Source organism: Pseudopodoces humilis, chromosome 3 (genome assembly GCF_049639895.1).
Source record: "Pseudopodoces humilis isolate 2021_Gansu_Grassland_sample_001 chromosome 3, ASM4963989v1, whole genome shotgun sequence".
Taxonomy (NCBI): Eukaryota; Metazoa; Chordata; class Aves; order Passeriformes; family Paridae; genus Pseudopodoces; species Pseudopodoces humilis.
The window spans coordinates 26712715-26856893 of record NC_142202.1 but is presented as its reverse complement, the minus strand read 5'-3'; the positions used below and the strand labels follow the sequence as shown (position 1 = coordinate 26856893).

The following is a 144179-nucleotide window of genomic DNA, read 5'->3' as shown; positions in this document are numbered from 1 at the left end:
CTGAAGCAATGAAAGTCCCTGTCTAGTTCTCCTACCTTCAAATCTCATGTCTATAGTGTTTCTGGTCTTTTTTTACCAGTCTGACAGTTTACTTCTTCTGTGAAGACTGCCTTGTAAGTGTTCTTACCACCTCTTTATGCAAAGGGAGACAAATGTAATCTCCTTGCAGTTGCATAATCTCATCTGTATTCATAGCTATATGAATATTGATGCAAGTTTTTCCCTATCCCTTTCCTCTTCCCAGTACAAGGATCCTGTAACGAAGAGTCCCAAGGAAAGTCAGAAAATCTGTTGTAGTGACTCACATTTATTATGCCCCAGCAAGACTTTTCTTATATAAGGCTGAGTCACTCATTAGCTGAACCTTTGCAAAGAAAGGAAAAAACAAGGGCTTTTTCTTCAATACTCAATTCTCATATTTTTATGCTACAGCAACATGGATTATGCCTTCACCAGAATTTTTATTTCATTTCCTGTGACTTTACTGCTTTTCTTTTTACTATTTCTTTCATACGGCAGCATCCTTATGCCACTTGAACTGACTTGAGTCTTGGGTTGCTGGGCAATATATTTCCAGGTGAAACTGGTTCTCTTGAAACCTCTCCTTCCATTTCACGTGCTCTGGGTGTTTCATATTTATTTTTCAAAGCCGCAACAATACACACATGACTGAGATGTATTTGTCTCCCTGTGCCTAAAATGCAGTTGTTGAGAGGTCATTCCTAGTTTATATCTCAGAATCACATTGACTTATATACAGCCTTCACTCCACTGCCCAGCCTTCCTGCTTTGGGGAAACAGAGCAGACCTGTGTGTCTGCTAATTTGTTGCAAACCTGAACAAGTGTCTTGGTGACTGTGATTCCTGAGAAACATCTCCCCAGATCTTTCCTGCTGGTCTCTGTGAATCCAACACATTTGAAACAAAATGCTAGGGCAAGTCTCTTTCTGACCAAAAATTAATGTGGTAAATTACTTTGAGTGAAATTAGAGGAAAATTGCATCTTCACACTACTCATAGTATTTCTTTGTCTTTCAGGTTCAAAGTACCCATATTTTCACATTAAAAAATTTTGGTCCACATCTAATTTCTTAGGCTTCACTGTCAAATCTTGATTATGATGTTGGTGGGATATGTCTAGATGGCAAAAAAACGAAAACAGATTTACCAGATTTTCCCCAGAACAAGTTTTAGGAGCCCATGTGGCTTCAGCTATCCTTGAAAAGATGATGTAGAAAAATAACCTGCCATGACCTTTTACAGTTACATAGTAAAAACCAATGCAGTGCTTTTGTCCAGTAGGAAAACGAAGTGAACAAAGGTGTGCTGGTCAGTGACTGGCAATTAAATAACATATGGTGAAGTGTAGCTTGTATCTTGCAGGGATTTAATGCCCATGTTGTACATCTACTGCCCAACAGACAGGAGTATAACTGCTAACTTTTATGTGTTGCAGCTGCTAATAGGCTTCAGATTTATTTGGAAGGGAAGGTCTCTGAAGTTCGACAGAGAGTTCAAGCTCCATATTTAGTTTGAACCTTGCGCAGTGGACGGTTCCCACACCTCTGAGATTTCCAATTATCGCATCATATCCATCTTTCTTCAAATGAAAGCTGTCCTAAAGTGGCTAATCACTGTCACGTCTTTCCTCCATCAAGAGCCAGTCAGGGATTACACACATCTAACTAATTTAGACAACTGTATCAAATATCTCGGCTGATAGATTGACACCAAATATTTGGCTTCAAACGTGGAGATGCTTCAGGCAGAAACACTGTGAGGCCACAATTTCAGAGACCTTAAATCACCCCAGCCCAGCAGACACTCTCATTGCTACCATTCACCTGCCCCTTTGCTGGTATTGCCCCAAGTATTCTTGCATCTTCACAGTCCAGAAGGTGAAAGAAGTGATCCAGCGAAAGATAAATTCAAAACAACAGAAAATAAATGTAAATCTCAAAATGGATGGGTGGTCTAGTCCCCACCAGTACATAACCCCACAGCATGTCCAAGGCCACCAGGGAGAAGGAGGAGGTGGAAGGATAGGACTCTGTGGGTAGGATTGTTCTTTGTGGTGACAGTTAATGCCAGGCCAAATTGTTGGAGACCTGTGGCCACAGCTGAGGAAGGAAGGCAAGAGATGAGTCAGGAGAGCACCAGCCAGGTGCCACAACAAGTTGAATTCTCAAAGCTCCAGGCATGTGTGCCTGGTTTTTTCCACTTAAGATTCACACAAATAACTGTGACTGATTTTCCTACTGTGCATGTTGTAAATAACTACTTCTGCTTACATTTTACTTTGGTCTAACTGAAATAATAGTGATTTTCAACACAAACAGCATCCATTTCTTGTCCAAAAAGGATAGTGAAGTGTAGTTATGGATGCTAACTCTGAAGCAGGCAGCATAGTGCCTGTGGAATACCAGGCCACGTAACTTTCTCAGTCTCGCCTGAGAAAGTGGCCTGGGAAATCATAAGGAGGAATTAAAACAATCCTCAGAGATAGAAAACAGCCTTGCAGGTGCTGTTTGTCTGTTCCTTGTTTTCTTGCAAGAGAAGGTTGAGGGGTGGTGTACCCCACTGACCAATGATGGTGATGTGTTCGTTTACTAACCAATAAGAGTTTTTCTTTTCTGTACTTTCACATATTGGTCTATAAAAAAGATCTGAGATAATAAACCGAGAGAAATTCTCCAGTTCAACTCCCAGAGAGTCTGTGTCGTTCTTCTCGCCGTTCCCAATAGAAGCGACATGTAGTGGAACTGAAAACTGTAGATGTGAAAGCTTACTTTCAGAAGTGCTCAAGCCCTGCAGGGTGTTTTCTAGGTTATCTGAAGAGTACAGGAGGGTGTCTCAACTGAGTTGTAGGAGATAGCTTGAGAGATAGCATTGTGGGTCAGAAGAAGAAATATGTATAGTGCCTGTCTGGATACTGAGCATCCCAGAGAATTTGACTTGTTACCAATGTCTCACACAAAGGCAAACTGCAGAGGAAGGATTTCAGCCTCTTAGCATCAACATACCAAGTTGCGCTGAAAGCAGAAAGAATACACCAAATGTTGCTTTTGAAAATGAAATTTGATCTGCCCAAGGCCAGTTTTGCACTTCCTTTTCTGTTGACATGGAAGAGGGTCAATATTTGCTATTCTCAGGCTCCTATGTGCTTGCTAAAGATACATATTTGCATGAAGCTCAGCATTACCAAGGCTTTTTGATGGTAAGCTAAAAGAGAAAAAATTAACTCAGCAGTGTTAAAAATGAGTGGGAAACCTCTCCTCAAACTACTAATTCTTGTGGACAATATTTCAAGGTACTTGCTTCACTTAAGTACTCTGTAAATATGACTTCCAAGAAAATAGCTCTAAACTACCCTGAGCCACACCATAGCTCAGTTGTTGAAACCAACTTCTGAAAAGATTCCTGTGAATACAATTTTGTCAAGCAGAGTTGGTGCTGCAAGCCAGGATCAGCTGAAGAAATTACATCTGCTTCATTGAATCCTGTTATTATCATTATTCACAGCTCATTTTTTTCTTCCCAGTGTGAGGCTCTCCAAGCACAGGAATTTGCTGAGCTCCTGGTAACTTTCCACACACACTAACAAAGCTAGCATTTATCATGGCTTGTCAGAGCAGCATTGCAGCCACTGTGTTCCTGATCCCTGCTACTGCATGAAAAGCCATGGGCCCTGCAGGCAGGCATGGTGAATCCACACACTCAGTATTGCACAGTGCCACACTGCTTGTTTCCCACAACTTTTCTGTTGCTCCCAGCTTTGGCGAGATGTACCTACTTAAAACAACTCTCCCCACCTCAAAGGCTGATGGTCTGCTCTCCCCTTCTTCTGCCCATATTCCACCAGCACAGCTGTTTCCCTGGCTGGGCTTTTCCACACAGTTCCATACCTTGCAGTGGCAAATATTAATGCTGTGACCACTGCTGATGGTCAGGGCTGTCACCAAAGGCAATTGTAGTACTACAAAAAAAATTCTGACAAGAAACAAAAAATCATGTTCTTCAGTAGGCATTCCCCATGGCTACCAGCTTTAGTACAGGTTTGTACGAAAAGAAAATCATAGAAGCCCTGTCAGCTCTGCCTCCTGGCTGAGCTGGCAAACCCTGTGTGATGTTAGTGTATAAACGAACAGTCCAGCTTCTCGACAGTTTCACCAGCAGCTTCTTTGTTACCGCTGAAGATGAATAGATCACGCGGACACAGGTCGAAGTGTGGTGAAAAGAAGAAGCCGAGTTTATTTTTCCTCCCAGGATTTATAGGCTTGTGACCATGGCCAGGGATTGGATGGTCAGGATAACACTTTCCCACTGCACTGGCCACGAGACATGCCCATCACAAGATGTGTAACAGAAAGAATGTACACATATCTATGTTTACAGTTACTCTCCTGGGAAAGTCCTTAGAAAACTATGTTAGCAAGCTCAGAAGCTGAGTTTTCAGGGCGACACTTCTTCAGTTTATTTTTCATTTTTATGAAATACATGTTGTTTAAAGGTCATAATATTGTAGGCTCTTGGTGTTGGCAGCACATTTATCTTCACAGAGGTGGCATTTGGTTTAGCTGTCTCTGCCCATCATAGACTTTGCTAATTCTTTTCTTTTCTCCTGGCAGCATTAATGGGCTCATGGCTCACCTCTGTAGTTTTAGTGCTTTTGTATTACCATAGTTTACTTTGGCTGGAACTACACAGCTCCCAAAAAGTGTTAGAGAGTGTTGCTGCTGAAGATGAATAGATCACATGGACACAGGTCGAGGTGTGGTGAAAGGAAGAGAAAGTTTAGTTTTCCTCCCAGGATTTATAGGTTTCTGACCATGGCCAGGGATTGGATGGTCAGAATAATACTTTCTCACTGCACTGACCATGAGAGATGTCCATCACAAGACGTGTAACAGAAGGAATGTATACCTGTTTCTATGTTTATAGTTACTGTCCTGGGAAAGTCTTAGAAAACTATGTCAGCAAGCTCAGAAGCTGAGTTTTCAGGGCGACATCTCACCCTTTTTCCTTTAAACAAAAAGAAAAAGAAAAAGAAAAATGAACAAAGAAACTAGCAACATTCTAAACAATCAAAAATAAATAATAGGAAAAGACAATACTCCATACAATCAGAAGGCTGTAATTTCAGGGTGATATCTCACCCTTTCGTTATTACAAAAAAAAAACAAACAAAAAACAACAACAAAAAAACCCAAACAAACAAAAAAAATGAAACAAATGTCCAACATCAACACCTGCTTGTGGATGGGCGACCAGTGTGAGCACCCACATCATCTGCATCTGAGTCCTCATCCGATGGCCCACCCATCCAATGACTTCCAATTTGGTCACGGCCTCCAGCCCACTCACCAGTCAAATGCTGCCTCTGCGGTTGCAGGTCAGGATGAACACACTTCGCAGGTACCCAGCGTACCCCAGTATCTGTGGATATACGAGCATACCCGCGCCCCGAAGCAATGAGGTCATAGGGACCCTCACACTGTTTTGTGACCTGATTCTTCACTCTAACCTTTGCCCGAGACTGAGGAGTCTCATCCGAAGCCCGCAAAGAAAGGTGATGATTCAACATGACCGGGTTACTAGAGTTCTGTGGCACCGTGAGGTGATTGAGGGTATATAAAGCTTTCCCCAACCGACTGTGCGGGGTCTTGCCCTGCCTTCCCCGTTTCTGCTTCTGCAGAAGTCGCTTCAGCGTACCATAAGCATGTTCTACAATAGCCTGACCTGTCAGAGAATGAGGGATACCAAACTTGTGTGACACACCCCACAACTGGAGGAACTGCCGCACCTTCTGAGAGGTGTAAGCAGGACCATTATCGGTCTTCACAGCAGAAGGCACGCCCAAGACAGCAAACGCCTGCCTCCAGTGGGCAATGACATCGCAGGTTTTTTCTCCCATGTGAGCAGATGCCCACATGGCAGAGGAGAAGGTGTCCACACTGACATGCATGTACCAAACCCGGCCGAACTTGGCAACTTGAGTGACATCTGTCTACCAAAGCTCCAAGGCCCGAAGGCCCCTGGGGTTTACCCCCACCGGCAAAGGCGCAGCAAGTGCATGACAGTCGTCACAAGACTCAACAATGTCATGGGCCTCAGCTGACATCAGCTGAAACTGTTTCTGCAAAGTATGTGCATTCTGATGGAAGAATCCATGCGACGCCTTGGCCTGGCCGAGCATATCAGGCTGAGGTGCCACCCACGCAGGGTTAGCCAATTTATCAGCCCTTGCGTTACCTTCTGCAGTAAACCTCGGTAAATTGGTGTGACTCCTCACAAGCAGAACGTAATATGGATATACCCGGGCCTGAACGGCATTCCACAGGGCCTTCAGTAAATGAAACAAGGCAGGATTACTGACCTCCTTCAAGACTGAATGACCCAACCTCTGGTCTATGCTGGCCACGTAGGCAGAATCCATGACCAGATTGAAAGGTTCCTGGGAAAACTTCTGAAATGCCATGACAGCAGCCTGTAATTCCACCAATTGGGCTGACCCAGTCTCACGACTCTCCAAGACTTGCCACTCAGATCCTTCCTTCCAGGTAGCAATGGCCTTTCCAGTCCTCCCTGAACCATCAGTAAAGACAGTGGAGCCTTGCACAGGCTCCTGACTATGTTTGGGCCGCAAAGAAAGTTTCGTGAAGTTTGCCACTTGCAGCAACTTATAACTGAGCAGATGGTAAGTGATCTGCCCAGAAAAATTCTCCAGAGCACTTTGCATGGAAATACTGTTTGTAAAGCTCCAGTCAAAGTCCTCCCGTGGTACCAGGAGCACAGTCTTTGCGGGATCTGCACCCATCAATTGTAAACACTGTTGTCAGCATTTGATTATCAAATGACCTATCAGCTCAAACATCGCAGTCGCCATCTTCTGTGGCTGATGGGGCAGGAAAACCCATTCTAGGACATGCAAGGGATCAAACCACTCATCATTCCACTGGCCAATGATACCCACAGGATGCAAATCTGGAGTAACAATGAACACAGCGACATCAATGGAAGGGTCAATGCGATGAACCTGACGAGCAGAAACTGCTTGCTGAACCTCCTCCAGCACCTGCTGTGCCTCTGGGGTCAGTGTCAGAGGTGACTTTAAAATCAAAGTCCCCCTTTAATAGACCAAACAAGGGAGACAGTTCTGTCGTGGTCAGTCCCATACAGGGACACAACCATGTAAAAGTCCATTAATATCTGGACATCATTCATGCAGTGTTTGCGCTGAATGCAAAATAAATAATTGCACCTCCAGATACGGGACTCTTCATCCCAAAAATTTTTTTGACCCTCAAATAATTTCAAGTAGGTTGTTTCTGGAGTCACTTACAGCCCCATATCATTGGCAAATGCCGGCAAATTTTCACAAGCCTTATGGCAAAATCTCCATTGATATCTCTGTGTGGGCTCAGCATTAATGATAGCTGGCACCAGAAAGGCAAATTTCGGTCTGTCATCGGGATGCAAAGGAATTGTAAAAAACAATCCTTCAGATCCACAATGAGGACTGGCCAATCAGCAGGAAGCATGGCAGGTGAAGGCATGCTAGCCTGCAACATCCCCATGCTTTCCACCATAGCAGTAACTTTCTGGAGGTATTGTAGCAACCTCCATTTCCCAGACTTCGTCTTGATACAGAAAGCAGGAATGTCCCAGGGACTGGTCGAAGCTCCAGATCACCGTGATCCAACTGTTCCTGCATCAAGTCACAGAGGGTGTCTAGTCTATCATGAGAGAAGACAACAGAAAATGCTGAACAAAGAGTCAGTATCAAGTTCTTCTTTGTGTTGAATGTGTCAGCATCAGGTCCAAGGGTCACTCCGGCGGCCCATCAGCAAACCCAACAATCGTGATGTCCATGCCAGTGTCAAAAACCACAGAAGCTAATCTCTGACAGCATCTCACCAAGGATGGACCGGGTGCAGACCCGTTCAGGATGATCCCTGGCTGTCAGAACAGCAGTCCAGTGACCCAGGGAGGTCCAGGGAACCCGAAGGCACCATCTTCCCTCAGCTGGTTCTCAGCTCTGCGAACATAAAACTCAAAAGGCACAAGGTGAGCAAATCCAGGTCCCACAGGGATAGGAACAGGAGGGGTGAGTGTGGAACCCATGGCAGAAATGCACCCCAGGAAATCCGAATCAATGTCCCCTAAGTGAGCAATGATGCCCTGAGCAGTGGTATTCAACCACGCCACAAGAAGAGCACTCAAGACCTTACCCACCGGACCAAAGCATTTGGAAGCACATGGAATGCCTGATACGCTCAGCTGCACAGTCATCTTACAAGAGGACAAAGTCCACAGGCCAAAGAGGCTGCAACAGCCTGGGACCCTTTTTCTGTGGAGGCCACCAGCTTCGCCCCCGCAGCAGCACCACTGGAGCCAATGGTAACCAGCGCAGGACCTTGGTCTGCCGCAGCCGCAGGAGGCGACGGGGGAGGGCCGGCTCCAGCCGCAGGCTAGGGCGATGCCTGGGAACCCGAGGCGGGGGGGGTTGGAGCCAGCTCGGCACAGCTCACCTCCAGTGCTGGGGGGGACCGAGACGCCGGTACAGGCACAGCCCGCCAAACCACGGTACCATCCCGCTCCGCTGCCAGGGGACAACCCAGGCTCGCAGGAGGGGAAAACCGCAGCATGGGGTCGGCAGAACCCGGCCCGGCATCCGCACCACTCACAGCACCCGCCCCCATGCCCCACGAATCCGGCGCAGGGGGATCAGCTCTCAGAATCGCCCCTAACAGTGTTTCTTCAGGGATGAAAGGTCCAAAAAGCGGCGCTGGCCGCTCCTCCACTGGAAGAGCGTGCATGTGCACGGCCGCTGGTGCGGAGGCCTGGGCCTGTCCCATCCCCCACTGCGGGGCAGGGCACAGCCCAGCCGCAGCAGGGACATGGGACCGTCCCTGAGGCATCCCCCAGGGCCGGCGCGGCCCCCCATTCAGGCAGCCCCTCATCGGTCTGCGCCAGGAGGGCACACGAAGGAGGCGACCCTGCCCCGGGCTTCCACCGCCGGGGCGCTGGCCGAGGTGGCATTACGCCCCCCGGTTCCACGGCGCCCCCTGTGGCTCACAGGCAAGGATCCAACCCCGCCTCAGCCCTATGCCTCCAGGACATTGGCCGAGGTGGGGCTAGGCCCATCAGTCCCGCGGTGACCCCATTCAACCCGCTGGAGGCCCCAGCGATCCCAGGGAAGCCAACCTTGGGACCCAAGACACAGCTGCCCTCCAGCTCCATGCCACCAGGGGAGAGGGAGAGCCCTGCCCCGCTCCCACAGCTGGAGCCAGAGCCAGACCTCTCACCCAGGGCAGAGGAAGCAGCTCTCGATCTGGCATAAGAGGACGCAGCTCCTCAGAACGCTGTCACACCCTCACCAGATCCCCAGCAGCCGGACCAGACTGGGATCCCAATATACCACCAGAGCCTCGATCAGAGAATCACCTAATGCGTCCCAAGCCAGCTTCGAAAGAAGCGCCCCAACCACAGGGAAAAACCCTTTAGTTTTGCCATGCATATACAACTGCCAAGTCAGCATTCAAAACATCAATCCGTTTTTGATCAAGAGCAGCACACCACAGCCTTACAACCAGGCCCTCCGTAGGAGAGAGCCCAAAAACAGCCATAGCCACAGGCTAGATAGTGCCCTGTAACCGTCACCTGCAACACACGTCGGGGTCATCAGATGTTGCCGCTGAAGATGAATAGATCACATGGACACAGGTCGAGGTGTGGTGAAAGGAAGAGAAAGTTTAGTTTTCCTCCCAGGATTTATAGGTTTCTGACCATGGCCAGGGATTGGATGGTTAGGATAACACTTTCTCACTGCACTGGCCATGAGAGATGTCCATCACAAGACGTGTAACAGAAGGAATGTATACCTATCTCTATGTTTATAGTTACTGTCCTGGGAAAGTCTTAGAAAACTATGTCAGCAAGCTCAGAAGCTAAGTTTTCAGGGCGACAAGAGAGACCTAAACAAGTAAGGTTCTTTCTTTGCCTCCTTAAGAGCTCCTTCAGTGAGATCCGAAGACAACGCAACTGCTCCCACTAACTTGTGGGAGCTTCCTTTTTTAGGCATCCAATATTGGGAAACACTCAAAGCTACCATGTCCTGTTGCCCACACCTCATTCTTCTGTTCAGATGAAGAGTGAAGTGTGGAGGAAGATGATAATTATTAGTATAACCAATTATATACATGGACTAAGATCTACTATAATGAAAGTAAAACCTGACTCCAGAGATTAATTATTCCCAACTTTTCATTTGTGTGTGTTAAATAAGGAATTAAAAAAAACGGATCAGGAAAAGAAGGAAGTATTTTCTTTTTCCTTCATTTTACCCCTCACTGCAGCAGAATTCCTGAAGGTGTTTAAAGACATTCTCATCCTTTTCAACTCTTTCTTTCCCACAGCTGCACATGGGCTATGGTATCAGTGTGAAAGCAGGGAGACCAGTCCACAGAATACATGAACAGATATCTTGTTTCTTTCTCTTGGCAACTCTTGGTACTATTTCCACTTTTTCTGCTTATTTTTCAGTTTTACCTCAAAAATTTTGGATATACAAAATATACAGGACAGCTCTTTTTACCTTTGTCTATCCCCATACCAGGCAATGTTTTTACAACCCTCCATATCTTTACCAATGTTGAGTTTTTCATGGATGCTTTTCATCCCACTTTTTCTTTCAGATGGGGCATGCTGAAGTTCACACATCCTCATGGGCCAGGATTAGAAGGTCCCACCAACCACCTCATCAGCAAGAGGAAGAATATACCCCAGTCTGAGCTCTCCTGTAGCCAACTCTGCATTCTCCTCTGCATGCAGCTCCTCTGGGCTGTGCAAACTTCACAAAACTTCTCAGTGAGAGATTGTAGGTGTCAAAGTACAAAAGTACACCGAAAAGACGGCCAATGGGATTTTCAAATATTCTCAACAGGCCTATTTCCAAAATCAGATTCCTTCAGAAAACTGTACTGTTGTCACCTGCACTCCTTGGCTTTTTAAAAAGCTTTCAACTCTGAAGCATAAACTCTTTATAAAACCTGCTGTGATTTTTCCCTTTTCTGCCAGCCCTAAGTCTGGGTCTTAAAGGCTGCTGAAAGAAGGAGTGATATTTCCAGCCCCTTTCCTTGTCACGCAACTTACCCTGTGCTTTCAACGATATGTCATTTGTTAGGTCTAAACCACCCTCCTTATATCCTTACAGGCTTACCCATGCCATGCACAGCATTGGGTAGCATCCCACAGCATGGTAAGCACCTTATCCCTGGGCTGGCTGTATGTGGAACAATTATTACATGAATAACCTTGATGTGTGGTGTGGTTTGTATTAGCATGGGCAGGGCAAAGGCAAACCTTTGCATACAAGCAGTATATTAGCCCAAGAAAGGGCTGAGGTCCTATAGGATTTTTCCATGGCTCCAGACAAGCCTGAGAAAGCACTGCCTTCTGCTCTGGCAATACTCTTGTTGCAAAGGCCGGAGGTGTTTTCCACTAGCTCTGCCTGCTTCAGGGCACCTGGCAGTACCCTGAAGCCAGCACCAAGCTGGAAACAACAGCATGATCCAGTGCCTTACACATACAGCTCCCTGCTCCTGCCTTTTGCCAGTGCACTGGCAGCACCTCCATCAGCTCTCGTTTCAGAGGTGCTTCTGCCAAACAGAAAGGCTCAACCCTCTCCATGCCAGGGCAGTGTCCAGGCTCCTCTTATCAGTGGCTGCTGCCACTGGAGAGTGGTAGTTTTGAGGCCACATGGAAACTCTCATAAATACTGTGAAAAACAGGCTGGCTTTATCCTGATAGGCATTAGCAGAGCTCTCAACATTGATGCGGTCAGATAGGGAACGCCGATCGGAAGATCTCACGTTGTACAGGAAGATAGGGCCCCTCTTTCTCCAAAGTTCCATAACCCATAATGTCACGGTGATTACGTCATCATATCCCGGTCATATAAATCCCTGCACACTGGAAATAAACGCTCTTCACCACACTGGTGTTCGTGTGTGTGATTAGCCCGACAGGCCTGTAAGTTTAGCCGTCGTGTCGCCCACGAACCGGGTCGCTACACCTCATTCCGAGGCAACAAAGTGGTGCCGAAACCCGGGACCGCTCCCCGATACACAGGTACGAGCGGACGGAGTTCGGAAGTCTCACCAGATGCTGAGGGACGGCTGGAGCGGCAGGACCGACTCCAGCGGGGAGGACGCTCCTGTACCGCCAAGATGCAGTCGCTCGGGAAGGTAGATTCTCAGCTGCATAAGCAGAGGGGTATAGACTGCAAAAAATCAAGGAATTTTGAATGCATTGTTGTCAGATTGTTAGAATTATGCGTTATCGATGATCCTGTAGATATATTACACCCAGATTGCTGGGTTAGGTGTACTGAGGCACTCACGAATGACATGTTGTGCTTTAAGTCCAGCAAGTACCTTAAAAGCTGGGCGAGAGTTACGCAAGCACTACGGAAAGCGCCTCAGGAACAAGAAACTTGGAAGGCAGCTCAAAGCTGTTTAAAGGTTACACCACGGGTGGGGGTAGGAGCTGCCACTCAGACCACGTTCACTGACTGCCCCACCGATTCTAACTGGCCATCTAATGATGACGGGCGACCCAAGTCGCCGTCCCGCCTGCCCGGCTCTAACACGGGTTTGGCCGCGGAACACACTTTGCCGCCGGGGCATACCGATGCCGCGGAGCCACAGGGCGCACCCGACACCACGGACCCTGGAGATGTCGGGGAAAGGCCTCCGCCATAGACGCCATGAAATGGCGCCAGGGTGAGCAGCAAGGGGCGGAGCAAAGGGTGCCTAACGCGCACAGACATACGCGATCGGGAGCCTAACAGGAAGCGGGAGGACAGCGCCGAGGGTGAAGGGGAGGAGAGCTCACAGTCCAATCAGGGATCGTGCCCTAGAGTATCTCCTTGTAAGGAGAAGAACCCGCTGGAAGGAAGGCGGAGAAAGGGAGGGGAAAAACCCGTCCCTGGGAAAGGGAGAGGACGGAGTCCCACCAAAAAGCACCGCAGCCCGGAAGCCCACTACCACTCGGCTTCCTCCACGGATTCGGAAAGGGACTGGGGCCACCAACAGCACGCACGGGAGACAAAGCGGCGCGCATTTAGACATGCATCCGGCTCGAGCTCTGACTCAGACTCGGACTTTGAAAACATGCAAATAAACTTCATTAAGCCTAAAACATCTGTGACATCATTCCCACGAGAATCCATGCCACTCACAGACTGGAAGGAGATCCAAATGGCATGTGCTGAATGGGCTTCTCCCACAGTGCTAGCATTTGCAGTGAGATAAGTGAATGGTCAAAAGACCTATTCCCCTGTTAACCCCAAGGATATCAAAGACTGCTTCTTTTCCATTCCCTTGCATGACTAGGACAAAGAACAATTTGCCTTTTCTGTCGTGTTCCCTAATGGTCAACAGCCCAGTCTGTGCTTCCACTGGACGGTCCTTCCTCAGGGAATGATCAACTCTCCAACCATATGCCAGATCATTGTGAGCCAAGCCTTAGAGCCCATTCGGTCCGTGAACCCAGAAGCCACTATCATCCAATATATGGATGACATCCTTGTTGCAGCGCCGACGTCAGACCATGTGGACAATCTTGTGTCAGCCACCTCTACTGCAGCAGTGGTATGGCAGACACAAGAACGATGGCAATGCATAAAAATGAGAGACAAGTCGCTGTCTGTCCAACTCCTGGAAGCCTCTGCTGTGGTATTGGCATGCGGATTGTTCCCATCAGAGCACCTTAACATCGTAACAGACTCCATGTTCGTCGCCAGGCTCTGTCAGGCGATGTCTGGACCAGGCATTTCAGCATCCTCTGCCGCTGCCATGATAGAAGAAGCACTTTTCTCACGCCAAGGCACCATATCTATGATACATGTCAACAGCCATAACCCCGTTAGGGGATTTTTTCAAATCGGCAATGACAAGGCTGATGCTGCAGCGAAAGGGCTTTGGACTTTACAAGATGCGCGACAACTATATGAGTCACTCCATGTTGGAGCCAAGGCACTGGTCAAGAAATGCAACATCTCAATAGCAGACGCCAGGCACATAGTGGCTACTTGTCCTCATTGTCAGAAAGCACCCTTGTGGTCTAGTGGGATCAATCCCAGAGGCCTCAAGGCCTCCGAGATCTGGCAAACAGATTTTACCCTCTGCCAAATATTGAAGCCTCGAGCTTGGCTCGCTGTAACAGTAGACACATACAGCGGCATGATCGTTGCAACTCAACATGCAAAGACAAGTTCCAAGGCAACGATTCAGCATTGGCTAACGGCTATGGCATGGCTTGGCATTCCAAAACAAATCAAAACAGACAATGGCACAAACTTTATTGCCAGGTCAACTCAAGAGTTCGCAACTAAGTGGAACATCACCCTAAAACAGGGCATTCTGTACAACAGCACAGGTCAAGCCATCGTGGAAAGAGCAAACCAAACTTTGAAATCTAAGTTAGAAACCTTAGCCAAAGCAGAAGGGTTTACCAATAACATCCCTCCGCCAGAACAACCACGCTTGCTAGCCACCACCATGCTAGAGTTGAACCAGTTCCCCAGGGGAGATCAAGCACAATCCCCTTCCCAAAAGCATTGGGCCACCGAAGCACTGAAAGAAGGCCCACCAGTTAAAATTAGAAATGAATTGGGAGATTGGGAATCAGGGTGGAAATTGGTCCTGACAGGTCGAGGGTATGCCGCAGTGGAGAAAGATAACATTATTAAGTGGTGTCCATTAAAATCAATAAAGCCTGTGCTGTATAACTTAACTAATGGAACCTCAGAGTTTATTTTGACAGGTCTGCCACTATAATCCTCCACGTCGACCTCGCTTCTCATCCTTGACATGGACATCGGCAGTTTCACAACAGCATCTGTGCCTTTGTGTTTTCCTGTTTCTAAGCCTGCCTCACATTGGACAGGGAGAACTGGATGTGCGTCCTTACCAGCCGTGCACCTGGACACTTCGCAATCCCTTGGACGGCAGAGTAATTGCCCAAACTGTGTCTAATGCCCCTAGCTTCATTGTTCACATTAGTGATATATTTAACACCGATGGAATAGGAATTGACCCTAGTCAGGGAAAATCTTTTGCCTACATTAATTGGGGAACATACTGGTGTCCTAGTGTCAACCCCGGTAAAAGCTATTGCACCTATCCTGGGTACGGGTTTTGTGGGTATTGGGGTTGTGAAACCATCGTCACCAGTAACCAGTGGACACCAGCTAAGAGAGATAGTTTCTTAGACGTGGGTTTTTGGCCCAAAGGCTGCAAGCGGCCCATGTTTGGAAAGAGCGGTATGATCACTGCTAAAGGAAGCTGTTCCCACCTAAATGTAACAGTCCTGCAACCTCAAGACATCAACTGGTCGTTAGGACGAAAGTGGTCAGTATTCCTTCATAGTTGGGATACAGATCCGAACAAGATCGTTCAAATTATCAGAGCTTCACCACCGCACCACACCACTCTCGGACCCAACAGAGTTGTAGCCCAACAATACAATCACATAAACAGCAATCCCACGCCTAGCCTCACTAGTGCCACATCAGCACTTAATGGCGCGCTCAAACTGATGTCTCATGCCCTCTTTCATCGCATGCTAAATGCCACATTTCTATCACTAAATGCAACAAAGCCAGACCTTACCTGTTCTTGTTGGCTTTGCTATGATGCCTACCTGCCCTTTTACGAAGGGGTAGCCCTTAATGCCATGTTCAGCTACTCCAGAGCAAATGACCCCAAGCGATGCTTGTGGAACACCCCTCGCAAAGGAATCACACTAGAGCAAGTTTCGGGCAAAGGCGTTTGCATAGGCAACAGATAGGCAATACAACGCCATGAAGAGATTTGTGGCGCTCCTGTGACTCTAGATAAGACCAAGTCCTGGGTAATTCCAGCAACCTCGGGAATTTGGGCCTGTAGCTCTACAGGTATCACCCCATGTATTTCCATCAAACACTTTGATGAAACTAACGATTTCTGTGTCCAAGTGGTTATTATCCCTAGGATCCTTTACTTCCCTGGAGACGAATTACCTTACCACCAGGAGAGAGGTTTCCCACGCCAAAAATGAGAACTCATTACCGCTGTCAGCCTTGCAGTACTTTTAGGTCTAGGAGCAACAGGCGCAGTGACAGGTGTCACAGCCCTGGTGACTCAAAACCAAGGTCTAGCCCAACTGCAGACAACAGTAGATGAAGACCTGCACAGAATCCAAGAATCCATCTCCAACTTGGAGCGATCCCTCAACTCCCTTGCAGAGGTCGTGCTGCAGAAGAAACGAGGACTGGACATCTTACTCATGCACCAAGGAGGTCTGTGTGCTGCCTTGGACGAGAAGTGTTGCTTCTATGCCAATTATTCAGGGCCAATCAAGCAGTCCATGGCAGAGCTACAACAAAGACTTGACCAGCGTAGCCAGCAACGCTCTCAGCAAAACTGGTTTAGTTCAATGTTCAACCAATCCCCATGGATTATTACCCTTGTTTCCACGTTAGCAGGACCAGTTATTGTTGTTGTGTTCGTACTTGTTTTTGGTCCTTGTCTCCTTAATAAGTTAGCCCAGTTTATAAAAACCCGTTTAGATAAGATTGACATTTTATATTTAGAACAGAGACAGTTAACCTGAGTTTGCATGATAGTTCGTACTAACACACCACGGTTTCGTTTCACGTTTATTACTAACCAGTTCACAGTTTGTTGTTAATTACATAAGTCATTCAGTTGTAAAGTTCTGTTCATGGAGAGGGAGGGAGATGATGCGGTCAGATAGAGAACGCCAATCGGAAGATCTCACGTTGTACAGGAAGATAGGGCCGCTCTTTCTCCAAAGTTACATAACCCATAATGTCATGGTGATTACGTCATCATATCCCGGTCATATAAATCCCTGCACACTGGAAATAAACGCTCTTCACCGTCCATCACATTGGTGTTCATGTGTGATTAGCCTGACAGGCCTGTAAGTTTAGCCGTCGTGTCGCCCACGAACCGGGTCGCTACACCTCATTCCGAGGCAACACAACATACATGTGGGATAGAATTCTATATAGAGATTCTTGCAGTCTGGCTGGATTTACACATAATGCAACTTGAAGCTGTAGATAGCCCTTGCAGCAGACATCCCACTCCCAGGTAAATCCATCTGTGTGCAGCCTAACTGGAGCTTAAGGTTTTCAGGGTGTTTTTTATTTTTCAGCAAGAGAGGATCAAAAAAGTGTTAATTAAAGTATATCTCCATCCCACTAAGCAAGTCTACCTCAAAATACCTCTTCCATGTAGAAAAAACATTTATTCTGAGGACTGAAAATTGCTTTTAGACTTTTAGCCTTCACAGACTGCTGTGTTTTTTAGGTTTCTCTTTTCACCATGAACTTAACTTTCTTGTTAGTCTTTGGCCTTTTTTTGAGTATCTGTTCAAGAAACTGAATGAAGTAAGATTAGATGCACCCAGTAATCCATACCCAGGTTGCCTGTGATATGTAAAAAACACTACAAACATTAGTAGGGCCATACATTCTTGCAGGGTTTATCCACAGTGTGAACACAAGCAACATGGTGGTGGGTGATACAGTCTCAAGCTGAGGAACTTGAAGAGGGACTACATCCATTCTGACATATTTATGAAACCTTTAACTTAGAAGCTTTCAGTTAACTTAAGATATATGTTGCATGTGTCAGAAATTAACAAGCCATCCTGCCTTATAACCTGTGACTTAAAAAGATGGAGCTGTAACAGACTCCTCGGATGGAAAGGCAAAAGGCTAAATTGGACCTAGTGGGTGGAATTTAACACAATACTCTCTGCTCTGACAGTCCTTTTGTAACACGAAAGCTGGAAAGCAATATTCTTGTCTCTCTGACGTTCAGCTTTCTCTCTCTGTAAAAGGGATTAATAGTACTTACCTAGCCCATAGACATGTTGACACAATTTGCCTACCATGTTTTGAAGTTTGCATCTGAGAGATGCTCTACAAAAGCAGGCTATTATTAAAAGCACAGTCCTTTTGTAAAAGCAGTTAAAAATAATTAGTTGCATATTCAAGTGTGTTCTGTAGTCTTTTTTCTTTCCATTGATGGTCTTCACTAAATATTTCTTGCATATTTTAGGAATGATATGACTGAAAACTAAGTAACATTTGCCCGAGAAATCATCTTTCAGACAATACCAAAAAACTGGGCAGCTGAAACAGAAGGAAGTCTTTGCCATTTCTTGGAATTTTCCTTTCTTATCAGGTATAAGCCTAGGAGACAATAGTACAGAGCACCATAAATCATAGAGACCTGCACGGCACTGTCTCCTTTGGTGCTTACTGTATAGAACATGTATCTTGCTGGGTTTAGTCATCGTCTTCATGTGAGCAATGATCCATTTTGTTATGAAGAATCTCTATTGGTGGCAAATTAATGTAAGTGGATTCATTAAATAGGTTTTCCTTTGAATATGTGACTTTGTTTTACATTCCTCAGAATACAAATGCTCTGTGCATCACTGCTGTGTGGATCAATAGGTTTCTTCTAATTTTACAGGCACAGACAGAAAACAAAAAATGGCACTAGTTTGTTTTTTTTTACCACAAGTTAAAAATATCTCAAACTTCTTTGTCGCACAGATATTGATTTTTATCTTAGAAAAAGCATGAAATAGGAGTATTTTCACAGCAGAGAAAGAAAGTATTCTGTACATTCCCTAGCAGTAGTGAGAACTTTAGTCCTCTGAAGATATAAACATATATATATTACATATATATGAACCTCCCATAGCACGTGCCTCTTCCCTGTATTGCCCCACCACCAGCCCAGGCCACACTGGCTCCCACCTGATGATTTTCCAAACCAACAGCTACTTCTCAGCTGCCATCTCTTCTTTGGTGTCTTTCACCTCATTTTCCCTGGACATACACATAATCTAAAGTAAAGAACTTAACTGGGTGCAAGAGCACTATGGGCTTCTCTCCTCCCAAGGAAAACTAGAAAATATAATTGGTCTATTTGCCTCTGCCACCAAATTAATATTGAAAACATCTTTCAAATGACCTGACGGTACAACCAAAAATTGGTCCTTCCAAATTGTTAATGGCTGATACTGGGGGTCTGTTCGACCCCCGCACTGCCACCATCCCAGATAAGGGTCCCAAGAGGAACGGCCGTCCAGGGAGTCTCAGGCAGCTTCCAGCCAGGGGTAACCCTTATGAGCACTCTCAGAGGCTTCAAGTGATCAGCTCTTTCAGAAATGATTTTTGCTCCGTGATCAGCCCAGCTCCGCTCATGAGTTACCCCAGCTAACATGTAGATGAGAGATAGGAGGCTGTGTAGCGTTCTGTGGACTCCATTATTGGCAGGCTTCAGTGAAGGGGGCCAGTGATGACCTTCTACTGAACTGGGCAAAAGCCAGGGTTTTTATAGAGAAGGGGAGAATTGGGAAAAGGATCCATGGTTTAAGACTGGGATAAAATGACCAATAGTTTAGTGGGAGATAACACGGGGTCCCGAAGCAGGAATGGGTCCACAGTTTAGTCTTGCCGTGACTAAGTAGTTTTGTCTTATTTTAGGGGACAGATCTCCAAGGAGGATGCCTGTTGGAGGACTGGGCTTCCTCCACACCAAACAATTCCTCCACCTCTGCCTGACATGGATTTTCCTTTTCTAAATAGAAGGACAAACCATGACAATGAGCTGACAACTCATGGTCAAAGATAGCTTTGAATTTCCTGGGTGAAATCTTGCTAGCTTCTGACAGAAACTCAGTACTTAAAAGAAGAAATAAAGAAATAAAAATACCCTGAACAAATCCAAACAACCTCCTCCCCCGAAAAATAAACAAAAAATACCCAAAACAAGCCCCAAACCTGTGTGCTTACTGTAAGAATCAGAAGACTTCATTGTGTAAGTTTGTACTTAGAAAGTTTTACAAATGCATTTTACTTACTTCACTGACAAGAGCATCTCCACCAGAGCTCTTCTGGCCTGTCAACTGCATAAATTCTTTCAATTGGATTTCTTCTTTTTACTAGACATGTTAGGAACCTACTGGAAAAGATCAGTCCCAGCTTTAGTCAATATATTCATTTTCTGCTTATGTAGTATGCCATTAATATTTTGAAATTATTAGATCTCAGATCTTTTTATGAACAAAAGACAAATGTCATCTCCCCATGAACATCAACATGAGACATCAAGCTTTTTTAAATGCTGTTATTCCCCCATCCTCTTCATATTCTTAGAATATCTTAACACTCACTGTGTTAAAATTACTAGGGAAAATAATTTCTTGGCTGTCACTTTGCCAAGTTTCACTGTGAAATATGTTTTTATATATCCATTACTCCTTTATGAAATTCTGAGAGTTGGGGCCAAAGAGCAAACCTAAACTGGGAGGGATATCGAGCTGTAGTCACCACCCAGCAAAGCGATTCATCTGAATCTGCTCATTTGGAGTTCAGGAAAATGTATTAGCTGAAAGATCAGAAAAAAAGCAATAAGGAAGCTTTCTTGGGAGACCAGAGCATCCAGGTGAGCCTGACTGTGCTTTACAGCTGCCTGCAAGCTGAGGTGAGGATTCTGAAGAGCAGCAACTGCAATTTTGTGATAGTGTTCTATGGCACAACTATTTTCTTTCATGTTAAATTCAATCTGAGGCAAAACATTGAAGAGTCAACAAATATGATACTGAGTGTTAAGTCCTACATGTTTTAAGAACATCACTGTCATTTGTTTTTCAGGAAGGCTCATATACATTAGGAAAAACCAAACTGTTCCACTATGAAAAACATCTAAGCCACTGTTTGTCTAAACCCTATTATTTTTATCTTTAAACTCCCAAATCAGTTTGTTGTCCATGAATGTGACTGACATGTTACAGTGAGTTGCACAAGCAATTAGGAAAAATTTACTGTTTCTCTCTATATACTATTCATTATTTCAAGCTGTTGAACTTGGACCAACTTGGTGGATTGAACAGATTTTCCAACAGGTAATTGACTTCAAGAGAAGGCCTGGAATAATCCTAGCTGGCTGTTACTCTGGGAATGAACCTCCCTCCACTAATTAATCACTCTGAGGAGAATTTTTCTTTCTGAATAAACTCATTATTTTTAAACATATGACATTTGTCTGTATAAATAAACTCTAGAACTGTGATTTAAAATGTATGCTAACTGTAGGCACAACATGCCATGGATAGCAGAGCCTCCTCTGCATTTTCTGGAGTGACTTTATCTTCTGATTACAAAGAAGTGGGGGCAGGGAAATGAACTGACTTGTGATTTCACCCACTTATAACCACAATTTCTTTACTTGTATGATTGTTGCATTTAAAAACACTGAAGGAGACATCAGCTGTTCAGCTGGAGAGGACCAAAAAGTACTGAAAGACAAAAAAAAAAAGCATACCAAAAAAGGACAAAGCACAACCAAATACAGAAAAAGGATGCAACAAATCAATTTTTCTAAAAGAGAGATGTTCCCTCCTGTTCAACTGTATCACTTCAGTGAAAGTCAGTCATTCAGACCTTTTTTCATCTTAAAAACTGTTTTTCACAGTATGAGGCTTGAACAGATATTCTGTTCCAAATCTTGTTTTAAGATCTGAAGATATTACTACCCACGTTGCTAAGAAGAGGTTACAATTTCCTAGCTAATTTTATCTCAAGTGGGTTGATATTTCTCATCAGCAGGACTGGGTAGAAGTTTGCCTCTAATGGAGAAGCTGATTTTTAAAAAAACATTCCTCTGGTAAACAAACACTGAGTGTCTGTGTGGTAGTTTGACATTTAGGGAAAGCAATAAGAACCACCCACGGAAGTGATTTTTTTGAGAGAAGCTGCTGGGAGTTTCTTCTGTGCTTGAGATCAGGCCAATAGCTGGCCAGTTCTGAGAACTGACAGCATTTTGCACCACTGAAAAGTAAGTCCATCTCTGTGAATACCACCTTTTAAAAACCCAAACCCGGGAACTTCTTTCTCTTTCCAGCCTTGAAAGGCAGCAGAGCTCTGGAGGACCATCTGCTCCCTCCCAGCGGCTGCTGGGCTGAGAGAGGCACCAGCACAGCCTGAAATCCCACACCGTGACTGTCACAGCCCAGGCAAAATTTAACCCTTTCACGACACAGATGAGACCTGCAGATCTGTTTGGGTTTTTTTCCCCCAGGGAGAGAAAAGAGAAAATCGTAGAAAGACAACCTGAAACATCAAAGTCAGTAAAAGAAGGAGTCAAGCCTCAGATGGAGGAGTGATGAGGAGATGCCAAATGGGGCTGAAATATTCTTTTAATAAGGCCATGGAGATGGATGATAAATCTCCTTCAATTCATGAAAGAGTATTGGGGGAATTAAATATTCAAGCTGTACATCTGAGCAGAGGCAATCATTGATGAAGCTAAGCAGATGCTGGAGTAGCTGTGATCCCATGAGATGCCTGAGCAGAGAGAAAGAGATGAGAGTGATGAAAACCCTTTGCTCCCAGGGAGAGAAGAAAACCTCTGTTCCCAGAGATGACCACAGAGACAGATGGAAAGAACCTTTGCCTTTGAATAACTCATCCTTGAAATAATACTCCTTGAGTTCATGGCCCATGGACACACCTCTAGGAGGGCTGTGAAAATGGGAGGAGGGCACAATTGCAGAATTTGTGCCCGGGTGGCTGCAATTTGTAGAAATTAAAAGCCACAACAAAACTGTTTCTTGTGGAGAACTCTCCATGGAATGACAAGAGAAAACTCCTCTCGCTACAAAGACTGATGAAAAGACTATTGTATAGTTAGTACTGTTTTAACATCCCAAGTTTTGTCTCTACGTTGTTGGGAAAAGAAAAGTTGGGTAGGGGGAGGAAAGGTTTCTGAAGGTTTTATTCTGGTTTCTTATTCTTGTAGTCCTGTTAATACAATTTCTTTATTCCTTTTAACTTTTAAGCCTCTTTTGCCCTTCTCCTAATCCATATCTCACAGCAAGAAATGAGTAAGTACCCTGGTATTTTTAGCTAGCACTAAAACCCACTACAGTCTGGTAACAGTTTCTGTCTGCAAGTCTGAAAAAAGCCAAAGAAAATTTTTCATACAATCAACTATAAAAATATACAACTCATTCCTGTATCTGACTAATAGAATGGAATTAGTTCTAGTCCTTATTGTCCACAAAATGTGGTGGTGAGAAGTTTACACTGTGTTCCTGAAATGAAGTACACTGATGGATGGCAGATCCATTGTTTGCTGGGCCACGATGGTCTGGATGCTGAGGTCTGAGCTGCTGCTGAAAAGATATCGATAGATCCACCTTCTTTAAGCATGCTGTACTAGCCACAGTCACCTACAGGGCATTACCCTGACCCAGTAAGGCCATTTTTCTCTTGTCAGTGCTGCTCTGCATTAGTTATTTAGAAACAGCAGTAAGTGAACACTGGCTTTAGACTCCATCTGGACCACTTGGCTATATCCTTTCATCCCTTTTTCTCTCTGCTATTTTCTAGTCTTAGAAAGGATCCTAAACAGTTCCCCACATCTTTCCAGACTGAACTGGATTCAAGGCAACTCTGGTACAGAAACCAGTTCCTGCCACTTCTACCGAAGAAGGAACACCATCTGTTGCAGCACTATTAGTACTTCATTAGAAGTCACAAAAGTTCTTTCCATGCCTGGTACAACAGCCCACAACTGGTGCATGTGGTTGGCAAAGTATCCAAACCCTTTATGGACTGGCAGACAGGCAAAGCACTTGACCCACTGGCTACAAGTGGGAAGGAAGCCATTAAAAATAGAAAGTCTCTGCCTCCTTGGGTATTAACGTGATGCTCCAGAGTGTACAATTAGAACAAACATTAACATAATCATTGGTTTTTAGGGCTCCCATTTTAAAGCAATGTTTTTCTAGTAACACCTCTTCAACATCTCTCCTCCATTCAGCTACGAGGTATTAAACTGGGCCCAAGCCAGTAACAACAGCAGAGCCATCCCACCTGGCAGTCCCAGCAGTCTGCTCCATCAGTTCCCACAAGCCTATTGAGCAACACATATAGAAAGAAAGCAGCTGCAGCTGCAGCACTGGCTGTGTTTCACTCAGAAGGTATGCACTCCCCATTCCAAAACAGCCACAGTTTTATTAAAGCCCTCACTAAAAACTAGGAAAAAAGCGAATTAACTCCAAATACATTAAATCCATTTAAACTTTTCCCAGTCGCTGGGGAAGCTCCAGTCTGCATGATGACTACAAAAGCAAAGCATTTAACAGCCTTGCCATGCAATTTGAATGTGTCTGTACAAGACAAAAATTCAAACCTTTCCTACTCAAGCTATCAATCAAAGTGAAGCTAAAATTACAGTTTAACAAGCAGGTATACATGTTTTAGTTAGCAAATAAGGCAAGAAAAGCAGTATTTTTAGTTGCAGAGATGGGGAAAAAAGTGAAAAATAGAAGGAGGAAGGAAGGAAAAATTATGTCTCTCCATTTGGCTCAGGCTTCTGAAGTTTTAGTTAACATTGGCAGCATTTGGATACGGTATGTCTCCTAATGGTATTCAAGATGTCTCTTAGACTGAATTATTGCTGTGCATATAATTATATTGTAATTTGTTTCTGGTTTCTTTTTTTTTTAATGAGCTAGAAAAGAATGATTGCGCTTGCCCCAAACTTGCCAATAAATTGTGAACTGTTTTATTAGGTGACCCCATGGGGCCAGGATGACTAAGAATCACTGCTTTTTCAAGCAGATGCTCACCAAAACCCAAAGTGCATCAATATGCATTTTCTTCTTGATTCCAAATGCTTTTCAGCTGAAACTACAGAAAATGTTCAAATTGCTTATGACAAAGTCTGGATCAGCAATGAGCTGATTTGCTCTCTCTTAAACTATGGAAACTGTTGTGGCTGGTTCTGGGGGTCTGTCCGACCCCTGGCCACCGCTGACTTCCTGGATAAGGGTCCCACAAGGAACAGCTGTCCAGGGGCCTCAGGCAGTTTCCAGCTGGGGTAACCCCTATGAACTCAGCCTGAGGCTTCAAGTGATCAGCTCTTTTAGATGTGATTCCAGCTCTAGTCATCAGCTCAGCTCGCTCATGGGTTACCCCAACTGATGCATGGACAAGGGCTATGTAGCATTCCAGAGAGTCCTTTATGTGACGGCCACACCCACTGAACTGGGCAAAAGCTGGGGTTTTTACAGAGAAAGGGAGAATTGGGAAAAGGATCAATGGTTTAAGACCATTGGTAAAATGACCAATAGTTTATAAGGAGATAACATGGGGTCCTGAAGCAGGAAGGGGTCCACAGCTTAGTCACCATGACCAAATAGTTTTGTTTTATCTTAGGAAACAGATCTCCAAGGCAGAAGCCTTTCAGAGGACTGGCCTTCCTCCACAGGAAACAATTTGCCCAAACACAGCCATCATTCATCTTCCCTAATACCATACAAAAGCTTGCCAGTTGCAGAATCACTAATCAGACTCTTAGGCTGGTCCCTTGGACCTGAGGTTAGCCAAGTTTTCATTCTCTACATTGGATCAGCAGATCAGATTCCCATAACACTGGATGATGGAGGAAGGTATCTAATTTACATTGTAGATACAAATTGAGGAATGTATCAACAGAAGTCACAAATATATTCCTACCTACCAAGGAGCTCCAGTTCCAACAGGATTATGGTTGTTGTATGTCTTTCTAAATGCTCTTTGATAAAAGTACTCACTCTTCCAGCTTTAACTCTGCCCTCCGTATATACACACCACCACAGACACAGTCACAACAGTGTTAGGAGCAAACAAGTTCCTCTCGGCACTTCTTGAAATGTAGAAGACCATGACTGTGGATGCCAGAACTCCGTCTTGACCTCACATTTTGGCACATTTTGCTCCAAAATTGCAACCCTTTACTCTGGATAAGGTATATCCATCCATATCCCTAGATAAGGCATAGTGAACACTGAATTCAGGTCACAGAAGCTAGACATTTTTGCTAGAACTTCATTTAAACAGAGTAGTTCTGGTAAACTGCTTATCATAAAAAAGGCAAGGCTGCCTTCTGAAAAAGTTGCGGCAGAACCCTTTTTGCCAAAGACAAGAGGTCACTGTGAAATGTAAGCTCTTTTTCATAGTAAAAAAATTTTTTGCTAATGTTCAGTGGGAAAGACTCAGCGATGCCACTCAATCCATCTTCAGAATAATCAGCCAAACAAAACTCGAAGCAAAGGCTAGGCTGTGTCACGATATCAGAATTTTCTGAATGCTATTCTCATTGGTTTGATGAAAGGGGAAAGAGGAGGAAATATCTTTTCCTTTTCGTAATTCTTTCCCTATGAGGAATAATTTCCCAAAAGAATTATTTAATCATAAATTACAGCTAGCAACTCACTGAAGGGGGAAAAGAAACAAGTCAGTAATGAAGAATCAACTTTTTGGTCCCAGCAGGGAACTGAAAGAAACAGCTTTTTTCTATTACTATTTAGCCCATCCTTTGGTGTGATTCATTAGTACTTACATGGCTCACCAGGATATTTTGGTCAGTATTTTAAGAACAGTCCGATCTGTTTTTATGTTGTTTTCGGAACTCATGCTGCATTTTCTTGCGGTTTCTAGCACTCTCCTAAATGCTGGAGGCGCTTGAGGTTCAAGACTGCACTTAGGGGATAAAAAGGTCACTGAGCCAAAAGGAATAGCTATAGTGAGCTTTTGTTCCCCAACAGAAACCACCTCAAAATTTTCATTAAAACAGAAGTTTGAATTTCTGAGCAGCTGCCAGCTCATGGGTATAAGCAGATTCAGCAGGGCAGGAGTGTTCTGCTAGAGAGGGTCTTGAGAGCTTGTTGTGCTGTGCCCATGAGCATGGGAAAAGGTCACAAGTGAAGTTTGTGGAAGAGAAACATTGGCAGGCTGGAAGGCTGGTCTGACAAGAGACTGTTTCACTGAAGTGTGATGTGTGCAGAAGAGTCTAGGGGTGGGATAAGGCCACTGTGTTTACTAACTTTGAAGGACTTTTGGTTTTTAATTCAGAGAGCTAGAGAATTCTGTCACAACTGGCATATGTCCTGGAAAAAACAAAACTTGTCCAACCTGTGTTAATACAAACAGGTCCTGTCCCCAGCCAAAGCAAGTCAGCAAGCAAACAGCACGGGCAAAACAGGAAAGTTTGAGAATGAAGTCAGAGGTAGGGGTTGCTGGGAATGGAAAAGCAACAGCTGAGAGGCAAGTAAACTACCTGAAATAAAGTCAAAAGCCCCCATAAGTTAACTATTCTCCCCCAAGCTATCAAAGCATCATATTCCAAGCGTTTCATAATCTTCTGAAACTTGGTGAGTTCACAGCTTGTTTAACAATTTTGACAGCAAATCTCACCATTTTAGTGGCCCTTTTGTCCCATGTGGTCTTTCTCTGTAAGACAACAAAAGTGTAAGATCTGAATATGGAGAAGAACAAAGAGGAGAAAGTGAAATGAAGAATTTCAATAGATTGGAGAGAAGCAAATGTGATGGTCAGAAAAAAGGAAATGTGTGATGTGGAAGAAAAAAATGGCAGAAGTGCAAGCTGTTGGACACATCAAGAGTATGCTGACACATGTCCTTATATGTCCAAGATTCACAGGTGTTGGCTGGGGGCTTGACAGCCGAGAGCTGTGTTGGTAAACTTGCATTTGGAGAGGGATTAACCCAGGACACAGCAGTACCAGAGAGGAGCACTCCCTCAGGCTGGCCTGTGCTGCCTCAAAGACCAATGCAGAAGCTGCCTTGGGATTTCATGACCGATTTGAGTCCTCATGGTTGCAAGAAAACTCTGTTCCTAAGCTGCTCCAGCTGCAAACTTTAATAGTAATTGTTGCATGCATCTCATCAATGACATTTATCAGCCTGGAAAATTAAGAGATCAGGAAAACAGACAATGCCATGCTATACTGGGTCTTCCCCCTTAACATGGAGGGTCACCAATGCCAGCCACAATGAATACAGGAAAGAAAATTTGGGCAGCTGCAACCAGACTGATTTGCACCCACTAAAAGTATTCTGTTGGATACCACAAGAGCAGTTTACTTGAACTCATCACAGTTGGAAATAGATCTGTCCTTCAGGAAGCAAAACTACAACAAAAGAGTGGGGGCTTTGTTGCCTCTTTATCCTTGGCAGACTCTTACTGTTGGATGTTTTCAGGCACTCCAGAATAACCAATTTCTTTCATGTGGTGAAGCCTGGTACTAAGAGCTTCCTGTTCCCACTATAACCACTTGGTTTGAATTAACTCTGATGGTTTTGCCTAAATTGTTTTAATTTTTTTTTCAGCAAAACGGTTGGACTATTTCCAAAGCAGAAGCTGTTGTTTGTGATTTTATGCTTACAAGATCCTTTCACAAGCAACTCCAAACCCCATGCTCAGGAGCAATGTCCTGGTATTTGTCTGACACAGTCTTTACATCTGAAGAGTAAAAAACTTGTGTAAAAAGTTACCCTAATTATGGGTTACTTGGGGTGTGGGAAAAAGAAACTGCAAAAGCAAAATTCTCTTTTAACAGGTCACACAAGCTCCATAGAAGTATCATTACAATTTCACATCCCCAGAACTCACCCATGTTTGGCATGTTCCTGCTTTTTCTGATGTTCTGGTGGGAAAACACAAAGGACCCTGGCGAGGGTCTGTATCCAACTGACAACTAGGTAGGAAAGAAAGAGAGAGATTTTACTTACCGGAAGGTAACACTGTGCTACACGCTCAACACACCTTGCAGAAATGGATCAGATGTGTATTTAATGCCTTTTACAAACACCTGTAAAGCCAGTTCTGTAATTATGATATGAAGAAATTACTGGTATTTAATTCTCCCTGGTTCCATGATATATTTCCAGCAACACAGGAGTTAAACAGGAAGCAACTGAGCTGAAAACAGGGACCAGTTGTTTGGATGCAAGACAATAAACTACAGAGGGAGATGTGGCTACACAGAGAGATCCCATGATCTGGACTTGGAGAGAGTGTCAGGGAGAAAAGAAAAGAAATAATAATGAATTGTAGCATTTGGGCTTTTCAGACTTCATTCAATCATTAACTGATGAGATTAACTTGAAGACAAAGTCCAGGCAATGACAGTATAGGTAAAGAAAAGAGCACGGGGGAACATCTAGCCAGGAAAAGGAGAAAGAAATTCACTCTGGAGAAAGACCCTGTTGGCCATGAAGCATCAACCTGCTCTGGTGCCCACCTTCAGACAGCTACTTCTAAGAATCTGCTGAGAAGCTGAGCACAGCAGTGGAAGGTTACAGAGGCCATAGGTCAGACTCCTTTGCCAGCCACTGGAACAAGAAGGTTTCACATACTGCTTTAAGGGTCCTGAACAAGGAGCCTGAAGAACCTTTGAACTGCCATACTAGTATAGATAAATTAACTACTTGGTTGGCTGTCCTGGGAATGTCTACCCTGAATGCATAACTCTGTGTTAAGGGAATTTGATAGCATTAATCCTGGATTAACTGCTATCTCTTTTTTTCACCTACAGCTGCAGAAGTAAAGTTCTGACCTCGGTGCACAGATGGAGTGAAAAACCTCACCAGTGGGCTCCTGGAGAATTCTGGTGTCTCCTCCCACAGTAAAGCTCTTCTCCTCCTCTTTCCCTGACCCAATGGTGAACTTTCTATTGGATTCTCCTCCCACAGTAAAGCTCTTCTCCTCCTCTTTCCCTGACCCAATGGTGAACTTTCTATTGGATTAACAATACTTCAGTGGCATGTGGTTAATGGATTTGCACACTACATTGTCAAGAGAGGCATGTGCAAGTCAGTAGAAGAGAAGAACAGTATTGATGGGCTATAGATAATCTCTATAAAGACAGGAAGGAAAGATTCATCTGTAAAAATAAAATATGTTTGGAGCTGAACTCAGTAAAAGATTCTATTTTTACTTTCTCATCTTTTATAGTTCCACAGGTAAAAGTCTGCTTTTTTTGCAGAAACACCTGCAAAAAATATTTGGATTCAATGACCATTTGTCCATGACTATTGAAAGAAGGTAGAGTGATGGAGAACAGTGTGGTAGGAACTATGGATTTATAGGAACATAATAGAGAAAACTGCATAATTACTGATTGGTTGGCTCAATAACTGGCCAGGAAAAATAGAAAGGGGGAGAAGAGAATCTACTTAAGATTGGCCTAAAATTATTTTCAGTTATTCCCACCAAAATGGAAGAAAAAAAACTTATAAACTTGAGAATATCAGTCCAAAATAGAAGCCTGGCGCTGACTTCCAAACTACAGCTGCTGGGCAGAGCTGCACCACTGCCAGTTCTTTGGCTTCTTGCCTAATGGTGACAAGAAAGAATTTATATCAAAACCCATTGCTAATACAAGTCATATTTTAAACATTTGATCAGCATTAAGCTTTGACTTCTCAAGAACTGGCAAGTAATTCACGGTCTGTCCCAACAAACTTGGTGTCATTGAAAACATTCTAGGCTAACTATTCCAACAATGTTACCAGCGTAATTTCTGTCATGCCAAGAGTTATATTAAAAAGAAACCCATACATCATTTGGAACAAGAAACATATGTAAATGATTTAGACATACACAATTGTTTGGGGGAGGTTTATTTTGTTTTGTCATGTCTTTAATTATGAATCCACAGGAGATCAATGCAAGTATCAAAACCATCATAATGAAATATTTAACCTCCTAGCTGGCTCAAGAAAGAGTCATGACAAGATGCTGCCACATCCAATCCCTGTGAAGAAACCAAATGGTAAACAGCCACTACATTGCTTGTCAGGCTGCAGCCTCCTCCTCTGAAACCAAATGCCCATAGAGACAAGGCAGAATGAAGTGGCTGTTATGATCATTTATATAAAATAACTGAATATTAAAATGAGAGATGATTGTGCTTTACAATTTGCAGTCACTTGTCCTTCAACTGAGCTTTTCACTTGAATATCAAAACCTTATTAAAAGCATTATTAAATGAGGTCTCGGACCACTCCAACATGAAAGACATCTTAAAATCCTTCACTTCTCAAGTCAGGAAGCTCAAAGCAGACAGACTGGCTCTAAAATTAATTTGTTTCAACTTATGTGGCACATGGGCTACTTCTAAGGGCTCCAACAAAGCCCTTGTTGTGTGGTTTTGAATTATTTTGACCCAATTCATCTCTTCCCAGGTCTTAAAAATAACAACACAGCATGCAGTTTGGAGCTGGAAAATGAAAGCATCTGCCATTAACATTGACCCATTCTTCCCGGAGTTTTACTTGCCCCTTCCAAGTCTTGTCAAGGGCTGAGCCTGGGACAAGAGAATGCTGATATCCTGCACATTCTTCCCCACCCCTATTTCCTCATCCCCACTTGTGTTCACTTGCCTTGTACTGTAAACAATTGACCAAACTGGTCTAGAAAAATTAAACTGGAGGACTGGAAATGGCCATGCAACAAAATGACAGTTTGCTTTTTTACCTGCTACTATAAAATCAAAAATTCAAGTAGAGTCTTAAGGAAGTAAGTACTTTAAGTAATGTAAATTACTGAATAAAGCTGCATTTATATAAAATAATGCTTCTAATCACTTCTTACTACTAAAGATTTTCAATATTAATTCTGAAGTGGGACCTGCCTTTTAAAGGATGCTGTGCACCACATTAGCAGTGGATGGCACGCATGCACACACACCTCTTTGTACCCATACACACACCTCTTTGTACCCATGTATGTCTTGAAGCACACTCTTGCTTTCTTGGAAAGGAATGGTGGTGAGACAGGACCAACCTGATAACAGCGTATGAATCGACACCACAGCAACAGAGTGACAGCTTCACACTGGCACACAGACAGTAGTCCAGTGGTACTACATCACTACATCAGTGATGCTGAAGTCACAGCATCACTCTCACAACAGAATACAGAGGAAAAGTTGTGGTTGTACACATTCACCAAGAGGCATTTTTGCTTTGGTAACAAAACCTCGCTTTAGTGTTCCTCATTATATCGAGCCTGTGGGGCAAGACTGCAGAGGAGCTGTGAGCCCAGGCTCAGCTCTGCAACAACTTTTCCATTCACACATGGGACATAAATCATATCAGAAGACAAATCAGGAAAGGTCCAGGATATCCTAATTGAAAGCATCTCTGAGACTGCTTGGCAAATGTGTGCTCTTGCTCTCTCTTCTTATAAGAGAGCACATTCCTGGAGGCTTGGCAAGTTCAGTGTCCCTGTACAGACACCACTACCATCACCAGTATTTACAACACACACATACTCCCAGGCAGATTACTCCCTTCCCAGTACCAAGGAGATGGTACTTCTCACCCAGGATGCACACAGCACTGACCTGGTCCTGACTAACACTTGCCCTTGACTGTCATTAACTTCAAAGAAGACTTGAGGCACACTGTTGGGCCATTTCAATCTGGACATGTAGGTTTTTAGAAGCCTTTGTCCATGTACTGAGCCTTTCCTTATTGTAGGACTGGCACCTTTAGGAGCCTCTTGTTCTGTGGGGCAGCACCTGGATGTCTTCTACTGTCTTTACCTTCTCTGTACTTTTGGCTTTCTCCATCTTTTCAGTAATGCCCAGTGCTAATCTTCCTTTGTTCCAATGTGACCAAGGGCTGGCTCTTCTCCTCTTAACTTGGTCATTGTGCAGCAGATTCTTCATGAGGAAAAGCAGAGAAGTGAGTGGAGTGCTGCAGGTAGGTGCTAAAAGGGCACCAGGTACCCTGTTGGCCTCCCATTCAATGCAGTGTCTTCCTCAGTGTGTCATTGCTTAGATTTCATTTCCATCAGATACTTCCCTCAGCCCCTCTCTTTCCCTCCACACTGAGGGTGGAGACCTGTAGGAACAGGAGGGTTCTGCCCAGGGGTCCTGGGCAGGTAAAAGGAGACAAGAGACAAAAAATAACAAAAGGATATTGAGAAATCTGCTAAATAACAAGGAAACAAGCAACAAATGCATTGTCATGGCCTGAAGCCCACAAAACAGGGCTTTCAGTAACCAGAAGCACTGGGAATATTTATAGGTGTCCTGGTTTAGGGCAAATTTGGGACCCCCAAATAGGGTCCCTCCAGAAAGCAAATTCAAGCAGCCCCTCCCCCAACTGATTTGGGAAAAAATCCTGTTTATTTAACATAAATTGAGTAATACTAAACAATAAAACCTCTTGCTGTTTGATGAGATGGCAAATCCAGGAAAAAGTCTTTTTCATGTGGTGTGGCTCAGCCTGCTCAGGTTCTTATCAGTCCCTTCAGGGCTGGAAAGTGCCAAGGCCAAGGCCCTGGTGGGCCACAGGCGTGAGCTCCTGGGGATTGGCTGGGTTTTTTTCAGTTCAGAGCAGGTTTGAACAGATCCAAGAAAAAGGGAAAAAAAAAACAGTCCAGGGAGCTTCTCTGCCTCAGCTAGCTAAAACCTAACTAAAAGCAAAGGAGAGCTCTGTCCCGCTGTCTGTCCATGCTGCAGACACCACAGTCCAGGAGCAGGAAGCGGGGCAGTGAGTGTTTTTCCTCAACACAAACTATGCGCTTCTTCTTCCCCGCTTTGTTCTCAGAGCCAGTCTTAAAGGTGCAGAACTTCATATGTAACATAAACCAGGTGACTGAGGATACAAGCATCATAAAGTCACCCCAGGACAATAGGCTGCTTTTTACAAAAAAACTTTCGTGAACATTGATACTTACCTCTATTTTGATATTTTTGGGTCCTTATGTCTGAGCTGATTTGTTCATTCTGAATTCAGCTGTTGGCCAGTCAAGCAAAAGCAGGAGAGAAAACCATGGTCCTGTAAAAAAAGAGAAACTACATTCCCAGTTTTTCCAATGCAACAGAGGCAGTAGGATTCAGTGCAGAAGTATACTGCTAATACCCAGTACCAAATCAGCACTCAAATATCTTCAGTTAAAGTACTTTTATTATTTTTAAAAAGGGGTGGAGAGTATGATTTTAATTTCCAGGATCCACTCAAGTTCAGAGCAAACATCTTCTCAGTAAAAGATAAAGTTCTGTCTTGTTCAACAGTCTCATCTAGAGTGAAAAATACCTTTCTCATGCACATCTCTATGTTTGTTCTCCACCTGGCACTACACAAGATTTAAAAACTCTTTCCAAGTTCATTGTGCATGTTGTATGACAGGTGTTTGCAGGGAAAGCCAAAATAACTTCGTATGTGTCAGCCCTTCCCATAAGCACTTACACCACGTCAGCTTCAGATGATGTTGAGTTTTATATTCTGCCAAGGCACAGATGGACAGAGCACACCTGCAGTCTTTAATGGGTATGCTTTTTGAATATCTTGGGACAGCTTTGGTTCATTTGTGTCTGGTTCTTATGTCTAAGATAGCCTCAGGATCTTAAGCAAATGCCTATTAAACCATCTCTTCAGGTAGCAGTTGATGAGTGCCAATGTACATTAGATTGTGGGATATTATATCACAAAGATTTACATATTAACTCCAGACTTGTGTTATATTATATTGGAGTAGTACTTAGAGTCATGCTGCATGACTTACCTGAAATTGCCAAGATGAAATTTGAATTGAGACTCCTAATTAATTAACTTTCTACATTTTTAAATCAATGGCAAGTTTGAAAAAATCAAGGCAAGGTAAGATTTTATGAAATAACTGTTTAAAATAGTCTCTGGGTTTTTGTGCTTCATTTTGTAAGATGACTAGGCCCAAAACTAGATTTTTATCTGGTCTTCACATCAACATTTTTATCTGATCATCTTCCATCAGTTGCTATGTGTTACGTACATACTTGCACGCACTTTGTTTCAACACTTCCATCAAAATCTTCCATCACTGGGAGACTATTTCTCTTTTATTGGTGTTCCAATCCAAATCAATGTCCCAGGAAGAGATCCAGCTCACATTCTCTATGTCCCCATTTCTGCTCCTCACAGAAGCCATAGAACATTAAGTCTTCAAATGCTCAGCATTTGCATTTGAGTACATTTGAATGGATACTGTGATATACAGTTCCCTGCACAGCACATCACATTGATTCTGTCAGCAGTTACTTCTGATGCCAAGCAGAGAGCTGACTGATCTAAGCTCCATTTCATAGAAACTTGATGTCCCTTTTCATTCTTGCATTTGAATGACTTCTACTTCTGATCAGCTTGGCACATCTTTGGGCATCCCCAGATCAAGTCTTTCAGTTCTGTACTAAAATGAGGCAGCCTACTTCTCTCTTCAGGACTTGCCATCACAGTGTGGGATAGAATTATTTTCTTTGATGATCTTCTTGTAGGAAATTCCCAGTCAGTAAGACGTAAAACAACAGAAACAAGCCAATGAAAGTATAACTACATTTACCTTTAGCCAAATAACCTCTAGACTCATAACATGAGTCAATGATCTCCTGGTACAGCAAAAAGGAAGTTAATAAATGAAGGCCATTGAAAGGATCAATGACAGAATATAGGGAAGAGAATGGTGTTAGTCATCACTTTGATGTTGAAATATTCTTATACTTTTCTCTAATGCTTCTAAGAAACACCTATTTTGCTAGTACTGAAGACCATGCAGAAGCCATCTGCATTATGAAAGACTTTATAAACAGAAGCCTGAAGTAGTTCTCTTCTCATCACCTTTCATTCATGAGAAAACCATAGGACAGAAGCATTTGTGTGTTTCATCACAGCCATCAGCTGTATATTACTGTAGTCAGGGAAGTTTGCCCTTGTCTCTAGTCTGTCAGTGTGTTCCATTTATCCCACATGGGGTCACTTGAGCTTATTTCTTGCTTTTCATCTCCTTTCCTTACTTGAAACTAAAGCAAAGTGACAGGTACATAGATACTAAACAGCATGACTGAGCTGGATCTCCAGAGGACTCAGACATTCTGACAGTGTTTTTTTAATTGAGTCATCTTCTTTGAAGATGCAGCCACCTGAGAATAAGCCTTTGATTTCACCATGTGTGTTCTTGGAGGTGTCACAGCCTTTGCTTCTATATAGCCCTAAGCAAGAACCCACATATAGTAATGCTGCAGGAAATTATATTTGTGACTCATAGCTTTTCCACAGCCTCCAAAACACTTCACAGTTTGGTGACCTCAAATGGGCACAGCACTTGGTTTGGAAAGGGGGTTTTTGGACCTGGGACAATACTCTCTGGCTAGGACTTCTCCAAATGGCCCAGAGGTCAGGTACAATACCAGGTGGCTAATGGGGAGTCTCATTCTGAATTATGGGGCTCTCCCACATCAGAACATGTAAGGTTCAGGAGTTGGATTTAAAATCCTTGATAGTCTTCATACTTTCCATAAAGAAAGCTTTCAGAAGAGTTTTTGGCAAAGTTTAAAAAAAAAAAATCCTATAATGATACCAGCCACTTGAGGTAGAGAAAAAGCATTATTGCTGTGGTTACACAGCTCCCTAAATTCCTGCAGACTGTGGTTGGGAAGAACTGCACAGTTGCTTATTTGTCCCTAAGACTTAGCTCCTCACCTGCAATTAGAAGCTATTTTTAGAAACTTCCTATACAAAGGCAAATGAAGAACTCAAAAAAAAAAATAATTATCATCCCACTTAACTGTGCCGTTTAAGCCTTCCATAAGTCTGTTCGCCCCTTACCATGGAGGTAAGCCATGGGTGAGTTTGGGATGCCTTTGGAGATTTGATAAGGTGGGAAAATGGAGAAGAAGTGCCATTTCTCAAGTAGATTCAAGCAAGACCAAATACTTTGTTGCTATAAATTGAGGTAGAGCAATTGATTTCAGTCAGTAGCCAACAGGCATGGAGTAAAAGTTGTCACTGTTGTCCAGTCCAGGACCCACCTGCCATTATTCCTGAGGCCTGTACTGAGCTGAAAACAGAGGAATGCAAGATAGGGAATGAGGAAGAAAAATATAACACACAATCGTTTGCATTATATCACACATGCTTGTGCTGACTTCAGGGTCACTTAATGAAGCCTTGGCTGATAGGTTTCTGACCCCAGCAATAGCTCTCCTTCAGTATGAGGCACAATGCTGAGCCCATTACACCACAGGTTCTTTCATATGTGTATAATGGTTCTAAGTTGAATAGGCCCCCAACAGACATTAAAAAGCACTTGATAATTAAAGTGCAAATGATGCTCCACATTCCTCCGCTTCACAGTCCTACACTGCCCATTCTGCCAGCCATAAGCTTAGTTCCCAGCTCTTGCTTATGAGTCCCATATCTCTATTTTTCAGCATACTGCTCACATTAATTTTACAAGATCTCTGTATAGGTCTGAAAGCTGGCCTATGTTGAATCACATTAATAGGCCAACAGCACATGCAGCTCAATTTTTTTTTAAGCTCAGACATGTGATTCTGTGTCTGTTTGCCCTCTTACCCTCTTCATTTCTTAATATGCTGCAATTAAATGAATGAGTGAGACTTCCATATTCCCAGCTCTGCAATTTTAACTGCAGGACTTCACTACACTGACTTCACCAGCTTGCTCTATTGCCTGGTCATAAAGGTCTGCTAATCTGCTCATGAATCCAATCTGAAACCCTGGTAGTTTGTTCCTTACCACTTTCACTTATATGATCTATAAAATCACAAATGTAAATGAAAAAGAAAAAAAATTAAAAAGCAGCTGTTTTGAGACCTTTGAAGTATCTGAAATGTATCTTACAAGGAGCAAATGCTTTATGCAGAAAAACCTAGAAACCCGAACAGACATTTGGCAGTCTTCTGTCAACTAGCCAGGCACTGGCGAAGCATGTACAAGGAATACCCATCTGAGCTGAATTTCATTTACTAGTAAACTTTGTTTTTACTAAGGAGGAAAAAGAGAACCTGAGAAAGAGTTAAGAATTTCCTTGTCTCATTACTGCTGACCTTCCATTAGTCACTGAAAATGAAACGGCTTGTAATGGGATCTTGTGGTTTCCATGGCTCTAGAAAAGCCATTTTTACGAGGTTGCTGCTTGATGACTCTGATGAGTCACACCTCATGAAAAAAAAAAAGGCAGATTTGAGAGCAGCCAGTTCCAGCAGTCAAGGAGATATGAATGGTCCCCAGACTCCTGTCTCAGGGAGGAGCACTGTCAAAGGCTTGGGAACAGGTCCACCCTGGTCTCAGAAGGCCAGCACAGCACTGTTGGGGATGCTGCCAATACATGCTCACTCAGTGCCAGGGAGCACAAGTGGAGCCATGTTCACAGAAATGTTGAGGAGGAACAGAGGCAGCTTCTCAGCAAACACTTGGATTTTTGCAAGCAGCTGCATCAGACAGCACAGCAGCCATCATAAAATTAGGCTTTTCTCTTATTATGGTTTACTAGCACCCACAGTAAATTATAGACTCATAGAATCATTTAAGGTAGAAAAGACATCTAAGATAAAGTACAACCATTAAGCCAGCACTGTCAAGTCCATGTCTAAAGCATGTCCCTAAGCACCAATCTACACTTCTTTTAAATACCTCCAGGGATGGTGACTCAACCACTTCCCTGGGCAGCTTTTTCCAATGCCTAACCCTTCACCAGCTTCATTGCCCAAATGAAGGCATTGCCCAAATCTTCATTGCCCAGTGCCTCATACACAGAAAAAATAAAACATCCAGAAGAAAGTAAAAAGGGCAAAAAGCAACTCCCCCTGTTTCCACCACGACTAAAATAATTTCAGAACCATCATACTACCTTAAAGGTTTTGGATAAGCTACATACAAGCTATTTTGCAGGTACTACACACATTAATTGATGTGATAATGTTCTCTTGCAGTTGCTCTATGTTGAGTGTACCTACCTGTAATATTTACTAAAAAGATGGAATTTCTTTTTAGGAGGAACCTAATATAGTAATACTCCAATGATATATGTGAAAGAGGCCTTGAGCTATTTAATGTTATAGAAAATTTAAATTACTTTTATACAAATCAGCCACTTGAATTCAAACAATTTCTGTGATGACTGCAGCAGAAATAATATTCCTCCAACTTCAAGAATGTCAATAAGGAAAATATGAGGAACTACAGACTGGTCAACTTCACCTTAGTCTCTAGGAAGCTGATGGAGGCAACTGTCCTGAAAAGCATTTCCAAACACATGGAGGGTAAGAAAGTGATTGGCAACAGTTGGCATGGATTTACAAAGGAATAATCTTGTTTAATCAACCTAGTAGCCTTCTACAATGTCGTACATTTCCTTTGTATGTCTGAATTCAGTTTGGCACTCCTTGCTCATGCATACAGGTTTCCTGCCACTTTTGCTTGATTTCCTGTGCTTTCAGATGGTCCTTTCCTGAGCACTCATCACTCCTGGACTTCTTTTCTCTCTGCAGCCATATTCCATAGGATTCTTCTAAGCAAATCATTGAAAGGATTTTTATGAATGAATGTTATGAGATCACTTAAAGAATCATTGGCAAAGGTATAAGCAACAGCACAACAAATTTTGTTGGCAAGATTCACTCTGCCACTTACTAAATGGCTAAGGTACACTGAGGAAAAGCAACTAACTAAAATCGCTAGTCAATCAATCCAAACCAAAATAAACCAAAAACTGTGTGCAAGTGTGTAAGAGTGTGTGTGTGTGTGTGTGTGTGTGTGTTTGTGAAAAAGGGATAGAAAGGGTAAGGATAAAAAGGAATATGGTCAGAAAGTCCCGGTATCACTTAACAGCATTTAAATTTAGCAGCACTTAAACTTAACATTTACCTTAACTTAAACTTAACACCTCAGCAATGGAATAATATAGGATGTACTGTATCACAACAGCAACTTAGTTACAGGCCTAACTTACTTACATATCTGAAATACTTAAGGATCTAAGAGAGCAACATTTGTCCCATATTTGATGTAGCATACGCACATCAGTTGCATGCACACAGACGTAAGGAGCCTGTACAGGGTACCTCTAAAAAATATTCCTCAAAGGTAGTGAAATACTTTGGAAACCTTTGCATCTTTTTGACTTTTTTCAGCTAAGAGTCAGGGCTCAAGGATCTGTCCTTGTTTGGCAATCCTCTGAGTGCAGCAAACCTGAGAGGCCCCACTCAGAGGGAGGTTGCTGGTCACAGCCCTTTGCTGTCCAGGAGAGCTCAAAGGGTCTCCTTTTGGACTGCAGTTAATAAGACCACAAGAGAGTGGGCTTTAGTCATAACCATGCTTCATCCTGGCTGCACTTCAGCTCAGAAATTTTCTTTGAAAGTGTGAGAACAAGAATGTTATGCCATTCAGGCAAAAAACAAACAAACAAACAAACAAATTTCCAAGGCCGCTCATAAAACAAAAAAGCAGGGGCTGGTTAGAGAGCACAAGTTCTGGAAGCAGAAAGTGTTTCTGATAAGCTCAAGAGGACCTGACCCCAGGTGCTCTTTGTCAAGGTCGAGACCTAATGAGCATTACTTTGATCACACTGTGGTGTGAAAAATGGGGGGGAAGAGGTGTATTTTGCTCTCCTGAAATCCAGGGCTGTGATCCTGCTTTTTGGCTGCTCCCTTCTCTTAGCTTCTTCAACTCCACAGCCCCATGGTCACTGCAGCCATGGCTGCCTCTGGCCCTCGTGTCACCAGCCAGCTCTTCCTTGTTCATAGAATCAGGTCCAGCAAAGAACCTTTTCACTTTTTGATCACTTGTTTGTACAGCATCATATCTTTGCTCAATACTGTTCTGCGTCGATGGAAATCTCCCTGTGAACATTGTTTGAAGTTTGCAGCATTGACAGTGAAAGCTGTTCTCAGTAGGCACCAGTGCCAGGAAGCCACATGCTGCCCCACTTTGTTTCCTTACTGTAGCAGCATAACTCTTAAAAATCAGACGTTTGGCACAAATAACGATAATCACACTGACAGGATATTCTATCATCAGTGTTTAAAATGTGATGTTTAGTGAAAACTGTGCTGGATGTATCTTTATAATTATTCACACACAAAAAAAAATCAGCTAGAAGTGTTAAGGCACCAATTCATAAAAACACTGTATATTCCCTTTGAGCTCTTTTTTATACCAACATGAGTTTGGCAAAATATTAGCATGCATTAGCATGCATGTTTGGCAAAAGTTAGCATGCTCAAGCCCTCTGTCTAATGTAAGGTTAACTCTCATAGAAGTTAAAATTAATGCTTTACCATCCTCCTTCTTCTCTACAGTGAGATTCTAAACACTCTTTAAAATATCACCTCTGCAGCACTGTCAACAGAAAGCAATAATTTTGGCTGCCCAAACTGAAATACCTAAGAGAGCCTTTGTTTCCAAGGATAGGTGTTTAAAACTCTTTGAACACAAGACAGTTTTAAAGGCATCTAAACTGGAATTCCAAAAAAACAAAGGCAAGGAAAATCACTAATTGGCTAGTAAAAGCAGTCTGTAACTTAAGAAATTGGCTAGTAAAAGCAGTCTGTAACTTAAGAATTGCCTGATTTTTAATGGTTGAAAATTGGAATCTTAATGTTATACTAACACGTTTTTACATTTTCAGTAGAAACAGATGGAATGATGTTGCTCATGTAATGCCAACACCATGTTGTTACATAGTCTTTATTAAAATTGCTCCAAGACAAAAAAAACTGTATGCACAAAGGTAAGAGGTGAGGAAAGTTCGCAACTGCGTTGGATATTCAGGCTTGAGTCCTTTTAACTCTGAGCCAACCCTGTGTTTCATTGAGAAATCCCCACAGCTTCATTAAGGGTGAAGTGGAAGGGAAGCTGGGTGCAGGGTACTGAGTGAACTGTGTCCATGAGACTCTTGTCCTGCCAAAAGCAGTGGAGACACACAAATAAAAAGGAAAAACAGAAGGGGTAACATGTACAAAATGAAGAAAACCAATCTTCCCAAATTAAAGCAGCAGAGAGGAGTAAAAGAAGAATGAGATTTAAAGGACATTATTGAATTGAGAATTATCATCATCTTATCTTTAAATCCAGGAAAAGCCCCAAACTTTCCTTCCTCTTGCTTAGAAATTAATCCCAGTTCCGACAAATGGGATGCAGAGCAGATAGGCACCTGTGTGTGTGCATACATATATAAATGTATCTTGAATACATGCTTTTACAGTATGATCCACAGCCACTGAATTAGATGGAACCATTCCCATTTAGATTCAATGGGTTTTGTATCAGGTCCCCAAACTCTGTGATTTTTGAAATAAAAAGAAGGGGACAATAAAATGCTAGATTAATTCTCATTCTGAAAAATCTGAGCTGATCTGCTGAAGAGGTGGGGAAGGGGGGGGGGGGAGGGGAAGGAGGGCAAAAAAAAGCCAGACCAAAAAACCAAAGTAACATCCCTCCAACTTTTAATCTTCCAGTCATGTAAATGCCTTCAATTAACTAACATTGATTTCCCTTTGCTTATATTGAGAATTTTTATGCCCCGAAAGGAAGCAGTAAAAACATTTCCATGATAACCATAAAGATCAATGAAAAGAAAATAAAGTTTTCCGTTTCATTACCTTTTCTGTGTGGTAATCAATTACAGAAGAACAGTACAGGTTCAATTAAGCAACTAAATAAAAAGCAATTAAAAGCCACAGGGGATCTTTATTTTACTTATGTTCAAGTAGAGTCCAACTCCAGGCCTCACTGACTTGTTTGTACTGTATAAAGGGATTTAATTTCTGTGAACCAGTCCGTCAGCATTAGCGGATCATAATTAGGAAAATGGGGTTAGAGTAAACAGAGGTACTGAAAATAGCTTTTTCCAAGTGTAACCTTCCCTCCTCTCTGCTTCTTTCCAAATGGGATTATCCCGAGCTCTCAGCACACAGCAAAGTAAAAATGAACCTTCAGCAAAACAAAGGTTTTTGCTTTGAAACATAAGATACAACTCAGGAAAACATGGAATGCTCTGCTCCAGATGATCAAGTGCCTGAGCACATGCTCACCTTTAAGCACTTGCTTAGATGTTCCACTGACTTCAGGTTTAGCATATGCTTAAAAAAGCTCCCTGTGTCTTACAGAATTTCAAGTTCATACTAAGTGGTGAGAGATTCATTTAAAAAGGAAATATAGTTCTTTTTTAGAACTTGAAAAAAATAGCTGTGGGTTTGGTTTTGGATTTCTTATTTTGAAGTCTGGATTTTTATTTTAGGCAAATAACTCATGACTTCATTACAGACAGTTAGCTTCACATGGGCAGAAACAAAGCTCCTGGAGACATGCAGTGTTAAATTTGTGCAGAAAGCTGAATGGAAAATTTCAGAGGAACTGGCACCTATGGGATGCTTTGCCAATGGAAAGCAGTTTTGTGAGGATCTGGGATTACATATACATGCATGGCAGTGCATACACACACACACACAAAAATTATCATAGGAAAATTAGGCACTTCAGGCAATAGCTGAAATTTTAGGGATTCAAATGAAGCCATTGTTTCATCCACAACTTTTACACACACTGGCTGGGACTCATCACCTCTAACCCCTGAAGCCTCATAGTCATCTGTCCCAGGCTACGCCAGCTGTATGAGTGGGTGACTTGGGGTGGCACCAAAAAGGGAAAGTGGACTGTATCTCTGGCACTGCATGACACAGCACAGGGACCAAAATGCCTTTCAGTCTCTGTAGTCTGGTCTTGAACCTGTAATACACCTCCTCAGCTTCATCAGGGACCTGTGGCATCCCTGTTCAACCATGGTTCGTTATACCCCTCTGCAGCAGGGACCCGCAGGGCTCAACATGCCTGCAGCCAGCCCTCCTTCCCACCCTCTCTGGCCATCAGTTAAAGAAGAGCCAAAGGCAAGAAAGCACCTCCATGCTTGATATGGCAGCTGATGGTCCACCAAGCATTCAATTGGGCCATATAGAAAAAAGAGATTGTATCATCACGTTTCATGAACAGTCAGTATAATCGTACATCTCACCAAGAGCTGCACCTACAAAGGGCACAATTTGAGAAAAAAAATCACTCTCAGAAATCTGTTTGCAAAATGATAGCTTGGTATTGCTCATAAATTAAGCCACTCTGTTTCACTGCCAAAATATTCAACAAATTTCTTTTTTGGGCTGCTCATTTTTCATTCCTTCAGGCTACATTTAACTAAGTAATCTCCCTATAAATCCTGGCTCCTGCATTCACAATGCAGTGGGTCTTCTCTAGAAATTCTTAGAATCGGTGCATTCCTGATGCATGACAGTCCTTCAACTTCTTCCCTTTTGAAAGGAAAAAAAATGGAAATCTGTGGCAGCGGCCTCAGGGGAGACAAAGAGTTACATTGTCCCACCCCAAACCCCTTGTGAAGGGTGGCCCAGGTGCTCTGATTGGGTTTGAGTCCCTGGGGGTTTCTCCCTTGGTGTGCTTCTACTGGTCCCTGACCCTGAACTCCACCCTCAAAGGTGGGGACCCTTGAGAGTTCTGTCCCTCAAAAACCCCTGCTGTGCCTCTGTTCAGGGCTCTCTGTTCTGAACCTGACTTTGTTCCCATGCTGAATAAATGGTTTCATGAACGGGAGCCCGTCTCGTTGGTGTTTGATGCTGGTCCCCAGAATCCTGCTGCTTCCCTGGATGAGATCCTGAGGTTGCTGACTGCAACAGAAATCAATCCTTCTCCAAGTTTATCAGAAGGGCAGCCAAACACTGATGTTATACAGTAAAATCTTGAACTAGGAACTAGGCAGCTATTTTAATCTGTGGGCTTATTTCACATCTGTCAAGGACAGTATATTTAGAACTGGACAAGCTATTTCTTCACTGCACCTCTGATATAAAAAATTGTCCAAGCACAGCAATTCTCTGATGGAGTCTTACGCACTTTGGCAAACCCTTGTGAAAGAGTTTAGATAATACACCAATTATCAACAGGGCCAGGATTTAAAAACAGTAAATAAATGTCTATGACATATAGAACTGGAGCTCTACATCACAGAACAACACAAACAGAACATCACTGCTGTTCAATCAAGCATGGCTATTTAATCATACCTTCTAGGCACCATCAGATTTGAGTGAATCACTCAGATCAAGGCAACAAAATAAGACAAGCTCTTTTGTCACTGCTTACCCTCCCAGAGTAAAGCATATGTGAATGTGACGTAAGTGATGACCTCTGAGCAACTGACAGCAAACAGAGCAGGAAAGCTCTCCTGAACCAGAAAGAAGGAGGAGCTTCTTTAAGGTACCCCTTCCCAGCCATGCCACCAGGCAGTACTGCAGCTGGCTGTCAGCCTTTTCAGAAGTGCATAGCCTTTGAGCATCAAAAAAAGCAGAAGGATTTTAGAATGACCTTGCCTCCAAACTAGCTGTCCTTACCACAGCACAAAGGTGATAAAAGCTAGGTGGATTTTAAGCCTTTGCTTAAAATCCAGGCTTTTTGGTGAGTTGATAAAATAGGAATGGAGTAGATGTGAAAACAGGATCCTTAGTGAGTGCTGGCAGGATAAAGAGTCTGCAGCATCTGCAGAAATGACTGGGGATTGTCCATTTAGGGCAATAAGTAGTCATTCCATGCTGCACTTCTTGGCTAGAATCCAGTGTGGATTTAGCCACCAGAAAAAACGGCTGCTGCAGCATTTCATTGCAAGCAATTTTATTTTTTTAATCAGCCATTTGGATAATAAAAGTATTAAAAATGAAAGCATTACTGTCCAGTATGTTGTAAGATACCAGAAACCTTACCCATCAGTCTCACCCAGCCTGCCATATGCCTTGTCTCACCAGCTGGAGCTGTGGGCTATAGCTGGAAGAGGAGATGCTTGTGCTATGAACAGCAAAGGTCTTTACAGCCTGTGCACTGTGCAGGGACTACAGCTTGTTTGCTGCAGCTTGGGTACAGAGCTGCCTTTAATGTCAAGGCAAAACACAGACACTTGGCACTGTATTACTGTCCCCATTCTCACTAAGAGCTGAAGAGCTTGGATTTGGGACCTCTCATAACCAAAACTCTAGAGCCTAAGAGCCATTTGTACTTGATTCCTATTAATAGGCAATGAGAGGAAGCATCACCCTCTGCACTCATGCAGACTGTCTGTCCTTTGAACGACTTCTCAGAATGCTTTGATAAGCATTAGAGTAGTAATAAAATACTGAAGCACAATGCAGTCTGAACCAATCACCACCAAACAGGAGTCTACAAGGACTTCCATGTATTTCCTACTTCTCTGCTCTTCTACTTTTTTATGCTTTAAGGGAAGAAGAAAAAAAAAAGCTAAGTTAGGAGTTATTGTCTGGGATATGCCAGAGGACAAACTGCCTAGTAAGGCTGAAATTAAATGACCTGGTCATTCACCACACAACCACCCACGGACTGCTCCAGACCCACCGATCACAACTCTTCAGGGTACCCCTCTCTAAGTGCTGTACAGAGAGAATTGCAGAGAGACCACTGCAGGTAACCACCTGTCAAAAAATGCAGGAGCATTAAAACAAACAACCCCCCCAGAAAAAACCTTACACCTCCTGCCCTCATCATAAGCCACAGATGCTTAACAAATCCCAGAGGAAAATGCCTTTATGATCCTCAGAAGCTTGTGTTTCTCTAGGGTGCTGAGGATAACAAAAAACCCACCTGCTACCCTGAGGTGAGGAGTAAATTCCACCCTGATCCAACTATCAATGTCACTGGGAGAATGACAATCTAACAGGCTGTCAAAAGACCTCCCTTGACTTCCCCATGCAGTCTCATCCCCAGGCTTGCCCTGGAGGGGAGAGCAGTATTGCCCCTTGCCTCACCTGATGTAGAACAAGCTTCAGCCCTGGACTGCCTTGGGGCTATTCAGCAGGGCCCTGGCATTGGCCTCTTGGAGGGCTGCAATGCAAACCTGCACGTCTGCTGCTGATTTAATATTTCACTCCTCTGCTCCCTCTCCTTTTCCTGCACATCAGCTCCATTCCTCCCATGCATTTCTCACTTTCCAGCTCAGTCTTCCTTTATCTCCTTCCCATCTTGCAATTCACCCTCTTTACCTAGACAGATCACAGCTACATAGTCATGGGAGTCATCCTTCACCTTCTTTATGGAAATGCAACACAAAGTGTCATCTATATTTCAGTGACATATTTTACTGCAGCTGAAAACTGCAGTCTCAAGATCAAGAGCTTTGGTCCTAACCACTTCCTCTAAAACCCACCCAAGCTTAAGTTGTTTTAAAAATAATATTTCACTGGCAAGAGGTATGATGCAAGCTAGCAAAATACCATTTCCTCATTAATGCCTGTGGAGTTATAACGTTCTTGCCATAATCTGCCTGCAGATGTACCATAGGTATTGAGAAAGAGCTCAGAGACTCAAAAGAATCAGGAAATGACCACTTTCTGGGGTACAGAGTCAGCTTGTTTTGTACAAACTGTCTGGCTCACTAAGACAGTCTTGTCTTAGACTTGCCAGCCAAGCAATATGAGCTACTGATGTACGTCTGGAAAATATTTATGATAAAAATTATGGTTTCAAAAAGAATAGTAAGTAAGTAGCTGATCCAGCTGGCATGCAAATTGTGCATAATGTTTATCAGCACAAATATGTTCATCAGCACTACCACCTAGTCCTTCTGGAGAACAGTAGGTACTCATGGATCTTTGTGACCATTAAGCAGTTGGGTTTCCTGCACCCCTGATAATAAATTTATTACTGTCTTCTGTAAAACAGGAGAGTGCATTTAACTATCTATCATACTGTCTGTCAGAAGAGCAAATCTGAGATTTTTTTCCATCTCAGAATGCATTGGGGCAAGTGAGGCACTTGAAGCCTTGGACTTTAACTGATATTTCATCCAGACAGTGCAACACTTTGTGAGTCCATCAAGCCCCTGGCACTGGTAGAAGAATGCTCAGCTAAATCACCACAGAGCTACTGGGCATCATTTGAAAGTAAGTCCCATCTCTGACATCCCTCCTCTGCCTAAGCAAGCTCTACACACTGCAGCAGCCAAGTTGCACTGCAAAAGGGACTTTTCCAGAGCAAAGGCAATGCCAAGCCTTTGCAAGTGAGCACTGTGCAGGTGCAAAATGGCTAGAGGCAATCAGAGGGGTCAGACAGGCCCCAAGACAGGGAGGTTTTGCAAGGACATGGCATGAAAACTGCTGAAACTGCTCTTCTACAGACAGGAGGAAGAGAAGGGAGACCCACCTCTGACAGGTGTGCAGAGGGCAAGGCTGGGTTAAAAATAAAGCAGTGCCACCAGGACATTTTGGCTCCACATGTCCTGCAGCTCTGTCTGTGCCACCTGGTCTCCCTTGCACTATCTGGATATCCCTATAGCCCCTTTCTGGGGCAAGTCCTCTGCTGCCTATGAACACTGCTGAGCTTCCACTGCTCCCAGGTCTCTGCCATCTAAACAGGCCACCTGTTTTCACAAAACTCAAGGTGAAGCATGGACAGAGACTCTCCAACTAATTAAAGTTAGAAAATGTATGTTTATTAATTACGATGCCAGGCACATGGGGAGTAACCTCCCAAAGACGTGCAAAATTCACAGAGCTTCTGCTTTCTTTTTATCCACAAAAACCTTACATATTCATATAATTACCCAATATGTCTATACATATGCATTATCTAACCCTGCCTACTCCCACTTCATCTTAAAACGAGTTCAAAGTCCTTTCATGCTTACTCAGTCCTTTCTTCAAAATGGGTCAGTGGGTTTTGAAATGGGCCAGTGGTCTTCTAAGATGAAGGCAGGGGCGTCTTCCTCACATTAAATTTTTCACCTTTGTCTTCTTGGCAGACTCTCTGGTCCCTTGGCCATAGACCAAACTCCCCAACCTGGTTCTGGCTGGTTTTGGGGCCCAGGTGTAGTTATGGTTTCTTCATCTTTACAATACCCTATCCTCCCCATTCTGCTTCTACAAATACAACAAAGTCAAGCAAATGATACATTGTCTTATCTCTAACTAGCTCCATCTGCTAATAATTAACCCTTCTACATTGCTTCTACTCTTCTTACTATACTCTTATTACATATTGCTTCTATCCTCCTAGCTAAAGTCTTAATTCTTTGGTTCCTTTAAAACTTTGAGTCAAAGGAATTTAGTATTTTTATTTTGAGAGTGGTCAGAAGGCAGATGTGTTTCCCTGGGAAACCAGGCTAAGAACAGACCCATAGTCTTCCATGTCTTTTGAGCAAAATAATTAATCTGGGAACTGCTGCGTTAGAGCACACCTTAATGTTGCTGAGGGAGGAGAAACCAGCTCCCAGTCACCTTCCACATTACTGTGGAAAGGTTAAAGACAACATTTAGCGAGATCTAAATCAATCAGGATCTGCTTTAGCATCAGTCCCTTCTAAAACATCTTGACACCCACTCTGCCAGCAAAGACCAGCAAAGCATTTGTGCTCCCTTACTAACCAAGCAAACCCCAGTCACGGTAGTATTACACTGTAAGCCTTTCCAATCCTTTGACAGTTCTACATTAGACTGTTTTAAAAGGGCCAGATGATTCCTGTCACCAAAAAGTATGATTTGGCTCTAAGTCTATAAATTCTGTGCTCAGTTTCTGGATAGATGAGATCTGCTGGTGTGACACAGTTCCTTGTATTCCCCTCTCTTTCCATAATGAGAAGGAAACCTCCCTTTCCACATCATTTCCTATAACTGTTTTTCCCTGGTCTCAGAACAGATTGATCAGCTACAGGATCCAAGACCAGCTTTGTGTCCACCCTGCTCAGGCTTTCTAGAAATCACTTTGTTCCAGTGTGGATCACCCAGACTGTGGCATAACTGGAAACTTCAGTGTTTATTAATTTTCATTTTCAGTGATAAGTGATTTTTAAAGGAATAATTGTTTCCAGATGTCATGCATGTTTTGCTCTGAAGGAATATTGCAATCTCTGTTAAGGTTACAAAACTGGAGAGATTGTTTTTCCCTATCCAAGTGGTTCTCTCAAGAGGATTTGGGAACATTGTGTCTCCCATATGGACCCTGAAACCCTTTCTTGGTTGTATGACATATTTCATAAAGCTGAAATGTTGAATTTGCATCTGTGATACAATTTTTGGGTTGCTCTGTAGGGAGAGCATTTTATTGGGGTCTTAGAGAAAGGCACAGTCAAAACCAGCCAACCCTAGAAGACTTAGATCTCCACTTTTACAGGAGCATCCTCACAGTACATGGAGACACTGATGATGCCAAGTCCTCTCTGACTTCAGAGTGCAAAGGCTGGAAAAGATAGAAGAACCTGAAGAAAAGGCATAAGTAAAAAATAAAACTGCCATTATGGGCATTCTCAGTAGTGACTGGTTTTAAATGCATTTCTTTAGTCAGATGATTTCTGTGCTTCTACTCTTATAAGATGTGCACACATATAAGTACAGAATTTATGTAGCACCAGTGAAGATTAGGTCAGAGCATAGAAGAAATACCATGTTATACCTTATGGGAATCAGTAGTTACATTATCCAGACTTTGAGAGGATGCTCCAAATTACTCCTTTCAAAGTTGCATCTCTTTGGGTGTTCTGCTTTCAAGAGCCCTGCTCTGTCACACTAGGTAACAAGGGCTCCTGGATCTGTTAACCTAAATTTCCAGTTCCAGAAAACATTATTTCCATAAACATAATTGCTTGTTGAAAGGCAGATGTGTTTTACACATCTCACACAACACCAGCGTGAGCAAGATTCCACATGAGGCCCATGGAAAGAAGGATGGGAAGAGAGCACCTTCTCCAGGACACAAAAAAAGAACCTATTTTGGACACAGGTAGACCAGCTAAAACACTCATATCAACATGAAAATGACTGATGAAGACAGAAGTTGCATTTTGTTGTCTATAAAGTCCTAAAAGTTTGCTTATTTGCAAGGAAACCTTGTATGACACCCAACTACACTTGTAAATTCCTGAAAAATGCTGGGCAGGTGCAAGTGAAATGTGGCAGCTTTGGGGAAAAAAATCAGTAGTTAAGTTGGTAAGAGAAAGCTTTGATAAGACTTAAATGCACTATTTGAACCTTTCTGCAATGGAATGATTAATTTTCTATTTTTGAAAACATTCTTTCAATTCTGTGTAATGCAGAAAATGCATCATTTGATTAGCAAAATCTATTAATTTTTCTTTATGTCTTGTATCAAGAAAAAATTCAAAACTGCAAATGAAATACCCACAAAATTAAAAATGAAGTTATCTCTCTGCCTTACAACTAAGAGTAGGTGGTGTTGAAAACTGTCCTAATAACACAGGACAAGACTGACAGGACTGAAAAAAGGGGCTAGAAAAAAAAAAACAGAGCTAGAAATAAACTGGCCTCTGCATCAGAGCATTCTATAATAGGCAGGAAAATATGTTCCTTTTTCTGCAGAAATAGATTATACAGAACACCATAATTTTGTGTACAACACCTACTTCAAAACAGCCCAAAAAGCTGTAATACCTAAAATAAGAAAATTACCAAACTTATGTCCATGTTCAGCAAAACTCCAAATTTCATTTCAATGCTATATCACATGAATAGTTAGTAAGTACATGCTAAAATATACTGCTAAAGGCAAAGAAACATGGGTCTAACTTCAAGGCTTGCCTGCGTAAGTCAGAAGTACATCCAGGAAAGTTTAATCTGTGTTTAAGAGATTCCTTAAATAGGGATAGTTAATTTTAGTTGAGGGCATTTAAATCTGAAGCACCACAAAACTCGTGATACTGCTGGGAACAGGCTGTAGCATCCAAATCTGCACCCCTAAAAGCATTTTAAACAATAAACAACTAAAATATTACTGGAGTTTGAGAGATGATATGCTAAGCATTCAACCAATGGATTGTATCGAAGAATTATTGCAGATGGTGGTAGAGCCACTTCTCAGCACAAGCTGTCCCTTCACATTTTCCTGTTTTCAGCTGTTTAGAACTTTTTAAAGAAATAGACTTTTTTTTTCTGCTAAATGTCTGATGCAATTAGATATCTCTTTCAACCAAAGAAGACCTTGCCATCATTACCAAGACAAGCTTCTGAAATGTACTGTTTTGCCCATGTTAAAGTTGTCCACAATTTACCCAATTTGTTGAAAAGTCCTATTGCTTCCAAAATATTAAAGCCTGGGAGTGGGATTTGGCATAGACCACCACCATGAAGAATGCCCTTTTTGGCATCCCCACAAACACTGTCCCAAACCTGACAATGCCATGGTGAAAAGTGATCACAGTTCATGCAGGGCCATGAGACCCTTGTCTCAAGGTTCAGGGATAAATCTTCTGACATTCAGCTGCACCAGCATGATGCATAACACTTCTCTGTGTAAACTGACTTTACATTTATTAATTTAATCTGATTATTTAATTTAATCTGATTATTTAATTTAATCTGATTATTTTCATTTGATATTCCCAAGTGCTCATGCGCTTCAAGTTCTTTAAATTATGCTATGACATCTTATAAAGGTCATCGAACCACCCACAAAGCCTTTACACAGAAGTATACAATAACAAGTATATAAAAAATCACTGTGCCACCTAAATGTTCCTCTAAATACTTGCATTTTAATTAAAAGCAATATAAAATAAGTATAAGAAATAGACTGCAAAAGGAAAAGAAAAAAAAAAAAAAGAGGGTTTTTTTTTTCCTTAACAGCCAAAGGGCCCCACATTAAAACAGCCCATGGTGACCACAGCTCACATTTGTGTAACAGGCGCTTGCTCTGCATTAGATTTGATTTCACAGGTCCCATAAGCACAAGCAGTGCCAGGAGAAACTATGCTGTGGCTCAGTACCAGGAATACACATTGCTTTTGCACATTTTAAGTAATACTAGGTACTTTTTTTATTTGTAGCTGCACTAACAGGTGTTATTGTAGCATCTGGAGTATGTACTATATGAAGATCCAATTCAAATTCATGGTTAGGCTAACTTTAAGTCTCCACTTTAAAACAGAACTAAGCCTTGACAGTGCCCAATCCTGCAACATGGCTAATTTTAAGAGGCAGAAATACTATGAGATCTGATATTTTGCAAGATTTCCCATCCACATGCCTTCCAGCTTGAGAAGCAATTCAGAACCACAGCTATGGGCATGAATCCAAGCTTCAAAGATACAACGTGGATTAATCTCTATTTTAATTCCCACTTCTCTTCTGGTTTTGAAGCTTCTGACTTTATCACTCCAAATTTGGAGATGATAACTCTTGGTTCATTAATTAAATAAATTAAATACTTAATGACCTTACCTGGCAATTAGCTTTTCTTGCTCTTCTGATTTACATGAAGAAGGCAGCATTGCCCTGCCTAGCCCACATGGATCAGCAGTGCTGACAGCTGGTGAAAAGCAGAGATCACTGTCCTTCAGGGGTGATGTCTCTCTAGGATCTCCTCTCCAGCTGCAACTTTTGGGTCCTCTTCTCTCTGTGCTAGAACATCTCAGAAATTATCTAAACCTGCATCTGCCAAGGTGGAAGCAGTGATTTGAGCACTGGAAGACTGCCAGGTCAAACCCCTGATGTCATCAATATGCAGACACCTGTTAAAATGAACAATGATGAGTTCTGTATGCTGGCATTCCATGGTCCAGTTTGAGACTGATGAAGCATCTCTAAGTATCCTTTGATAGAGTATAATAGCAGCTTGTTTAGATTGAGTTAGTTTGCAATGGAGATTACACCTTTTTTTATAAGATGCAGGACACAATGGGAGTTCAAGAAGTCTCTAGCTTCTAAATTTTTCAGCAACACAGCAGATGAAGTTGTGGAGGACCAGAATAGTTCCAAGAATGTGTCAGTGATTCAATGCACCATGCTCTGAGAAAACAGACCCCTGGGAAGGATGCATGCCAGTGGTCTGAAAACATCTCCAGCCACATAGTAGTGATATAATGTTCATTTCTTTGAGGACCTGGCAAATGACATTTCCTGCCAGGCTCTTTGGATGCCCCTCTGGACAGGGACGGGTTCTTCTAGAATATATGTTTCAGAGCCCAAAAAGGAGCCTTGCTTTGGCTTCCCTGACCTTTTCATCAGCCCTCTGAAAATATGGCAGGGAGAGAAGCTGCTTTTCCTGACATCATTCACCTACCAAACTCAGTAACCCCTCCACAGTGCTCCTGCAGCTTTGCTTGGCCCTAAGGCCATGAAGCAGGAGCCTCATGGGCATCAACCTGCCCCTAAATCATCCCCTGAGCAAAACCCATTACTGTGAATGGTGATGAGAGCAACCAGGGCAGCAGTGGTAAGCAAATCTGAGACCCCTTAGAGGGCTTTGCCATCAGAAATGTGGAATAGTCTATTTCAGCTGAAAGCGACTTATACAATGTTCATCTAATCCAGTTGCCTAAGCAAACAAGATGTCATACAAAATATTAAACATAAACATTATTTCTGATATTTTCTCACTTCTAAGTTTCAGAAATTGCAACTATATCTACTAAATCTGTGAATTTGCATATGTTGTTTATTAGATTATTTGCAATCTTTCTCATTGCTGAAGGGTTAAACATGGTGTCCTTATATCCTGATGCTTATAAATAATTAAGGACAAAGCAGAACTCTTCACTAAAAGCTACTATAGTCTTTTCTGGAACTGATTTCTAATCCTTTCCAGGACAGCTGCACAATTTAATATTTTAAAAAGTGCTGAATCATATTTCACAACTTGCCAGCTGACTTCCAGGGCAGAGGGGTGCGTGGTCCTGGCATGGAGGGCACAGCCTCAGCACCAGCAAGCTTGGAGAACCTAGCTCTGCTTGGTGCCAGTGCCTCAAGCAGCAGGGGCTCAGGAAGGACCATTTCCCAGCCCATCTAAAAGGACACAGGGATTTATTGGTCTGGCTACACAGAGGGAGGGAGTGCTGCTATAGGGACACTCCTACACAAATTTGGAGAGGGAAAGGAAGTCACAGCTGAGAGGGAAGTGCTGATTGCCAAGGCCAAGGTGGCCACCTCAGCCCCTCTCCTTCATTACAGCTCTGCACCTTCCCCTCCTTGTAGGTCACAGTGAGAGGTGACAATGGGCACTAAGGGAATTAGCTGGCTGAGCTCAAACAAGCAAGTTGGTACACAGTAGGTCCAAAAAGCTGACTCGTAAAAAAAAAAAAAAACAAACCAAAAAACTAGAAAGGTCAAAATAGTGACCCCCGCATCAGAAATGCCTTCCCCTCTAATGGTACAGCCACTGACACATTTTTCCTTCTCTTGCTTTTTCATTTATCTTGTAAATCAATCCATCTACTTTCAAACCAAACAGGCAAGTAAATATGAAGTGTTGCGTTCCGCAGCTTCAGGATCATGTCCAGGGAGGCTACAGTTACTGGAAACGAGCATGGAACTCAATGAGATGGGCTTCTGCTTGGTTAAACTCAGGAAACCATTTATTCAACACAGGAACTCAGTTTAAATCCAGAGACAGAGAGCCCAGAACAGAGCCAGGGTGGAGTTTAAGGTCAGGGACTAATAGGGTCACAGCAGGGAAGAAACCCCAGGGGCACAAAACCAATCAGAACACCCTGGACTGCCACCCTAGGAGGGTCTGGGGGCAAGGCAACTCTTCCCGGGCTCACAGGGCACATCCCCCGAGGCAGAGGAATGGAATTTACTCTTCCCAGGATTTAAAGCCACACCTCTCACTTTAACAATGCATATCTGAAACTAAATCTTTGCGTCCCTGGTCGGAGGCACCTCACAATGAAGATTATTAGGATTATTTTTTTTTCCCCTAGAGCAAATTAAACAGCTGGATGTTACATTTTTATTATTCACAAGCCATTACCAGGCGTAACATAAAGCAGTTGGCTGCACACGCAGCCGTGCAATGTTTCACTGGGCTGATGCAGCAAAATCAAGGAACTTGTGTCTTGCACCCAGCTGCAAATGCCAGAGAGGCTCCTGAATGCCACTGAATTTGTGGCAACTGTCACACCAGAAGAGCTGATGGAAGTGCAGTGGAAGTACATAATTCAGTCACATTAAACATTGAGAAAATACCACAGGAGTTCCACATGCCAACTACAAGTGAGTGACACTGGAAAACAGCTCCTAGCTGGCAAACGCCATCCCAGCATCAGTGCATAATTTCTACTAAAAGTTCACAGATGAAGTCTGCGGTTGCAGAAGTGTGAGCAATCATCCAAACAGAGGGAGTAGTAACATTTTCCCACAAGGCAGGGCAGAGAGACAGGCAAGCACCAAAGACAGGTTTATTCCTCCTGGGAAGCCACCGCTACCTCTTGTTCTGGAGGGGCTGGGCACTGCATTCCTTCAGGAGGGTTTCCTTTAGGGCCAGAAGAACAAGATGAAGCAGTGATGCTCACAGCAGAAGCTTCAGACTTGTGTAGGCTTTTTTTCCATGTACAGCGATTAGATCTCCTAGCCCTACCACAGGAGTAAAAGTGTCTTTATCATTGAATCCACACACTACAAAGTATGTCCCTGGCCAGAGATGGACTGGTGAGAAACGCACAGCCCACTCTGCTTACAGAAAGCCTTTCACATCCTGTCAGCATCACTGAACTGTTTAGCTGAGTCTAGTCTTGCAAACCTGAAATCAAAGGTAGTTGTCAGTTGCAAGGTAGCTGTTATCACAGATAACAGATGCTCCATTGCACAGTATTTGGTGCTCACCATAAATTGCACTGAAAAGATTTCTATGCCCTTTCCACAATGGTGATAATTATTTAAAACATTAATAAAAGGACAATCACTATACAAGCAATGCTGCATGGGGAGAGAACAGACCGTAACACGTAAACCTCAACCCTGTGAGAAGCGTCAGTCTACATCTTTTTACTCCCATGTATCTTGAAGTTATTGAGTCCACTGATTACAAAAGACTGTTCGATTTTGCCTGTGATCAAACACATACCCGTGATGCAGCAGCAAGCAGTGTACCTCAGGGAAATGTCACACAGTTTTTAGGATGGTGAGTGGGCAGAACAGCTTTCTCAGCACATGAATTAACACCTCAATTCTTTGAAAGTTTTCATTTTTTCCAATTTCTTCACCAGGGTTTTTCAGTAGAAACACTAGTTGTCACGATCAGCAATCCGGTTGCAGTATCTCCTCTGCATGCATCCTCACAGAGCATCCCCATGGTTCACCCCCAAACACAAGAGCAAGGCTATTTTTTACACTTTTAGGTCAGCCCTTTAGCACAGGCCAAGAGCAGCCTCTCATCCCAAAGGCAGCTGTCAGAAGGGCACAGGCAGATATGCATGCAGGAAGTAACCTCCTAAGGTATTCCTGCAGCTGCAGTGCCCATGACCAGGGTCTGAGAGGAAAGCCACACACCAGCACACATTAAGAACCAAACTGAGCACTTAGAGGAAACAACCAACCTTCAAAGTATTTTGAATTGTGAAACTTAATCTAAGTTCCAGCCCAGAACAAAGACGGTAAAGTTATGACACCCTCATAAATCAGATTTAGTATGGTCTGTCATGGCACAAGATTGCAACGTCACACTTTCACAGAATGGTTAAGATTGGAAAGAGACCACTGGAAGTCATCTAGTTCCCTGTCAAGCAAGTGTCCCCCAAAGCAGGTTATTGAAGAATGTATCCAGATAGCTTCTGAATATCTCCAAAGAGAGAGATTCCACAACCTCTCTAGGCAATCTGTTCCAGTACTTGGTCACCCACACAGTAAAGAAATTCTTACTCATGTTCAGATGGAACTTCTCATACATCAGTTTCTGCCCATTGCCTTTTGTCCTATTGTTGGGCAACACCCAAGCAGAGCATGGCTCCATCCTCTTGGCACTCTCCCTTCAGATACTGACATGGATGAGGTTCTCTCTCTGTCATCTCCTCTCGAGGCTGAACAGACCCAGCTCCCTCAGACTGTCCTCATACATGAGATGCTCCAGTCCCTTAATCATCGTTATTAGCCTCGGCTGGACCCCCTCCAGGGCCTTTCATGTCCCTCTTGTCCTGAGGAGCCCACAACTGGACACAGCACTCTAGACACGGCCTCACCAGGGCCGTGAGGGGTCCCCTTCGTGCTGGGGAAGGACGCAGCAGGCTGTGTGGGAGCCGGGCGGGCTCTGGCTGTTCCCTCTCGCGGCTGCCGGGCCTTCATCCCCGAGCACAGCCCGGCCCGTGCGGGAGGGCTGGTGGACGGACCCTCCTCCCGGGACAAGGCCTCGCTCCCGCCCGACCCCCGCCCCCGGTTACAACACATTGGGCTGTAATAGACGGCTGGGCTTTCGGCAGCAGAGAGTGCCATAGAAGAAGAGAAGCAAACTGAAATGCTCCACACCCCCAAGATGTGGGGTGGTCTACTGAGAGCAAGAGCTCATCAAAACAGGCCAAGCCTAACCTAGAGGAGACCTGGGACAGAGGAGCTTGCATGTCTGATACATAGCAAAGCAACCGAAAGCCCTAAACAAAAATAATTTAATTAGCTTCTATTTAGCATAACTTTCCCTCCCTTACTCCACATGCCATCCCCAAGACCCCAGCCTGCTTGGGTTTTGTAGAATAAGTTTAGGGCTCCATGTTTCTGACCGGATCTCATCTACTGTGACATGTGACAGAACCCAGTGAGTGGAAGGCTCCAACCCACAGATACCCAAGAAAATCTAAGATTTCCTTACTGCTCATGCAATTTTCTCAGACTGTTTGTCAAAAGTTATTGGTGGCTATTTTTTAAATGGAAAAAGTAGTAAGAAAATAGCTTTGCAGCATATTGGGCTAGCAGATTGTTCAGACACTGTACAGGGACAGTAAAGCCTTTAGGATCTTTTAATCGACATATATAATGAATGTAGCTGTCAAACTTTAGTGCAGCGATTTTATTTTGTATTGGCAAGCTATTTCACTAGCTAGGGTTTGCATAAAAGGAACAATTCACATTGTTGTGGTGCTGCTATTTAAAGAGCCTAGAGGACAGTGGCATCAGTATAATATAATTATTAATATTCACACTTCTTTTGAAATACATAATTCTGTATGGAACCTATACTACATGCACATCTTCATGCAGGGGAGAAAGGCATTGTTCTGCAGTGAGAAGGGGGCCTGGAGCTGCTGGGAGTTGTTCATTCACCGATTCATTATGTAGCCTTTGAAAAGGCACTTAGTCACTCTGCAGTTTAATGTTTCTCTCTGTGGAGCAGAGAATAAGGCCTCAACACAAACTGCAATCACGCTTATCAGTGAGAGTAGCAGAGGTCACAGAGTCAGCATGGGGTCAAGGGGCTGCTCTGAGCAGCCTTTGTGTGCACAAAGCCCAGGACAGCTGTGCTCTTCTGAAACAGCTTCTTTTTCCTACCAGAGCAGTGGCAGGGTCAGCTTGGGCTACTGAAGACAGCAGTTACTGCTCACCCACTACCTTTCTTTGTTACAATTTCTTTGTGAACAATTACTTGCCAAGAAATCACTAGCCTCAGAGAAAACAGGCAGAAAGCTACTGAGAGGGCAAACATAAAGGAGCAAAACATAAAGGAGAGGAAGAAAAAAAAAATCTACATAAGCAAGGATGACCCTCCCACTGTATTTGCTTTGGAGTCAAGCCCACAAGTGGGTTGTGTATCTGAAGATGGAAATACAAAGACATGTCCTGTTCCCTGGGGAAAGGTAAGCAACTTCTCAAATTATCTTTACAGGGTATTATTAGCCTCACTCTAACACTGATGTACCCCATGCCCAAAGGCGCAGCCCACACACACTGTAACCATAAAGAGATACTCACAGCTCTGCAGTTCGTAGAAGTGCTGGGCCCATGCTCTGGTACCAGTATACTTTAAAAAAAAGAAAAAGAAAAAAAAGAAAAAAAAAAGTCTATGTAGTAACTGAGGGCATGGAAAGGACATGGACAACAAGAACTTGGAAAGAGCATGAAAATCCAGCTTGGGGTGCTGACGTCAATAGGCACACAATTTCAGAGTGTAACAGGTTTGTTTGTTCAATCATTCCTATATTCATTTTCAGTTCTAGAGATAGGAACTCCGTATCTATCCCCAAATTAATAGTATTGTCTGAGACAAAGCCAACCTGGTATGGCTTGTCAGAGCTTTTCCCAGTCCATCTATGTCATAAAGCATCATATACAACCAGGAAGCAGAACAGGAGTTTTATGTCCCTGTTACCTAGGTCCTAAAATACAGAGAAAGGAGATAGGGCACAGAGCAAAGAATGAAGCCTTGTCCCCATTCTCATCACAGCCCTGTAAGGCTTTAACACAAAAGATATAAATATATGGTGAAACATCTAGGGGAGACAGAGGGGCACAGAGGGGTTCTGCAGATGGACTTCAAAGGTGGAAAAAGAGTACCACCAAGCAAAAAAAGTTGGCAATACAAATTACTTCAGGCCAAACTCCAATACATAACTATAGATTCCATATATAGATCCAGCCTTAAGCCCAGGAGCAATACAGGTGGGGAGAGAGGAGCCTGGGTGATTAAAACTGCATATTTAAGCAGTTCAGGGTAGCTGAAAATAGCACTGATGCCTCTGGATTTCTGTGTTCATTATTTAAGGTGAACATACAAAACTCAGAGTGCAGGAGCCCAAGGGTGTTCCTCACTGGCTTCAAGCAGACAGTTTCCTAAAAGCAGCACTTGTTGGTTTCCTTCGTTTGCTGACCAGCCGTGCCACCTCCCATCTCTGCTGCCATGGTGCTCAGCCTTCCCCAGTGTCAACAACATGGCATGTTACTCTACTTTGCCAAACTTTAGTACTGAGAATTTCATTCTGAACAGCTCAGCATCTGCTTTAGCCAAAACAGTTCAGCCATTTCCAGGAATACTATTAAAGGAAAAATATACTGCTTAGCACATGTTAAATAAATCCAGGCAACCTTTTATTTGAGGATCTCTAGCTTCAGAAGAGAAATTTTGAAATTTGTCAGAGAAGTGACCTTTGTGGTAGAAACGTGTCTATCCCTATCAAAACCTACCTAAACTTGGCCAGATTACAGAGCAAGGAAATACTACAGTTAAGGACGCAGTAAATACCTTTTAGAATTGCAATTACTTTCTGTTTCTGCTGTGGGCAAGAGGTCCCTTTCTCCTGCAGAGCTACAGTTTGCACTCACCCATTACCTTGGCCTTTTGCCTGCACAGTCCTCCATGGCTGGATGATGAAATTACAGAGCCAAGGGTGAGTGGAGAAACCAGCATTCCATATATTCTCATATTTTTCTGATACTGGACAGCCTCATCTACCACACAGCCCAGGTTTATTGTCAGCATCATGAGTGCTGAGCAGGTATGAGGACACTGCAGAAAACAAACTGACTGAATAAATCAGGGCAATTACAATACATAGATGCACAGCTGGAAGAATTAATGTCAGTCAGACAATGGCATTGCAGACTGTTGTGAGATGCCTCAGGGAGGCAAAGAGTTAGTTTCAGATAACCATTGTTAAAGAAGAGGCATGGCTGTAAGCCATGTGTGTGAATTTTGACCCCCTGTGTTGGGGGATGGGCACTGTGAGCCCTGGATGAAGTTACCCCACCCCAAACCCCTTGTGAAGGGCTGCCTAGGAGTTCTCATCGGGTTTGAGCCCCTGGGGTTTCTCCCTTGCTGTGTTTCTAGTGGTCCCTAACCCTGAATTCCACCCTAGTTCTGTTCCTCAAAACCCATCACCCTGCCTTTGTTTGGGGCTCTCTGTTCTAGATCTGAGTTGTTCCCATGCTGAATAAATGGTTTCATGAACAGAAGCCCATCTTGTTCCTGTTCCATGCTGGTCCCCAGAACCCTGCGGCTTCCCTGGACGTGATCCTGAGGTTGTGGACTGCAACAGCAGACATCCCCAAATCATGAAGACTTGAATGTGCTGTGTCAGTAAAACTCTCTGAATGAGGTTTGTGTGCAGTATAAGGAGAGTTTCTGAAAGAAATATAAATATAGGCCATCATTCTGAAAAACTTCACAACCCCAAGCTCTTACATTCAGGTGCCATCTCACTGACTTTGCTGCAAAATCAAGGCCATTCATGTTAAAAGCAAAGACAAGAACATCTGGTCAAACTGATGTGTTTTAACTGTATTAGTTAATTATCCAGACAATTCTTCTTATGTCATGGAAATGCAGTTTGGACACTGGCAGATAAATGCTCTTGCATTAAATAGGGAGAAATCAGTATTTGCTGTTGTGTCTTTGGCATGAATGGGAGTGACATGAGTAGGTGGGCTGCAGGCTCCCATTCATCTTGTACAAATAGGGATTAAGAGGATTTACAGATTTACAATGAAAGCACTCACCTGACTGATAGTTGCAACATTTCAGTAATTTTTCAGTCCTATCTTATGGAAAAAGGACAAAGCCAACCAACTTACACTTAGACCATGCTATTCCTTCAAGGATATACAGCCCAGCACATCAAGGAAACGGTTTCAAGACAAGGAAAAAGATCTATGGAGGAATCACTTGAAGCAACCATTAGAAAAAAAAAAGGTCCCACCTTTCCCACAAGGGTATCTTCCCAATCTTCAGCACTCTATGCAGTCCTTTTGTGTATCCACGTGTGGGATCTCAGGACTCATGTCCATATACCAAGAACTGGCATGTCATCATCATCCTAGAGATTGATTTCAGTTCATGAAGTGCTGCTAGGAGAAGGATTATAATTCTTCTCACCAAAAGACTTGCTAGGCTACAAAGGAGAGTACAAGGAAAAGTTAAGTTCTTTGTTCAGGATACGTACACTATCCCCTTTCCTCACCCATAAAGCAGGAGCAGCACAGAACTTACATACATATACAGAAGTTCTATATCTATATATAGATTATATACTTCAGTACAGATAGATAGATAGCTAGATAGATAGATATAGATCTGTGTATTATTACATACATGCTTTAGGCCTGGTTAAAGCATGGTGCAGAGCAGAGGGAATTTGTGGGGCTTTAGTTCCATGGGAGAAGGAAACCATACCTCCTGCAGAAGGTAGAGTGTCCATGCAGACTGCAAAAGGCACTCAACAAACAATTTTAGTTTGTCACTCAAGTGCTTTGTTAATGATTCACCCTGAACAACCAGGCAAGGAAGAAGTGAGCTTGTCCTCCTTAAGTGCATTGGCTGCATTAAGAAGAAAAAGCTCAATGTGGAGCCAGTGCAAGGGGGAAGCTTCCCGCCTGCAGTGCTGCAGGATGCTCTTCCCAGGAGCAGGAGCCAGGATTATGCATCACAACAGCAGGTATGGCTGGAACAGGTATGGGCCAACCCAGCCACACATGGACCTTGTATTACATTTTTCATTAGTAGAACCCATAACCTTTACAGAGTAGTTGCCTCCAAAATGAAGAAAATGCAACATAAAAAGCATTTGGGTGACTTCCTGATGGGTGACTGCAGAGCCACAGGCTCGTCTAAGCTCTTCCATGCACCCAGGTTTGGAGTGCCTGCAAAATCCATTTTTTCCCCTTATGTCTCTGAATGGTTCAGGCAGCATGGCTAGCCATTTTGAGGGGATTTCAACAAAATTACACGCTTGATGATTATATGTTTTTGCCTACAAGACAACTTTGATATGCTTTGTGAAACACATGCTTTCATGGAAATCTGAGGAGGAAAACCACATAACCAAGAACAGTAAAATATTGTTCTGTTTGGAACAGACAATTTTAATAAGACTGTTTTAATGGGAAGAAGATTTGGTAGATATTTTTAAATGTTGGCAGCTGTTTTTGCTAAACAAAATTTTATTATATCATTCATTGCATAGATTGCTAATTGCAAAAACCCATTATTTGAGACCCAACAAATACCATTCTAATGTTAAGAGAAATCCCTTGACTTCCATGTGCAGGTTTGGAGACTGTGATACAAAGTCAAGCCATTTGTGTGTGTAAAGACTCCCTAGTACTTAATTTTTCCAGGTGCCACTTGGCTATTTGAGGGACAACTTGAGTTATTCAATGCTTCAACAAAGGACTGCACAGAATGACCGTGTTGTTCTTCCCTTCTAAGAGTTACATAAGCAGATTATGATAGATTGGCATTTAAGAAAACAAAGATAAACACCTAAGGAAGTTAAAACTGCTGGAGGCTGATGGGAGGTTTTCTCCTAGCCAACAGCTGGCCATTTCGAAGAATTGACAGCAGTTTTAACCATTGAAAAGTGAGATCAACCTGTGAACACCACCTTAAGACCTAAGCCTGGGAATTTCTTTGTCTCTTTGTTTCCTGGCTGTGAAAGGTAACAGAGCTCCAGCTGGCTTCCTGTCCCCTGCCCAGGCCATGTGGCTCAGGCCGGGGCTGGGCTGGGCCTGCCGCGGCTCCCGGCCGGGAGATGGGGCCTGCGGGGCTTGCCCCGGGCTCTGGCCAGGCCAGGCCGGTCCCTGGCTCGGCTGCAGTTTTTGCTGTGACTGAATTCACCAGAGACTGTTGAGTAAAGAAAGAAAAAAGCTCTTGACCTGCGGCGGGCTGAGACAGTGACCACACTCCCCAGAGCAGCCATGAGGAATCTTCCATCTCAGACAACTCCAGCTGCTGCTCCAGCAGAGATCACAGGACCATCTACAAAGCCTGGGCAAGATTTTAACCCTTTCATTACCCAGATGAGACTTGCAGAGTAATCCTTTTTTCCAGAGAGAGAAAGAGAGAGTAATCAACATGTAAAGAGACTTTATAAACTATCAGAGACAGTAAAGAAAAGAATTAAGCTTAAAAAGAGGTAGAGAATAAGGAGATTTTTTAATTAAGCTGAAATATTTTTCTGGTGAAGCTATGGAGATGGACAATAGTGTTCTGAAAAAAAACTCCTTTAATTCATGACAGGATATATAGGGAGGAATAGAGTAGTTCAAAGTGTGAATTTTGAGCAAAAAGTGAAGTAGTTGTGATACAGTGAGGTGCTGGAACAGAGGGGAAGAAGTAATAGCTGAAGATTTGGGGCTGCTTGAAGCAAAGAGAAAACTTCTGTTTCCAGGGAAGCTCACAGAGACAGATGAAGAGAACTTTTGCCTTTGAATAACTCATCCTTAAAATGATATCCCTAGACTCATTGACCCATACACACCTCAGAGTGATGTGAAATGGGAGGAGACAACTGATGGCATCAGAAAAGTAGAAAGCTATAACAAAAATAGTTTTCTTGTGAGAAACTCCATAGATTAGCAGAAAAAGACTTCTGTTTCTCTACAAAGACTGATGAAAAGACTCTAGCAAGAATTGGGACTGTTTTAAACACCAAAGTTCCAAAGTTTTTTGTCTCTATGTTGTCATGTAAACAAGAGAATGGTTGTGTAGTGAGAGAAAAAGGGGTTTTCTGGAAGTTTTATTCTGCTTTTGTTATTCTTGTAGTTTGTTAATAAACTTTCTTTATTCCTTTTAAGTTTTAAGCCTGTTTTTCTCTTGTTCTAATCCAGATCTCACAGCAAGAAATAAGTAAGTTTTCTAGTAATTTTTTTAGTTACTGCTTTAAAACCACAACACAGATAAATGTTTCTGTGTTCAATAACTAAAATTAAGACTCCCTCTGCCTGTAGCCTCCTTCAAGAATATCACTGTTCTGCTTGAGAAACCACATCCTGTTCTGCATCCTATGTGGATTCATTCTGTCAATCAAGAGACATCAAGCTCAGCAACCTTCCAGGACTGCTGATAATCTCTTAAGAGTCCACAGTAAACATTTCTTTACGGACTGGATCAGATTTGTTGAACTATACAATTTCACACCACCCAGGAAAGTGTATGGGACTGGCTTTGTAACTAATGCAGATGCGGGAGTCGACTTATGGGCCAGCTATAATTTCTTCTAGAGAATGCTGAGTGTATCTTTTTCCCACTCAGAGCTATTGTTCCATGTTTTCCCAGGACCTCAGGGTGTGTCCAGGAGTGACTGGAGCCCCTATACAATAAATCCACTCAGGCTTACTAGGAAACTGGAAATCCAGGGTACATTTATGCTATAGTCCATGTAACCTGCTACTGCTAAGGGTATTCTAAAATTTTTGGTAAGTCTTACTCCAGATATTGCTCACAGCTGCACAGTGGATTTACCCAAGTCTGATCCTGCTGGAAAACCATCCCACTCAGTTGGTACAATACACACATAACAATCAAAGACCTCCCAAAGCATCAGATAACCCACACAGCACCTCAGCCATGTTCCCATCTTAGGCAAGGGAGATTAGACATTTCTTGGACAAAGTCCTGTATTTGTAAGTTCAAACACATGCTACAGGCAGTAGTAGCACTACAGAGTGCATTTGCAGACCCAGCTCCTTGAGACACCTTCAAACAGCTCTCTCCCCATGATGCATGCCTTAGCACATAAAGAAATCAGACCCAAGTGCCTGATTTCTCAGTATGGCCAGTTGATATGCAAAGAGCCAGTGCTTGCCACCAAGCACCTCTCAGAGCAGACCACGAGCAGCTGGCCTCCAGAAAAGCTGACACAGACAGATCCCCTGCGTCTCACCACACTTCACTTAGAGGATGTCTCATGGCTGCTTTGACTTGAAGGCAACCTTCACCCCACCTGATGAGACCAGCAGTAGGCTGAGGACCAGGCTCACGGCCAAAGCCTGTGCAAACATCTGCTAGGAATGAGTCAAACGGCCTTTTGCTATGGAAAAGAAGTCTGATTTTGAAGTCTGCCCTAGAGATCAGTAGCAGAGGTCGCCTTCTATGCACAGGCTGAGGCATCGCATCACGAGCAGTCTCAGCTATTTATGGTAGCAAGCTAAAGGTGCTATGAGTCAGGTGCCTGAACAGGAATCTCTAATTATACCTTCCAGCTACATGTAATATGTAAATATGCTATGTGGGCAGGAATGTATGAAATAGGAAGGCATTTATTTTAATTATTTTAAAGGTATTTTAAAAATATTTAAGTATTTGAACTTTATTTGCAGCATGGCAAAAGCTGTTGTGAAGAGAGCTGGAAGTGAGTAAACTCCTTACCCGACTCTCTCCTACAGTCCACTCAGCAAGATGACATGAATATCACTTTTCTGCCTCAGTTTCTTTATTTTTTACAGCCACACCAGACAACTCTGAGCTATTTAATAAACTGATCTGAGTTTTTCAGATGGAAAGGAATTCATAGAGCCTGGTAGGATTTATAACAATGTAATACAAGAGCATTTAACCTTCTGACAAAGTGGACAAATTCCTGGATTTCTTAGTTGATGTTTATAGCAAATTAATCTACTAGGAAAAATGCTGAAGTGACAGCAAATAGAAGCAGAGAAAAGAGGCACAAGGCAGGGAGCAGCAACAGTGGGAAGGCTCCCCAGGCTAGCATGTGCCCTCAGGAGAAGATCCAGGATGACACTGGTAACAAACACAGTAGCTCATACACTCTTGTCTGCTATGCTCTGGGATGAGATCACCATATATGCCCATCCCTGGCCAGGCCACTGCTCCTTGGGGACAGCCTGCTCCTCTGCTCCCAGCTCTGACCTGGGAGCCTTCAATGTAGTATATGCCTATGCAAACCCCAGGAAAACCATCTAAAATGGCCACAACATAGCTGTGTTGTCTGGCCACAACATGTCTGACCAGAAGGGGACTTCCCAATAATGTAGCAGAAGATACTCAGAAGTATTGTAGAATCATCTCTGTAAAAGCAGTTTGAACCCAAGGGATGGACAGTGACTCATGGTGCCCATTGCCCATTGCACAGCTGGAACATACACAATTACAGTTATTAAAGTCAGCCAGCTATAAAAACCTGCTGCTTCAAAGTGGGATCTGAGAAACCACAATTATTTCCCGTTCAAACTGTAGAAGAAAAATGTGATATTTTTTGGTACCAGCATGCAGTAGTGTTTGCAACAGCTGTACATGTTCAACTGAAAGGGAAATTATGGGTTTTGACAAATTTAGGTTCCAATATTAAAAGTCTGTACTATAAAATTCATCAGCCATGAATCATATGTGTGTTGTAGATGCGACTTTTCACTGTCAGGGGAGGATTTGGACCTGTGATGTGAAGCCCTGATGTCATCTACCTCCTCCTTTCTAATTTAAAGGGGGAACAAAACTTACTGATGGCATTACAATTTCCTGAAGAATAAAATTAATGTACAAAAGTTGGGAAGCAGCAAAAAAATAACTGCTGAAGTAAATTTCTAAATCAAGCCAAGAGAACCTTTGACAGCAACCATGGCTCAAGGCTCCTACGACATTGAGAGCAGTGAAGCAAAGTCATGTGCTTGACTTTTTTCCTGACATGCATCTGGGAACTCCTTGGATGGGGCTGGCATGAAACCTTTGTGGCAGTATGATCACTCAGAGGCTTACAGCAGACACACTACAGAGAAGAAAACTGTCCCACACCTACTCCATGGATCAGGTGGAACTATCATTTCAGAGGAGGTATCAAGGGAGAGGATTAAGAGCAAGGAACAATTGCATCTGATGTCCTTGGGCCAGCTAAGCTGCATTGCTTCTTGTCTAGTGGTAACTGCCCTAACATTTTGGGGTTTAGCAGTTTTAAATAGTTAAACTGAGGTGTGGCAAGGAGGAATAGCCTTAAATAACAGTTGTGTGCATATGATGCTTTCCAGTATTCTCTGATAGTGAAATGATCTCTTTGGAAATCTTACTACTTCTTCTACCAGCCCAAAAATTTGGCTAGGTACAAGCTGGGCCTTTTTCCCCTATCATATTTGTCCAGATTATACCCTGCTAGAACCACACAGCCAACAAGCAAAGAAAACTTGGAGCTTTTTGTTACAAGGCACCAAGGGGAGGCAAGTTCCCCAGAGCATCATGGTAACAGACTGACTTTGCTGGAGCAATAAAAGTCTGCACGCATTCAGCAGTCCCCAGTGCCTGTTAAAGTTTCTCAAAGAAGCTTGGGTGTTTGTGGATTTGAGTTATCTCTGAATTCAGTAAACAAAAGAAAGCTGTTGACAGCATTTAGCTCATGTAGCCACCATAAGAGGGCCAACGGAAATCCTACACCAGCACAACATCTCTGCTTACCTCCCCACTTAACAGAATATTTTCTCCTCTACTTCAAAGCATTCAGCCAATCTCTAAGAGTATCTTTTAGTTTCATCTGTCAGATTCTGCTCCTCAAGGTATCAAGCCTAGAGACAAATAATTTTTATGTGATAAATTCTGTATTTTCAGGCCTCTCTGGCTTCAGGAGAGACTTTAAAACTCTGCAAATAATGCAGATTGTTTAAATTTTTATTTTCTAAAAAAACCTCTCAAATTAGAAAAACACACTATTGAGGATTTTTGTACTCAGAAGTAACAAATGATAGATTAGTCTGACTTCCTTCATTATCACAAGCAAAATATAATGTAAATATGATGCATATTCTGACCATTATCTCTAGCTCTGATAACAGAAAAATTCTTTGGTTAATAGACTTTTCTTTATGTTCTATAGCTCAGAACTTTACAGTACTCTCACTAGTTTTAATGTATCTCTTGACACATGATAGACCTTTCAGCTGTTGCCATTAAGGGGCATTACTGTTTCATATAATAAATTGGTATAAATAAGAGAGTCCATCCCAAAATGAGTAGTCCCATTATGAATGGGAATGTGGGTATGTCCCAATTTGCAGTGTAAAACATTAATGTCATAATGTATACTAATTTGAAATATTAAAAGAACCATTTCTACAGGTTTTCTCCTATGTATCCATCTAACAGTTTCAGGCTAAGTAAATTTTACATAAATCTTAACAAAATAGAATTTAAAACAAACAAATTTAAAAAAATACACAAAACAAACACAAAAACATCCAGGAATGCCAATGACCATGCATCATCATCAGAATAGCAGGTCTGGTCTATTTAAATCTCAACAATCGTAATAGGAAAGAAAAGACAGTGAATTACTTACAGTTCGTCTCCATGCCATCTTCAAACAAACAAACAAAAAATACAAGTTAGTTTTTAAATATGTCTACATTTTTATTTACAATTATACACACAAGGCACACAGACACACAGGACTTTGTTCAACTGACAACACGTGTAAGTGAATCATCACAGTCCTTGTTCAAACCCACCATCTTAAGATGGGCATGTAAGCCCATCTTAATCATATCTGAGAAGTTGAAGAGCCTTTCTGTTGCACAAGAAATTGCTGGGATTGTGATCAAAACTCTTTGGGGTGTGTCCTGATACACCAAATATTGGGATATTTGTACAATGGACAGTTACCTGTGATGTCCCTGCAGCTGGTTTCCCTTGCTGGAAGTCAGCACGCTGAACCTTTGGCCATCTCAATATTTCCACAACATGAATTGAGTGTAAGGCTTTTGCCGTGGCCATGTAGGACTGCTTTTGGCACACATGCCCCAGGATGACCACATGTCTCATCCTAAAAGAGTTTGTCTGTAAATATATATATGGGAAGGCTGGGAGCAACAGGTAACACTGGAACACTCTCCCAGACTGGTTGCTGAGGACAAAGAGTGAGCTGAGTCAGCCCATGCACAACATGGTAATATGACAGAGAGTGAGCACACAGGCAGTGAAACAGGCCACCAAACAGCACTGAATCCCAAGCCAGATGCAGTAAGCAAGGAATAAAGGAGACTCAAACTTTCTTTCCACAAATACACAACAAGAAATCTCTTATTTGGAGTAATGACCTAATGCCAACATGGAACAAAGCACAGCTGTGTTCCTGGAAGGCCATGGCCTTTACAGAGAGGGTCCACTGGAGCAGCTGTAGCCTCACCGTCATGCTGTGGGACATTTTGAGGAAAGAGGTGAGCCTGCACTATCTGTGGCCACCTTCCCCATGTTGCAGCTTCCATGCAAACAACATTTAAACACACAGCTCAAAAGCTGCAGTGGGGAGCTAGGGCTGGGGGGTGCATTCCACAAGGTATTCCATGAATACTTCCCAGGCCCGCACCACACAGGCAGTGTTGCCTAACCCAGTCCACTGTTTCTGAGTCTACCGGCTCAAAGCCCCTCACAGTTTTCCCTTAAGTGCCCATTTTTTTTGTAAACTCATACTAATTTCTCATCTCACGCAACAGCATTTAATCAGTGTAGAACAAACCAATTGAATCAAGACAAAACACATAAATTATTAAAACCTGCAGCTTCAAATTCTGTATTTGTAGATCTACAAGTTCACTTACAGAAAATCACAGGTGATGTGCTGATCCAGGTCTGGATTTCATACAGGAGGAATCCCAGCCCTGTAATTTTTAACCTGGCTTCCAAAACCTGTTGACCTAAACAGTAGCTGCGATGCAATGATCCTGAAGGGTCACTTCCAACTCAGCACTTCGTACTCAATCATATTCCATGATTCTATAACCCACCACACACACGACAAGTACACCTTCTACCTTTCACCTAATGTCTATGCTGACCAACAACTGCACAGTAAGTTCTAGGTGGGGACATGACAGGGATACATATGCACTAGTTAAGTAAGCTGCAAAATGAAAATATAGCTTTGGAAGGTCATTCTATACATAAACACATTGTAAGAAAGTTTTAGACTTCTTTTGCATATTTACTTATTAGCTCAAAAACCTTTATGTGAAGGCATTTGCCTAAAGTTTTTTAGTATTTTCCTCATCCGTGCAAAGAGATTGGCTTGGCACAAAGAAACATCCTCCCAAAATACAACTTCAGTAAGCTTAAAATTTTTCAGATAGTTAACCATAGAAAACATATGTCAGTTAAAACACATATTCACGATACACAAGGTCACAACATCATTTTTACAGGAGCAACATCCATTTCCACAGACTCTCCATTTGGTAAACAACCCTGCTATCCCTGGAATCTGAATAAATGATAAGGTGCAGAATTTTGCAGTCCCTAGGGGAGAGGGAAGCAGGGCACTGTTCTGCTGAAAGCTTACCATTCCTGGAAGCCCTTACATCAGCACTCTCCTTGGTAAAGATGCAACCACACTTCCAGGTAGCTGCTTCCATCACCCAGTTCACCAGAGTAGTCCAAGCTTTGCTGAGTGGCATTCTGACCACTTTTAATATTGTCATCCACTCACTTTCATTATAGGTGGTGTCACAAACAGCTCTTCGGTTCCACAACCCTTAGATAAAAGAGCCGAGACCTGGACTTAGATGTGGAAAAACATTCCTAGTTTTTTTTGGGAAAAACTGTAATGAGCACAAACAAAACTCAGATAAAACAGTAAAGCAAGTGAAGAAGGCAATTTTGTCAAGAGAGAAACACTGCAGGGAGGGCCAGTTAGAAGGGTTTGCATTTCTCACCCTTGTCATCAATTTGACAGCCAGCAGAATGGTTGCTATGGGCTCAACCATCTGATCTTCATATATATCGAATCCAGTTTAAATATTCGCTAAGGAAAGAGGTTTTAAAATAACATATTGAGATGAAAATTAAATGAGAATGAAATGTTTCTAAATCCATAGGGTTTCTAACCATTGCAGGATGGAGGAGAAAAACAGTGTTTGAGCAGCAAAGACGGCTACAAACAAACTTTTCACTAAGAAGCTCAGATGTCAGTGTGCCAGAAGAGAAGAACATGTCCCTACAGAGAAGTGATGACTAAACTTGAAGGAGAGAATCTAATTACTTGGCTTAAGCATTCATTGCTGCTGTTAATTAGGGTATCTCCCGACAGAAGAGCAAAGCCATGATTTAACATTGAGGACCATATGACTAAGGGCAATGAATAGATCTTTGAGTGGTGATGCTGATTTAAAAGTCTGTGAGAAAGTCTGAAGCATAGTGTTGATCAGTGCCTACTTGATTGTTACTGATTAGTTAATTGCTTAGTTATTTTTGGCAAAACCTGCTGTACCACAACAAATTATTAGCTATTACTGAGTCAAGCTAAAATGGCCATAGTAAGACTAGACAGTGTCTTGAGAAAACAAGAGGAACACTTTGAAACACTCTGAGGGGGGCAATTATACTGCAGGAAATTCTCCTTACACAAAACTGAAGGCAGCTCACTGCTCAGAGTGCAAATCGCTCATGATACAGGTGCAGACATTATCTTTGTAGTCCAGGAAAAGGCAGCCTGAGGAGAGCCCTGTTCCATTAACCAAGGCATATGGGCACAATCTCTTACCTTGCACATGACAAGGACACCAGAAATGGCCCTGTTTGGATGGAGGGATTTGGTCTGTAAGCTTACTCAGGCATGAGCCAAGTCAGAGTCTCTCCTGTCAACCCAAGACTTCTGGCTAAAGGAGGGTAGTAAAAGCTCTCTAACCACAGGACATGGAAAGCAAGTTTGGCCACTAGATCCATCCTCTGCCTGATCTGAAATGGGGATCAACTCTTTCACCTAAACTCCTCTCCAGATACAATAGGTACCCCCAAGGAAGCAAAGGAAGATTGAGCCACATTCATAGCTTCAGACCATCTTAGGCTGCTTCATGAGGTAGTACTGGTCCTGGGAGGAGCATAAGGATTAGACATAGAACCTTTGTGAAAAAGTTAAAACTGCCAAAAAGCAGGACCCAGGGCAAGCTCTGGAGGGCACCAGTGCCTGTGAAGCAGCAAGTGATGACATGCTGGAAAGTGACTTCCAAGGCATTCACCAAGAGCTGCAGCCAAGTAGTGCTTCAGGACAGTGCTCAACCTCTCTGGGCAACTGTATCTCTGGAGCTGGTGCCAGTCTTAAATTCCAGCCAGAGATACCAGACACCTGAGAATTTAAGGAGGTCTTAAAGTGACATAGATACCAGACTTGGAAACTTCTTTCGAAGTTTGCGCTGGAACTATTTATAAGCACTTTTCCCCTTCTTTTCTTTTACCCTCCAATGTAGCAAAACAAACAAACAAGCAAACAAAAATCTAGTTGAGGTTATCCAGCGTATAGATTAAGACTCGTTGAAGTATGGAGTCAAGATGAAGTTAAAATCATTTAAAAAAAATAAAGCTGAAGCTGTTGTTGTTTCTTGCAAACACTTGAGTTAAAAGCCTCCTCACAGAATGTTTCCCGCTGGCTTTTTCCTGAACAGCATAAAGACTGGCAGCACTCACCAGACTGATGGTCAGCATTGGCTCCACCACATCTGACACAGCTTAAGCCACAGCCTTCATGCAAAGCCACGCCCATAAAGTCAGGAAAGCAAACCTGCAGTTTAAAAGAAAAGCTGGATAGCTCAGGCTCAAATAGACATTTAGAAGAACAAGGATGAAAGAATATTCCAACCATAAGTACACAACATGTGTGCCAGCCTGGGGGTGGAGGGAAGGAGAGCATTGTCATGAGGCCTGCTAAGGCAGAAAAGTTTTTGGCTGAAGTATCAAGGTGTCCACATGCCCATAGTATGAATGGTTATACAAGCAACCACTTGAAGGGAAAGTCTGTATTTTTTCCTCTTGGCACATGATGAAACTGAAGACAAATGGTATATAAATAAAACAGGGCACTTCTGTAGTACAGAATTATAACAATCTCAGCAATTCCTCAGCTCATTCCAAGAAATTCTCCTTGCACACTGCTTGTAGGTTTATCAGCCTCATCAGACTGGACACAAAAAATAAAATTACAAAAGCGAGGAGGCGAAAGCCAGTGTCTCCACACTGGAGCTTCTAAGGAGCAAATGCCACTTTATGTGTAGCCAAACTATGGCTTAACAAAGGCTGGGTTAGGCCATAAAGGGCATATGGGACTCAGTCCACACCATTGCACACCTGCATATCATGTAGGTCACGTCAGTCATCCTTGAGCAAAAACATTGCAGTGCAAATACACACACCTACCTCAGTCTACTGCTTGCTGAAGGGAGAGTGTAACATACATGATGCTCCTCACTAGACCACAAAGCGTTTCACAGATTAATCAAGTATCATTGTTCTTCTTCCACGAAAGTGAAACCTGAGCAGCAATACATCCCACTTACTCCATGTCCAGCCAGTCTGATTCCAAGCAGTTCTTTGTGGCCTTCTGAAGTCTCTGTCCCACTCTTGAAATCAAGATAAATTTATGTATTCCTACTAAAGTAAAGATGAGAGCTCCAACTAATGCTATTCTGAGGATTAGAAACCCTGTAAATAGCAATTGGTAACTTTTTAGGAGAAGCTGTGAAAACCCCTAGTGAAGGTTTATAACCTTTACTTCCCAGATGCCCCACAACACCTGATGGGATAGTGAACTGAAAACAGTCTCACAAGTAGGTCATGCCAACATTATTTCATCCACACCCAAGCTATCAGATGTTGGGAAGCTCAGATGTGAAACCACAGTAATGTTCCTCACACCATCAGCTGCTTCAGAGGTGAAGTGACAACAAAAACCTTTCTTACGGATTCATTTGTCCAGGTCCTGTGTTCGGTGGCATCAATGTCACTTTCAGCAATCTACTGTGCTTAGAGCACTTGCATTCAATTTAGGTAACCAAATAAATGCTTACTAGACACTTAGAAGCCCAAGAAAAATCCTAAAGGAACACATTCCCCTCTGCATAACTTGTGCTGCTATAACAGACATGTTCTTTGCAAGGCCCCTCCTACATTTATTCTATATAATGGCATGTTCTCTTCTAGACACATGCCAAATCACAACGCAATAGCTTTCTAAGAGACTCCTAAAATTCCCTTCCCTTGGAAAGTGATGCAGAAGATAGTGATTTTAGGAACTTTAGCTTCAGAACACCTAGTGTTTTGAAACCCTTATGAAATATCATTGTGCCTGTATTTTCCTTAGATAAATACATAAAATACTTAATATAATATTAGGATATCTGCCGTAAGTTTTACAGAATTAGAGCTTAATATTTCAAACCCACCACTTTAACAGGCTAATCAATTTCCATAACTTTCATTTCTTAATTAATTATGGATTTATTTCAGGTGAGTTTAAGACATGTAGCCTTCTCCATGTACCAATGAAGCTAAATCTATAAGGGCAATCTCTATATAAAACAGCCAAAAACACATGGTTTGTTTTCAGGGTTTCAGTTTTCTATTAGTTTACCAGTGACAAGATATAAATACTCCAATGGAGCCTAGACTAAATGTATTTTTAGGAGCAGTGGTCTAGAAAATACATAATTAACAAATTTAGAAGCCCAAAATAGCTCCGCAGTGCAGCCCACTTCTTCAGCTTGTGACATGGTTGTTGCTGTGCTCTGCTATAACTGCTCAACAGCAGCATTTTGCTCAGTTTTCATAATTAGCTATAGGGCTTGCACTAATTTGCTTTCAAAGCAGCTCCCATCAGGCACAGAGGAGATACACTCAGTTTACAGGATGACATCGACATCTGTTCCTTAGTTTGCGCTCATGGGGGCTGTGCTCTAGAAGATATGTTTGTCACAAAACCATGTCCATAGCCCACAGCTGAAGAGAAGAACACTTTTAAGTGATTTAAGTGAAAACTCACTAAACTAATTGATGAATTTCAAAGAGTGATAAAACTTCTGAAGACAAAAACTATCAGTCTGAGGATCTCTTTGCTCAAGTATTTTAGATGAAACAGAAAAGGACTCTGGGTTAACTACTTATCTTTCTTGACATGTGCAACTAAATATTTGTAAAACTATGCATTTATAGCATGGACTTAAAATAAACTCATTAAACCCACAACTTTTTGCTCCCAAACCAATATAAAAAGAAAACAATATGGCAGTTTATACCCCGTTTATTAAGACAGAGCCATCTATTACTTAATACACAGGTTGGATAGCCATAAATCACATGAATTTTCTTACTCCATTAAGATGCAAGACAGTTTGGCAACCATATAACAAAGACAAATTAGGCAGGGTGGAGAAACATTTAAGCTGCAGTGAGTTAAAAAACATCTAAGCTGGGGCAACCTAAACCAGCACAGTTACACAAGGTGCTGGCATTGGGTGACACTTGGCATGGTGTGCTTGCCAGCCAACTCCTCGAGTGCCCAGCAGGCCTGCCAGGCCCCTTCAACTGGAATGTCAGAAAAGGTCCAGGGACCGTCTGGATGCCGCTTTTTTGGACATCTACCAAATAGCGCACCACCAAAGCTACAGTTTCTGTGTAGGGATCGCATAGTTCTTTGTAAAGAATGAAGGCTTCTGGTAAGAAAGTTTATAGTGCAATCTGAATTAATTTGTGCCTACAGTGTCATTATTCATTTTCCCAAAACAGTTTAAATATAATTGTGTAGGAATTTGATATCTCTGTAAAGAAATTACGAAGTAGTGCTTATACAGTTGGTAACTACATAGATTCAATTTTAATAAATATATCTCTTCAAGCTTTTGCAAAACTACAACAAAAGCAAGAAGTGACAAAGCAACCAAGTGCTTCTGTATCTTCCAAACACTATTAAAATTCTCAGGGCTCTAAGGAGTTCAGATACCCTATCGCAAAGGAAGCACACTCCCCATGTTCAGTTTAACAGCTGCTCAGGGAAGAGTAAAACCTATTTCTGATTCCTCTTTGCCAACGTGCCACCAAGTTACAGCTCCTGCTGAGAAGGCAGAGAGGTTGTTTTACTCCAGACAAGCAAGTTCAGATAAGTTTCTGCTTGTCAGTGTAGCTGTGTGCTTAACATGGAAATTTGTAACACCACTTGTATCACACAGTCATACACTTCTTTTCCTACTGAAGACAAAAAGGGGTCAAGCACCAGGAGCTTCAGCTCATAAATTCATTGGCCCTAGGGAACCTTGCTGGTAACAGCTGTGGCCTTAATGCAAATTTACAAAGTGAACACTTACTCAGCTCAAAAAGCATACACATAATAGTTACCCTGATAACAACAAATACAGTATCAGGTTAATATCCTGTTGGTAGACAATTTTTCTAAATGGAATATTTTATAAAATCATAAATGCCAATGCTTCATTGAAATAACAGATTTAATTTGCTTCTTGAAACAACTATTCTTAAATCAGTCTGGCAACATGTGAGTAAATTAAGTAAAAGCACCAGATTTCTTTTCAGATTTTAAATGATTGTAAGGTTTAAGTCATCAAGAGATTGTTGGGATTTTGTTTTTTCTTTTTTAAAGAGTCTTGATTTGAGACAGTGACAGGGAAAGACTTCTAAAAAGTATCTTCAGGACATTCTCATCTCATTGCTAAACATTCACTCTATGTATCTTGACATAAAAACATCAAACCTTTTTCTTTTCAAAGCCCTCATCAGGAGGATTTTCCGTTAAAAAAAATACTTAAAATTCAGACATTTAAAGTCAACTACATTCAGGAGATACAACTCATGGTCAAGCTAAATGATTCTCTGTACATCAATGCTGCAAAAAGGGAGAGCAATTAGCAGTGTTACACCACACTCCATAGGAATTAATAATTTAAAAGCAACTGATTTGATTTCTATTTAAAAATAATAGGTAGGAAAAATCTCCATTGGTCACAGTCCAGAGACAACTGTTTAGGTAAGTGTGACGACAGCAGGAAAAAACACATCAATCAACTGGACATAATATATAAGTGCAGGTGAAGATCCAAATAAAATAGTCCTTTTAATTGCAAAGCATGCCATACACAGACAGAAAACAGAGAGGATTTTTAGAATTCCAATATATTAATGTTCACCATATTTCAGTACCTTCAAAAAAGACCATGAATGTAAACATGCTTAGAGGCATCTTATTAACATATAAATATACATGTGCCAGATACTTGCAGATTAAGGTTTGGCACATACATGCTCACTTCACAACAGAACTTTCACAAAATGAGGCTCAAAAAGCACTTTCATAATTTTATATATGAATTTTAAATGTCTTGCATGGAGAAATGCTTTTTTAGAAAGAATCAACTAAGATTCAGTTCATATTTTTCCATTAAATAGTCTTTCACGATAATTTTGGAAAAAAAATAACTATGATGCCTGCAGATACAACTCTCTGGTACTCAGCAACTTCTGACCATGACAACTTCTGTCTTACATTTAATTCTGCAGCAGAGAAAAGCTTTAAAGCATTTTGTAAATATTTTGGCTTATACATGGAGACTGGAGCAAACAGGACTTTTATCACAGAAATTCAGAATCTTTGCTTGTTTCTAAATAGTGCAGAACCTTAAAGTTAAATATGGACTTAAGGATTTGAGTGATATCTGTAAGGCTTGACTTCACATTGTCAAACACTACAGATAGACACATCTTTTCACAACTCTGTGCTTCTGATAAGGACTATCATTTTGTAAGCAGCAGGTCTTCAAATGCACATAAAAGTACATAAATGCAAAACATTAATTTGCAACTTATTTTCTTCAGAAGTTCCATTCTGACGAGTAAATTACCTGTACAAGTGTCTACCTGCCTTACAAGTATTTTCAAGAGTTATGCAATTAAAACTGAGAAATACCATAGACCTGATAAAACTGATAAAAAATCCTAAACTCATAGACCCACCTGTATACTCAAAATATACTATATTTTCCTTTCTCCAATTCCACAGGGATATAAAATACCTTTTATACACGAAACCTTCCTATGGGGTAAGTCCTTTCTATAGCTCTTTCTGCAGAAACAAGAATCACCTCAAAAAAATTGACAAGACTGAGGCTCAAAAACTCAGTTAGACTGGAATAATAAAAGCGTACCTTTTTACATTGAATCCTACTGTTAAATTAAAAAAAGATAAAGCTGTGGTTTGTGTACCTCTTTAAGACACATTTAAGATTTTCTAAATGAAACCAGAATGACAAACACAAATGATAAATCAACTATTTGCATTCTCCACCTACTAGCATTAAAATGCCTTTAGAACTGAAAATGTATTCGTTAAGAAATACACTGCAAATGGAATAGTCAACACTCAAGTCCACCAAAATTTAAAAAGCGATTCATTCTAGCATAACCACACTAGCAAATTATTCTGTATATTTCAGTGAAGCAAAGCTTTAAAAACTTTGTAGAGAAATGGACCATTCCTTTTTTGTGTGTTTTGGGGAGCAAATCTCTCCATAAATATTATTTATACAAATGCAAGAGCAAACTTTCTGAGAGAAGAGTTTGGGGTTTTTATTTTTTTTTTTTTTCCCCAAAGATTACACCACGTGATTAAAAATTAGATGAATGTGTATTCCTGACCACATTGACAATGTCACAGCTAATTCATGACAAGCAACTGCAACAGGTGTAAATGAAAACAGGTCCCTACACCAGGACAAAGCTTGGTTGCAGGCTGACTGTATGACAGTAATATTAAAAGCAAGAATTTAAGTAAACTCATCTGGCATTCAGATTCAACTGAGGGAACAGTGAGAACAACACAGTGAAGGTACACTTAGGTGCAATTTCATGCTGGTGACTTTTTCCTCTTTTTATGCTTAGAGCAGATTTTAAATCAAGAATTGCATATCCAAGGACACACACACAATTCAAAACTTAAGAGACCATTAGCACAGTTGTACACAAACTTAGTATTTACATATTTTAAACAAAGTTCCATTTTAACAATTGAAGTCTTTTAACACATGAAAGAAGATCATCTACTACAAAGAATGCATAACGGGATCACAAACTTTCCACAAGCATATAAACACATGTTTTAAAGTGCTTTCTTGGTGCTTCAGATTAACCCCTCATAGTATGAGCTTTTATGTAGTGCTGTTCCAGTCATTACAAAATTATTTAAATCATTCCTCTTCAGGTGCATTGTGAGTTCAGGAATAATGACGACACCATTGATGTAAAACTTTTAGGCTCTGCCAACATAAAAGTATATATTACTTAGGTTCAGATGAAGTTGTCAAATACTTTGGTTTATCTTAGCTTGGGATAAATATTTGATAGAACAAAAATTGCACCTCTCCACTCTTGAGTTTCTGTGGTTTTTTTTAACTAAAAAAATACCCCAACATAAATTGACAGTATTCTTTGGTAAAAACAGGACATTTGACTAGCTTGTGTGTACAAGTATTTATTAAAATAGCCTAAAAGTGAACAAATGCCACTGCTGTACTGTCAATTTAAAGGAATAAGCATTCCTCAGTGGGGAGTATCAAAATATCAGCCTTAGCAGTTACTTATATAACAAGCTGAAACACCTTCAGCAACCATTACAGGGGATCAATAATGTTTTAGAACACTTTTTGCTTAACATTTATCCTTTGCATTACAAAAACCTGTAAAATGCTCTATGCCTGCAGACAAGTCCATTACCTTGCAGTGACTACAGAAATGTTATTCAGTGGTGTACACTGTCAAGTTACTGTAACAAAAAACAGGAATATGGTGTGCTGACCAACTAGTATTCAGCTGCACAGTACTTGTGCATTACCTATCCTAAATGCTAAGAAAAGCCTATTAAAAATTCATTTAACTGCTACAAGTTACATGAATATATAAAAACAGAGCAGATATACAAGTATAACACTGAACATACTGTACTTTATTAGCACAAAAAGCCAGAACAAGGCACAGCAAGCAGAAAAATACATCAATAGAAAGGTTAGTGTAGCATACAAGAATAACGTTTATTGTACTTGCAGCCAAAATGTTTCCTACCTCGCACAGGTCACTGCCATAGAGAAGTAGGAAATAAAATACTGTAGCAGCTGGTAAAGAAACTAGGGAGCACTCAGAATTGGTACAAAAACATTAAACAGGGGTCAGGGCATTCCAACAAAATTTTAGTGCAAAATATCTAAGACAGAACTACTTTAAGTTCCATCTCCAATTAAATAAGCAAACAGAAGTCAGAATCTTGTTTCTAAGTAATCTGTTGAAACTATCATCAGTGCATATTACTTTAAAACATTTTTAAAAGCGCAGATGGAAAGATATTTACAAATAAAGTGTACCAGTACCCTTGAAACCTGACATTTGTTTCAGATATGTCAGATTATACTCTGATTATAATAATTCAACCACTTGTCATGTTCTCCATAAAAATATCAGACAACTTTAAATAATTAAACATTTTTTTCTTGCCACTATTACCTTCCATTGTAACTTACTAGCAGTCAAGCCACCAAAATCTGTTTTGGAAAAAACCCACAACCTTATGTTTCACAGCAGTAATCTAATTCTGTGTCCTGTCACAGAAGCAGCAATTCACACTGGAAGGTATTTTTAACTGTCTGAGACAGTATTACTTTTGCTAACAATGCCACTTAAATCTCCAAGTGTTTGTAACAAAATTACAGTACTGAGCAGGCATATTCAAGTCTTAATGATTAGGAAACCTTATACACTGTGAAAAGCACAATTCATCTGTTAGCATCAAAGCACCATTAACTTAATGGACTGCTTCTAATGAACTGCTCTTCATTACATGAAAATATTCACTAATATCTGGAAACTTTTGTGAGCTAAATTATTGCTCTGAGTAAAGTTTTCAAGAAGAGAATTTTAAAAAAACACTTCAAATATTAGCAAAAATGCCCCTCCAATAAAGCCTTTCTTTAACAGCATTACATGAATGCCTCATGGGAAATGCCTCATAGTTTCTTCATCCAATTACTACAGCTATAAAAGGGAAACAAAATATTTAGAAATTAGCAAAAATATTTTCATTAGGCCTTAATGAAAAACGTGCAGAATTGTCTGCTCATTGTTTCCAAGAGGCATCACAACTTAGTTTGATTAACAGCAGGCAGCATCTGACAGGATACTAACACTCAGCTTAAATAAGATATTGCAGAAAAGCTAGACGTTGTCGGTGCACTTGCTGCAGTTAAACTGTAATACACAAAAAAAAACATGTTCCAGAAGCTTATTTTGATTTTCATTTACTTTGTTTTTATAGGTTCCCGCTCCAGCCATCGCACCCTGACTTTTTGTTTATAGTGATACTCCTTTAGAAAGTCTTGCAACATTGAGGGTAGAGGAAGGTCATCAATTCCATCATACGTAGTGCACCTGCAGATTACTGCCCGACAGATATACTGCAGACTAAAGGGAAAGGTCCTATTCAGAGATACAGTAAGCAATGGTTCAAAGAACATGCAAGAGCTGGGGTCCTTGTAGTGTTCCAGAAGCCCCGTAACAGTGGAGGAGTGGAACACACAGGGGTCATGGGCATCAAAGCTGAAGTTGTGGTTCCACTGCTCAATGCGTGCGTGCAGCGAGCGGTTGTAGCGGCGGAAGCTCACTGAAAAGAGGTAGTCCTCTTGTGCAGAATCCCTGAGCAAAAAAGTGCCTTCGGGTTTACCCTCCAGAAGTGCTTCTGCTTCGTAGCGGTCCATGACGCCCCAGTAGCATGGGTTACCTGTGATTTGGAGCAAGTCTGGCACGAGGCAGTGGATGTAATCGATCTGAGTATGCACTTTCCAAGCCCCCTGCCTGCTGATATGGCTGTGGTTCTCTCCTGACATCTGACGCTGCTTCTGTCGGCGCGACTGCAGGCAAAGCGTCGTTGTGTCCTCTTCGGAGTCACAGTTCCCTGGAGGTGTTATGGTTTTGTCCCCAGTCAGCTCAGTCATACCAGGGGCTAACTTTGGTCCCAGTTTATACAATGGATTTACCTGTGCTGTAGCTTCGAAAGTGTGTATTTGGGCATTGGGAGGGGGATCAACCCCTTCTTCAATACTAAGTCTACGTCTCTCTCTGAGCCTGTCTTCTTCATCTTCTGTGGAAACCAAGGAAGGATCAAATGTGTCAAAGAAAGTTGAATGAGGGCTCACAGGCGCTGTGTGTTGTTTAATCAGATGCCACTTTTGGGCCAGATCTGAGCCTGCAGGGAAAGGGCATTTCTCAAGCATTAGTTCAGAGAGATGGATCTTTCTTTTGTTAGAAAACAGAGGCTTGGTCTGTTTGCTGTAAGTTCTCATGGGAAAACACAGCCCAACAGTATCTTGGAGACGCTGTCGCAGAGAACGGCTACCTACTGTCCTGCTGGATACTGCATCCATGTCATGGACTGAGCTCACCCCATACCTTCTCTCCCTCCTCTGCAAACCACTTCGTGCTCTACCAAATCTTTTTTCAGTATCCAGGGAGCTCTGTGTTTTGGTAGAGCAGGAATGCTTCTTCTTCCCACCCCAAGGAGCATGCCGAGAATAAGAGTCCCTTCGAGCAAGCCTGGCCCCTGTGGTGACACACAAGTCATTCTCTTTCTCAATGCTTATTTCAACAATCTGAGGAATTTCTGTGACACAGTTTTGGTTCCGCCTTGCTGAATTCTTTGAAGGACTTAAGCCTAATTGCAAAGCAATGTTTTCTCTCAAAGGGCTGCTGGGTTGTTGAGTCAAGTCAGTTATCTGGATGGCTTTGTCTTTACCAGATGAGCAATTATTGGAGTTCACAACTATACTCTCATTTTGGCTTCCACCCTCATGACTAAAGAGATTCTGGCACCTGTATTTGAAATTGTTCCACATCTTTCCCACTTTATCCATGGATTATGTTATCTAAATTCAAGAGAAGAAATATTAAAATAAAAATATAGTTTTAAAACATGAGGATACATCTTCAGTTACCAATTAAGTTACAGACCCAAGATGACTATTATTAACTGAATGCAATATGTTTTAAAAAATGCCCTAGTCTTTCTAGGGTTATGTGGAAGCAAGATATATAACACCATTTTAATATTTAGAAAAACATCCATATTTTTGAATATTTTCTAAATTAATATTTAGAAAAATCACCACAAATAAAGTGTTTAAGAAACTACAAACATTTAATTTACAAGTAGGCCCTCCTATTTTTCTGTAGGCATGTAGGCAGGTCTGCATAGTTGTATTTGATGAATAGCAAATACACAGTCTAAAATTTTTCATTTTCGGAAGAATTTTTAAATCATGTTAAGTATGACTCCCTGATAAGCTTCCAATAAGCAGCAGTAAAACAAATCCTGAATAAGAACTGTCCAAGTCACTCCAAACTACGAGAGCAGTTAGTAAAATCCAACAAGTACACTGCAAATGTCCAGATAACACCATGTAAGAGCTAAAGCTCCAGCTGCAGACCACATAAATTCCAATATATAGCTTTGCAAGATTAAAAGAAGTAGCACAAAAATAGAAGTTTAGGGGGGAAAAACCCATTCATCATTATTAGATGAGACAATCACTAAAAGACAATTTTAGAATTATAAAGTCTCTGATACATTAACATAAGCCATATAAAACAGCCAAAAAAACCCCCACCAGCCAATGGTCTGGCTTTATTACGTAAGATATAAAAGAACAAAAAAGCCCAAGGAGCCTTTCTATCTTTAGTAAGAACACTTAAAAAGAAAGCAGTTCCAGAGATGACAGTGGAGATGCACAGATGACAAACACAATGACAGTGAATCATGAAGATACAGTAAAAAGATAAAAACATTAGCAGTGTGTATTCTGAAATTACATCTTTAGAAACCGAGTTTGATAATTGGAACAAGACTGCCAAAATTAACCCTAGGACACAGGGAAACAGGCTAATTCTGTACTAAAAAAAGTCAGGCAATGCCAAGCTAAATTAGATCTAATTAAGTTCTGAGAAAAGTGCTAAACTTAAAAGACTAAAATATGTCATTGTCCTGATTTAGGGAAAATTTGGGAGAGAACCCAAATGGGGTCCCTCCAGGAAACAAAGTCAAGCAGCCCCTCCCTCAACTGGTTTGGGAGAAGACTTCCTTGGAGAAAAGTGGAAAAAAACGGTTTATTTAACATAAATTGAGTAATACTAAACAATAAAACCTCTCACTGTTCAATGAGATGGCAAATCCAGGAAAAAGTCCTTTTCATGTGGTGTAGCTCAGCCTGCTCAGGTTCTTATCAGTCCCTTCAGGGCTGGAAAGTGCCAAGGCCAAGGCCTTGGTGGGCCACAGGCGTGAGCTCCTGGGGATTGGCTGGGTTTTCAGTCCAGAGCACGTTTGAACAGATCCAAGTCCAGGGAAACTTCTCTGCTTCAGCTAGCTAAAACCTAACTAAAAGCAAAGGAGAGCTCTGTCCTGCTGTCTGTCCATGCTGCAGACACCACAGTCCAGGACCAGGATGCGGGGCAGTGAGTGTTTTTCCTCAATACAAACTGCACACTTCTTCTTCCCTCCTTCACTCTCAGAGCCAGTCTTAAAGGTGCAGAACTTAATATGTAACATAAACAAGGTGACTGGGGATACAAGAATCATAGTCACCCCAGGACAGTCATCTTATCTAATTTTACTCTCTGTGGAAACTGTTCTATTCTTTGGAAACACATTATTGTGCAGCAACACTCCTCTGTTGCTGCACTTGTTTTCTGTTCCTAACTGGAGAGGAATCTGAAGCGGTGACTGAATGGATGGGGGCTCATGACATGAAGTGGATGATAAACAAGTAGGCGATACTCTGTTGATCCAGGCTGCAAATTGTTGTAACAGGAGCATTGTTGTAAGCCTACGACTTTATAGCAGAATCCACTGAGACTGGGGAAGAGTCAGAGCCCACAAGAGAAACATGAAACACAATGAATGTATAATACCTGACTTTGATAGGAACAAAAACCAAAAGCTTTCTTTCTCATTCTGTCATCAGATGATCCAGCAAACTCTGCAAGCCAGGTATCCACTGCACTAAATAAGACCTTAAGAATTGAGTGTGGATAAGGGAGCTGGGGAGAAGGGAGAAATCAGGCCTTCAGTCTCTGATGGTTACTGGTACAAGTTACTTACAACACAGTGCTAAGGGCAATCTGCACAGCACCTGCATGGTTATTAAGGAGGGAGACACAGACCAATGTTACACACAGAAGATGCCACATGTATACATAAGTTCCATGTATACATAAAGTTCCATGTATACATAAAGACTGTAAGGAGATGAGCAAAGAATGTCTTCCTGATTAAAAAATCCAAAAATTGTTTTTCTTTCTGGATTGTCTGGATCAAGCTGGGATCAACTACTAAAGTCAGACCACATACAGATTTGCAGGAAGCATCCAACAACACCTATCATGTCATTGCAATGATCATAGCTGTTTGTGGTATCTCAGAATATCCATGCTGACTATGAGGGAGCACATGTTTGCTGGCTGCCAGCCTGTCAACACAATATATATATACGGTTGACTTCTACACTTTTGTCTCAAGTTTTAAGTTTTTTATTCGCTTCCTAGTCAGAGAGCTGTTTAAGATTTTTGGGAAGAGAAAAGAACGAGATACTATATAAACTCTACTCCCTTTGCAAGTCAGGTTAGAAAATGTACACATTTTTGTGACAATGAACTTAGAATTACTTTTCTAACCAATCATATGCTATTCAGTGGTGTCTTTTATTCTGAAACTGCTCTTTATTGCTCTTCCTCTGCACTACTAGTCTAAAATATCTTATGACTGTTAGACGGGTGCAAAGTTCTCTACACATGCCCAAAAAACTTCAAGAACAAATAAAAATCAACAAAACATTCCACCCACAACCCCCCAGCATATTGGCTTGACAGACTGTACTTTTCAAAAGTTAAATTTGAAAGGTTAACTACTTTTTGTCACACTCAAGAGAATAAAGATACCTTTCTTACCCAGAAAAGCAAATGAGTCACTGTGTCTTGTCTTGAGAATATACCTCAATTTGAACTTGCTAGATTCCTTCTTTGACTTGTGGACATGATTACTACAAAGGCAAAAGCAGAAATTTTGTTCATAGTTAGAATATCTTTTCATTTAGACATTTACCATTAGTCACTTATGTAAAAGGAATATTTTACTATTTATTTCCGAAATATGTCCATGGAACTGCCTGCTTTTTATATATTTTTAGTGCATATTAACAAACAAAAAGCTTCATAGAACTTGCTTTTCTTTTATTCATTAACAACATTTGTCGAGTACAGTCATGGGGAGGACTCTGAAATAAGACTTTTGACAACCAAGAGCAAAGCCACAGTCTGTGGATCACTGAAGTGCCAGGCACAATGCGCATAATCAAGCCTATGAAATGGTTTCCCCACATTTTGGTCTCAAGTCCAAAACAGCAGTTCCCAGGTTGTGGCTGGTAGTGCTGTCAGATCACCATATGCTGTCCCTCCTTGTTTCCAGCTGCTACATCACATCAAAAGGCAGCTAAAAATACACACTTTTCTAATATTACTTTTCCAGGTAAGCAACTGCTGTACTCTCCACAAGGATGTTATATGATTGTGAAGCAAGAGCAATATGAACCATGATTCTAAAAATGGGAAAGTGGAATACAAGACAAGTTCTTTATTAAAAGAGTAGGTCAACACTTCCCTAAAAAAATCATCATTGTTTTTCAGAAATCCAAGAGGAGTTGAGGGATTTAATGTGCTCCCACCGCTGTCAGAAATCTAACAGTAACAGAACAGAGGAGAATAATTTGCATCTCCATGCTAGATCCAAGCCCAGGAAAGCAGTAAGAAAAATACTGAAATGTGATGCACATGTACTTCAATGAAAATCTACAGGGTTGAGCAATCACTGGTGGATATCCAAAGTTAATATTCCTAGGTTTTTTCCTAGGTTTTCCAGAGCAATGGCAGAAAAGTCCAAGTTTTACTAGTTTCCATTCCCCTCTGGAAGCACTAAAATTGCTGAAACATTTTTAAAGTTAGGCCACAGTGTTGCTATTGAGATGCCATAAAAGTAACTTTTTCAGAGAGCAACAGAGTGACAAGTACAAAGTATTTAAACCAAAGATCAAGGCATAAGTATAGTTCTTTTGCAACTGTAACATTTACTCTCATTTCTTTTGTTCTGAATTATGTTCCTAACAAGCTCACAAACACAAGTCAAACGTATTATAATTGGTTCAGTGCAAAACCTTAACAGAGGAAATGCAAGGCAAAGTTTCTAGAATAAGGATTATCCAACTTTAAACAAAACCTTACTTGAAACATCTCATTCAGCCATCTGAAGTTCATCTTTATTCCAAACAAAACCAGCAATGCTGCTTTACTGGGCAAAGGGGCTGCATGTTAACCATTTTAACTCATTAAAAATACAAAAAACCCACATGGATGCTTATCCTGAAGTGTCATGCTTAACGGTACTAGGTTTATATATCCCTGTTCTTCTCAGTTCTGCTCAGAAACATGATCAGACCATCCACCACCTATCACATCACCACTGCCAGCCAGCTGACATGGCCTGTTGGACAAACTGCCAGGTGGCTCCAGGAGGAAGTGGTTTCTTTGGGAACCAGCCTTCCCTAATGCAAAACATTAAAGTCAAAGTTCCTTGACTTTGAGCAAATTGTCTCAGTTAAACATCTCAGACTTGTATTAGAATAAAACTTCAGTCACTGGTAAAGTATTTAAAATTCAACCTAATGATTTTAAATTACTTTAAATAAATGTGCAACAGATGTGTGGTTTCACAGATTTCTTGTGGCAGCATTAAGCTTGACAAAATAAAAATTGTTTCTGAACTGGTTCTAAAGCCAGCTCAGTTTTAAAAAGAAGCACCGTCAGTGGTTACTCTAGCCTAAACAGGAAATCCATTTCATTCCATCAAAATCCACAAAGTGAATTCAACCATTTGTAGATTTTCTAAGAACAAAAAACCCCAATTATTTTTCTAAGAAAAATAAAGTTCTACCGATGTTCTTAACACAATCTCTTTTCAACTAAAAATAATTTCTACCTACTTTGAATTGGCATGAATGATCTTAAAAATAACATATAATAAGCACTCTACAGGGATTACAGAAGCCATGAGCAGTAGTACCTTAATGCTATATTTCCATTTGCAGTAAATTTAGAGACCTTCAAAGGCATGAAGTTTGCATGAGTGTAGTCTTCAAGTATTCCGAGTACTAACTGCTGAGACAACAAAGAGATTTTTCAGCAATATGATAAAGCTACAGTTACAACTTGTTTGTAATCCTAAAATACCACATATTAACAGATTACTGTGAAAACTCAGACCACTCTTTCCAGAAATGTCACAAGATCTAGCTAGGGCTTTCTGCCTGTGATTTCATAGGAACACTATTCAAAGTCACAGCTGTGCTCTGTCTGAAAAGATAATACACTTGTTCTACTCTCACAGTTCACCCAATTTTAAAATTACTCAGTATGGTTGATTATATTCAAAGTATTAACTCCTAACAATGTACCATCTTCACCAAAGATAATACACTGCACAAAGTATGATACAGAACAGGTTCAAAAAAAAAATAACGTACAAGACAATTTACTTCGGTATTTTTGTAAGATGATAGCTTCAGAACTCTGAAAGTTAACACGGTCAAAACATTGAAGGAATACAAAACCAGACAATTCTTACAAGTCAAAAACCCAGTAACCAGACAGGAGAAGGAAAAGAGGGGAGGGAGAGAAATCAGTCTCCCTGCTCCCTGCACACTGTTTAGTTCAATGTTAGCTGGAGCCTATACAGGCAAACCAGCTACCACATTCCATGACCCTGGTGCATGCACCCACAGACCATGGAGGTACAAGCAAAAGACTGGAGGGAAACACTGCTTCTATTTTTGTAATTCCTTAAAATTATTAGCTTAGCAGTGACAAGAGACTCTTATTAAAGACATTTGCTTCCATTAAGGGATGCTTGCTGAAGAGGTCACTGTCCTATCTGCACGCTGCCAAATGCCCACTGCAGACTCCTGCTGTGGGGATGCACTGAGGGAGCCGTTCCTGTCAGTACTCCTCAACCTTTATTCAGTCAAAGTGAGTAAAGGCTGGCAAAACCCTCTACATCTGAAGTAACCCACTTGAGGAAGGAAGGGCAATACTAAGGATTACAAAGCAATTTCCTCCCATCCAATGCAGAAATTGGAAATTCCAGAAATAATGAATTACTACTGTAATACCAGAGATAACATTTCTTAAAAAACAAGGACTTTGTTGGCTTAAGAGGAACCATGCATTTTTCTACACACACAAAAATGTGCTCACTGCAGTTAGCTCAAAGGGGCCTGGAAGGAAAAGGTGGCTGCTATTCTTTTAACTAGAAAAGGTAAAGGGGCCAAGTGTCTCAAGTGCTCATGAAAGCCTTATTAGGATAAAGTACTACTGGTTTTTAAATATTAGGATTTGATAAATTGGAAGTGCAGTTGCATAGGAAGATGAGTACAAAGGTTTGAATCCCCAAACCAAAACTCAAACCTGCCAGGAAAGAGGTAAAGGATACAGAGCTACAATTCCAACAACACAACAAAATTGGCCTAAGTCAGCACTGCAACCAAAAGAAATGGTGTCAGCCTCTTCCTGGCCACCTGTGCTGGTGCAGGAGGTGGTCTGTACACCATATGGCTGCTCAGTCAACCAGCTCAAGGAACTGATCCAGACTAAAATGAATTCTCAGAAAAAGTCTCAATCATTTACTCCATCTGGTTATGACTTCTGTACAAACACTCAACACATGGGAGAAGCAGATAAGGAGGGAGGAAGCAGCAGCAGCCAGGGCAACACTGCTTCCTTCCACAGCACTGGTTAGTTCTGCTGAAGTTATTAAGTTCTTAGACAGCTACTGTGAAGAGAAATCTCTGTTCTCAGCTGTGGGGCTCTGGCTGCAAAGGACTCTACTTAAGATGCTCCTTTGAACACTTGCATTGAAAGTTCAGCCACTGAAGATTTTTACTTCAAAAATAAAACGCTGAATAGGCTTGATGCATTCTGCTACACCACAAGGAAAGCTGCAGGTTTCAAGGACTTAAACTGGCAGACTGTCAAATCAAAGTAAAATAATGATATTTTGCCATTGTTCCAAGCTGTAGTAAGAAGTAAACTCCTCCCACTCCTTGGTACAGATTTGCAATGAGAAAAAAGCAGTCTTAGTTTGGACTGCTGATGTTCTGCCCGTTTTTTCTCAAGCAGCTATACCTTGAAAACTTCAGTTCAAAAATACTGCTCCAAGACCTTGAACAGTGGAACATTCTTGTAAGCCTCTTACTAGGCTTTGGGGCTCCAAAAGGACAATTTTGGGATTATGTGTGTTCACCCTGGATTGAAATGTACTGTACAGTTGCTATCCAATTCTTTGTTGTTCAGAAAATCTGAAATACCTGAAGCAGACAAGCCATCAATAGATGAACAGAAAGTTATGTCACTAAACCAGAACGAGAGACAACTGTTTTCTAAATACTCCTTTCCCTCTACTTACACAAGTCTAGTAGGTAATAACACAACTATCACGAACAAAGCTCGTAGTTCTAATTATGTAAGAATTACAGAGCAAAGGTGAGTTTCAGATATTAAAACAGAAATAACACTGTACACATTTACCAATAACTCCACATAGATCTCTATGCTAGAAACTGCAAATTCAAAACAATGGCACACATTAATTCCAAGTCAAGAAACCTTCAAACAATTTAGGCAGTATCCTGATGATGGCCACTCATTGTAACATGTAAATCCACACAAGCAACATTAAATGGAAGCAGTTTCCTTTAAACTACCTCTGTACACCCTAAGCAGGCAATTCAATTTTACCGTAACATTTGAAAAAACAAAAGAATGAACATTAAGTTAGCAAGGTAAAGTATCAGCCATGGAAGAGAACTTTAGGTGACTTAGTGTATAGTGGTTACTATGTTTAACTCTTCTCACACAGAACCTGACACTATACTTCTTTAAAACTGTGGACAGAATAAATGGTTCCAGTCAGTGTTCAAGTTAAGTACAGGAGCCCTCTTGATGACATCTGCCATAAGTACTCTGAGAATAGTTATGGAGCTCTCCCCTAGCAGAGAAGAATTTCTTTCTACTTCTAAGAACACTAATGAAGCATATCCTCTTGTAAGAAGTTCTAAAATATAAATAGGTCTCAAATTGATATAGCGTGATCTAATGGTTATTTGTATGTAAATCTTGGGAGTTCTGAGTTAAGAAAAAGCATACCTTTTCTTTTTTCACCTGAAGCTGTACCTCACTAAAAGGAAAGGAAATTGGAAGCAAAGCTGAAAAGATGAGCCAAATCACATCTCACATTTTTGACTTGCTCAGTAAAAACATCCAATTTAATGTATTTTGTAAACAGAGCATTTCATTCAATTGCAAATGGCCTATTTTCCAAATGCAGTCCTCCTGTTCTGGGATCAATTTATACTGATTTAACAGTCCTTTCTTCTCACTACATTTTTCAAAACCTCCACAGCCTGTCCAATGCTTCTCCCTTACCGCTGTAGCCATGCTGCCCATCAGCTTCCACGCACCTCCTGTACACTGTATACAGAGTTTTTCTCATGTACCCAGGAACTTCCTATGTGTCCTTTTAACCTGACCAAGCAAAAAATTATATTCTCCAACACAAACTAACTACCTTCCACTTCTTATCAACTGATAAAACCAAAGTTGTACTTGTCTTTCTCTAGCAATGTATCTACAATGATAACCACATAGGGAAAAGTATTACTGTCATTCATGCAATTTGCAAGAAAAAAAAAGCAGCCCTTCTCTCAAATTTAAGTGAAATGGACCCAAAAGTTCAAAACTTTCTAAAACCATAATAACTGAGAAGAATAACAGCCCAAGCTGTTATCCAGCTACATCTATGCTTTACAGCACGTAGAAGGTAGACTGAGATGGACAGTTCTAGTAACATAAAAGTGATCTTCATAATGACTTAACTCCAATGACTAACTTTAATGACTAATTTGCCAGAAGTTTGGCAAGTAAACTATTACTACAGCACCACTGGAAATCTTTGATCAGCTTCTGTATAGAATATACATTAATAAAATAGAAGCCTATTTGAATAACTGCGGAATGGGACCAGAGGTTTTAATCTGCAAAGCATTTGGCAAGCAATGAGTTAAAATCCTGCCTAAGACTACCCCCCACAGCTGCTGTCAGCAGTCAGGCTTGTCAAGAGAAGCTCTGGGCTGTCTTGACAAGACTAATTGGCAGCAAGCACCTGGTTCCCCAGGCCCAGCCTGGGGAAGGTAAAAGAATATAAACTGCAAAGAAGGAGAAGCAGCTGGAAGGCTGCTACTAGGTCTAGCCTATTTCATGTTTTTACTGTAATCCACAGGAAACTTTATCCTAGACTATACCCAGCTAGAGCTATCAGAAACATTTCTCTGCAACTTCCCAGTTGAAGGAAACCAGTGCTTTGTGGTTCTGTACCCGCAAGTTCTGCCACTGAGCACCAATCAAGCCTTAATGTGCAGGGTTCTGCTGCAGCACAGCCAGCTGCAACATCATCGCTATCACTAAATTGCAGTGGAACTGAAATTGTGTTTTTCTAATGCCATCAAAAATTCGCTTAAAGGTGTTAATGTAACTTTAAAATTATGGACTAATTCACCAGAAAATCAAAACTAAGACTCTTCTGGATATTGTGTACATTGAGCACATAAAGCATGTGTGATGAAAACTTAAGAACATATGAAATTATAATGTATCTTTAAAGAATCTTAAAAAAAAAAAGGTTTAAAAAATCCCCAACATTCTGGAAACTAGCTAGAAGTAGGATGCATGAGGAATTTTAAGTGGGATTTCCAGAAAATTTAAAAGACTTTAAACATATTTTGACTTCTGCTAAGAATTATGATTTCAGTGAACATGAAGCTGAAATTCTGCCCTTGGTTTTTCCACATTATTAAAAATCACGGTAAAAAACCTTAAAGCATTAGCCTTGCAGGTTCAGCCCCCGAGGTAGGAAGATCTTTCTTAGGAGTAAGGGGTAAAAAAAAAAAAAAAAATCCTTAGTTTAACTGAGTTTGTATAACTGAACCAACAAGTGTCTGTCTACTCACATATAAACATACACAAAAGATTATATATATAAAATATGTATAACATCAATATAGATCAGAATTTTTCTGTTCAAGATAGTGTAAGCATAAACATTAAAAAGTCAGAACTAAATTTCTTCAAAGCAAATTGCTCAGAAAATACATTGACAATATCTTGGCAAGTTTCACATTTTATGCGTTTTAGCTTGCTAGTCAAGAATTCTAACAATGCAGAGCAACAAAAAGTTTCCATATCTTAAAACCCTGGAAATTTGGAAGAGTACTTGTAGTATCAGTATGAAAGACACTTCAATCAATAAGCACTAATGCCAAATGATGGTGCCTGGGAGAACAAAAGATTGCAATGGAACCATTTGATAGTCAACCCACTGTTAGTACAGCAAACTCACCCAAAGAGCCACAGAGTGTGCCACTGTGCTCTTACCTGGGCACACCATATGAACAACTGCAACATTCCTTTAACTGCTAATTATGTTACACAGTACCAGGACAATGATCCATTAGCAATATCTAAAGAAAAGCAAACCTCAGGGTAACGAGATTTTAAGTTACTGTGCTAGAGTTACTGCTCCAGCAATAACAAAAAAATGTTTCTCTGCCTGACAGCAAAAGATCCAGCCCTTTGCAACAGCTGCTCTCCATCTGTATTCAAAGACTACTAATGAGTAAATCTAGAGGATCTCTTGGTCTCTACTCATGAGCTTCATGACTCAATTTTTTAAAAAAACAACAAACAAAACCAAACAAAAACACCCAACCAAGAAACCCCACCCCAAAACCAAACCAAGACAAATAAACAAAAAACCCCCACCCACACCACATTTTCCTTGTGCCATGCAAGGAATGCCCATGATTCAAAACACAGGATTAAGATGTACCATAAAAGCTTCAAGTCATAATATCTAACCCTTCACATAGTCAGAAATAGAAGACTACGACTATATGCACAAGATATGAATTACAGAGAGTGAACAATCACTGGTAAGAAAATCAGTTCTTTCCCCTTTAAAGCAACAATTGCTTCAGTCCATTACAACTTAGATTGCTAACTAGATTATTACACCACTATCTTATCTTCAAGGAGCTAGAGTCCATTGTACAGTAAGATGAAACAGGATAGGAAGATTGTCAATATGTGTCTACATTTTTCTTCTTGGTTTTACATAAAGCAATCAGTTAAATAAAAACTACTTGAATGAAATGCTTATTCTAAAAAAGAAGCACCTGTGCATGTTATGTGAGCCCCCACAGGATAATTTTCTAAGAAAAATATATGTATTTGGTTCTAAATTCTTCTGAAAATAAAATACATAAATGCTTTCTGTTTTGAAATCATCTATCCAATCCAAAAGCTGAGTTCAGTTATCACTAAAGGATTGTTGCAGCAAGACCCTAGCCATGAATCACTAATCCACTGGCTAGCTAATAGGCATTCTTGTTGGGAAGGATGAAAATTTAACAGAAAAGTTTTACAGGTATGAATGCTTAGCAGCAGGTTCTCTAGAAATGAAAGCAAGCTTTGATATATAAAAGATGTTTTTAGGGCCAGTTGTTGCTGGAAAAGCTGAGAGGACAAAGGTTTAGTTGAATTGGAAGGTTTAGAACAAAGGTTTAGTCAAGTTGGAAGGAGGTTTTATGGCTAAGGTCCAACAGCTTAAATGGTCTTCAAACAAGGCACATTTTCTACCAAGTAAAAAAGCATAGGCAGACAGAAAGATGTTTTTTACCATGGCAAGAAGAATTTTCCACTGCAAAATAAGTTGCAAATTTAACATGTAACTAACTCAGATGATTGGTTAATCACTAACACAGTATGGTAATTTTAGCCGTTTTGATAGGTTATATGTAAATGTAAAGGTATTGTGTGCAATGCTGATTGGCTGTTACGTATTAAGATGCTCAGCAAAGAAAAATATATAATGCATTGTAACCACAACTAAAGGGGGCTTCAGGACACATGGCTTGCCTATAGTCAGCAGATGTAGGCTGACCCACAACCCCCAACTGCTGTAACTTAGTCTATGGAATAAACAGCATTTTAAAGAAGACTTGTCTGAAGTCCCCATCTCTCCATCAGGGTCTTACACATTCCTATTAATTAATAGGCAAAAAGACAACTCATTAACGTGTAATATCACTTGAGTGCCTACACACTAGCTTATTCAGTGTTGGAAAGCCGCTAGGTATCAAGGGCTCCTGTCTGATATGGATGAATATAAGTTACAAGCTGAAGGAACTTCAAGAAGATGCAGCAAAGGAACAGAGTAGAAAAACGAATCTTTGTAACACCATTGCCAGCTGCATGACACTAATAAAATCAGTAATACTTTTTTGCCCTATGAATGCAGAGACTCAGTTGTATGAATGGCTTACCCTGTTTGAGCAGTGAGGTTGGACCAGATCATCCACTGCAGATCCTTCCTTCTAACGTTACCTATTGTGGGATTCTGTAATAGCTTCAAAGGCTGCATTTCATGCATGAAGAATCTGTAGCACCACGGAAAACTGAGCAAACCTAAATCAATTATTACTGAGTGATAAACTCGTCAAAGGGCAACTATTGAAGAGTACAGTTCTTTCTAGGTTGTTTCTCATCAACGGAATTTAGCCATGGAAAGGGCACCTTAAGTTGTATGTATGTATGTATTAGTTATCTTAGTCCATGATAACTAATCTGCCACTGTTTTGCACCTATTAAAAGGGATATTCTTGCTTCTCTCCCATCCCTTTGCATTAGTTCAAACATTCATCTGACCTCCATTTTCACCATAAGCTAATTGATGGAAGCACAAGACATAAAAACAGCACCTCAATGAGGAAAAAGAAACCAGAAGAGAAAAGCACGAAGGCAGGAGAATCTACAGTGCTATGCAAAGAGATGAAGGGAAAAGAACCATGCCAACCAGTAGCAGTGAGTGGGCTATTAATACTGGTTTACCCATTTCTGTGAAACCTACTCCTTAATGTTGACCCAGATACTCCTTATAACCTGAAACATGTTTTATTAAATGAAAGATTAAATCAAAGTCTTAATTGTAAAGCAAGAACTAAAATTTAGCTTCAAGAATTTTCACTCATCTAGAAAAACACTACTCTTCAGAAGATCAAGAACTGCAACACTAACAGGGAAAACTATTAATATAGAAATACAAGAAATATTCATCTTTATTTTTTAAAAAAGATGGTTCAACTGCTACTTAAAACACCAGACATTTTCTGGTATTTTTTATAAAGCACAGGAACATATCAAGAGCACTGGAACAACCTGTTCAGGAAGCTGCGATCTGTAAGTATCCTCCATGATGAAAAGGAATTTGATTCTTGATGTTAAAAATAAAAAAAAATTGTCATTATGAGACATGGCAGTTTCCACATCTAGCTACTGTCATGCAGTGGCCATGAATTCCTGAAGAAAAACATGCATGGTGATCACAATAACGAGAATTCCAAATTCTAGATTCAAAAATAAATTAAAACTAAGACATTTGCTTAAGATACTTATCATCAGTCACAGTTTAAGCACCCTTCAAACCATTATATAAAGTTATTATATATAAGTAACTAAAACCAGCTGTGCAAGTTCAGCGATCTCAACCTCTTCTGCTACAGATTGGCAGGAGTCTGCCACTTAGGTGGGGAGAGGGAGGGAGGGAAAACCCCAGAACACTGCCTAATGTTTGACTGTATACAAGGCTACAAAATTCTGATAGTACTGGCACAAGTGGCACACAGACATACAAAATTAACTTGTAGGTAACTTAAAATCTGTCATGATTTGAAGAAAAATTATTTATCGTCATAAGAGTTCAGCAAAATCTGTTTGCTCCTATACTGAATGAACACGGAAAAGAAACACCCAATCCAGCAGGTACCAACTTCCTGAGAAGTTCATGCTGCCACAGTGGGTTCTGCTGCTGGTTCAGAGAAAACACAGCAATGAAACTCAGAGAAGAGTTCCCACACACAGCTGCAACATATACATAATTGACCCAGATTTTGCTACGGGGAAATACATTTTAAAAAATAAACTTCCAGCTGTACTGTGTCAACAGGTAAGGCTATCTTTCCTAAAGTTTAAACTAGCCACCTTAAAAATAGCAAAGAAAGTCAGTCTACTTGGTGGCCCCTAAGTCTTTTCACAATAAGAAAGACATGCTTCTGAAAATATTTATTTTTCTTTTTCCTTTTTAAAAAATTATTTACTACTATCACCTAATGCTTCACATCGTCAGACACATTTAATTGTTTTCTGCAGCTTTCTGATTTGGTCAGAATTTCATAGGCTGGGTAGCTACCTAAAATAGTTCTTCAAAGTCTAAATCGTAGGAAAAACGTCAAAAAAGTTACATTTTGGCCATCTTTAAAAAGCCACCTCCTCATTTTATAAATTCAGGAAATGCAGCCTTTGTGTGGAATATCTTCTGCTATCCTTAGAAAAGTTCAGACAAACTTGGTCCAGTTTGGAACACCTAAAGAAAAATACCTTTAGATTCATTGTCCCAGTAACCTTTTATCTGTGAAAGTCTCTGAAGAATCACATTGAGCTTTTTTTGGCTGTCACAGCAATTACTCCTGACCAAATGCATATACCCTGCTTGTGGGAAGTGACTGAGCACCCTCCCTACAACCACGAGTTACAGTTACACGAGTGTGATGAGTGACATCCTTGTTATGCTAAGAAGTAACAAAGGTATTCAGATACAGAAGAAGCCAAGCTTTAGCCTAGTACGGATACCTCAACTTCTGAGTCTTAACACAGTCAAAGTCACAGTCAAAATACCGGGGTTGGTAGGAGTCTGGAAATATTGCAGAGCTGATAGGACAGGAAAGGAGAAGGAACAAGTGCATGATTCTGGAGCTGACTCCTGTCAGGGCTGTCTCTGAGATTTCCCAGCTGGCTTTGTGCCACAGGACCCCCTTCAATCCTCTAATTAACTTGGGACAATTCTGGCTCCCATGCTATGCAAAGCTTATTGCATCCCAGAAATGTACTTGAAAGAAAAATCCTGATGAGCATACAGAATGCACATAGTCTTGAGGGTACCCCACAAAAACCCAAACAAAACAAAACACTGCCATGTCCAGATCAGAAATTTTCAAGAAGAGAATTGGCTCAATTTAGGCAGATTTTCATGTAAAATTATAACCATAGTGCTCAGCCAGAGGCTACCCACTGACAAATTTAATATAGTTGTTCCAGTTCAGAGGTGCACAACAATATTTCAAAGTAGATACTGACATTAAAAAGTAGCACAATTATTCCAATTCTGTTTCTGAAAACAAATTAATTTTGGCAAAAAGCTTTAAACAAAATTAAACTCAAGGTGAAGAAAAGCCCTAAAGTATTTTGGTCCAGAAGATCAGAGATCAGGAAATTTATAAATGATTGAATATACCATCTCTTAAAATTTTTCCAACACTTCCTATTATCTATAGAAGAAACAGATGAAGGCAGAACCACTGGGAACAACTTGAGTGAACTTCCATTTTCACTTAAGCAGAAATGCTCTTTGTACACAGAAGTTTACAGCTGCATAACAAAATAGGATGCTTTGTGAATGAAACAAAATCAAACTATTCAAATTGTACATTCTGACTTTGCAAACTCCTGGGTGAGTGGCTAGACACACTCAAGAGTTTTCCGTGTGATGACCAATGTCAGGTTCAGTGAAATGACAACACAAGATGAAGTCAGCAAACACAAATAGAACATAGTATTTTCCTTCCTAAAAATTCCAATTGTTTGTTTACTCATTGAGATCAGGTAACATTAACACTCTATGCCATCTTGTTTTCTCCAGAAAAAATCTGAAGGTAAGTCAGAGTGACCTTTGCAAGCCTCAGAGACGGATTCAACTACAAGACTTAACAGCCTTGATCTCATACAATAGCATACTGAATCCTAAGAGAGCAACAAGAAAATGAAGCAACATCAGCATACACAATGACAATATTCTCTTAACACTGAAAATAGAGGACTTTTAGGCCTACTGTAAGCAAGAGCTAAAGTCCATAAGGACAAGGTAAGACCCCACTAGTAGTTTAAATTCGCCAATTCTCATTTCCTGGCCAATGCACCAAATAATGTGGTGGTTTTACCTCTAGCTAAAATCACCAGAGTATTTATTCATTTCTTGTTGTGAGATGTGGATTAGGAGAAGGGCAAAACAGGCTTAAAACTTAAAAGGAATAAAGGAAGTTTATTAATAAAATTACAAGAATAAGAAACCATAATAAAACCTCCAGAAACCTTTTCTCCCCCCACCAAACCTTTTTCCTTTCCCAACTGACAATATAGAGACAAAACCTGGGGTGTTAAAGCAGTACCAACTATTCAATAGTCTTTTCATTCATCTCTGTAGGGAGAGGAGTTTTCTCTTGTCATTCCATGGAGAGCTCTCCACAAGAAAATAGTTTCTCATGGCTTTTCACTCCCATGACTGGCAGCCACCCGGAAGAAAATCTGCCATTATGCCTTCCTCTCATTTTCACACCACCCTGAGGTATGTTCATGGGCCATGAACTCAAAGGGTATTATTTCAAGGATGAGTTATTCAAAGGCAAAGGTTCTCTTCATCTGTTTCTGTGATCATCTCTGGGAGCAGAGGTTTTCTCCCTGGGGGCAAAGAGTCTTCATCAGCTCTCATCTCTCCCTGCGTTCAAGCATCTAAGCATCTCATGGGATCACAGCTACTCCAACATCTGCTTGGCTTCATCAGTGGATACTTTTGCCCATGTCTACAGTTTGAAATACTTCATTCCCACAATACTCTTTCATTAATTAAAGGAGTTTTTCAGAACATTATTGTACATCTCCATGGTCTTACTAAAAGAATATTTCAGCTTATTAAAGCTTCTCCTCATTCTCCTTCCATCTGAGGCTTGACTCCTTACTTTACTGACCTTGATGTTTCATGTTGCCTTTTTACATGTTGATCACTCCTACTTTGCTCTCTCTGGAGAGGGGATTAAGTCTGCAGGTCTCATCTGTGTAGTGAAAGAGTTAAATCTGGCCCAACCCACGCAGGTATTTATGGTGTTGGATTTCAGGTGTCTCTCTCAGCCTAAAGCAGACAGGGATGGTCCTTGGCCTGGGCCATGGCGGGTGGCGGGGTGAGAGGGTATTGGCGAGATGTCAGCAGCCATGACCAGGCCCAGCCTAGGGCCGAGGGCCCCCCTGGGAAGGGCTTCAGCCACTCTGCTGGAATGGGACCCAGAGGGTTTCCCAGGAGGGGCTGCAGCAGTGCCCAGCCTGGGGCCAGGGGAGCCCCTCAGTCTCCATCCCCTGCCTGGGAGATGCTGGAGTCCGGCTCAGCCTCCCCCTCCCCCAGGCTGCACAGGCCATGGGGGAGTGGGGGCAGCCACACTAGAGCTTCGATACTTTTCAACCTGGAAATAAAAAGACAAGAAGTTCCTGGGCTTGAGTTTAAAAGGTGGTATTCACAAAGGTGATCTTACTTTACAGTGGTCCAAAATGCTGTCAGTTCTCAAAACTGGCTAGCTATTGGCCTGATCTCAAGCAGAGAAGAAACTCCCAGCAGCCTCTCTCAGATAAATGGCTATTTCCCACTTTTTTCCTAAATGCCAAACTACCACACCCCTCAAAGAGTGTGAAGAGGAAACAACCCCACCTCAACTGTAAGAATCTTAAATATGACCAGGAGAGTTTTTTCTTCACTCTTACAAGCAGTCCTGGACATTCTATTAAAATTCAAATCATATATAAATAAAACCAGAAACAGTCATAGCCATTAACTCTTTACATCCGGTTACCATTGTTCAACTCCCATTATGGGAAATTGTAAGCTATTTGAACATCATGACATGAGCATGACATGTACCCAGCTTAAATTGAAATACCTTTGAACACTGCTGCACTTGGTACAGAGTTCCCTTTTACCAGGCTTTTGTTGTTGGAGCTTTTTCTTTCAGCTTGTTTGCTCTGTAGAATAGAGTATTTCTGCTGAGAGGGACGCACAATAATCACCTGGTCCAACTGCCTGACCAATTCCAGGCTGACCAAGTTAAAGCATGTTTTAAGGGCAATGTCCAAACACCTCTGAAATACTGACAGGCTTAGGGCATCGACCACCTCCCTAGGATGCCTGTTCCAGTGTTTGAAGAAAAGCTTCCCAATATTCAGTCTGAACTTGCCCTGGAACAGCTTTGAATCATTCCCACACATCCCATCTCTGGATCTCAGGGAGAAAAGCTCAGCACCTCCCTCTCCCCTTCCTCAGGGAGCTGTAGAGAGCAATGAGGTCTTGCTCAGCCTCCTTTTCTCCAAACCAGACAAGCCCAAATCCCTTGGCTGTTCCTCACAGGACACTGCTTCCAGGCCTTGCACCAGCTTTGTTGCCTGCCTCTGGATGCAAGGAAACTTAACATATTCCCACAACAGATTTCCATGGTCATATGTCCTTTCTACCTGATGAGAAGGGAGAAAGATGCAAAAGCAGAAATAATTATTTTACCATGCTGGCACTGTGTTACAGCCCAGAGATCGCACACAAGTTTGGCACCACAGCACCTGTGGCTGTGCTACTGCTGACACACTGCCAACTTCAGCTCAGCAGGGATGACACAGAACTCCACTTCCCTCACTTCACAATATATTCCTTTGCTGCTGCTCCTCACCAAGGAGGCTCAAGTCTGTATTCTTTCTGTCTGCTCCCACGCAAAAAGCAGTACATGAATAACAGTCTACCCCTACCTACTTGACTCCTGCATACATAGGACAGCTATGTTTGTGCGAAGTCTTTTGAGTAGCAACTTTCTACACGCATGTATTTGAGCCCCAGGCTCAGCTCCTGCATAGAGGCACCACTTTCCCCTTAGAGCTCAATACATGTTTCAACTACAAAATTAGTAAAAAGACAAAATACACATGCAAGGCTAAATGAGTAGGAAACAAAGATTAGTAGCAATGGATTCACTTAAAGGATTTGTAAACAGTGCTATACTGGTAGGTCCACCTACTAAGATTTTGTAATAGAGAGTAAACTTTTTACATTGACATTCTTTTCCAGATTTGGCATTCATCACTGTCCCAAATCAAAGATCAGAATATTTTCATACATAGCTGTATCTGTAACACCACAACTCCTAAATACAAATCAAAAGGATTTCCAACAGCAAAGACCAAGACTATTTTTCCATGCTAGCAACAAACTCCTCTGTTTGCAAAATGCTTCCCTTTGGATCACTCCTTATAGCAATACTATGATGTTTTTATAAAAGAAAAGTGCATCTTGGGCATTAGAAAAACTTAAAGTGATTAATGAAACCACAGAACTAAACATCCTTCCGAACAGAGGCATCAGCTGAGTACTCTCAGTTGGTATTGAATGACTAAAGTACGTCATATGGCTGCCTCAGAGCAGCACTGTTGCCTGACACTAAAGGAAGGCACATAAGCAAGGAAAAAGAGAAGTAGTTGTGTTAGGTATGTAATCCATGATGTCAGCATACTCTTAAATCAACAACTGCTAATTTACTGTCCTCTCTAAATTCACAATAACTTGAAAAAAGACAGGGTACCATGCTTTAGAGATGACGACCTTACTGTTGACAGGAAGCCTGGCGGCAGCAGGTTTTAAAAATATCTCGAAATCAATTTGCCTGTAAGAGTGAAAACTAAAAAACTTGCAGAGAATTGCTATCTGTTTTACAGGAAAGCTGTACTCCAGTAATTTTCTCACTAAATTAAATCAGTTTTATGCTTCTTTGGGCAACAGCTCACACTACATCTACAAATTACCTAGATAACAGAGTTCTGCAAACATTACTAGCACCTACTCCTATATTAGCCTTTGGCAGAAAGAAGTTTTTGACTCATTTTTATGTTCAATTAATCCACAGTCACATTCTTCATAAAAAGACCTCTGGAAAACTCAACTTGCTGGAAACAGTAACTATAATTACTGACCCTCTTCAAGTCAGCTAAAATTAAATTGCGAAGTAGATTTTCTGGCATTGAAGCTATAACTTAATAGCATGAAGAAAAGGAAGTCTATGAGTAAAAGAAGAAACCAAGTCCAGCATTTTTGAGAACCCAGAAAATGAGATACAAGTGGTGAGTTTACAGGGAAAAACTGAGAATGGACCCTGAACATTCTCCTTCTGGATTTGTACTGCATAACAAAAAGGGCAAAATTTCTGCTTTGCTCATCCTTGCAGTATCAAATTTCATCAAAAAAACCATGATTATTAAAAAGGAGAAATATGACTTTATGAAATTTCATAGTAAAGAACATATCATAAACTGTAACTGTATGGCATTTTATCTCCTTACATAACATTATTCTCTTTTCTCTACAGTTTTCAGGTTTGTTTTACATAGTGCTCTCTGCAATTATGAACAAAGTAAAACCAAAAATCAGTGTCTTTATTTCCCAGGGAAACAGAAAACACCACCGCAGGTGTCCCATTAGAAAACTTGTGTGAAATTGCACATGCCACTGTCAATTAAACTGTCAAATCAAGATTCTTTTCACTTATTACAGGCTTTAAAGCAAGTACAAGGATCACACATTCCTCAACCATGCACAGACATACTATTAGTATGCCACATTAACTTTACTAGCATTGAGACAACAGGCTTACCACAGTGCAAAATTGATGAACATTTCATATTTGACTAAAGCTTAAAAAATGTAGAATTCATGGGCTATGTAGACATTCTGCAGGTTTTGCTTCTACTGAATTATTTGCATAACTGAAACAACAAAAAGTGGTTTCATAATGTGATAATTTTTGAGCCTATAAGCAAGAACTTCCTGGACTAGAACCGAAAAAATTTCTATTTTAAAAAAAACATTTACAAAATAAGCTGAAGATTTGCAGTTACTGCTATCTATTGTCATCCATGATACTCCAGGAGAATATTTTCTACCTGTATAAACTCTATTGCTGAAAAAGAGCTGTAAAGTTCCTACAGACCACTCTAGCAACAAGAATTTCCATATGTACTTATACATAGGTACGGTCAAAGAGACAACCAATGGTACATTGCTATTTTTTTCCATTCTTAAAATTCTGATCAAAACTAGGTGTGAAAAAAGCTAAACATCAACCACCAAAAAATACAACAGTGATCATCAAATGTGGGAAAAGGACAAACCAAACAACACACAAAGCAAGGACATTTCAAACTTTCAGGCTGCTTAAGAGTTAGCCTCTAGAAACCAGCTTCTGACCTGAAAGCAAGTATAAGTTCAATCAACAAAAACTCATTTTTTCCTGAATTATACAGAACTACAGAACACAACTTTTTCCAAAACTAGTGCCATACTAAATCTAAGTCCAAACCTTGATGTAAGATACAAAATGCCTACTACTATTTCAGACACCAGTTGCTCAACTGGTATGGGTCTCGACCTTAAGGCAAACAAAACAAACCTCATTTATTCTGTTCACAACTGCTGGACAAATAGCAAAATAGAAATTTTGTTAAACGCAATGGTCATCAGTCACCCACAAAAGCAACTCTGAGCTATAGATAAGTGCAATTACTTGACAGTTTTGATTAGTCACAATCATTCTGACAAAATCAGTGAAATTCCTTTAACAGACACTTCACTCCTAAAGGAGTTTGAGAGAACAAAACCATGTTCTATGCACATGGGGACTAACAATTCTACCAATAAAAATGCTAAATCCTCTAACAAATGCTTCAGACTCCAAGGAATTCAAGAAAACAAAACCATATCATCTGCACATGAGAACTGATACTGGGCAACAGAGACTCTTGAGCCAAAACAGCTTTCTTACTTCTTATAGCACAACTATTTCAGTACTATAAAAATTAAAACTTCTGACTGATTCCCAGATTTTATCTTTTTAGTTCCAGTAAAGGGAAACAGGAGATCATCAGGTCAATCTGAAAGAGTCTGTGTGTTTATTAAAATAAATTTTGCTAGAATACAATTCAATAAAAATAACTCTATAATACAGACTACTGTGCAGATTAACTGAATTTGGAAATAATTTAATTAAGACATGAAAGAACCACAGAAGACCTAAAATAATTTATTTTGGAATTGTCATACTAGAAGACTAATTGCTGAGTTATCTTTCTCATAAAGAACAAGAAATTAATTTTCTTTCTCAAATAGATTAAGTGAATAGGGGTTAAAAAAAAAAAAATCAGTATTTCTACAACTTTACCAGTGCACATTATGCTAAGTGTCAAGTATAAAGTCAGATTTTAAAAAAATGACCATTTAAAACATTCTCAACTAAAGAGAACTAGGTTATGGAAAGAAACCAACAATTACAATGTCATAATCCAGATGGGACAGAATATGTTAATGGCCAAACCAGGCTATATGCTAATCATGTCAGCATACACTAGCAGACAACACACTCCTAAAATACAGTAATGGGATGTAACACAGGAATAGCCCTGACCATCACAGGGTACACCTGATAAAAAACCTCTCTGGCCAATACATGCTGTTCATCAGAGAATACAAGAACAGGTGAAATATTTTTTAACATAGTCCTGATAGCCTCTCCCAAAGTCAGTACTCCACTGTTGAGCATTTTTAAACCCAGAAGTAGTACTTTTGCATTCTCCAGGATATACTATACAATCGGTAATTTCAATCTCATAATTTAAATCTAGATTATGACACAGGTTCTGTTTTACATCCAGTTCCTGCTGTCGAAGTTCTGGCTTCCATAAATAAGTTGACCAGATCTTAAGAACAACCAATATGAAGAACTGCTTCAGTGGATAAACCACACACATTTTTGAAGATAAAGCTGGTTTGATACTGAAACTTTAAATCTGATTTATATCCCAATCTACCATCATTGTGCAATCTGCATTAAGGTCTCAGTGTACTATGAACAAATAAAATCAAAGCAAAAATCAAAGATCAGGTTTGTTGCCAAAGTTTTAAATCATGTCAAATGTCCAAATTAATTAACTGCTGGCAAGAACCTGTCAAAATACCCAGTGATATCTTGGCAGCAGAAACTTCACCCACTGGATTCAGAAGACAAAAAGACATTTCAAAAGACGATTTCTTACATTAAGAGTGTGGCTGGATGAGACAGACTTAAGAGAGAACAAGTCACTGCAGTCTGAAGGGACAACATACCAATATCACCCTTCTGTACAACCATGTCCTTCCAGACACCCCAGAGCTGGTCTCCCTTAGCCCACTACCAACTAACCCAGAGGAAAAAAAAATTAGAACAGTGTAAATTAAATGAACCGGTTGAATAAAAACAGAGAAAACAGAGAAAATGTGTCAGAGATTCTGGGGACTCCAAGTATGTAATAACACAAGCAGAATTTAAGACACATCGAACAGAAGCTTTATTAACCATGATCATAGTGAGAGAACATTGAAAATGTCTTTCCTGGTTCCCTGACAAGTGATTGCAGAGACCCAAACCACACATTGTTTCAGAAAAAGGCAAGGAAAAGCAGTCATATCAATGTTAACGAAGTCAGGTACCCTCCCCTGGGAGGGATGGACTCCTTCAGTCTGTTGCTAAACAACCACAATTCTAATGAGGATTCAGGCAGTAAATAACTTGAGAATATGGAGATGGCTTGTGGTGGAGCCTACAGGGATGGCCTGGTATTACCCTATCTGAGATGCAAAGTTGGAAACAATCAGACTGCTAGCTTTTGATTGAAAGGAATGTTCTTTGAGTAAAGATAACCCCTAATCCAGACCTCTCAATCTTAACTGTTAATAATTTTACCACCACAACTCTTTGATAGCTTAAAAATACATTGTTACTTTCTCCTTCCAAGCCCCGAGTAAGACCAACAAATGAGAAATCATATCTGCCAAGTCAAAAACACTGCAAGACACAACTCAATAGAAATTTTAACTTATTGAGCAAATTTAAATTTTTTTAAAAAATTATTTTGATAAAATTGATGAGTTAATGCAGTAGTGGAATGATTAAAATATCTCCTTCACAGATGCCAAACATAAAAGCTCCCCAAAACCAAAGTTTAGTAATAGGAACTTTTTGCACAAGTAAATCACTCAGTAAATCAAACAGTGCTGCACATGTCTTACTGCAAAAACCAAAAACCCAAGGCACAGAGGGAGAGTATATAGTTTGATATAAAACCAGATGTACTGAAGCAGATGAAGTTTTAAGTATCAGAAGTTACAGACATATTGGAGATGGAAGTTTCCTGTTCAAGTTCTTTCAAGAAACAGGGTCTAATCCATTAAACATGTTCTTCCTTAGCTAGGCAAGTTCCATGAAGAAAATTAAGTCAAACTGGCATAAGTAACCACTACAAGCTACATTTTGTTATTAGATGCTAAAAAGCCTAAGAGACTATCTTGATCAGTTTTTATCACAGTCTTGATCAAGCCTAATTCATTCAGCTGCAGTCCTTGAGTATCTACTAGCCTAATAGGAATATTAGGTAGTAAGTGCCAGACATTTTTTATTCCAGAATTACAATTCTTAATCCTATGATTGACATTTGAGTCTTGAGCAATGAGGCCCAAGTTATTTCATTTGGGAGCCAAGCTGACTGTTGAATTACTATTAGAATTCATTCTGCTGAGGAAGAACAAAAATGTTATCAGATTTAGTATTAAAAAAAGCTATTTTTGATTGCTCCTACTCAACTGCATCACTACTTTACTTCAATTTTTAAGCAATACTTCAAATTTCACCCCTGTAAATGTGCTCCAGTCAGAAAACACTGAAGCACTTATAAACACCGTAAGTTTCTTCCTCTAACAAACTGGTGCTCACCATAGGTACTGCAATACAACAGTATCCTAAGGAATGCTCCATGCACCTTCAACAGCAGTGAAAATATTTGTTTTAAAAACCTTGAGTTTACACAGAGTAGTTATGTACTGCACTGAAATTGCTCTTAGTCTGCTGCAATAGAAAGAAAACCAAATTCCTTACCTCTTTCATTCTTCAAATACTGAAAAGATTCAAACTTTCACAAGAAAGGAGTACTGGTTGAAATACTTCAGTTAATAACCCAGAACATAACTAAGTAGTCTCCAGCTAGCCCTGAAAACACCATATAGGGCTACATAAAGGAAAATACTTCAAGAATACCTCAAGAAGTATTACTTATCTGGGCCAGCCTCCATCTCCCCCTCCTTCTTATCCCAATATTTCAAAGACAGGCTTTAAATGTTTTGCAGCTGTCTAACACTAAGGCTCAAGAATTCAACAACCACAGCACTGTAAAAACACAGATTGAAAATCAACTATATTCAGGACCCATGACAGAGTCAGAAGAGGTTCCTGACTGCAAGCTTCTTCAGCAAAACCTGGATAAGGTCCCAAGATCAGATAAATCTGTAAAATTATTCTTTCTTCCTTCCTTCCAGATAATTCTTCAAGTGAGTTCCTACCATATAAACTAATGTAGACTATGCATAACTGTATTGAGTTTTAGCCAACCTCTCTCACAGCCAAAAATATCAACCACCACCACTGCACACATTTTCTTACTGAGATTTTCAGAAGAAAAATCTCAGAGATGATGAGATGAGATTTGCATCTTCTAACTACAAAGTTAGTGAGCCATTTCATATTTCCTGAAACTAAACTACACATTAGATGATTCACCAATTAGTGTATTTATGAAGCTTTAAGAACCAATCAAAATTTCATTTCTGTTGAAAAATTTAACAGAAATGTCCAGCTGTATGCATGGAGAGAACATGTGGGCTCTTCTCCTTTATTTAACTTAACTAACAGCTATGTTAGTTGGTGAAAAATATTCAGTGTGTCGAAGTTAATTTATCAAGCTGACAAAGTATAACAGCTCCAGAAGGTATAGCATACATTTACTAAATTTTAAATACAACATTTTAACTAGATATAGCTCAAAGATTAAAATAAACTGTCCAACAACCAAACCACACAAATACATATCACTCAAGGGCACTTCTTATTTAATGGAGCAATTGCATGCTTGTTTCAAACTAATGCATAGTTCAACATATCAGAAAAGCTGATCATCCTTCAGACTTCAAACCCCATAAATCAAAACATGGTTTTTTTTTAAACTAGGTGGATATCTTTAGAAGACAGAGAACCCTCTGTCAGTACAGTGCAGGCCATAATCAGATGGAAGGGAGGCACTGCATGTTGCTCAACACATCCAAACCTTGTGCCTTCCCAAAGCCTCTAGGCACAAATACCACACGGTAAAACTAAGTGCTAATTTCCCCCTAGGGTTTAAACTACAAAGCACAGCTCTTGGGGAAACAAGGCAAGGATATCAGCCTAAAGAAGACAGTTATTCAAGAATTACCAATAGATATTCAAGAACTACCATTACTGGAATAGCCAACCTATTCCAGTACTTTGGAATAAAAATCAGTATTCTAGTTTATGATGGAGCCTTTACATCAAAAGCTCATTCATCTGTGAAGTCAGGAATGTACAACTTAGTAAACAAAAAGGTAGCACGTTTATATTTTACTCTTTTTTTCACTATTTGCAGCAATAAATAAAATCACCACTTTAACTAAATTTTAAGAATAGATAAAATTGCTGTATAGAAGTTACACAGAGTAATCTGAATTCATGAAGTATCTATCAAAAATTGGGCTATTTTGCAGGAAGCTATCACAGGACAAGGTGCTTTACAACTATTAACAAAAATCATCACTATTGTTTGATTAGACTAAAATCCATCTCTAAACATAATGAATGAGCCCCAAAAATGCACATTTTACCATCTTGGGTTATAAGTCCATCACAGAAATACCTAATTTGAAGAACAGTCAGTTATCTCTCTAGAACCTTGCTGCAGAGTAACAGGTTTCACATGTTTCAAAGAAGATTTGAAAAAAACCCTTTCTGCTAGAACACAGTTGATTTCCAATCTCTTCCATTTGCTCCTTCTTTCTTAGATGTACCTGCCATCATTAAAAGAGCAATAGAAGAGAAATATATATATATTCCTCTAAGGACTAACCCAGACATTTTTCCAGCGCTCTCATACACATGAAGTCATGTCAAGCGACTGCTACCCAACTGTCTGAATTCCTCGCCTGATTTGTACTGCTAATGCAATCCTGAAAACCAGAGTAGAGGCAGGACCTTTAGAGCAACTGGAAAATCAGAACAGATTTTATCAGCTCAGTCCACCAGGTCACAAAATTGCTTTGTTTTCTTTCTGTATTTTGCTTTGAACTGACAAATAATTTGCACAAGAAGTATAGCTAATTCATTCTGCCATACTTAGTCACATACAAAAATGTAGAGAACTGAATCTGTTCTGACTGAAATTCAATTGCTAAGGCTATCACTTCAATATGAGGTCCATTTGAGTATCTTGGTTTGCAGACTGACAACTAAATGAAGTAGGAGGCTGCTAACTTGGAAACTTGCCTCCTTTCAAATGTCTCACTGCAGTAAACTCATCAGCTGGGGATATTCAAGGTAAGAGGGGTTATGGTCAGGCTGAGAGATTCATGAAATCTCCAGTGGGAAGCCTTTAATGGCACAAACTCACATGATACAAGGTCTTGAGATGCATGGATCACACCTCAAGATTTCTATGGATGCAACATTCCCAACCACACTGGAATCAGCTCCAGTGAAAAAGCAACTTTGGTTTGTGTGGTATGGCCAGGGATCACAAGTCACAGAATGGGATATGGCACCATATGATGAACAGCATAACATTTGTTGCTTACAATCAGAAACAGTGCAGAAAACTACAACAAGCTTTACAGGAGAGGGAAAAAATAAAAGAGGGGAGCATTCTGTAAGTATTCAGGGAATGGGAACAGACTATTTCACATGCTGGGTTCGTAAAACCACATCACCAGATGATACACAAACCTCATGAAATAAATATTCAGAGACATAAATGTATTCCATGGGATTAAGTTACTGTGATTCAGTCCAAGTACTAAAGTACAAAGTTAACAACAACAGCAGAAATAAAACGTTTTATTGCTCCTAGAATTCCAAGAAACCATTCACAACTTCGAGTCAGATGCCTAAAAAGACCACTTGGAAACTTTTATGAGCGCTCACAAGGGAAGATGGCCTGATGCTTAACGCACCCCGCTCCGCAGAAGGGGTTAATAGGAGGCTGGGTGCCCTGAGGTCTCTTTAGTGGTAATTCTGCCAGGGTGATTTCCATACCGACCAACCGTGCGTGCAAACTCGGACACAGGAGACCGCCGACCACCCCGCTGCACCGACACCAACCCTACGATCACCCCGGGTGCTGACACCGGGCACCCCCATCCGGCTGGGGCAGGTTCGACGACCCGCACGCGGGGCTCCATTGCGAATCCTCAGCGGGGCGGCCGGGACAGAAAATGGAACCGCCCCCCCCCACACACCGCTCCCCGCCCTCCCCGCCCCAGGCGCCCTTTTCCCAGCCGCGGGTACAGCCGAGTCCTCGCCGTCTCTTCCTCCGGCTCCCTCGGGCCGGGACAGAGCGGCAACTCCCGCCTCCCTCCCGCACGGAGCCGCGGCCTCGGCAGACGGCAGAGGGGCCTGTGGCCGCCCGTGGCCGCCGGGGGGCGAGCGGCGCGGGCGGCTCCCGCCCGCTCACCGCGCCCCGACCGGAGGCAGCACCTACCGCTGCGCCGTCCCGGCGGGGGCAGCAGCGCCTCAGCGCTGTCCCGGCGGGGGCAGCGCCCGCAGCATCCCAGCATCCCCGGCCCGGGCCCGCCGCTGGTGCCGCTCCCGGAGCGACCGGACCGAGCCCCCTCCCTCCCTCCGCCCAATGTAAAATAGTTCCCCGGGCCCCGGAGCGGAGACACCGGGAGCGACACCTCGCCGGCCAATGAGAGCCGGCCTGGCCCCCCGAGGCGCCAATGGGAGCGGTGGGCTGGCGGGGGCGGGGCGCCGCCCAGCCAACCGGGCCACGGCGCTCGCACTGACCCGCTAGGCTGTCTCCGGTGGCCTCCATTGACCACCATCTTGGAGTCGGGCGCGATGCCCGCGCCGGGAATGGGCTCGCAGGCCGGCGGCCATCTTGGGTCCGGGCTGAGTCACGTGCGGGGGCGGGCGGCCGGAGGCGACGGGGAAAGGGGCGGCCGAGTGGAGCCCCCGCCCCGCCGGGAGCCGGAATTCCCCGTGACACCCGGCGTCAGAGGCGGAATGGCGGTGGGAACCTGGCTTTTCCCAGTACAGCTCCTAAGGCGGCCGCATGCTGCGCAGGCTGGGACCGCCCAGGCACTGCGCCTGTAGGGGTCAGGCGGCTCCTTGCACGCTGAAGGGGGCAGCAAAAGCTTACGCGTGGAGACTCTTGGAGACACGTCGGTATTTTTGGGAGTAATGCCCCATTCGAAACAGTTTCCTCTCCCTTCCTCCGTATAATGAGGAGCAAATCCATGGCTTGGCCTAAGTGCAGGTGAAGTAACATCCGCTCACGTCGGGCAAAGGAATCGCTCGCTGCTGCACCAGCACAGAAAGACAGCTGGTATTCCAAATAACAGAACGCATCTCATCTTCCTGTATCTGGCAGATCCACTGGAACACTACAGTGCACAGGGTGGACACTTAGATGAGAAAAGATGCATAGATCACGGTCCATGTGTCTACTGGAAGGCAGCAACAAGCAGAGAATGGCAGATGCCGGTTCTCTGACATCTTTCTCAGAGACTTTTGAGGAGGAGACAGGAGTGTGTGCTCAACAAGCCTGCATGTTGATGCTAAAGCGGGAACAGTGAGTGCTGAAGGACAGAGCTGCCATTTAAATGGATCTAGACTGCTTGGCGGAATGACCTGACAGGAAGTCTGTAAAACTCAGCAAAGACAAATACAAGGAAATTTGAGAAGTCCAGCACTTGGGAAGGAACAGGCCTCTGCAACAGTACAGGGTGGGGACTGATGGGCTGTGGAGCAGTTTTTCAGGAAAGGATGTGGGGTCTCGTTGGACAGCACATTGGCCATGAGCCAGCAGTGTGTACCCTGGTAGCAAAGGTGGCCAAAAGCATCCCAGGTCATACCAGTGGAGGCATAGTGAAAGTGATTATTTATTTCTGCTCAGCTACATGTGAAATAGTGTGTCCAGTTTTGTTGGAATGCATGAAATAGAAGCCTCTCTGAGTCCCTCTGAGAGAGAAAGGAATGCAGGTTTTGAATTTAGAGCCTTTAGAGGAACTAAAATATATTAAGCCACAGACATGGAGTAGGAGTGTAAGTTTTAGTTTTAAGTAAGCAGAAATATATCTTAAGTGCTTTAAGAGACTGTGTTAGCTAGTAAAAAGCCCTAAAGTAGTGTTACCTTTTACAAAATTAACTTAACTGCAGACATAACGAAAACAGTAAAACATTGCTTGTATTTCTAGATAGAACAGATACAATCATTTGCGTAAACAGATAAACCTCTATACGTTGATTTTGAGTAAGAACTGACACTACTTTTGCACGTTAGAATTAAGCACAAATTAGTGTAAGAAGAATGTTTTAGAATCGTGTTTTTAGCTGATTGGATGATTTATTAATAAAATCCTCCTGTATTAGGGTGAAGAAGGAGAAGGAAGAAAGAAGCTGCTGCTGCTCAGAACATCAGGACTCTATTCTAGAAAGCTTTTAGCATGGACTTTAATACTCTGAACTCTTTGTCTTCGAAACTTACGTATTTGTGGAATAAACAACTTTACAACAACCAACAACTGCTCATCTCTTTGGAGACCCAAGACCCTGCAAAACTTGACACAGTTTGGGGTCCCAAAATGCATGGAGAATCTCAAAAAACTAAAACTAGTTCAGTGGAAAGCCACCAAGTGGTCCAGGGGCAGATGCTGCACTTGCCCTGTGAGGAGAGTCTGAGGTAACCACCCTGGATTACCTTGAAGAAGAGACAGCTTAAAGTACTTCAGCATACAAAACACAGCCTAGCATATACATTACCAACAAAAAAACCCCTAAGATTAAATAATACTTTATATAAAGTGTAAGCAATTTATATATATATATATATATATATATGTGTGTGTGTGTGTGTAATTTATATAAGCAATTCTGCGCCTTGGAAGAGGATGATAAATATAATGAAACATACATTATTGATGTTAGTTGCATTCAAAATGATACTGATCAGGCCAATGTGTGAATTTACATTTCTCGAGCAGAGTAGCACTCAAGAAGGATTCATGTGCATTCTGCACAAATGCAGCTATATTGCCCTTTGGCAGTCCTATGTAAACAGTGCAAGAAAGAATGTGCTAGCATGTAGCAACAACAGGCAAATACAGACCCAGTATAGCCAGGATCTGGTTAACAGTTCAACATGGGGAAATGCAAAGCCCTGTACCTGGGGAGCAGCAGCCCCAGGCGCCTGTACATGAAGGGGGCTGTCCCAGCAGCTTTGTGAGAAGGACCTGAAGGTCCTGGTGGGCACCAAGTTGAACACGAGGCATCAACAGAGAAGGATGCAGAGAAGGATAAGAGTATCTAGGGCTGCATGTTGCCAGCAGGTTGAGGGAGTTGGTTCTGCTCCTCAGCGCTGGTGAGGCTGAACCTGCTAAGCTCCCCAGTACAAGGGAGATACAAAGCTGCTGGAGAGAGTTCAACAGGGTCGCTAAGGTATTAGGGGATTGGAGCACCTCTCCTGTGAAGAGGGGCTGGAGGAGATGGGGCTGTTCTGGCTGGAGAAGAGAAGGCTTAGAAGAAGATCTTGTTGATGTGTGTAACTATCTGAAGGGAAGATATAAAGAGGATGAAGCCAGGGGTTAAACCACAACAGTCTTTTCTGGAGTTATACAACACTGACTCCACTTGTATATAAGTTCCATAAGTCAGTTTCAACCTCAACTTACAGGCTGTTTCAGTTTTTAATTAATTCTATAGCAAACTGTAGAATTTTCATCTCCAGTATGCAGTAAATATTTTTTTGCTAAATATCTAAAACTTAACAGAAATATAAAGTTTTAGTAACATAAACCCTCAGATTTGCTATATCTCTTTATATTTGTAGGGCAGATGCTCTTGATGTTACCATTTTTGTCAGGATGAAGGTTCAGCCAAAAGTTTTTATCTAATGAAAACACCTGCCATTCTGGCCTGCTACTAGGGCAAAGAACTGGGTGGAAGGAAATAATCAACTGGTTTGTTTCATTTTGAAGATCTGACGATAGGATGGAGGAAAAGAAAGGAAATAGGCTGCTACTTGCTATAAACAAGGAGTAAAATTCCTAATAACAGCAGAGCTAGGCTGTCGCCAGAGCTCAGCAGGATGGAAATTGTTCAGCTGGTGGTTATCATGCCCGGGCTTCACCAACCTGATCCAGACAGCTGTAGGACATACTTAGATTTTTGTGAGGAAGCATTGATGTAAGGGACCAGCTCTGAGCCCTCAAAGCATGATGGAACTTGCTGTGGTTTTTCTGTACTAATGTGTTGGACATCTAAAGAGCTCTGTCAGTAAGACTGGGAAGGATATGAGAAAGCCATGGACTGTTGTGGGTGCGCCAAACTATGAGGGTGCAAGGACCCTATTGGAAGAAATCAGATCACTTCCTTTCTCAGGGTGTGCACACACCCTTGAATGAAGAGCAATTCCCTGGGGAAATTCTGGGCAACTCCTTGTTTCATCCTCCTAATGGAGGGCAATGATGTGTGCACTGTAGGAGGACAAGGGGATGCTGTGAGGAAACACCACTTGGAAGAAGGTGACCAGAGGCTGGAAACTGAGCCGGCTGCTACCTCCCACATTGGCCTGCTTTCATCTTTCAGTGTTTATTTCCCAGGCATGCTGCCAACCTGGGGTGTGTGCTGCCAACAATGCAGTGCTGCGGGGCATGCTGTGCACAGTGCCCTCAGTCTGCCACTCCTGGGTGACACTGCCCACTTACTGTGCTGTGGGCCACCGCGGTTGCTTCACCAGCCCTGAGCTGCCACATTAAGCATGTTTTCTTAGCCCAGATCTGTTGGATCATTGCTTCTCTGTGTCTCCCTGGCTGATCCTGCTTCTGTGTTGCAAATTGTCTGACCCTGGCAACTTCTGCAGCTCTGGCCTCAAGTACTCTCTCCCACTCCCTTCTCCAGAGTTTATCTTCCATGCAGCCTAGAGAAATTTTGAGAAAGCAAATGCAGGCATATACCTTAAATAAAACTTTTTCATTCCAGATGGAATTTTAATAAGTTTGATTAAGTTAGTCAACATACATGTTCTCCCCTCACTCCTAACAGCATCAGCCACATACAAACCTCAGTGTCAGGAGTTGTAAAACTGAATTGGAGTTCAGCAAAACAAAAGAGCACCTTCCAATCCTGGCTGATGTGGCAAGCAGCCTTCTCTGCAGACCCAGCATCTGTGCCCAGAAATCTGTGTGTCTGTGGAACGGAGGTGCAGCTGCAGTGGTAGAAATTCCTGTGCTAGTGTGCTTTTTCTAGACCATGGTGACACATGGCCAGAGGATTGCCCATGGGAATCAGAAGTATGAGTACTTGATGCTGCCTCCTTACTTCCAGTCTTTTTCCATTCAGAGTGAGATGAATACTACTCTCTCCTTCAGCCAGGCAGAGAAGAATAATTTGTGATGGAAAACCTAATATAATAGCAAGGAAAGAGAGCAGGAGTAAAATAATAAGCACTTTAATTATTCTGCTGAGGAAATCTTGGTGTCTGTGGATAAATCCTGTCAGCAAAGGATACCTTGAAGCAAAAGGCTGATGAGCATGTACTAGATAAACCACAAGATTTGGCAAGAGGAACTTGGAATAGGGACCTCTGCAAAGCAAAGGTAGACAAAGGGAACAGTAGAGCAAATGCAGGGTCTTGTTTGGTGTCTAACAAAAATAATCCTAACATACACAGCTACATGATTAAGAATGAAGGAACCCTCATCAACAGGCCAGCCAGCTCCTGCTGGGTACCTTTACCTACCAAGTGCTGCCATGCTTTGCCTTTGCTGACCACTGGCAGCTCTGTTTGCATGTAAAATCAGTTGCAGCATGGTGATCTGCTTGCTCACAAGCAGACTCACATTAATTTTACAGGACCAAAAGTTCTATATTGCCTAAATAAATAGAAAGTTGCACTTAAAAATGCAAGAACCTCAGGTATCAGAAAAAAATATATTTTTGAAATGTTGACCTGAACATCCAGCACACCTGCTCTTGCCAGGGACTGCCCTTCAAAGAAAACACAAGGCTGGTAAGGTGACTGGACCAAGCCGGACGATATAGGTCCAAGTATTTTTAATCTGGGCTAACTGAACATGACTAGAAATAGAGGCGCATGAAATAAGGATACCCATGTGTAATCACACATAGAGGAAAAACAGCTCAGGAGGGGTTAGTTACTTGCTTTCTCCTTCAGTCTTTTGTTTTCCTCTGCCTGCTCCACTGCAGCTGAGCTAGGGAAAAGACTAAGAAGCTGTTCTGATTTTTTTGGAAGCCATTTGGGTGGATGAAATAAGAACATCTATGATGCTCCTTTCTCCATTGTTCTGTACTTTCAATAAGCATCGACATCAAGGCTGAAACATCAACTTTCTGATTTGGTTCCCCACTTTGCATAGGTGTTAATAGTGACTCCTCCTGCCAGAAAAAGGACAATCAGGCTCCAGGACAGCTTCAGGCAGGCAGAACACATGCAGTCACACTCAAAAGTACTCTGACATGTCCAAGCATCACCCAAGACTGTAGTATGCATTCTTCATCTTTCTTTTACTGAGTAATACAAAGCAACTGCTAGAACCGGTCCCTAGCCTACCCTCTTTTGCTTGCTCGCTTGCTTATTAAGTAACTTCCAATCATCCCAAGAGTCGAGACGTCTGTTCTTGCAGGTGCACAGATGGTGTAATTTTAAAATATTTTCCTTTGAAATGGATTTATTTGTGATCTAATCTGGTGGTCTGTTACTAATTCATGAATTGGCATATTTTTGTCGCCAGTAAACAGTATCTACCATGGTTTTAAAATGACAGGGTCTGAAGGTTTTGAGAGGGAGCTTGACTATTTGCAGAAAATCAGTGCTTAGCATCTTCTGAAAACCAGGTCCATCTTCAAAGTATTTCATACTGAATACATAAAAGCAAAGAAACCTCAAATAATTTTTGACCCCTTTTTGAAAATTTTAGCCAGGGAACATTTTTTTTCAGTGCTGGTTGTGGAATCATTAATTATTATTGCACAGACTAATAACAAAGCAGAGCTCCCCAATGGATGAAAGCAAACCACTTTCTTCTAGCTTTTTTTTCCCCCCCTTTTATTTTAATTTTTTTAAAACAGTAATAATAAAACATATTATTATGCACTTCCAACCATGAATGTTCTCCAAAGAAATTTGATATTAAACTCCAAATCATCTGACTGGATGATTTCTTACAGATTGTTACTGCAGAGCAAGCCAGGAATGTTAATAGAATGCTTGAGGCACAGTGGTGCTTCACAGAAAATGAAGAACAGTTGAAAATGTAAAGAGTCCCACAATTCCTTTTCTCAAAGGGGATTTGTGGTACTGCTGAGATTAGAGCCATTCCTATTGAAGCAGTATTCCTAAGGAGACCTTCATTTGTGCCTATTTAGTCTGAAGGATCTGGTTTATTTCACCAGGGCAGAATACTAATGTGAGCTGGTGCTTCTCTTCTCTGGATTTGTTTCATTTTCCTTTCTTCAGCAGCAATGCATTTGCACAGTTTTTCAGGCTACAGCAACAGTAGGAAGAGGTTGGGTTGAAGCCTAGTTAACACCACCCAGATGCATGCCAAGCTTGTATCTTCAGTCCTTTGTCCCTCTGACTGTCCAGTGTATTGCAGGATTGGTAGACTGTCACAGTATTGTCACAGTACACTTGGCCTGAACTGGACAAAGTGAATCTGACCATAACACAAATCCAATTCAGTTAGCCTAGCTCATGTCTGAACATGTCCCTGGATGAGTTATAGGGGACCCTCGGCCAGCCCCATCCAAGCTGAGAAGTAAGCACACCACTGGCCAGGAAGCTGGACAGGGAGAGAGATATCAGCCAATGGCTGTCTAGCCCGGGAAATTTGAATTGGGTATTTAAGCGAGTTCTGAGTAATAAGCGAGGCTGTTTGTCTCATGAGCACTTGGAGTTGTGGATTTTCATCTCCACACCCATGGCCGGCACATTACAAGTGGTGACCCCACGTGAAGACACAGCCTCTCCCATGAGTAGAGCTGGGGCGATGACAGGGCTTAAAAAGCCTGTCCAAAACAGCTAAAATCTGGGACATATAGCTAAAAACTGGGAAAGAAAGAGGCGAGAAGAGCCCAGAACTACAGCGAAAAGCTGAAGACGCAAAAAAAGCCACCCAAAAAAATTACAGCGAGGAGTGCTGTCTGCGGTGAAAAATTGCTAGTTTTCTGGACTTACCCCTACAAATAGAAGAAAATACTCATCAGAGCCATGGATATCCACTCAACCATCTCCAGTTTTGAAGGTATGGTGGCTTTTTTTACAATAATTGGGATCAGACTATGACAGAAAAGCATTATTATCTTTAATAACATGGGCAAGGAACCATGGTTTCGACACAACCCAAGAAGCTGCCTTTGATACAAATGTGGGAACGAACTGGACATTTTATTCTCAAAGCAGCTCAAAGGGGGACGAAGATGCTATAAAAGTTTTAAAACCTTGAAGATTTATTTTTGACATAGTGAAACAGATAAATGCTGAGCTAGGGAGCAAGAACAGGACTCCAGAGGGGACAGAGAGGGCTTGGAACACCTTTCCAAGCCCACGGGGAGAGCGGCACCACCAAACAGCTGCCCCGCGCGGTCGAGCTGCTTTGAATGCACCCCGCACACCGGAATCGCTTCATTGAGAGACGTTTCCCGCAACTCCGGCAAGCCTGAGAGCCTTGGCAGCCCGCTGTGCCCCAGCGGGCAGAGAAACCGCAGCAGGCGATACCCAGCAGGATTGCGAAACTCTGCCTCATGGTTGGAGCAGCAGAACAAGGGGCGGCAGTAGGACCCCGAGCTGCGTCGGCACCGCAGCAGCCGAAAGGAATACAGCAGGCAGCGGAGCCGTGGCGGTGCTGAGGACGTGATGCAGCTGCTCCAACCGGAGCGGCCATCGTGAGTTGGAAAATCCCACCACTTCAGCCCCGGAGCCCGTGGCCATGCCGCAGCCACAGCTCCGCCTCCGCTGGCCACGCCTGCCTGCGCAGCTGCGGGGGGACGGGCCCCGAGGTGACGTCACATGAAATGCCCGGATCCAGACCCGGAAGTGCCCCAGAAGCAGAGTACGTCATCCCAGCATCGGAGCCCGGCCGCGGGACATCACCCAGCGCAGTTCCAGCTTCGCCACAGCTACAACCAAGGGATTCGCAGCCACAACCAACCACACAGCAGAAGGAAACAAGGTCTCCACAGGGAGAACCACAGTCTTCACCTGACGCCAGCTCCAGCACCACTCCTATCAAACACCATCACAACACGTGTGAGCTTCAGAGTACAAACCCTGATGAAAAATGCAAACTTGTCTACTGTAACTCACAGGTATTCAAACTTGAAACAAAGCTTTTTATATATATAAATATATATATGCACAAGAGTTTCTAATCTGTATTCAGTGTTTATTATCATTGTTAATTTGCATCCTTCAAGAATTATTAGGCAGAGGGTACCACAGTGGTCCCTCAAAAAGGAAAAATTGGATATCATAAACTGGGTCAGACCTTACTTAAGATTAACCAACTCACAATTAACACCTTTATTTGACTTCCTAAAAGGTGATCCAGAATTAACTTCCCCTAGAAAATTAACCCCAGAGGCAAAAGCTGCTCTTGAAACAATGGAGCAAGCTATCTCAAACAGAAAAGTCCACCAGATATGCCCAGAAGTGTGTGTCACTGTATTTGTTCTCATTGTGAATCTGCATCCTACTGCTATTATAAGGCAGTGAACACTCACTGGCCTGACCCTATGCACATCCTAGAGTGGATGTTTTTACCTCATCAGCCAGATAAGACAGCACCACAGCCAGACATGCTAGCACAAACAAAAGCATCACATGATTTCTTCCATCAAGGTGTGCAGGCCCTACAACAGCAATTCCACCTGACAAACACAGAGGCTCATAATATTGTTAGTGGCTGTGCTGACTGCCAAGGCCACACTGCGCCACTGCAGACGGGGTAAACCCTCATGGACTGCATGCTGTACAAATCTGGCAAACTAATGTCGCACACATCCCTGAATTTGGATATTTAAAATATGTACACTTATCCATTGATACCTTTCCATCAGCTGTATGGGCTACAAGGCACACAGGAGAAAAGGGTCAGGATGCCATTGCACATTGGCAGTCAGCCTTTGCTGTTTTGAGCATCCCTCACACTATCAAAACAGACGATGGCCCTGCATACATCTCACAATAAACAAGACATTTCCTACAGCTTTGGGATGTAGCACACCACACTGGTGTTCCTCAAACAGCAATAAAACAGGCCATTGCAGAAAGAGCACATGGCATTTTAAAATGTATTGTTGTAGTGTGTTTACTTAATTTTGTCAAAGTTTGTTAAAGTTTGTTGGTATGTTCTTCTTTCCCTATTGATTAGATGGGTATGTACCAGTTGTCAGTCATGTAAACCCCTCCTATTTTTCTTGAATGTTCCCTGCCAGTCACCTTAGCCCTGCCCCTACTCCCTATCTATCACTGTAAACCCCGTCCCTTCTTCCAGACCCTTCTATGTCCGTCATTCCTCCCTTGATACCCCATTGATTGTTATATCATGTTCCCACCTTCTTTGTACCCCTCTTGGCCCTTAGAGTGTAATCTCCTCCCTCCACTCCTCCCCCTGAGAGTTCCCATTGGTTCCTGTACTGTACCCGCCCCTGAGCTCTTAGTATATAAAACCCCATGCAGAAGGGTGTTCAGGCTCTCTTTGGTTTTGAACCCTTCCAGTTCAGGCTACCGTGTTCTTTCCCTAATTCACCTCCTTCCTGAGAACCTCAGCCAAGAGAGTCTCCTCCGTCTTTTCGCCACAACCCGTGACGCCTTGATCTGCAGAGCTTGGAGAGGACTAGTGCTCTGAAGGTTCTGCAGTGGGATCGCCTTTCCCCTGCAGTTCCCCACTCCTGGTGCCTGCCTGTGCTGGAGTAGCACCATAGAGCTAGCCCGGAGTGGTGAGCAGCATCAACGTATTATTGAAAAACAAAAGGAAGGAATGTGTGGTGAGACCCCACAGAGCAAGGTAGCTATGGCTATTCATACACTAAACCATTTGGCAATATCAGAAGGGTCCTGTCCCAGAACCCAGTCATTTTAAATCACTTTCTATCATTACAATCTCCTGGAGATAAACTTGCCTATGCCCAAGGTAACGGTGAAAGACTATGGATTCTGAAAGCAGGCAGGGAGCACAGAGCCTGTGTGAAACTAAGTCACACAAGGTTCTCACTCTAGCCTGAGAAAGCATAAGGAGGAATCCAAACAGTCCTTGGAGAAAGACAACAACCTTTGCAGGTGTTGTTTGGATCCTTGTTGTTTACTTGCAGGAAACAGTCAAAGGGTGTAGTAACCAGTTGTCCAATAATGATGATGTGTTGGTTTAATGACCAATGAGAGTTTTACTTCTCGGACCTTCTCAGAACTGTCTATAAAAGAAGATCTGGATTAATAAACCTTGCTCTCCTGTACAACCCACAAGAGAGTCTGTGTCGTATTGCTTCACCTTTCCTAATATAGCACTACAAAAGATCTTCTCACTAATAAGTGGGGAGGCACATGGAGTCTCATTACTTGGGGAAGGGGATATGCCCGTGTCTCCATGGACACTGGAACACAATGGGTACCTGCCAGATATGTCTGTCCTGCTTTATGTCCTGGCTGGGACCACAAACACCCTCCTGACAGTACCTGAACGGATGTGATGGAACAAAATTAAGAAGAGTAACCAGAACAACCCATTCACCTACCTCATGAAAATCAGAGACTCTTGAAAAGACAGTTAATTTAAAAACTGTTTATTTACAAATTGTTTTTCTGTTAAGTTGGGTTTTTATCACAGTTCTAAATGTTGAATGTTTTTTTGTTTCTTGCTTATAGAGTTAAGGTATAATCTCAGTTCAAAATAGTTTCTTGTTTTTTAATGTTAAATTATAACTTGTAACTATAAGTAGTTAACTTCAGGCATCTTGAAGGATTGTGATCTTGACTGCCAGCTCCTGGAAGTGAGTGTTGCAAACTCAGTTTAGTACACAAAGCACGTTGCTAGCCAAGGAGAACTAAGTTTATCAAATCGATTGGAAAACTTCATTCAAATTAAACCTATGCTGTCCCTGTTACCCTCTTCAAACGGTCCTTGCAGATAGAATAACAGAGAGCATTTTACATTTTTTAATTTAACCGAAAAGGGTGAATTGTCACAGTATTATTGTAGTACCGTAACACAAATCCAACTCAGTTAGCCTAGTTCATGTCTGAACAAACATGTCCCTGGATGAGTTATAGGGGACCCTCGGCCAGCCCCATCCAAGCTGAGAAGTAAGCACACCACTGGCCAGGAAGCTGGACAGGGAGAGAGATATCAGCCAATGGCTGTCTAGCCCGGGAAATTTGAATTGGGTATTTAAGCGAGTTCTGAATAATAAACAAGGCTGTTTTGTCTCATGAGCACTTGGAGCATGAGTTGTGGATCTTTGTCTTGTACCCATGACCGGCACGTTACAGCAGACCATGCCTTCCATGACTCAACATGGAAGACTGGTTTTCAGCACTTACAAGAGCACTTCTAATCTGCAGAAATCACCATTAGAGAGAGGCAAAGCAAAATTGTGTGTGACACCTGACACCAGCATCAACAGGGTTGCATTACACCAACCAAGGTTTTTTACCGAACCACCTAAAAAATTGCTTAAAAAAATCTCTTTGTTCTCCAGGTCACTTGATTGTCAGCATAATTTGAGTATAAATCAAAGCAGCTGGACAGTCCCCAAGAATATATCGGTATGCTGTGGCAGTACCTACCAGTGTGGTTTGGGAGACATTTTGGTTGGTGACTTCAGTCCACTTGGAGATCTCCATGCTTGCAGCAAAGTTTTGAACTTGTTCTGTGTTTTTCAAAGGACTGAAGATCAGCAATATAGGATTTAGATATTTTACTTTCATAAAAATCTGATGATAATAAGTAGTGGTTGGTGTTAGTGGCTACTAGGGTGATTTCTGAAGGCAGCTAACACTCCCAAGCACCTCAGTAAGGCCAGCAGAACTATGGTGATCCCTAGGGAGCCCAGGCTGTCTGAGGAGGAGTGAAATGTTGGAAATTAAGAGGGACAAAATTCAGGACAACAGACAAATTGAAGAAGTCAGGAAAGTTTTAGATGCAAATTTTAAACCTAGAAGGGTTAGATTAGATTGTCTTAAATGTGCTATATTTTGAAAATATTTCATGATTGCTTGACTTATTTTTTAAATGAGGGAAAACTTATCACATGTTCAGCTCACTAAATAGTAGCTAATAATCTTCTAAATTAGTTTTCTAAGCTTTGTCTCCTAGGTTAGAACAGAATATATTTAATAGCCTACCTACCTTGCCATTGATACTGAGAGAGCATAAATTTAGTTTAGGTGAGTTATCTAGTAATAGAGCCAGGTAAGACAACTCCTGGATCTCCTGCCTCACACACCCACCCACACACAGATCCAGACTGGTTTGCCAATGTCATTAACAATGCACAGAGAACATCTGTCAAACATAGTCCTCTTCCCAAGCCTGCCCAGCTGGGCCTCCACTAGGGCCAGCCTTGCTCTTTAACTCTGTGTCACCCTGTTCTGGTGGGGTGACACAGAAAACAGTGAGCTTTGGGGCATTACTGTTGTTTCCCACATGCATACCACATTGTTTGGGATCTTTTCCAGATGCTGTTTTGGCTTCAAATGTGTTGCTGGATTGGCTTTGGTTAAGTCACCCAGGTTGCAAAATGGGAACAACAAACTGCATGTCTCATCAGACCTTCACCGAGTCATTCTGAGAGTGCCATGCTTCATTGCCGGCTACACAGACCATTTTTGCATCTAGGATGGAGTCTGCAATGTCTATCAGGACCAACATGGGCTCCAGAAATATAGTCATAGACATGTCTGAGGAAGCAAGCAGAAAGCCTCTTCTGAGGTGAGAGGAGGCCTCAGGGAAACATCTCAAAGTGTGAAATCACAACCAGATTAAAGAAGATTTAAAGCACAGATTAAAAGGAACTCTTATTAGAGAACACATTAGAAGAAGTAGGACAACCAGAACATTTTCTCAGGGTGTGCTCAGAACCACAGAGGAATTGTTCCAAAGAGCAGTGGTTCATGACTGAAAGAGACAGTTTAAAGTGTTTTTGGTCATCATATGTCTCTCATTTTTACCACAGGTTTAGCCTTGCATGGGCAAACAGCCAATTCCAGTACAAGGGGCATCTCATTTATTACTAAATGCTGTTATTTAAATGTTGACAGTTTGAAGCAAGGGAGCAATGCAAGATTTTTATGCTCTTACAATCCTTCTCCGCCCTCTTTGGGATGAAAGCACATCAGGGTTAACCTGAACATATTGGCTGGGTGGGAGCACAACTTTTGGCCAAATACTACTGGTTCCAGTGCTTATTTACCTAGCAAATTTTATTGTTTCCAGTCAAGCTATTTCCATTTATAAAGACCATTCTTCTTGTAAAGGAGTGTACTAGTAGTTTTTTTTGTTTGTAACTGACAAGTAGATGGCCTTTTAGCTGGCAATATCCCTAAACTATATGTAGCTGTATAACAAGAAGATTTACTTGAAGAAACTCAAACTTTCATGTTGAACTTGCCTTAAAATTTAAATGTCAGAGTTTCCTATTTTTGAAATATCTAACTCCCACTGATTCCAGTGATAGATAATAATTACCCTTGAGGTTTTGAACCTGGAGCATAGCAGAAGGCAAAATATAACTCACAGAAATGTATAATGGAAAAATAATTACATTGTAAAAATAACTTGCAGTGCTGTTGCTATGAATGTTCTGCACTTGGATGTTTCTTTTAAAGGAATTTCAAGATTTATAAGTCTGGTTCTACAATGCTTTAGAACTCAAATCTGAGATAGGCTATGTTTTTTTTTCAATACCACTAACACATGAATTTAGTTCAAATTGAATTGAATGTAGTTTAAGCCTACAAGAATGAGTATGATTTTCCTGACAGAAAATCATATTGACTCAATTTTCTTCTATATGTATTTGATAATGTAAGCTACAGAATCACTCAGTTGTTCTTGTATAAAGACTGTACCTCTGTAAAATTCTAAAACTAAACTCTCAAATCAGTGTGTTAGAGATAAAAAGCTCTATTGACTGTTATGAGAACAAGATATATATTAAGCTTTGATGTTAGCTACCACCTGTGGGAAACATTAAAAGAAACTGGCAACAGCCAGCATTTAACTTCGTGTGACAAGCAAGGTAAGCTGTGAGGTTAGATTCAAAATCCAGGTGGTTTTGGTCCAAGAAGTCAAATTTTCAATTTTAAGCACAAACCACTGTAATTATAGACAGGCAGTTTGTACCTACAGACAGGCAATGAACTGTCTGATTGCCCAAACCACACTTAACACATCTTGTGTGCTTTTGAGTGAGATCCTTTTTGATGTACTGAATTGTATTGAATCTGGATATGCTTACCTTGGATTCAGTAGAACATAATAGGTTTTCAGGTACCTTGTGGTCTCACTTCGTGAAATTAAAACATTCAGGTAGCTTTCCACTCTTCATCATCTATAATACATCACTGATCAACCAGCTGAAGGTTCTATATTTTAATTCCTGGAAAGACTGCTACACCTCATGTTCCTCAGAATCTCCCCAGGCCACACAAGTAAAATTTGGATGGTATATCTGAGCTTCCCATTCAGAGCTGGATCTGAGTCCCTCATTCCCTGAGCTTGGCCTGGTTTTTGAGTGAAAATTACTGTAGTGCCATCTAGTGCTACTCTGCTGATCCTTGTATTTGCTGTATAGTTTCCAAGTACTTTGCTCTGGATTCAATACTTCTACCTCTAAACATTCTGAAACCTTAAAAATGCAATTACTTTTCTTGGCAACATTCCTCACTTTTTCTCAGGCAAGTCATCATATATATTATATACATTTCTGTAACAGACTTTGCAGCAATGCATTAAAATTGACTTTGAGCAGTGTGACAGTATGGAATGGGGAAGGAGCTGGAGATTATCTTGCAAAGGCATGTGTTCCCATATCTTCAAAATGTGCAACTTTTAAAAATAGAAATGCAGAAATTGCTCTGGAAATTATGCCTGTAGAAGGGGAGGAATCCTTGTTTCAAGGATTATTTTGAAACATCAAGCCCAGTCCAGTTGGTGAAGTATTCTTTTCCCTATATATATATGGAGTGCTATATCTGTTGAAAAATTAACAGAGATTGCCATATCCTAGGACATAAAAAAGACTTTCAAGACATTCTGTGCAATTATGTTCATTAAAATGTACCTGGTTCATGCAGCAATTCTCCGTGTTAACCCATCCAGGTCTCCTACATTTCCAGACTGGGAGGGCTAGAGGGTTTTGGTATGGATATGGAACACCTGCCCTAACTATAGTTGGAAACCAGTTACTCAAAAGGCATCATCTGGCTGTCTGCAGCCTGAAGCAGTGTGCCTTAAGACATCTAATGCCATATTTTTAAACTGTTTTTAAAATATTCATACAAAGACAGTCCTAGTGAGAAACTGACTGGAAACAAGCACTTGGCTTGTGAAGATCCTGCTGGGTTCCTGTCTACATCTGCAGAAGTTTTTGACTCTGACCTCAAGACACCTTGAGGTCAAGTAAACATGCTTTGCTACATGTGACAGTGATTTTGTGAGCTATGGTACAATGTGACCTGTGGCCTGTGTGATTAAAAAAAGTAGCTGCTGTTGCCAGATGTTCCAGGTGTCTGCCCAAACCTCTTATTTAAAGTGCTGGCAGAAGCAATTCAGCAGCAGTCCAGCACCCAGTGGGCCAAATGACTATTTCTGTTTTCTTGAAGAGCTATAATGTTGATGGATTTATCTGAAGTAGTTTGAGGCTATGCCCATGATAGCAGCTAGGGGGTAAATAATTTCAGGCATGTAACAGGTTCCACTTAAATCAGTAAAGTCTATTGTATGATTTCTTTAATCTCACAATCATTATATTGTTTAAGAACTATATTGGGCTTGCTCTTGAAAAGTCCTACTGACACTCCCGTCATCCACCTTTTCATCACACCTTCAATACGGATCTAAAATTAAACTGTGTTCCTGAAAGAAATATAGTTCTCTTCAATACACAATCTGCAAATTGCACAATACATTCTTGTCTCAGCATGGAATTAAACTGAAGTAAGACAGGAAGTTTTATGTTTTGCCACATCTAAGTTAATAAATAATAGAAATTGTTTTCCGTGCTGTCAGCTTGAAACTTACAACAGTTTACTGGCTCACAGAGCAAACTTAGCCTGATAGGAAAACTATAGGTAAGATAGTAAAATAGGTAAGAGAGGGAAACTTATAAAACTCTAAATGAATATTTGTAAGAATTTAACCCAACGTACAAATCTAGAAGCATTATCACTTTTTTTTAACTTAGGAATAGGCCCAAACTTCCACATACTTGATATAAATGTCTAGACCTTATTTTGTTTGAGTGAATTTATGTCTATTTAATAAGCAGAATGGTGCAAACAATTTTATAGAGAGCTCCACATGTTTGGTTTTTTTTTCCTCTGGAATGTCTCCAAGCAAGTCACACTGTTAAAAAAAAGAATATTTGGTCCTCATCCTGCAAAGCCTTGTTTATGTGTCAAGTTTTACATGCTGTGAAGAGCCTCATTGATTTAAATAGAGTTAGTCACTAAGTAAAATATTAAGCCTCTGCACAAGTTTCACCAGATTCAGAATTTTTATTTGAAATATATTCATGTGTTCTCAAGCTTCTTTTTGGAAGAGCCCCTACTGTCCATTCCTCCGTTTTTGTGTATCCATACTTTCTATAGCTGTTCTAGTATTACTCCAGCCTGAATTTGCTGGAATATTTCACAGGAACTTGTGAGCTGTGGAAAAGGAAACTGCGAATAGGAAACTTACTACATTTTGCACAGATCAGGAGTGAAATACATGATCCTTTGAGCATTATTAATATAATTCTGTGAGTTAGTGACAGATAGAATTTGATCAAAAAATTGTCTTAAATCCACTCAGCAGTGGATTTCTCCCCTCCATAAATGCCAAAAACTCATTTTACAAAAAAAGTTTCTAGTGCTGTTCCTGAAAAAAATTCAAATGTGACTTGAGAATTACACATTATGGTACCATCTTCCTGAGTTCACAGAAGATTATTCCAGTCTCTCCACTGCTGCCCAACACCTTCTCATAATGCAAAGAGGTGAAAAAACCTGATGTGAGAAGACACTTTTCAGATTTTGCCATGTAAGTCCTACAGAATGACAGCAAACCTAACATCTTCCTGAAGTCTTTGAGGTGACAGTATAAGCTATTTCAGAGGTGTTCACTGACTATCTTGGATCATGCTCAAGTTAGAAAACTGAAAGCAGTGATTTATAATTACCATCTGACTGCCATCCGTTTGGAACTGTGGAAAAGACTGATACACTTTAATTTAGGGACATGCTCACTGACTTACTTTCCTTTCTGTGTTAGCTCTTATAAGTGTTTAAATTTTAAGACTGTGCTAAATATGTCTTATCAGAAAAACACACCAAGAGTGCAAATGAACTATCTAAATTTTACCCTTTTTTAAAGATCAGGATTACACTTCCATTTTACCTAGAAAACATTTCACACATTTTGTGAGTTCAGTGTATTAAACAAAATTGAGCTGATTGTCAGTGGCACAGCTAAGGAGAATACACAACTGTCTCATTGATTTAAAATGTCAGATAGATGTTCTGCTCTGGTATACTTCAAACAGGGTAAGAGATCTAGATACAAGGTGTAGATCACTTTTCCACTGTCAAGCAATAAATATAACTTAAGAAACATTATAGAAGGTTTTAAATACAAGTACTTCCTTCCCCTAGGAGCTGTACAGGGGAGTCAACACATGTGACTTCTGAAGACTCAGTGACATCTGGCTTCACATTTTTCCTGCATATGATGTGATATTTATCATATAAAGTTTTCCTCTCTGATACTGTTCTGACTGCTAAACCTTTAACCTTGATTTCTGTCTGAAGGACGTTTTCTTGTCTTTCTTTTGCAGGTTGTTTTGTTGGTGGGTTGGTTGGTTTCTTATTTATTTATTTATTTATTTATTTATTTATTTATATATATTGTTACCCTTTGCTGCTTATACCTGTGGTACATTCTTTCTTTTATGGATGATTCTGAACATGGTACCAAGCAACAACAGCGTAGGAAACCAACCACTGCTCCAATACAAGTCCTTTCCAGAGACCTGTGTGAATAAATGATCTCTCATTCAACCTGAAGATAACTGACCATCTACTGCTATATTAAGCATGTATTTAATAAATAAGAGTCAAATAATGGGTGTGTGCTCATGAGCATGATGGGAGAGGTTGAAAGAGTGTTCTAGAAGATATTGGTGGTGGGTGTTAGAGGTTGAGGTGGCAAGACATGGAGTTTTACAAAGGCGAAGAAAAGAAGGAGCAACTGTGTAGGAAGAAAGCTGGAGAGAGGAGGGTAGGAGTAAAAACCAGGATGCACAGGAAGAGTGAAAAGTGGGTGAATGAACTAAAGAGAAGCAGCAAACAACAGAAATGGGCCGGCAAATGGAGGCTGATGCAGAAATAGCAGAAGCCGAATTTTGGAATTCAGGAGTGTGGGTTGCACTGAGGACAAGGCCCATCTCAGCTGTTGCTGTGCATCTCTAGACAGTGGGAGAAAAGAAGGCATTTGAGGGCTATGGCTTTTACTCCCTGATCTCAGCCTTAAGGATGCTTGGCAAAGAATAAGATTTTAAAATGCTGAGGGAGAGAGAAAGAAACAACAAGGGAAGGTGAGATAGGAGCCAAGCCTCGATGTGACTTTTGATTTTATTTCAGGCTGATTGCCAAAACATGTTTTATTTATTTTTCTGGTTACTATTGGATAATGTAAAAATGCGTGTCAAGCTGTAACCTGTCAAAAGAGATCAGAAGGCTTTCAGTCCTTAACAGGGAAAAGGTTCTGCCACACCCCAGGTTAAACATTTAATATGGCCAAGGGCTGTCTGTGAGTGCAGTAGAGAATTAAGCTGAAGCTATAAGGGGTGGAGGTGGTCTCTGATAAAAATACCAGATAAAAGTGAGAGCAAACTGGAAACTGAGCTGTGCAGAAGCCTGTAAGTGTCAATGTCATCTGTAGCCTAACACCACACTGAAATAAAATACATTTATAATTCAGTCTTCCAGCCTTAAAAAAGGTTCATATACTTTGATGTCCTTCAGTATGGCAGGTCAGTCGTGGGATCCTCTTCCCAGTTGCTGCTGCTCTCCCAGCAGGAGGGAGGTCTGCACTGAGACCCTGACTTGTAGTTGTGATGGCAGCAGGGAGCCCATTTTAAACTGTCTCATCCCAGATATCTTTTTATTCCTTAATTCAGCACTTTTAAGAGTGAAGAAGAACTTGGTGAATGCACACTGGATTCTGTCACTGAGCTTCAGGGCTTAGGGCTCAGGTGCAAAGGTGCTGCAGCATCCATCTCCCTGAGGCATGGGCTCCTCTATCAGCCTCTGCTGCTAGAGCAGGAGACTTCTAGAGACAGTACTGCAAAGCCAGCCTATGGAGCAAAGGAGGGATGGAGAGAGTTATTTCACCCCTTCTCTGTTCCCTGTTGTAAAGTAATAGTGCATGGGAAAATCGTTTTCGTAACTCACTACAGATTATCTGGTATTTAATAGGAGTTGCTGGTTTTGATTTCAAAAGAATTGACATGTTGCAGGATTGTCAGCTCTGGAGCCAATCTATTGCAAAGATATCCCATTTCACATTGCTGACTAATATACCTGTCTCCCAGTTGCACTGTTTCTTATCCCTTCTGTTTAACAGTCAGATTGATTTTCATTCTTTATTACCATTTTTTAGTTTTACACAGTTCACTGCTGTAAATTCAAATAATCTCCATCTGGAATATCACTTTGGCTCTCTTTTTTTATTACTGAGAACTCAGTTCTGTCAGTGTTTCAGTTTAATTCTGGGGTTTTTTTGGTGTTTTGGTTTTTTTTTTTTTGGTTTTTTTTTTTTGGTCATTTTTGGTAATGAGATCCTGGAAGGTTATTAGCTGAATTTCTTGGTGGATTGCATTAGCTTCTGATTCTGATTTAAAGGTACCAAATGCTAAAAGTTAACCATTATGTCATAGCAGAGATAATTTTTTCAAAAATTGGAATAATGCTTGTAATGGATTCCTTTTTTGTCCTCCCAATACCTGATGTATATTTGTAGTGGATAGTATAAAGATAGTGAGTTTAGATATGAACTTGCACAACTGTGCAGTTGTTTTCTGAAATTTCTGTAGCTCCTTTGTAGTAGTGGAATGCCTTTCTCCCCACTCCAGTATTTATGCAGTTTCATGTCTCAATAAATATAAATATTATTTTTATTTAATAGTGATAATACGGATTTCTATATAACTTCACTTACCTTTCCATAAGATTGCTTTCTTTCTATTATTCTTTTCCCTTACAAATGTAAATGGTATTCAGAACAGACTTGCCTCTTTATCAAGTGTTCAATTAAAATCAGCTAAAGGCTCCTCTTTATAATTTCTGCACATGCAGAGCAGAAAGCAATGGACTGATTTAGGGCCAGGCTCTGTCCTCTTATTCACAGTAGATCCAGAGATCTCTGCTGACTGCTCTGGAGTTGTGGTGCCTTATGTGGTTCATATGTGAACAAAATTTCTGCTTTAATATAAAGCAGCAGCACGGTTCTCTTATTGTCAGGAGGATGTTAATTTCTAATAATGCTTAAACTTTGCTTTCAGAATGATTACAAAGTTATTAGATCTTTTGTAAGTGTGGTCTGAATTTACATTGATAAATTAACATAAAGTTTCACAAAGTACTGCAGAAATCCATTACACCATAAAATAAAGACAATTGATTTTTTAAAATTTTCCCTTCAAATTTGAATGCATTTGAAATCTCTTTGACTGTCTTGGCCACCCTTTCCCACAGTATAGAATTAGGGTGCTACTAAAGAAAGTTGATACCTACTGGTGCGGCAGTCAAACTCTCTGAGAGATTAGCTGTAGATGTCTCAACCATTTTCCCCTTCCTCAGGCCTAAAATTTGGCAGATCAGGGGGCTTTCTGTAATATGGCTGAAATGCGTTTTACAATGAAGTGAGCCAAGTAAAGGACACAGAAATTGTTCTTATTTTCTATTCACTTAGCACTGCTGTGTGATTTTAAATTCTCTGACAGAAAAAAAATACTTGGTTTGCTGCCATGACTTCTGTGATCTGCAGTAAATATTGTCAAAACTGAAAAGTTTGAAAAGGAGTTTTCATTCTCTTCGAATTTTCAATAGTCTACTTTTATCCAGCTCTGTAGATTTCATTCTAGGCTTCTGCATGTAAGTTAAAGAAATCCTGTCGCAATAAGTGGAGCTTCCCTGAGAGAATACTTCCCACCCACTCCACATAGGTAAATTCCCTTTTATGGGGCCAGAGCCCTTGCATTTACCTTGAGGGTTTCAGGGAAACTGGAGAAGGCTGGCCTTTGGATCCCTTGGCATTTGCCATTTCAAAAGCCAGGCTGGGTACCTTTCTACAGAAAGTGGTGGGCTTGATTAGTGAAATCCACCTGCCTCTACTGTGCCAGAATAAGACAAGATGATCTGCAATGACTCTTTCTGGCTGCAGGGCTTATGAATAAATGAAGTGATTAAGAGACATAGAGAAAAAGCCCATGTTCTTGAGAAGTCCTCTTGCACAGGAGAAACAGTAAATATGTTCATATGCATGAAAAGCAGACTTAGAGAGGCTTCAAATTATTTCCCAAGGTCTGCTAACTTTGCTTTCTATTTTTTTAAAGTAAAGGTTTTTCATAGAATTCATGTATAATTTGAACACATTTGGCACCTTTTATTATTTTTTGTAGTAATTACCTTCCACTCCTGACAGAGCAGTACTGGCACAGCACTGTAACAGCACTGATACTGTAGCTGCAGAATTCCCATGTGCCATTCATTCTGTCACAACACATTTTTCTACCTCTGGAATGTTTTTCAATTCTTATTGACTGATCTCATCTACAGTGGAGAGATACTGAAAAAAAGTTGTGGGGTCTCCAAACATATGTTTGCTTGCTAGAAAGACTTATTCCTTTAGTTGAATTACTTACAAAAACTAATTAAATTTTGTTTAGAAAATATAGGAGTTGCATTATTATTTTTAAAAAAGTAGCAATGATTTAAAGAAAGTATCTTTTTATAGCTCCTAGGCTCTGAAGCAGCATAAATTTTCCATAAAATAGTGCTTTATTTTTCAAAAATACAAATCCACATGCCAAAAGCTAATACATTTGAGAATGTGAAAATCTTTCTCTATTTCCATTGGACAAGAATTCCCATTTCTAATGATATATGATCTTACAGCTTTGTAAGGTGACATTAGCCTCTATTATTGCTAACATTTATTTTGGAGAAAAAGTCAGCGGGGAGGACTATGGGGCTTAGCAAGAGAGTAGAGACCATTGTAACTACATTAATTGTCCTGGCACTTCTACTATTTCTTCAGACAAATTTGTCTTAGTGTTACAGATCCATTTGCAGTTAAATGCCAGTCAGCTTTACAGTGTTGAAATGTGGTTTTGGGATTTAGAATGACATCATATGGAATTGTTTCTCAGAGCACTGTGTTTTTTTGAAATAAAGCTTGTTGTTAAGATAACTATTTACCTTGTCTCTCCTTAGAGATTTGCCTTTTTTTAATAACAATGCTGCCTGAACACATTTCAGATAAGGGCCATGCGTGGGGCTGGGCATCTCAGCTGCAGCCCCAGCCTTGTTTAAAGGTTAGTGTGAAAAAAAGAAAGTTCTGGAATGAAGTGAAAACAATTAAATGGAAGGAATTAACTGAAGTGCAGTGAAATGAACAGAAGCTTAATTAAATGATACTCATGGAAATCTTGAGATATCATTTCCTTTCATACAAATAAAGAATTTTCATAAAAGAAAATGAAATGAGAAATCAATAAATGAAATTAAATAAAAAGAGAGGAGAGGAAATAGAATGCAGTAAAACAAAACTGAAAAAAAAGAAAATTCTGTGAAATTAAAACAATTAAACACAATGGAATGAATGGAAGTTTAGTGAAACAACCTAAACTTCTATGAAATGATACTCATTAAAATCTCAAAACTTCATATCCTTTTTCATGAAAATTCTTCATTTCATGAAAGGAGATGAGATGAGAAAAAAAGGAATGAAGTGAAAAGATAGGAAATGAAATGAAATGAAATAAAAAAAAAAAGAATATTCTTACAAGCTATATTTTAAAATGGAATGGAATGAAGTGCAGTGTAATGACCCTAACCTTAATGAAATGATACTCATGAAAATATTGAGATTAAATTTCATGAAAGGAAATGAAAGGAGAAATCAAGGAATGAAGTGGAATGAAAATACAGGAAAGGAAATGGAATGAAATTAAATGAAACTGGAAAAAAAAAAGAAAATTCTTAGGAGAAGTTATATTATTGGAATGGAATTAAATAAACCAAAACTTAGTGAAAGGATACTCATGGAAATCTTGAGATTTTATTTCCTTTCATAAAACAAAAATTCTTCATGAAACCAAAAATCAAGGAATGAAGTGAAATGAAAAGACAGGAAAGGAAATAGAATGAAATGAAAATCAATTGAAAAAAAAAGAAAATTCTGAAATTACTTACAGGTGTTCTAAGCCCTTTTGCAGCAGCAGATGGAGTCTGCTTAGTGTATAAGAAGACAACAGATGCTTGTGATTAGGTAACTGAACCTCAGTGTTTCCACAGTGTGTGCTTCAGGAAGGAGTCTCTCTTTCCTTTAAATATTTGAGGGAATTTACCAGAATCTGAACAATTATAGCTGGAAAGTTACTCCGGAACTTTGAATACATCCCTCTCAATCCTAGTTTTTTGCCAGCTATAATTTTGTTGAGTGGTCAACTTGAAATAAAGGGCATACAATGTAACATGCAGCTACAGTCAACCATATGTAATAATTCTGTGTCGTAATTCTCTACTCCCAGCCCCGGGAATCACCCGGCTAGCTTCCGGTCCACCGGCGGGGAGGAGGGTCCAACAATGGACAAACGTGAAAGACGAAGGAGGCTCTTTTTTCCGGGACCACAATCCCACAGTTTATTCTTGGGACCACTCCAGGGAAAAAGGAGACTGAGGGAGGAATCGTGGGGACTTTTAAACTGGGGGAAAGGTGAGGGGGAAAGCAGGCTACAGCCAATGGGGTGAAAAGGTTGTGATAAAAGGACTTTGCTCAGTCTTCCTGATGATAGGAGTGGAAAAAAATTACCATTTTTCCAGTTGAATCCTAAATTTATTGTCTTGGGAACATTCCTTACAGATGACAGAAAGTGAAGAAAATATCCTACCAGATGTACTTCTAGTTATTCCACTACTTACCTCTCCTGCCTCTTGGAAGTCTTTTTGATTTATTAAATATTACAGCTTACTGTTTAAAATACCATACAGCAAGACTACTAGAACTGCTATGTTATCCTCCTTTGTTCAACTCCTATAGGACAAGGTCATTGTTTAATGAGTGTAGGCACATAAAACCTTCAAGACACAATAAATAAGGCAATAAACTGTTCTCTTTTTCCTACCAACTGTAAAATATGCAGAATGATTGACAATTATAAACACCTCAGGAGGTGAGGTATGAGATCCCTTTTAATACTGAATTCTGATATGTGCATTCTGTGTTTGAGGCGTGGTGTCTCCAGCAAAGAGCTGTGTTAAGCAAATAAATTGGAACATATGAAATGTTCCATTCTTAAGGCTCTACTGCATCTTCCTCCTGCTAATGGATACTCAACATTATTAACTCCACCCCCTGTTCTGTTTTTGCATCAGACAGAAAAAGCTAATTTTTGTCTTTCAGATTTCTGGGCAGACAGTGAATTTCTTAAGCACTTTACAATAAACTCCTGCCCCCATGCTTTCTAATGGCACGCAGTTCAGTGAGGAATGTACCTTTCACAGAACTTTACATTCTATATTGGTCTGTACTTTAAAAATACATGTGATACAAATATTTAAATAGGTTAACTGCATTTGGTTCTTACTGTCTCTTTACTGAGACAAAGCAATACAGTGATTAAACCCCATGCCATGATCCGTGTATGACACAAAACAGAGTACAAGTGCACACTTCTGATTTAGCTCAGATTACCTTTGTTCTGATGAGAATGAGTGCAGTGATCCGGGACAGAAGTGAGAAATGGATAAACAAAGTCATAAAGCACAGTCATTGACCAAGACTGGTACTCACAGGTTCATAGTCAGGTGTCGCCCTGAAAACTCAGCTTCTGAGCTTGCTAACATAGTTTTCTAAGGACTTTCCCAGGAGAGTAACTGTAAACATAGATATGTGTGCATTCTTTCTGTTACACGTCTTGTGATGGGCATCTCTTATGGCCAGTGCAGTGAGAAAGTGTTATCCTGACCATCCAATCCCTGGCCATGGTCAGAAACCTATAAATCCTGGGAGGAAAAATAAACTCTCTTCTTTTCACCACACCTTGACCTGTGTCATTTCATGATCTATTCATCTTCAGCAGCAACAGTCAGACACAAGGGGCTTTCTGCCACCACTGTAATTTGCACATCCAGATGCAACCAAGGCATGCCAGCTCTATGGAGGAAAAAAATGGGTATGCATATTGTTAAATTGATGGGAAAGGTCATGCATAGCTGTCACTCCATCCAAGAAAAGTAAATACAGGTTTTCCTGAAGTTTGACAGCATTAACAAAACTAGAGATCTATAGCTGGAAGGGATTTCCTGGTATCATTTACTCTGTTCTCCAGCATCAGCATGTAATAATGTCTATCACACTATTCCTGACAGATGATTTTTTACTAATAGCTGCCAGTTAAGATGATTCTGCAGTAATTATAAGCAGCATTCCCTCCTGCTACTTTACTGCCCTTCTAACCTGACATTTTTTCTAATTGCTAATCCAAATCTGATTACAAACTAAGATAATTATTTCTTAACTTTGTACCTGCAGTAGTACAAAGCCAGTTGAATCAGTTTTATGAAAACTGAAAACATACTCAGCATATTCCTATAATTTCCCTTTTCTCAGTTTCCTCTTTTTTCAGCCTAAATTCCTTCTATCCTTTCTCATAGCTCAGGGTTTCTGAACTGCCTGCCAGCTTTTCTCTCAGCTCTCTCTAGTTTTTCACTCTTTTAAAAACACAGTGCCCAAAATGGGACTTACTATTCCAGATGTAGAAGAAAAAAATAAACAGACCCCAGAAATTATCTTCTTTGGTTTATGTGTGGTTCTGTTATTTAAACTTCCCAGAACATTATGGATTTTGCAATCCTGCCATGTCAGTGACTCGTGTTCAGTTGTGACCCACGTAACCCAGGATGCTTCATTGCAGAGAGAGCTGTGGCAAGCCCTGCCTAAAGGTCTTGAGCGGACTCTAAGGGATAGATGAGGGTGGATCACAGGGTACATCACGTCATGTTGTGACAGCTGTGTATTGAAAGACCCCCGAGCTGTTCACCAGTCTTCACAGAAGTAATTGTGAATGCCGTTTATTTCTATCTTTAGCACACCTTTTATAGGGTTCTACAGGGTCTGCAGGCAGAGCAAGCTACTATTGGCTAGTACACACAAGTTTACATTCTTATCCTTGTACACAGGAACATTGTTTTACTTTCTACAGGCAAGTTTCAAGGATTTTAGCCTTTAATATTGCGACTTATCCCAGAGGCTGGTTTGTGCAGACAGACCTTTACCAATATATAAAATACAGCAACAGCTGTGAGGGAAGAGAGCCTCAGGGCCTGTATCCACCAGCCACAACCCAGCTAGACACAGCTCAAGTATAATGCTGTCAAATAGTTTGCACAGGGACCTGGGGGCAATCAGTCACAGAAAAAGGCTTGTTCCTGCCCCTGGTTTTATGAGTAGATCCTTGCTTTCATCAGATCACTGAATACAATAAAAATGAACTGAAGCAAAAGTAAATGGAGTCCATGGGTAGAGGGCAGTGGGCAACAGAGATGTCAAGCACATGCAGGTGAGCTGACATACTTATAGGTCATGGGTCTCCAGACTGTCATGTCTATTCCTTTCACCCTCAGTGTGCTGAAGGAAGACCAGAGGAGGGCACTCGCACCATTAATGGTGTGCTTTTCTTCAGGGGGCTTCTTCTTACCTTGCTTCCACCTCTAAATTGGTAGATTCATCCCACCTAACATCTAAAACTCGTGTAATGTGTAAGCCCCTTTTTGCTTCTCTTGTAGTCTGGGAAAAAAAAGAATTACCTTTCAAGCCCTAGATTTACCCCATTCCAAAATAAATGTCTTAGAGACAAGGTATGAATCAGCTCTTGAATGTGCTGCCTCTCTCCATTGATAAGTGAGGGAGTGACTAGATCAGCCTAGGCCAGCTGTTAAATTATTTGACAGCCATAGAAAGGCAATCACAATTATTTCCTTAATGATGGGCCAGACTTTCTAGTCAACCTGATTACTTCTCTAGAGAAGCACTCATCTGTTCCATGCATAACAAAATTCACTATATGTATGAGAATCCATAAAATTTAGTTTAAATACTGAATATCTTCTCTGTTTTCTGTCTCCCATACATCCTCTGCCTCTAGCTCTAGTTATCCATACAAGATTGTCTTTTCCCAGCCATTCTTGGCAACACCTCAATAACCAGCAGCTGGGTCACATTTATGGAGTCACAAGAACAGGACAAAGCTATCAGTTAAAAATTGTATCTCCTCTTCCCAGCTTTCATTGACCTGGCATAAACTGACAAAGGGATATAATTTTTTTTTTGCCTGCCCATATTTCTCACAGCACGTAGAAGTGATAAGCAGAAATAAGACTCTATAACCCACAGAGTAAATTATAAGAGTAGGTATGTATTTATTCAGTGTTGAAGTGCATGGGAGATATCTCCTCCAAATACATGCACACCCTGGAGACTTGCCCCTCTCTTTTTATTCTCTACAAACCAGGCTTACACAATACGCCTAATCGACTGGGTGTCTTTGGGATGAAGTAAGCGATCTTGTTCTCAGTTGAACTTTTCACCTTGTCTCCTTGCGCATGCTCCTTTTAATCCTTTGACCATCTTTCAGACTTTGATACCATTTCTCCCAGCTTGGGGGTCCAAAGAATCCCCTTATCCTGTGGTGCCTCCATCCTTGCATCCTGTTTGCGCATTCTAGCTCTTTATCTTATCTTGTAATCTTGCTCTCTTCCTGCTTTTGTGGGAGCAGTAAGCATTTCACACGGTTTTGTCAGCCCCTCCCCACCTTTTAGTCAAAGCATTTCTTGATGCTTGATTCCTAATTCTTAATTTCTCTGTTTCAGAAGGAAGTGCAATTTGCTGTCACAGTGATTTCTCCCTTTCACACTTGGCTAGCCACACTGTACATTTCACACAGATCTTTCCACTCAGCTGCTGCAAGTAATGGTCCCAAGGTACCAGAAATCAGAGACTGTGATGTCTCAGCTTTGTTAGCAGTCATAGAATTCTACACTAAAACAATACACACTTTGCTCATCTTACTAAAACAAATACTTTGGTAGCAAACTCATGAAATGCAAACTGTTGACAGAAAGGTTTTGCTGGCAGATTTGCAGAGTAGCACATGTACTAATACATACATTTATATGTATCTTTGGTTCTGTTTCTGCCAAACTTCATGCAAAAACTGCAAGGTAAACATCAATCCCTAGCAAGAGGGATAATTAGCAGCTAAAAGTGGAATGCAAAGGGCTGCTGTTATGGCTGCATCAGAAGCTGCAGAACAGCTCTAATCTAGAGCAGAAGCAGAAGATAATTTTCTCCATCCAGGCTGTGATTGAAGATTTATCTAACATCATATTGTGATAAATGTAACCTTGGATAAAAATTCGTGAAAGAATAAATAAGTATATAACTAGATTTATAACAATGTAAAAAGTATATAAAATATAGTGTGGCCGAAGAATTTCCCCAAACCCAGCAGTAACTACCCATTCAGGCGGTAACGACCCTAGGCGACGTTCATCAGCCTGAAAGAAAAAGCAGGACACGAATGATTAAGCTAAACAAAGAAAGGAGCCAAGCCGAGATGGCTATCGACTCCACACCGCACCTGGGCACCCCTCCCTGCAAACCCCGACTGAAGATGCAAACAAGACATAGACCATCAGGCTGACAGGGACAAGCTCGGCGCCCATCAACGGAAAAGAATGAACAGGACATGAACCATCAAGCTGACAGGGAAAGGCTCCAACGAGATACTCATCACCGGACCTGAACACCCCGCCTTGCAAGCCACCGTTAGGGAAGCAATCAGGCAGACAAAGGGAAAAAGTCCAGCCGAGATATCCATCAGCTCCAACCCGGATCCAACCATCCCATCCAGATGGCCTGAACCAAAATGAAATCAAAGAACACCCAGAACTTCTTTACATATGAGGAGACTCTGTCCGGACGTCTATTTGACTCTATTCTCCAACGCCAGGAAATCAATTCATCCAACAATCAAAGACCCTTGGTGAATGGTGCCTGCCTGGAATTTGGCCTCAAGGCACAAAATCCCTATAAAAACCCCGGACAGTCTACCCTCCTTCGTGGATTTGGGAACACCTATACCTTTGGGTATAGACCCCTGTTCACCCAGCGCTGCGCTGTTTATTTTATTGTGGTTTTTCCTCATTGTTTATTTTTATTATAAAAATTGTTTTATAATAAATTGTTTTTTATTTAACCCAAATTTGCCTTTGCATTTATAACAGATTGGTGCCGTGATTCGGATCAGAGAAACTGCGGGGAATCTCGCTGCCCAGGACGGGTACCCCCGCTGATTTTGGCGGCCTGGTGAGTTGAGAGCCCCCGTAGTTCATTCCGATATCCGAACCAAATTTAGGCTGAGGTAAAAACCACAATAAAAAGGAAAAGGATCCGGATCGGAGAGCTCGGGAAGGCACGGAGCCTTCGGGAAGCCGCGGCTTGCTTTGCTCGTAAAACGTCTATTGTGCACAAAGACATCCACGCAGGAAAATAGCTGTAAGTACTGCTGGTTGAGTGGGCGATCGGGCGAGTGTGTGAGACGTGATCTGATCACGAAGCGAGTGCGGACTTCAAGGCCGCGTTTCCATCCTCCCGCGAGGGAATTGGCTGGCCGCGAAGGAAGCGATACAGAGTGAAAGTTTTTTTTTTTCTCTCGACACACACTCGTAAAACCTGAGGCCAAAGGGTGTCTTGGGAACTGATCGCAAGGTACTAAAAGGGGAAGGATACGTCTTGTTGAGCTCGAGAATTGGTAAACCCTTTTAGTAAATGGACCCAGGTAGAGGTCCAGGAAAGGATCAAAAAGTACCGATTACAAGAGACCTCAGCTCAGCTCGCTGAAAGGTGAGTATCGGCAAATTTTGATTCCTAGAATAAGTACACAACACAGAAACAGATATCGACTCCCGGAGAAGTCGAAGAAAGGTAAGAATATATATTTGCGAAGTATGGGGCAGAAAAAGAGTAAGCTTCAAGGAAGAAGCACAGGGAAAGATTCCTCCGATCAGGGGGAGGAATCACCAGACATCCCCCTGGAGAGTCCCTTGGGGTGGATGCTAAAACACTGGGAAGATTGTCCCCAGAGGAAGGGGAAATCAAAGGAGAAATTAATACATTATTGTATGGAGGTTTGGGGAGGACAGGAGTTGAGAAGTCACCTCACTTGGCCAGTGTTAGGCACATTTAGAAAATGGACGTGTAATAAGTTATTCTCCTATGTGGAGAACAAGGTCCCCTCAGATCCTGAGGAGAGGGAATATGCTAAGCTCTGGGTAAATGTCAGAGTAGGGCTATTTCCAATAAAACAAAAAAAAAAACGTGAGTCGAGAGCTGAGTCCTGGGAACCCCTCGATCACTTACCACCCCCATATCGTGGACCGGCGGGACCTTCTTCTGCAGATCAAGT

At 41.4% G+C, this 144179-nt stretch overlaps 1 protein-coding gene and 1 long non-coding RNA gene across 7 annotated transcripts; both read right to left on the bottom strand.

The window, feature by feature from the left end:
• Positions 1-30626: 30626 nt before the first annotated feature.
• LOC148184613 (uncharacterized) lies at positions 30627-62329 on the bottom strand. Of its 3 annotated transcripts, none has more exons than XR_015772163.1 (4): positions 62141-62329; positions 59421-59469; positions 33644-33744; positions 30627-32834 (listed from the first exon to the last, which is right to left on the bottom strand). It is a non-coding gene; the product is annotated as an uncharacterized LOC148184613 (long non-coding RNA). The 3 variants fall into 3 exon arrangements; XR_015772164.1 differs by lacking the exon at positions 59421-59469 and adding an exon at positions 52971-53260 and having other exon boundaries at positions 33644-33761; XR_015772162.1 differs by lacking the exon at positions 59421-59469 and adding an exon at positions 52971-53260.
• Positions 62330-76198: 13869 nt separating this feature from the next.
• Positions 76199-113082, bottom strand: SOCS5 (suppressor of cytokine signaling 5). 4 transcript variants are annotated; one of them, XM_088052939.1, is made up of 3 exons: positions 112998-113082; positions 86956-87047; positions 76199-83882 (listed from the first exon to the last, which is right to left on the bottom strand). In XM_088052939.1, exon 3 carries the CDS (start codon positions 83868-83870, stop codon positions 82263-82265), a length of 1608 nt encoding a protein of 535 aa, XP_087909065.1. In that variant the 5' UTR covers positions 83871-83882; positions 86956-87047; positions 112998-113082; the 3' UTR covers positions 76199-82262. The 4 variants fall into 4 exon arrangements, with proteins under 4 accessions (XP_087909065.1, XP_005523454.1, XP_014108373.1 ...); XM_005523397.3 differs by lacking the exon at positions 112998-113082 and adding an exon at positions 112693-112830; XM_014252898.2 differs by lacking the exon at positions 112998-113082 and adding an exon at positions 89120-89205.
• Positions 113083-144179: the final 31097 nt, after the last annotated feature.

Excerpts from the sequence above, each read along its gene's own strand:
- SOCS5 (XM_088052939.1), bottom strand. The coding sequence starts at position 83,870 with ATGGATAAAGTGGGAAAGATGTGGAACAATTTCAAATACAGGTGCCAG.